This window comes from Rhinolophus sinicus, chromosome X, assembly GCF_036562045.2.
Source record: "Rhinolophus sinicus isolate RSC01 chromosome X, ASM3656204v1, whole genome shotgun sequence".
In the NCBI taxonomy this organism is placed as follows: domain Eukaryota; kingdom Metazoa; phylum Chordata; class Mammalia; order Chiroptera; family Rhinolophidae; genus Rhinolophus; species Rhinolophus sinicus.
The window spans coordinates 6658949-6800117 of record NC_133768.1 but is presented as its reverse complement, the minus strand read 5'-3'; the positions used below and the strand labels follow the sequence as shown (position 1 = coordinate 6800117).

Genomic DNA, 141169 nt, shown 5'->3' with positions numbered 1-141169 from the left:
ACTGGTTTCGTGTCAGGGGATGCAGCGTGTTGGGGCAAGGTCCCTGTGGGTGGCTTTTGGGTTCCCTTGGGGGGAGGGTGTGTGATCGGGTGTCAGCGGTGTAGGTCCCAGCTGGGAGCAGATGCAATGCTGGCTCACAAGTCACTCACCTTTTCCGGTTGACTCCCTTCCCATCAGCATTGAAGAGACTGGGGTAGCCCCTGAGCCCCAAAGCTATGCCCGGGGACCTCTCTCACGTCACAGAGGAGCAGAGACGGACAGCTGTGGCACATACATAACATGCTGTCCCCGTGGCTGGACCCGGTCGGCTCGCTGGACAAATGCGTATCACATGCCTCCAACTTGGAGCCTTTAATTTAAGTCCACAGTGGAGCCACTTGTCACAGAAATGATTGTCACAGAATTGAGGGCGGCCAGTACACACAAACCAACAGGAGAGGACACGTGCTGGCGATGACGTGGCAGCTTGGGGGCTTTGGACACCGTGGAAGGGAATGGGAAACGCTGCAGCCACTGTGGCCCCGAGTACGGCGGTTCATCAAAAAGAAAAAAATCTACAATCGGACGGCGATATGATCCAACCATCCCAATGCCGGGTATCGACCCAAAGGGATGGAAAGCAGGGTCCTGGAAAGATGTTTGCACATCCACGGTTAGTGCAACGTGACACACAACAGCCGAAAGGTGGGAGAAGCCCTCGTGCCCATGAGGGGATGGAGGGAAAAAGAAAACGTGGTCTCTCTATCTATACAGTGGAATATTACGCAGCCACAGCAGGGAATGAAGTGTCGGCACAGGCTGCAACGTGCAAGAAACTCGAGCCCTCGATGTGGAGTGAAATAAGCCAGTCACACAAAGACAAAGCCTGTGTGAGTCCCCGTCTGTACTGCAGGGACCCGAACGTAGCTAAAAGCCCCAGAAACACCAAGTAGAGGGTGGGTCCCAGGGGCCGCGTGCCAGGAAATGGGGACTGAGTGTTGAATGGGGTCAGAGCTCCAGTTTGGGACCAATGACAACCTTCTGGAGGTGGCTGGTGGGGATGGCGGTGCAACACTGGAATAGACGTAACGCCACAGAACCAGACGTTTAAAAGCAAAATGGTGCAGATGGTAAATGTTTTGTTGCAGTTTTGTGTTTTTCCCCACCAGAATTTTTTAAAACTTCACATGTCCAGGGAACGTCAGAGAGGGTGGGGGGATGGTCAGCCTGGCCAGGTCTGGGCAGGGCTGGGACCCGCTCAGGTCGTGACACACTGCCTTATGCGGCGCTCCCCTTTCCGTCCCTTGGGGTCATCTGGAAATGCACGTTTTGCTGTCTGTGAGGAGCTGGGACTGGCTCCTCCCTTGTCTTGGGTGTCCTTTTTCCATAATGCCATCAAACCTTCGGGGACTTTATTCCCCGTGTTTTTTACGAGCGACGTTGGGGTTTTATGAAAGACCCACACCCTTTGAAACACAACGCTCACAGAATGCCTTTCTGTTACAGGAACTTGACGTTGGCTTCAGGGTTTTGGGGTTGTTTTGTTTTTTTTTTTTTAACGTGGTGAATTTACTGTGTTCAAAAGTACACGTCCAAGTCAGGGTTGTTTCCAGTGTCATTTGAATTTCGCCTCAAGGAATCATGGGACACCCAGGGCAGTGTCCCGGGTACTGAGAAGGCACGAAAGCCAGAGCATCACGTGGGTGGCATGGGAAGGGAAGAGAGGTGGTGTCGCTGAGCTTTCCAGATGCATAAACCTGGAAAGAGCTGACGGGTCCCGAGGGGTCTCTCAGTGTCCTCGCAGGAAACCCCTGAGGAAGCATGAAACGTCCCTCTGAGCTGACGAGGGTCTGTACACCTGTATTCTGCTCCAGTGAGAAGGCGCAGCTCTTTGGAGGGACCCATGGGAGCCACCCACTGGGCTGGGACTCACCGTCACAGGCTGGGCTCTGGAGGGCTGAGGTCCTTGGGGCTGGGACCCAGTGACTTGGGACGTATAGGGGTGGGACTCGCAGTGCTGGCATCCACAGGGCTGATGTCCAGAGGGTCCGATACGTACAGCTGGGACCCATGGGGCTGGGATCGTCAGGGTTGCAGCTCATAGCTGAGTCCCATAGGTTGGATCCAAAGGGTTGGGTGACTCGGTCAGTGCTTTCAGAATGGCAGGTTTTCCAAGCTTCCTCCTGAAGAAAATGGTTGACCTGTGTTCTGAGTTCTCCTCGGAGATGTTTCTTCCCCACACAGCGTCCCCACGCAGGACACTCTTTCTCAATCACCCATGATCTCATTGCCATCAAACACCGGTGACCTTTTGCCACCATATTGAAAGGACCACTTACCTTTCTTGGCCGCGCCAGTCACTCTTCCAAGAACGTTTACTGACCAAACGACTGCCTGAGGATCAGGCACCGTCCGAGATACTTGGCTGGACCCATGAGCTCATCCGCAGTCCGTGCTGAGCTGGGTTTACAGACACAAATGGAAGATGGTATGGTACCGATATTTGTGGCTGAGATCTCCCGCTTGGACCCATCGGAGGGTCAGCTCTCCCTCTATCCCTGGGGCCAGGCCACGTCTCCAGGGCCAAGGTGACAGGGCTCCTTTCACAGAGCCAAGTCTCTGTAGGGAGGCACACGCCTGGTGAGCTGTTCACCATGGACCCTCATTTCCGTTTCGCTCTCCCAAGCCCCCAACAAATTTTCGTGGGTGAGTCAGCCTCTGTCTTCTGCAGGTGGAGACGTAAGGAGAAGATACCCATCGCTGGAGCGATAAAGGAAAGGGGGGCCCCCGTGAGGACAGCGGGGAGAGAGCAGCAAGCAGAGACTCCCCTTCTACAATGACGGGGTTGAAAAGAAGGGGACAGAGTCAGGGCCTGGAGACTCAGTCCACCATCCTGATCCCAGGACACTGGACCCCTCAATGGGTGCAGAGACCAAGGGGATTTTTTGAAGAAAGTTGTCGTTTTCCTAGAGACCCTTCTTAGTTCCTACACTTTATGGGGTTGCCGTTTTGTTCTTTGGTTGGTGCGTTTTTGTGGTCTGTCCCCCTGCCCTGATGTGAGCTCCCAAGGGAGTGGGAGCTGGAATCTTATCTCTGTGCCTGGAGTGTGCTTGATACAGAGAAGGTGTCAGGTAAGTGTGTGTTGGAGGATGGATGGATAATGGATGGTTGATGGATGGATGATGGATGGATGATGGATGGATGGTTGACGGGTGGATAGATGAATGATGGATGGATAGATGGATGGAGGATGGATGGATAATGGGTGGGTGGGTGGATGGATGGTTGATGGATGCATGATAGATGGATGGATGGATGGATGGATGGATGGATGGATGGATGGTTGACGGGTGGATGGATGGATGATGGATGGATGGATGATGGATGGATGGATGATGGATGGATGGATGGATGATGGATGGATGGATGGATGGATGGATGGATGGATGGATGGATGGATGATTGCTGGGTACATGAGTATATGAGTGTGTGTGTGTGTGTGTGTGTGTGTGTGTGTGTAGGTAGGTGGCTAAATTTGTAGGCAAATGAATGTGTGTTTTTTACTCCCCCCCAGTAAAACCTGCCCACCTCCCTTGACCTCTGGCCTCTGCCTCCCTTTTCAAAGCCAGCAGCCTAGTGTCTCCTTTCTCCCCTGCACCTCTGTTTCTCCGTCTTTGATTGCAAATGTCCTGCCTCCCTCTTATAAGGTCCTTTGTGACCACCTGAGGTCCACCCAGATGTTCCAAGTTCACCTCAAGATCCTGAAATCAATTGCCTCGGCCATGTCCCTTTTGCCACGTAGGGTGACATAGTCACAGTTTCTGGGGGTTAGGACGGGGGCACATTTGGGGGACTTTTGCCGGCTTTCCACAGTCGAAATTCTTGCCATTCAAGCTTCTCTATACACTGTCCACACGGGAGGGATAACAGAACAGTGGAAAGCGTGTAGCCTTAGGCAGCGGGGTCCCTCTAGGTGTCTCTGTGCAGTCGCCCCCCTCCCAAAATTCACGTGTGGAAGCCCTAATCCCCAATGTGGTCATACTGTGAGGTGGGGCGTTTAGAAGGTAATTCGGGTTAGATGAGGTTACGGGAGGGGGCTTCGTGGTGGGGTCAGTGTCCTTATAAAAACAGGGAGGCCCACCAGAGCTCTCGCGTGTGAGGCGGGTGAGCAGGCCGTCCTCTCCAAGCCAGGAAGAGAAACCACATCACAACCTGACCCTGACTTTGGACGTGCAGCCTCCAGAGCTGTGAGAAATAAATGTCTGCTGTTTAAGTCCCCCGGTCTGGGATGCAAGGGCGGCCCGTGCTGACTAAGACACTCGGTTTGCAGAAGGAAAGTCAGCGGACGCTCTTCTGGGATTCTGGCCACTTCCATTGCAATGCCATCCGCCTTGACCCAGCTCCATGTCTGGGGGCCTGTAGATAAAACGGCATAATTCCTAACAGCGTAGGCAGCTGTTCACGGAGGGGGACCCTCCTTCATTCATTCATTCATTCATTCATTCATTCATTCATTCTCTCACTGGTTCTCTGACGCTCCGTCCTTCACAGATTAAGACAATCCACCAACCTCTGTCCCCAGCAACGCAGACCACGCCAATCATGACAAGCCCCCCCTCACCCTTCCGGATGAACAAACACATTTGTGACATCTCCCGCTTTTCCTGTCGCCGAGCTGCCCCTTCCCTCTGGTTTTCCGTGAAAGCAGAGGGTTTTAACACGGGCAATTACACGGGCCAGCAGGCAATGATGCTGAGGCCGTCCCTGGAGGAGTGTGGGGGGGAGGGGCCCCCCTGCATCTGTCAGGGACTCGATGAAGACAGCGTCCCCCCGCCAGGCTGCGTTAACGAGCCACGAAGCCTCGCCTGACGATGCCGTGCTCCCAGGCAAGAGGCCAGAGATTTCCTGTCTGTGAAAAGTCAAGACAAAATAAATTGACCTCCGCGTTGAAATGTTTCCAGTTGGGGCTCAGCCTGCAATTTTTTTTTTTTTTTTTTTTCCAACCACGAGAATTTCTCTCTCTCTTTTTTTTTTTTTTAAGATGCCCACCCATGGAAGATAAGGGCTCCCATCGCAACCCACACGAACCTGGCTTCTCATTACTGCCATGTCATGTCATTTGCAGAAGATTGAGGGCTCCGCGGACCGGGTCTCGGGCGGGGGGGACACGAGGCCGTCGCCCTGTGGATGCTGGGGCCCTTCCCCCCCGTCGTAAACACGGATGGTGGCTCTGCTGGGGTCCCTCAGAGGTCAAGGTCGTCACCCTGACCCGCACAGAGACATCCAGGGTGTGTGTGTGTGTGTGTGTGTGTGTGTGCGCGCACGGGTCAACTCGGGCGACATCGGGGGCCAGGCGCCCTGAGCTGTGCTCACATCATTTTGTCACCCGCTCGGAGACGCGGGACGCACGTGGCTTTCCTAGGCGCCCGAGCGAGCGATCGTAAATGCCAGCTTGTCAGCCCCATCAGGCGGGAGCAAGTGGAGGAGAAGGCGCTTTTTTGAATGCTACCCCAGAGTCAATTAAAATACAGTAAGGCTGACATCTGCAGAATACCGGATGATCAAAGCGCAAAGTGTCCATACAGCTCCTGACATAAAAACAGTGTGTTTGGCGGCACGCTGACACAGTGTAACAGGTCAGATAATTATGAGGAAATCTATGATACATCTGTTGCAATTGGTTACCTCGTTCCCATTATCACAGCCATCAAACACGGCAGCGCGCTCCCTTCTGCAGGATCCCAGCGAGGCTGACACCCTCCGCGCGCTGATACAGATGGCATGTCCTGAGCGGCTGAATTAATTTGACAGTAAATAGGGGATCGCGGTTACCGCCTTGTTTCAATATATATTTTTTAATTGCAGTGGGACGGGGCGGGCGAGGGGGGGGTGTCACCCTTCTGGGAATAGCGGGGAACGCGTGCGTCCGTCTCGTTAGTGGCGCGTTACAAGGGCACCGCGCGCCGCGTGCACGCGCGCACCCACGTACTTCTGTGCCATGCATAGCAATTGCACACACACACACACACACACACACACACACACACACACACACAAGGGCTGGTGTTTCGTCGTTTGCATGGTAATCACGCTGCACAAACACATTTCCACCCCCCTACCCCCCTCCAACCCCAGCACCCAACTGCCGAACGCACGCATTAACCACGATGATTAGGGAATTCTGCCATCTTCGCCCTGGATGTGTTTATTAAGTTAATGAAGGAAGTGACAGATGAATCCGTGGGCTGAGGGTACGGCCGTCGGTGGGGGCGGGAGCCAGGGCCGTGTTTCAGGGGCGGCGGACGTCCTGCCACGCTCCCCTCGTAATTGGCGCTAATGGGTTCTCCGCTCCGCGCTCCGGTTCCTCTCCCCCCCTTTCTCCAAAGCAAACTAATTACAGCTTTTTACATTAAGTCCTAATAGATTTCAATTTATCTCCTCCAGATTACCGCAATAATTACAGTAATAAATTAGGCGCATCGGTGCCCCGGATCCAAACGCCGTGGGTTTGTCATTGTAGCAGCTCGACGTGACCTGTGCTGACTAAACGCGTGATAATCGCCAGGTGGGTGGGACAGCACCTGAGTGAGAGTGTGTGTGTGTGTGTGTGTGTGTGTGTGTGTGTGTGTCCAAGCAAGCCTGAGATTCATCCTGAAAGCCAGTGAATATTTCCCACCGAATAAGGCTCAAAGCAAAAGAAGAGATATTTAGAAATAATGACTCGGTCCTCTCCCAAGTCTCCAATTTCTTTTCCTTCCTTCCTTGTTCCCCAAGTGCCTTTCTGCTCTCAGAAAACGTCTTGCCCACACAAATAAGCATCACAAATGTCCCCTTTGCTGAGTGAAGGGAGCACCGAGTTCCATTTATACCCTGGCACCTTCTGTTCCATTTTAATGGCCTCCCATTTATTATTCTTGCACAGGACAAGGGAGCTTTCTCCGGCACCTTTAATCAGGCAATCACCCCAACTCTCTCCTTCCCTTGGACCTGCGGGGATCGAGTCCCAGGGACACTTCAGTGTCCAGGACAGGTGTCCTCGCCTTATTTGTCACTCCGTGCCAAAGCAGAATGTCAGGTGTACGCCGCCGATGAATTGCATGGAGCATTCTGATATAACTTGGAACAGGACAGATGGTCCCAGATTTTCAGAGATTTAGACAGCCGCGACCTTTTTCTTTTCTTTTCTTTTTCCCAAGGGAAGGAGACCAAACTTTTAGACTTGCTTTCCGAACTCTGGAGGTGATGGCTCCCAGGTACTCAGAGCAGTTAAAAGCGTATTTGTGCAGAAAAATACCACAAAGGCGGAATGCAACGCCAAGCTCAGTCATTATTTTAATTCGAGTTCTTCCAAGGGGGAGAGTCTCCACCTCCCTCAGCTTGTTAGAATGGCAATCGTTTCTTTTCAGTCATAGTTTTGAATATTTCTTCTTTTATTTGGGGGGCTTAGGAGAATGTCAGAGCAATTACTTTTAGGCAGCTGCACGTGGCTAGGGAGCACGCGCTATTCTCTGCACTTTCTCTGCAAGAAAATTCCCCGGATATGTAAGCAACCTATGACGGCAGTCACAACTTTGGGCAGCGGGGCACACACGTTGTTTGTAACGGCTAAGAGAGTCAGTATTTTCAGGGTCGCTGGGTCACACCGTCTCTGGAACAACTCCAAAAGTCTGCCTCTAGAGCACAAAGCCCACTGCAGACAATGCGTCCACAAATGAACAAGCCTGTGTCCCAATAAAACTTTATTTACAAAAACAAGTCGAGGGCCGCGTGTGGTCCGCAGAACCTGTTTGCTGAGTTCCATGACTCAAGTTGGATGAATCGCAATCATTAATGTTCTTGCATATTTGGGGGGACGTGTAGCTGTTTCCAACGTCATCCCCACTTTATTTTGGGGGCATCCAGTGGAGCTAAAATAGGATGTAGAACTTCCCATGTGCTCAGGCCCTCATTCTCCCATAACGAGTAAGCCCTGCAATGAAGACACAAGTGTGACCTAAACCAGGAATCTGTCATCCGCATCCTTCTCAACACAAGCCGCCAGGAAGGTTTTGTCCATTGATGGGAGTGAAAGGCACGACAAAACGTAGTCACGATTTTTTTTTTTAATTCAATCCACTTTAACAGAAAGCAAAAACAGAGAGAGAAAACTCACCTCTTTGCTGCCTTGACTTGCACTGAACCTTGAGGAGCTCATGCCCAAGTCTTCCAATCGATGCTTTTCTTTCTAAGAGGATATTCTTATGTGAACTATTTGACATGTGACCCCACCACTGGGGTCCACCCAGCAGGCTGGGGAGGTCCCTTTGGCCATCACTATAGATGAGCACAAATCAGTAAATTTACAACAGACACTCGTCCCCCCTGAGTCCTGGAGACCGGGAGTGTGACATCAAGGTGTCCCAGGGCCATGGTCCCTCCTGCCCCTTCCAGCTCCTGGGGGCTCCAGGCGTCCCGGGCTGGTGGCCACCTCCCTCCCATCTCTGTCTCCGTCTCCACGTGGCGTCTCCTCTGTGTCTGTGTCCCTCCTCTTCTGTCTCTGACGAGGACACTGTCATTGGGTTCAGGGGTTCCCTGATCCAGGACGACCTCATCTCAGACCCCTCACTCAGTCCCTTCTGCAGGGACCCCATTTCTAGATAAGGTCCTGTTCCCAGGTTCTGGGACCTGGACGTACTTTGGGGGGAGCCTGCACTGAACCCACTACACTGTGTATGCAGACGGACCCACGATGTCGAAAGAGAAAGCCAGAAGGGAGAGAACCCAAAAAGAACACACAGGAATGTTAAGATGCCTTGTCTCTGATTGGTCAGGACAATGGCTCATTTAATGGCTGTCACCTTAGCTGAATGTTCTCAGTCATCCCCAGAGAGCAAGCAGGGTGACTCCCAAGGGAAGCAAGCACACGTCCCCCTTGTTTTCTGAAGGAACAGAGTGAAAACAAACAGGATCTCGGGAAGGAAATAAAAGGCAACTATGCAAATGAGGTCGCCTTGAGGATTTATCCCAAAGACCCCACAAACGGGGAAACGGATGGACTGGTGTCTCCGTTCGCGCCAAGGTGGTGCCCGTGGTGAAGTCTGGGCTCAGACCTCCTGCAATCAGGGTTTTCCTCCTGCCTGGGCACGACTCGGGCCCTTCCTGGGGTCACCCTTTGTGGGGGGGCCTCAAGCAGCGTTGCAGAGCTGCACTGGGGGGTGAGGGAGACCCCACCACCCATTGCCCACTCACCTCCCGCTCAGTGTGTCCGAGGAGGCCCTTGTCACTTTGGGGTGTGTTGAGTAAGAAAGATCACACAAAGACAGGCCAGGGGTCAGGAGGTGTGACATGCAAGCCCTCCTGCAAACCCACAGAAATGCAAGGGGGGTAAAGTGGAGGCAGAGCAGGGGCCCCTGCAGTGGGGAGCCACCCCAGCAGGCCCCGCAGTCTGCAGGCTCCGCGCCCCACTCCTTCCTCGTCTCCTCAAATTGCAGCTTCTCCTCCGCGGGCAGCGGGTCCGCTCACATTCCGGCCCCCGCCGGCCGCCAAGGGAGCAACCCAACAGCGGCTCGGAGGCCGGGGATGAGCGAGAGCAGACAGTTTGCCCAGAGACTGCTCCGGGATCCGGTGGTCCTGGCCGCGTGGGGAATGAGCCTGTCAGCCCGCGTCTGCAGTAATTGCTTCCCGGGCCGGCCGTTGGGACCCACACACACAGGCCAGGGTTGTGGCCGGCCGGCCTGCGCTCAGCTCAGCTCAGCTCAGACCCTGATGGTGGGGAGGTCAGAGGACATGGCCACTGAGACAGGCAGGCGGTGGGGCAGGCGTGGGAAGGGTGGGGCCTGGCCAGGAGGGGCAGGGTGGGTGGGGAGGGGAGGGGAGGGAGGAGGGGAGGGGAGGGGAGGGGAGGGGAGGGGAGGGAGGGGAGGGGGGGGGAGGTGGGAGGGTGGGGTGGGAGGGGAAAGGGGGAGGGGACGGGAAGGGGGAGGGAGGGGCCAAGAGGGTGTGGGGAGGGGAGGGAGGGGGGACGAGGAGGGAGACACAACTTATATTACGTGTGTGCGTGGAGTGGGAGACAGCGAGGCCTGTGTGTTATCCAGCACACATGTTGTACGTGTGTACAGCGTTTTATGTTGTCTATACATATACAGGTGTGTGTGTGTGTGTCTCCCTGTGTACGTGGGTGTGAGTGTGTTGACGGACAGGGAAAGACAGGCGTGTGTACCAGAATCACAGGGGCATACAGAGGCTGCTCTGTACGGCTCCACATCACATATGTTCACAGAGCACATATATCTCACACATATGTAACTGTGTGTACATAAAGAGGTGTATGTATGTTACACATGTAGCAAACGTGTGTATAAGACTTTTACCTATAGGGTGTGTACACATAGCACACGTGCGTGTCTGTGTCAGGCGATGTTTTTTATGTACCAGGGGGGCCAAGACAATGGGTACACATGACTTGGATTCATCTTTTGTTATCAGTATAGACTGAGTGTTACAATTTTAATACAGTGTTTTCCTTTCTTAAAATGTGTATCCATGTTTTTGGCTCCCTCTGTGTGTGTGTGTGTGTGTGTTGGTACATACAGGAAAATTCACATTACGGACATAAATACATGAATTCACATACCTTACGTATGTAAACATCTATATATAACACACACATTTACATCACACATACGTGTTGGGCACACACACTATATGGGCACATATATAAATGTATGCAGACTTAGATATTTCTAGATGTATACAGCTATGCGTTTGATAATATATACAACTGCTACTAAGTTAATATATATAAGAAATATACTTATTATGTATACATATTACACATACGTAATGTAGGGGGGTTGTGGGGAAGAGACAGAGTTAGAGACAGACAGACAGAAGGGGCAGAGATACAGACAGAGAGACTGGGGTGGGGACAGAGACGGGAGACAGAGATGGGAGGGAAGGGGGACTGTGGGAGTCTTGGTTCTCACTTCTGAGGATTTGTTCTCACGTCCAGGTCCCAGCTCCCGCCCCACACCAGCTCTCCATTTTGCACAAACAACCCTGGGCTCGGGTCGACACTAGGTGGTGTCAGGTCCTCATTGGAGGACAGCGGGGCTCTGTGGCTGAGAGAACAACTGTCCCCTCCCGATGAGCTCCCTGGGGTTCACGGGTGTGGTTTGGGGGTGTGGGCCCCTGGGGCCCTGTGCCTCTGTCCGAGGACTCTGCAGGAAGGAGGGTGCTGCCCCAGGCTGCAGGCTTGGTTCTGGGGCAAGATGCCAGACGAGTCACAGGTGCTGGCAAGTTGGGTCTGGCTCCACAGGGCACAAAACACCCACAACCACTGCTCAGGGCTGTGCTGGCGTCGCCCAGACAATGAACCAGGAGACAGATACTCACCCGCCCTTTGCAACTCAGCGGGCACAGCGAGGGCTCCACGCATGCAGACATTGGGGACCCAGGACGGGCAGCAGAGGCGGTGCCTGTGGTCAGCTGAGTGACCCCAGTGGCTCTGGGCTCCTGGGACCTGGGGTGGCGTGGGACTCACCATGACGGAAGTGAACAAGCTGGGCTGGAAGCCATGGCACCTGGGCACCCATTCGGGTCCCCTACCGAACCCCAACTTTCTTTCCTTCTTGGACACCCTGTTTCCCGTCTCAGAAGAATGTGAGCGTAGGTGTTGGACCCCTTTCTGTTGTCGGCCGAGAACAACGGGAACCCATGGAGGAGTGGACAGGAGGACACCCAGGGCCTGTCCCTGTCGTCACATTGAGTGAATGGGGTCGGGGGGGGCATCGGCATTTGTATCTGAAACAAGAATTCTGAGACCAGGAACATGAACTACGACCCCGGTGCAGAGTGAGCCCCCAACGGCACGGGCCACGCCCCTTTTCTGGGCTTTCGCCGAAATATAACATTGACCCCACATTTATATAACGACATGTCTGATTAAAGAAGTTATTGAACCAATGGCAAGAAACACATCCAAGGGTCCTGAAGCACAGACCAACAAAACCAGCTGTGAGTGAAAGCAAGACGGATCATTTCCTCCGATTCTTATGTGGTCATCTGTGAATTGCAGTAACTGGGCTAACGGGACGTACAGGCCTCTGACCTCTGACCTCTGACCTACAGGCCTCTGACCTGTGGTGCTCGGCTGGGCCAGCTGTCGATGGAGCGGGACCCCTGGTCTAAGCTGCTCACCTGGGCCAGGTGTGGACGCTCACCCGGGCCAGGCTTGCTGCTGCTGCTGTTGGAAGTTTCCCACGGGCAGGTCTGTGTACAGAGCCGGACAGTGTGACGTCCAGACTGACCACCGACCCTCCCTAAAATTAAGTGGATTGTATTCATTATCACCAGTTGTTCCTAAATTACAAGGGCGTAATTGCACCTCAGCTGTAGCACTAACAGAAACTTTCCTCTGTGGTTTAATCGATAACCTGCGGCCGTGCCAGCTCGGCAGGACGGTGGGGGGTGGGGGGTACATGGCCGCTGTCCTCGTGACCCTGGCGAATGCAGAAATCCTGCTCCGCCTGTTTGTTTGTTGGCGACTGAGGGACAGGCAACACCACGGGGCAAAGCCCGTGGGAATCCCACCCGCCAATGCACCTAAAACACCCCGCACGTGCCTACCCGTGGCAACCAGCGCACAGGTCACAATTATGACCTGGCATTGCCGCACTTCACGGGGACACAGCCCATCACTGACCTGGGAACCGTTTCTCCTGCAGGAGCTCGCGTTGCCGGGATTCGTGGGGAAGGCCTCTGCACGGTGACTTGTCTGTATACACAAGCTCGTTCCTGTTTCTCGCTTTCTCGTCCATCCGCCCACCACGTCACGTCTCTGCGACCACTCGTGTCCCGCACGGAAAGTCTGTCACCACTGAACTGGCAGCACTGAACTGCCAGTTGTCTGGGGGGGCAGACAGAGGCATGTATTCACGGCGCGGCTCCGACACGTGGAGATTTAGAGCTGGCACATGGGTCCCCCACACACTGAGATGGGAAAGGGCTCTTGTGGAAGACGCAGCTTCCTCCTTCCGTGCCCAGGCTGTTCCCTTCAACAAGAAGCAGAGGCCGGGGGACACTTTCCCTGCCCACAGGAGACGGATGTGCTCCACGGAGCCGAGAGCCGACCTGAGCGTGACCTGAGACAGGTCGTCCTGGAAGGACCGGAGCAGCTGCCGACGCTCAGCGTGTGGGGACAGCCGTGTGTTTTGTCTCCTTTCCTAGTTTCCCCCACGCTCCCCTCGACTGGGTGCAGCCCAGAGTTTCCCGTCTCTTTTCCTAGGGGATGAATGGAGGGGAGCCAGGCAGAGGCTCGGGAGAGACGACCTGGAGGTCACAGACACGGGTGACGGGCTGGTGCAGGTATAATACAGGTAGGTACACGGATAGATACACACAGGCATGGGCGATGGGTGGGTTTAGGTGCAGCTACAGACGTAGATATGGATACAGTATAGATAAGGGTGTAGCAATAGCTATAGGGGTGATAGATACATAGAGATAGACAGAGACAGAGAGAGAGAGAGAGATGATACAAATAGATATATAGATATATAGGTATAGACAGGACATAAATGACACAGATATAGGAGTGTACAGAGATAGAGACCCATTGGTGATCTATAAATATAAATATCATCTGAATATAGGTCTATAGGTGATGTAGATATAGGTGTGCAATAGACGTAGATAGTCTATACATATGTGGACCTTGATACATGGATGATGGATGTGTAGCTATCGCTGTGCTGCAGACAGAGATAAATAGGTGATAAAGGTGTGTATAGATACGTACATGGGTATAAATATGACGTAGGCGACATAAACACATGAGTGTATACGTGTATATATATAGGTACAGACATAGATATATAATAGATACAGATACACATGTAGACACTATGTGGATACATAGATACAGATACGCAGACATTGTTATCTGGATGATATAACTGTAGTTACAGGTCTGTTATCGCTGTAAAGAGATGCTATAGGTACAGACGTTATATCGCGATGACACAATAAGCATATGCATATACGGCTACGCAGACAACACAGAGACATGCACACGTACACATATACGTGACACAACTAGACACAGACACAGACATGGAAGGTGTTCGCAGCTCACGTGACGAGAACGGCTGGCGTGTCGTCCCAGGAGGGAGTCCTGCAAAACGCTGAGAAGGACGCAGACAGCCCAGCGCGACGTGGACAGAGCACCGAGGGCCGCAGGTGAAAGGAGGCCATCGGAACAGCCGCCAGCGAGCTGCTGAAAGGACACACGGCACCGCCAGCGTGACGGCCAGGGAGCCGAGACCCTGGTGAGAGCCCAGGGCAAGCCGGTCCTCTGGACGCTCCCTGGGACCCGTGCGGCCCTGCCCTCTTTGTGTCACTTGCCATCGACTGCATAGGGGGTCACCAGGCTGGAAGGCGCCGGGCACGCACCAGGAAGCCGCTGAGCGCGAGCCAGGGGCCAGGAGGCAGCCCCACGGCCAGCCAGGGTGTGCGGAGAGGCCCGGGCACCCACCATACCCCCCGTCAGAACGAGCGGGTCACCACCCCTCTCGGCGTGGAGCCTGCACGCTTGCCAGGACAGCGGTAACGAATGAGCACACATGGGCGCTTCACGGTCTGGGCGAGTCAGATCAGCTGTGTGGGGACCTCGCTCCCTCTTCCGGTCGTAGGGGAGGGTCTGGGCCAGGGACTACTTCCCACACCTGACGTTTTCATGTGCGTGTCTGGGTCCAAACGTCCCCCCGTTTCTTTTATAAGGACACCAGTCCTACTGCGTTCGGACCCGCCCATCGTAAGGAATGACGTCTGCGAGGAACCCATCTCCGAATCCAGTCCTGTTCTGAGGTCCCGGGGGTTAGGCCTCCCATGTAAGAATTTGGGGGAGACACAGTCCAGCCGACCTCCTGCTGGGGCCCCACGATGGCTTATAAGTGAGCATGCGGATGACAGGTGAGGCAGGTGGTCTCGGAGCGGGGAGCCTGCCTGTCCCTGCCGTGTCCCCCCAGGGCCCCAGAAGCGGGCCTGCCGTGCTGTGAGCCTGTGAGACGGACGACTCTTTGGTTGGTCTTTGAGAAGCTGTCTCTGCGCTGCTTTTGCTTAGGGCATGTTCTCAGAAAAACGTGACAGGTATCGTTTGCGTGTTAGGGGCCTGGGTAGGAGTGGCCATTAGAAGAACGGGGACCAAGGGGCTCGGTTTTCACTAAGTCCCTCGTGTGACAATATTCAGCATCACCCCTCGCCCATGAAATAAATAAACACGGGGAAACTGGCAGTGGTGCGTCCGCCCAAACGAGGGCACCGGCAACTTTTGCTTATATACGTGGTTTATTTGAAGAAACAGGCTGGGATCTGTTCAGCAAATGAATCCACAGCAGAAGCTTCCCAAACAATGTGTGAAGCCAGCCTGTTGGCCTGGATTTGCATAAGTGGCTAAGCCGGGAAAGACACAGCCAGTGTCTGAGAGCCGCTGGCACCGAGAACTAAACACGAGCAACCTGCCACCCACCTGTTTCCAAACAGTGCCCCCCCCCCCAAGAAGTCTCCAGAAAATGTGTCATTTTATTGAAAGCAGGGAGGTGCCAACCCCCGAGGGGCCCTGGCCTGGCCGGTGCACGCGTCACAGACGGGCGTCCCAAGAAGATTTCGTCTGACGGCAGATTTCGGCCGCCGTGGTCTGCAGTCAGGACGTGACGGAGGACCCTGTCCACGCTAGTGGTTTTGCAGCCCAGACAGGATGTCGCTTGTCCCAAACTTTGAAGTAAAGCTCTTCTGCATCCATGCTCTTCCTTTCCTGTGTGGGGGTGTCCTTGGGCTTTAAAGCTGCTGGTGCAGCACCAGTTGGGCCACCAGGATGCATTGGGAGCTTCCGTGACCCAGCGTAACTTAAGGGAGGGGCGACAGGGCTGATGACACAGTTTCTCTTTGGTTTAGGGTCCCTTTGAGTCATGACCTGCATCCCCCAGGTACTGAGGCCATTGGCTCAGCACCGGCCGTGTGCCCCATGGGTAAGAGGGGCCAAGCGCCCCCGTGTGCCCGGTGGGGTAACAGCGTGGCAAGCATTTCCCCATTTGACCTTCCTTCGGACCCCGCAAGGTAGGTGGTGCCTTTACCCTTTTTACAGGACACCCAGGCCTGGGGGTGTCGGGTTGACACTGCTCCTGCAGCTGGTGGCTGGCAGGCCTGGGGCCAGCTGGCTGTGGCTTATTCCCTGAATCAGGTGTTATCTGAAGGCCTCAGGACGGTGGCCGGGAAGGTCCCCGCACCCAGGCGTCCCGGGAACAGCCCTGACTTTCTGGGTGGTGCACGCAGTGAGGGCACACCAAGGGCCACCCACCCGCCGGGGCCGGGACGCACGCGACACCACCTCGTGGACGTGGACGGAGCCCCCTTTGTCCTTCGCACGGGAGCGTCCCTTCCAAGCAGAGGCACGAGAGTCACGGGCCGCCGGGCCGCCAGCCCGCGTGCCCGACCCTGGAGGTGGTGTGTGCCTTCCGAGTGCTCTGTTAACAAGACAACAATCTCAATTTCCTTTTGTGGGAAAGGCACCCGACGCAAGGTCCACGCGGAGGAAATGCCTCTTTAAACATTTCCGCGGGGCTGTTTTCGCTGGCCTTGGCTGGACGGCTGCCAGCGTCCTAGGAGCAGCAGCGGGCCAGGCGGGGAGGCAGCCCCAAGTGGGGACATCGGGGCGGTGGCCGGTGGGCCTGCCCGTGGAGGGGCACCACTTGGGTGACAGCCACAGAGGACGGCCCTGGGAGCATTGGGACCCGGTGGGCGTCCATGGAAAAAAGAAGCACGGTTGGGTGTGCACGTGAGTGTGTGTTATTTTCTCCTCCATAAAGGAGAGCCGGGGAGAGAGGTTAGATTAGAAAACTTCAATTAAGTCTTTAAAAAGGCCATCTGCCGAACGGTGACTGGGGTTTCGTGTAAACAAAATGCCTGCGCTGGTTACAAACAAATGATCTTATCTATTGTATTGTGTTACAAATTAAAATTAGATCAAGCCACCTACATGATACCTTGGCTGCATTTTCAATTTCTGGGGGGAGGCTCAGCCGTCCGGGGTGCGTCCTCCCCCCGCCGGACGAGCCCTCATTATCTCGGCTGCGGCATGACTTGCTGTGCGTGGCGTAGGGAAAGCCTGCGGGTACGTATTAATTATCCTTTTGAATAGTGATGAAATTTTAAAAAGATCTCCTTTAGGCTCCCATCAGCAGCAGATGAAACAAAGGCACGCACAGCTTGCGAGTGGAGACTCACATGTGTTTCTACATCTGTTCAGGATATTTCAATTTGAAGCTCAACAAGCAGAGGCTGGGATTAAAGAAGAGGATGGGGGGGGAGGGAAGGGGAGAGAGAGAGGGATGGAGAGAGACAGGGAGAAAGAAAGAGGGAGAGAGAGAGAGTAAAGTCCCTCAGTAACAGACCCTTCCTGTGCTCGTGACCAAAACAGCTTCCGTTCTTGGAAAGTGCACAGTTGCTTTCTTACGTCCATGTAATTGTTGCCATTCAAGGCGAGATTCCACGCGTGCACGGCCGGAGCAGTGTCGGCGTGAGGAGCCCACCTGTTACCTGCAGACTCCAGGCTCCCGGCAGACGCCCCCCCCCCGCCCGGCCCCCCACCCCTAGTGCTTTTAGAGGGTCACCACCAGATTTGCACAGCTTGATGCAGGCGGACGTGTGTGGCCGCTGGGTTGAACAGGTCTTTGCTGCTTGCATGTCCGGCTTTGCCTGAATCCTGGGTGCTTACGAATAGCAATTACCTTTTTTTTTTGTTTATAATTGTATTAAATTTATGGGGGTGACCGGTTCACAAGAGTATGTAGGTTTCAGGTGTGCAATTCTATGATATGTCATCCCTACGTGACATGTCTGGTCACCACCCAGAGTCAGTTCTCCCTCCAGCACCCATTGGCTTTTACTTCCTTCTTTCAAGAGGTTGTCCTGACTCGCCCACACCCGAATGTTCCTTCCAATGTTTAAAAAAGGCAAATGGAGCCAAACGCCCTTGGACGCTGCAGCCAGGGCCTAACAGGAAAGGCGTTTGAAAAGCTGCAGAACGCACCCCCCGGGGACCCACAAGCGCCGGGATAACAGCACCCAAAAGAGAGTAAAATTTTAGTGTCCCTCTTTGCAATCTACACGCCTGCTTTGCTGGACAGTTGCAAATGGAAGACCTCCTGAATCGTGAGCTTAACCGTGAGCTCAAATGCAAGAACAGGGTCCAACACCCAACAGGGTGCAAGGAGGTAAGTGGCAATGATGCCATTTAACTGGTGAATGCAAATCCTGTCAACATTGCCAGATAAGCAGCTTCTAGGAGCGGCATCTCCGAGCTCAGAAAGGAGAGACCAGTTCTGCTATGTGGCTCTGTCTCGTGCTGCCTCTCAGGCGGCATTTTCACCCACTTTGGGTAAAACCCAACTGGGATGTCTTATGGGAAGGAATCTTACGGGGTCACGGCCGTATGTCCATTGGTACGTGACAGTGGAGGCAGAGATGGGAGGGAGGCGGCCACCAGCCCGGGGACGCCTGGAGCCCCCAGGAGCTGGAAGGGGCAGGAGGGACCGTCCCCTGGGGCCTCCGGAGGGAGCGTGGCCCTGGGACACCTTGAGGGCAGGGCTGGACTCTCAGCGGTTTAGTCCCTGAAAACTTGCAGCTGGATCTGGTGTGGGCTCCCGCTCCCCGGGGAGGCTTGGGGACAAGCATCTCACCTGACAAATACCCAAGTAAAACAGCAAGGCCGTCTGAAGAACCGAGACGACCCCACGTGACCTGTGGTCCAGCCGTAGTCGGAACAGCAGAGTGAGGTGTGAGCTGGGAAATCCACGGTGCGTGTGCTCAGACCCCCTCTCGGGACGGTGGCTGGAGAAGCGCAGGTCAGAGGACGTGTGCCTTCAAATGTGGGACGTAAGTTTGCTCTGTGTACAGGCTTGCTGGCTCACACCCACCTGTGTCTCTGCCCGTGAGGTGCATAGGAAGAGAGGGCCGTGAGGTTTCCGCCAGCAGGCGTGCATTCAGAAGGAGCCCAGACGTGTTAAAAACACGCCCAAGTTATCAGGCGAACATGCTGAGGCCCATGGGTGCTAAGCAGCTTGCATCCCCCTGCCCGGCCCAGGAGACGGCCCCAAATCCAGAGAATGATGTGACACACACGGGACCTGGCTCTGCTGTTGAAGACAATTGCGTTTATAGTTCTCTCCGGAAGTGCTTCTGGTTCAGTACAGCGGTACCTGTTTTCTAACCTACCCCGTTCCGAAGACCATTCGAGTCCTGAAACATTGGAAAACAACCGACCGCTGGGCCTCAGGATCTTGCCCTCAGCGGAAGCCGTGTGACGTGTTCGACGTCCGAGGGGTGTTCGAACACCGAAGAATTTACTGCCCAGCTTACGGCATTCGTAAACCGAAATGTTCCTCAACAGAGACGTTCGAAAACCGAGGTACTGCTGTATTTCCATTTGCTGGCTCTCGATGCCAATTGATATGGTTCTGTTGTGTGTTTCCAGCATCAGGGCGTACGAGACATTTTCCCTTTTTCCTGCAGACTCTGTCCCAGACTCTGTCCCACTGGCTGACGTGGACACGCCCAAGCACCTTTATTTTTTCCGTCATGATCTCGGCCTTCCCCGTGCAGCTGTAGCGTCCACCGGAGCTGGGCCACGACTGAGTTTGCTTGCAGACGTGTCCTTGCGTGTGGCACTCAGCCGGGGAGGGCACAGGTGCACGCGTCACAGTTTGCATGGTGACTGCAGGCAGAGGGGCACACATCCCACCTCTCCCCGAGCCCCGCTCATCGGAGATGCCCTAAGGTGTGGGAAACGGCTTGCAGAGAAGGACACGTCGGGAGGTGACGGTAGATTTCTCTCCCTTTGGTGCAGAACGGTCCGGTCCTGGGGTAGTTGTGTTAGACGTGGATTGTTCTAGGCTAAAAATGTGAGACAGAGGAGTGTGTCAGTCATGCTGCCCTCCAAGCAGAGAGAGGGTTCACAGTCGACCAGGGTGACCCCACGAATGGCTCCAAGGAACCCACAGACACAACACCCCAGGGTGGGACCAGACCAACTCCGCCAACCGGACTCGGCCTCTCAGGGTGGACCCAGAGCTGACCTGTGGGGACCCAATGGGCCCATCGCAGGTGGCCCCACAGCCGACCCCACTGCTCGCGTGCCGTTCATTGTGACGCTTGCTGGCTAGGAAAGGTCGTGCGTGAAACCCGCTGGGCTTGAAATCTGGACGTGGGTCTTCTAAACCCGTCGTCCCTTGGCTGAGGCAGTCAAGTGGGATGGCCGTGTCACCCGGTGTTTTTACCACGAGGCCAGGACACAGGATTCCAGGCAACCGTGCGCCCGGATGGCCTGCAAAATGGCGGCCCTCGTGGGAAACCGCGTCCATCCCAACGCTGGTCGTCACCTCCCTCCGTTTCAAAAGCCATTGACAGGTCCTCTGATGTGCTCCTGAAATGACCCGACGTGTCTTTGTATACTGCCTTGATTGTTTTTCTTTCCTTTGTATGCTTTTTAATTTCATCGTGGGCTTCCCGGTTGAAATTTTCAGCCTCCAGCGAGTTTGAGCAGCTGAGTGACAGAAGCCCCTAAAAATAGGGCTGTGCAGCCAAAGTGCTGACACCACTTTATCTCCTGCGGGAGTGAAGGTGACACAGCTATAATTAAAAGGACATGGAGTGCTCCGTCTTTGACTAACCTAAATAGCTATCAGGTTAACTTAAAATACAGTCTCTCAGCATTATGGAAAGCTGCAGGACACGGAAAGCTTGTTCTCCGGCAAGAACGGATTAACCAATTCCGACGAGAGGTGAAGAAAACCGAGCTTGTCTATGGCTGTCGAAACGACACCCATAAAACGGGCTTTGAAAATGTGCTGTGAGAGGTCAACAGATGGGGGAACGTGCTCGGCAAAACCCGTGCACAAACGGCTGCCCGAGTGGCTCGGCTCCGTTTCAACACACTTCGGGGTGTAAAGGACATTTCAGCCGTGCCGTGTGCCGGCAACTGTACTTGTTAGTACTCACATTGGACATTAGGTAATAAAAATACACATTTCCCCTCCTCTGTGTCTTTTGTAAGCATCTTGCGTCTCTCTCGCTCTCTCTCTCTCTCTCTCTCTTCTGGATCCGTTTCTTTCTTCAGCTTGTGAGCAGGAGAGCATCTGGTATGATTTTTCATTTTCGTTTTTGCTTAATAACATTTTCTTCTCGGATTTCGTGGGGTGGCTTGATAAAAGCTGTCCTGTTTTATAAGTTAGCTTTTACGACTTCCCTTCCTCATTGTTTCTGCTGGGCTCCAAGTTTTTCTTTTCTTTTCTTTTCTTTTCTTTTCTTTCTTTCTTTCTTTTCGTTCTTTCTTTTCTGCTTTGGTCTGGCTTCTCTCTTCACGCCTGCTTTCTAGCACAGCGTTACAAAAAGAGGGTTTCCTGAGCTGGTAAGATGAGGCACGTCGGGGCTTTTTTCCCTTCGTGCAGCTAAGTTTATAAGTTTATTCACTCTGCAGACGCTTCTTTTCTGAACAGGAAGGTGGGGGAGCCGTAAGGTGGGGTGTGAGAGAAGACGTGACAAGGGCCACACGGCACTTATGTGTTTAGCCCAGTAGAAGTGGAAGATGTGGGACAAACAGTGTAAATCAGCGGACGGCGCTGGGACATACAAAGGTTTCCATCAGCGGCAGCGGCTGCCTTTTAGTTGCAGGATTCAAAGTGGGGCCCCCGAGACGCCTGTCCCAGCAGCCGTGTCCCTGCCCCGGGACCCCACGAGCTCCAAGCCCTCCTCATCCACTTCCCTGCCACTGGTCCCTGTTCAGAAGGCCCCTGGCTGCTGCCACCGGAGCCTGGGGTCCCACCTACATGTCTCGTGTCCACACGACAATGGAAACTGAGTTGTTTCTGGTGGGTTTCGACATCGTACGCTGTTTGCCCGTAGAGCCTCAGGCCGCCGGGCGATGGATGACGAGGCAGGTTTCGAAGCTTGGGGACAGGGGACGGGCCTTCATCCCTTCGGTTTCAGCAGAGACGGAGCCTGAGGCCGCGGCCCTGCCCTGAGCCGGGCTCCCGCGGGATGCGCGTGCCTGCAGTGCCCTCTGCTGGGCGGCCGCGGGGCTGCGCGCTCGGGCTCCATCCTGGGCACCGGCCGCTGGCAAAACATCCAGGCCCATCCCTCAGGGCTGCCTGGAGACCAAACTTCAAACTGAGGACCTGCTAAGGACGCAAAGATAAAGGGGGGCTGAGGGGGGCTGTGCCCTAAAACCAACGGCCGCTGAGTCACCGAGAAGAGAGAGAGGAGGGGTCCATGCAGGGAGCGACGGGGGACCTCAGAGCTAAGTGCCGCGTGCCAGCCAACCCGGCACCTGCCCCGCTGTGCCAGCCCTTGCTAATAAGTGGGGGGGCATCGCATTGGTCCCCTCGTGCGGCTGCGAGAACCGCCACAGACTTACTGGCTTAAACAAGACAAGTGTGTTGTCTCTGCGTGAGGGGCGGGACGTCTCACAGGGCTGGGCAGGGCTGGCTCCTTCTGGGGGCGCAGGAGAATCGTCTCCTTGTCTCGGCAGCTTCTGGAAGCGGCTGAGCTCCTGGGCTCGGGGCTCGTCCCTCCCACGTCAAAGCCCATCACTCTGACCTCTGCTTCCATCGTCACGTCTCTTCCTCTGACTCTGGCCCAAGCCTCCTGCTTACGAGGACCCTGGTGATGACATGGGGCCCACCTGTGTCATCCAGGGTCACCCCCCAGCTCAGAATCCTGCACTTAGTCACGTCTGAGAAGGCCTTTTCGCTGCGGGACGTCACATTCTCACGCGCTAGGAATTAGGACAGGGACGTGTTTAGGGCCATGATTCTGTCTACTACACGGGGATCAGGGCAGTGACCGCTTTGGGGGCCCCCATGCTGTCCACCCCATGCACCTGTGAGCTGAGAGCCGACACCTGCCGTTAACACCAGTCTGGCCCCTTCTGTCAGCCAGGACTTCCCCAGGGGCCTTCGAAACACCAGACAGTCGGCGTACACACACCTGAGAAGGTGCTGAACCAGTGTGGGAAGAGCCCGAGGACAAAGGTGTGTCCGGTTGGACGGAGCTGGCGTGAGACGCCCTGGACACGCGGCTCCCGGCTCCTGCCGCAGCCAGAGTGACTCCCCAGAAGGGTCCGCGCTTTCACTTTCTTCCCCTGGTCTGTTCCCCCACGCCTGTCCCGGTCTCTGAGACCACGCCATCCCCTTCCCAAGAGGCTGAGGGTGGGACACAGGGGTACGTGGGCATCTGGAAGCCAGCGTGCTACGAGCCTTTATGGGGAAAGTTTTGTACCAGGCACAATGGAAGGTGCAAATCCAAGGAGACACGTGGTCTCCCTCACCGCGAAGCCAGCATGATCCTCTCAAGGGACAGACAGGACCCACAAAACACCCCCGGATTTCAAACAGCGCACCAAGCCAGCAAGGAGGGTGCTGGGTCTCCATCACCCAGCAGGTCCCCCCAATTCTGCTGGGACAGAGGGACGGGGTCATGGCAGGAGGTGGCAGCAGGAAGCCAGCCTGAATACACAGCAGACGTAACTCCTCTCTGAGCAGGACAGGCTGCCCTGGGCTTGTGGCGTTCGCTGTAAGGCCAACCCTAACCCTAACCCTAAGCTTGTTGCTAACTTGCATCATTTTTACGAGTTTCAGTGGAGTCCGTGTTCTGGGTTGGGGGCGGGAAGGGACAGCTCATGGTTTAATTTCCTTTTCTTTTGTGCACTTGTAATTAAAACTGCAGTGTCCGCCGAAAGACAAAGGACAGGATGCTTAGCTAACATAGGCACCCCCCCCAAACTTGAAATGACTCCAGAGGAAGGTGTGTGGTTTTTTTTTTTCTCTTCTGCGATGTGTCAGGTTTAAGTGATATCAACATGTAACCGACAGCCCAGGGGACCCCCACCTTCCCTGCAAATGCAGGGGGCCGTCCCATGTCCGACACACATGACCAGCACGCACCAGACAGCCTGCCTTCTGGCGTTTCTTCTGCGGAATCACATCCCTGTGCTGACAGGGTTTGACCACCGGAAAGGAAGAGAGAAACCGCTGTGCCGAGCTCATCTTATACATCACCGGCTGGTCTCCACGTGTCAAAAGGAAATAAAACCATCAGGAACCTCCCGCAGGCCAACTGCTCGTGAGTCCCCGGCCCCTAAGACACGAGGCTGTGAGCTCTTGCCAGGATTGTGCACAGAAAACCACACAAGCAGGGCCCTTCGTGGACGGGGCAACAAAGGGAGGTTGGCGGAGGAGCCTTTTTACAGGTAGACACTCAGGTGGGCACACAGAGGTGGGCACACACCTGACAGTGCCGGGGAGACTCTGTGTGGGGATTGGTTCTGTCGTTTCGGAATCATTTTGGGAAATAAACAGACAGACAGATGATAGATAGATAAATAGATAATAGCTAAGAAGAAAGGAAGGATGGATGTGATTCTGGAGGCTGCAAAGCCCCACACTCGGCTGCCCGAAAGCTGGAGCCCCAAGGCCAGTGGGGTACGTTCCAGTCTGAGTCCAAAGGCTTAAGAACCAGAAGCTGATGATACCACGCCCGGCTGTAGGGCAGACAGAAGCCGAAGGTCCCAGCTCACGCAGTCAGGCAGAGAGATCAAAGTCGCCCCCTTCCCTCCGCCTGTTTGCTGCTATCCAGGCCGTCCCCTGATTAGACGCGGCCCACCCACACTGGGGCGGGCCGTCTGGTGTCCTTAACCCACTGATGTCAACGCCAGTCTCATCCAGAAAGACCCTCTAGAATAGTGCTTACCCAGACATGTGGGCGGCCCGTAGCCAAGTCAAGTTGACGCAGAATTAACCACACACATAGATGCAGTAAACTTGATAGTGTGGGTGTGTATGTGTCTGGATGTAGATCTTGAGTGTTGTACGTCCCTATGTAACGGACACGTGTATTATACGTGTATTGTAGATGACCCACAATGCAGTTCAACTGTGTTCCGCTTTATTTTTTTTTTTTTTAAGGGTTTGTGGTAGGCGTGCCGAAGAGTCACAGAGGGACACTCAGCGTCCCCACGTGCCCACAGCCCGCTTTCCCCGCTGTCGACACCGTGCGTTTGCAGGCTGAGCGTGTTCCCGTCAGGAAGCAACACGGTGCATTGTCACCGGGCCTGCCCCATGCGAGGGGCTCGGATACAGATGCAAATGTAGTTACACATAAGGGTGTAGGTGAGATACAGACACACACATTGATAGTTGCCTCCTGTCGATTATGAGCAATTGGCACACGTGCTCACGGAGGGTGAGGTGTCTGAGACGTGCAGCTGGTGAGCTGAAGACCGAGGACGCCGATGGTGTAAGTTCCATTCCACGGGCAGGAGGACGCCCATGGCACAGCTGGACCATGAGGCAGAGAGAGAGAGAGAAGTCTCCTTTCTTCTGAATTTCGATCTATTCGGGCCTTCAGGTGGTCACATGACCCACATGGGGAGGGCCCCGTGCTTTACTCATTCCCCCGATTCAAATGCTAATCCCTTCCAGAAAGACCCAGAGTAATATCTGAGCAAAGGCCTGGGCCCCCCAGGCCCAGCCACGTTGAGACGTACACCTGCCCCCATCAGTCTCAGGAATTGGCTGCATCAGTGTCGTCCCTGCACAGACGTGGCTTCCCCACAAGGGCTTGTGACAATTCCTTCCTGGAGCTGCGAGCAGAGTGGACACGGCCGTCCCTCCCTCCCAGGGTTCCCCTGCTTTTCGGTTTTCCTCCTATGCAGGAGGCACACGGCTGCTCAGTCTTCTGGGAAATTGCCCCCAGGTACCCAGACACACGCCAACTCGCTCTTTGTCCCCAAGGCCCTTATTTCACAAGCCGACAGGTCACACACCCCCCGCCATGCAGCCCGTGGTGACTTTCCTCATCCCATAGCACCTACTCCCTTTCCCAGCCACCACCTAACATGACAAGGGGTGTTTCTACGTGACAAGGGTTGTTGACCTGCCCTACAGTGATAAACGTGTAAGGAGCACAAACAGCCTTGTTCACGCAAAACTGCCCAACACGTGATGGAGACCCAGCGGCCGAGGGATGCTTTTGATGCTCCTGGGAACCACCTTTGGGGCTCTGGGAAGGTGGGACCCCATCTCTCTTTGGAGGGGTACGTTCCAGCGGCCCGGAGCCTCGTGCAGTAAACACACTTCCCCCGACGGGCTTTGTTGCTGGCGTGGGTGATGTATTAGCCCGTTCTAGTCCTGGCCTCTTTCAACCTATTAAATTGCATTTGTTCGTAATGGGAGACAGAGCTGTCTGTGCACGCAGGGCGGGGACATGTCTGCTTGGGGACCGGGCCCCTGATGAGGTGCTAATAGGTTACAGTAGAGGCAGGAGGAAGGCTGACATGTGTGTGTCACGCTGGCGTCATACACAGGCCTCGTCTGTGGGCTTTCATGAGCAGCTCTGGAGGAACGCTGGCCCCGCGTGTCTGTCGACCCGCTGCCTGGGCTTTGCCCCCACGCTGGGCTGGAGCCTTTGAACGTCTCAGGCTGATTTCCCGGACACTGTGTGTGTATCTGTGCAGCCCCAGCTCCCTGCCGCGCCGAGGACGGCTGCCGGCACATGCGTGTTTGCAGTTTTCCTCTCTCCTGTTCCTGGGTTTTCAGCCCAGGTCTGGTTTGAAAGAGAAGGTGCAGGAGATTTCTGGAGGGCAGGGGTCTCGTTTCCGCATACACACACACCGGCCGGGTCCCCTCACGGGGACAGGACGCTGTGCTGGGCAAGATGCTGGCCCACCTGCTCTGTGCAACTTATCCCAGAGATGGGAACAAACCTGCAGAGTTGTCTGTCAGTCGCTACCAACCGTCTCCAGGACTCTGTCACCAACCCAGGAGTCACTCACTGTCCACTCCTCTCCCACAGCCCCCGGCACCACCTCCGACTTCCTGTCTCTGTGAATTTGGTGGAGGCTTCGGACCTGCAATGAGTGGCCGCACACAGCATCGGTCCTTCTGTGTCTGGCTGATGTCACTCGGCCTCGTGTCCCCAGAGGTCACCTCAAAGGCACGTGACCCACACTAGAGAATGTGTGGGACTCTGTATGAGTTCCCTGGGGCGGCTGTGACAAAGGACCCAACAGTGGGCAGCTTAACACCACAGACACCCATCCTCCCCGAGTCCTGGAGACCAGGAGTGTGACATCAGTGTGTCCCCGGGCCATGCTTTCTCCGGGGGTTTCAGGGGACGGTCCCTCCTGCCCCTTCCAGCTTCTGGGGGCTCCAGGCGCCCCTGGGCTGGTGGCCGCGTCCCTCCCATCTCTGCCTCCGTCTCCACGTGGCGTCTCCTCTGTGTCTGTGTCCCTCCTCTTCTGTCTCTGATGAGGACACTGTCATTGGGTTCAGGGCCCCCCTGATCCAGGACAACCTCATCTTAGACCCCTCACTCAGTCCCATCTGCAGGGACCCTGCAAGGTCCCGTCCCCGGATTCTTGGCAAACACATCTTTTGCAGCCACCGTGTCACCTACAAAAGTGACATTGTTCTCATGCGATGGATGTGGCCCCCACGGGGTCTTTGAAAGACCCCCAGCGTCTGAGGACAGCTGGGAGCCAAAGCTCAGTCCTGGATGGCAGTAAGTGTTTTATGCGACTTCCGCTGAGGACACGTGCCCCCAACCCCCGAGCGACCCCCGCAGACCACCCGGCAGCGCGTGTCTTTGACAACAGAGGAGGACACTGCCCTCCTGGGGGGCGGACGGAGGGACCCATGGTGCCCGGCCCACAGACTTCCTGGAATCCCACAGCCTCCTGACATGTCGGGAGGCAGACACACGATACAGAGGTGAGCAGGGGTGCAGGAGAGTCTTATGAAAACCACAGGAGCGTCCGCAGTGTTTATGTAGCATAAACGTACACAGGACGCAACACCGTAGCCGCTGGAGGCCGTGCAGACCTGCCCGGAGCAGCTCAGGTCATGGAGTCCGGAATCGTGGAAATACAGCCTCACGGCATCGAGCTGCCGTCCTTATTGGAGTGCGTTGTACGTGCCGTTGTCACCATTCACAACGCAGGGCTGGGGTATCATCAAAGATGCAGAGCTGGAAAATGAGGAGAGACGTCCACGCACGACGGGAACCACGCGGCTTTTCCTCAGAGGCTGGCAAGGGAGGCCGCAGCACGACGTTGTTACTGAAATTAATACGGGAAACGGGCGGCCCGTGGTCCTGCCGACAGGTACACGGCCTCAGTTAACAGAGATTCTCAGACAAAATAAGTACCTTCAGACGATCTCAGGGGTCCCCCCGGGGGATCCAGGATCAACCCCCGTTTCAGAATCCTCGGTTTGACTATATCTGCTCAGGACCCTTTGAGACATAAGGTCACATACGTGCAGCTTCTGGGGAGAAGCATGTAGACATTTCGGGGGCCATCCTTCTGCCCACCCCTTGGGGGTGAGGATGGGACGTCTTTGGGGGACACGGTCCCGCCGACCAGTTTGCTTTCTGCACCCCAGGCCCCGCTCGCCCGTCCTGCCCTCTGTGTCTGCTCGGGGTGCAAAGCCTTCTGTCCTCTGATCACCTGCAGCTCCCTTTCAGCGCCCAGTCTGGGCCTCCGGCCTCGCGCACGTGTGCTGAGTGCTTCCAGGGGAGCAGGGCACAGAAGGCTCAGCCCCGAGTGCCGCCATTCGGGGTTCTTCTGGGCGTTGTGAGGCTGCAGCTTCTCCCCAGGCCTTAGGAGGAAATCGGACCCACCGGCTTCCTTCCCCGGGGGCGCTGACCACCCCACCCGCACCCCCCACGCCAGGCTTCCCGGCCTGGGAACGTCCGCGTCCGCCAGGCCGTCCGTTTCGTCAGCCTCACCTCTTTTAGTCCAACCCTGAGAAGTTGCTCGCCACAGACTTTCCTCCCTTAAAAAGCAGGTTTTATGTCTTTCCTGGAACGGTGCAAACGGCAGGCTTCTTTCACATTTCTGGGGGGGGGGGGGGGACGTTTCCTTTCACTTTTAACCTACTCGCAGTTTTCCTTGCTTCCTTCTGCCCCGCCTGCTGGCTGTGGCTGACTTATTTCATGGGGGGCTGGCTGCAAAGGTTGGTGCAGCGTGATAGTTCCCTGGGGTCCACGGAGACAACCGATGCCAGCTGGAATCCATGTTGGTGTGACAACCGAGCAGAGTGAAGCTTGCAGAACTTTGATTCCAATGCTGGTCGTTAGGGTTCTAGTCTAAGCAAAATGGTGTAAGGTCTCAGAGCCACAGCTGTGAGGACGGAGAGAGAAACGCCTCACTCACCCACGACCACTTACCGCTGGGACACACGCAAGTCGGATTAGGTGGGGCCAGCGTGTGTCCCCCTCAGCTCCGCTGCCATTCGGGGCTGAACCACTCTCCCCGGGGCGTCCTGGGCCCTGCGGGACATTGAGCGGTGTCTCTGGTCTCCACCCAGCAGAATCATCCCCAGGGGAGAACCCCTCTCCTGGAGGGTCCTCTGCTGTGGGTGTGAAAGACCAGACTCACGCTGGCGTCACGCTGGCACTGCAGAAATTCGTTACCAGTGGACCCTCCTTTGCAGCCCAGAATATCCTGTCACATTTACAGCCCTGAGACGGGGAAAGAGTCAGCTCTGAGGCCCAAATGAGGACCTTGCAGCAGAAACACAGGACAGAGTGGTTGGCGTCTCGCCCGCACGGAGATTCACTCCATCTCTGCATCTGGGAAATCCTTCTTCTCTCCCCAACACATTCCCTCCGCCCAGGGCACAGTGCCCACTGCAAAGACGGCCCATCCACCAGGATTTGTATAAAAGCACGGTCTGACCAAACCCGGTGAAAGAAAGCTTGTCTTTCACCGATCGTCTCCAACCTTCACTTTTTTTTTTTTTTTTTCAGGGAAACTAAAAAGCTCACGGTAGAATAGTTCCCTTGTGTATGTTCTCCCCCAAACAATAAACGATTTAGCCAGTGTCGTCCTGGCTTCTCACCTCGGTGGTCAAGCCATTAATTATGAAGCCTGGTCAGCTGCTGAAGGCCTGTCCTGGCTGAGGTCGTCCTGCTCAGGGAGCAGAGAGCAGGAACAGCGGGGGGCTTGTCCCGGCAGCAGGGAGGGCGGGGTCCCCCAAAAGGGGCACTGTGGCTGCAGAAGCGGGGGCAGGAGCAGGAGGGAAGACAAGCAGGTCAGCCACTGTGCTTGACGGCCTCCCCTTTTCAGGCCCCGGGAGGAGGGAGCCGATTGGGGCTGGTGGCGAGTGTGGACCTTGTGCAAACTGATGTTGAACTGAGCCAGCACCCCGTGTTAATTTTTTGTGGGTGCAGGGCTTGGAGCTTCCTGAGCTGGGCCTTTTGGGGTGCTCCTTGCCAGCAGACCTTCCCCTCCCAGCTGCCCAATGAATGCACTTCAAAAATCAACTCGTACCCCCACCTCCAGACCCCACCATCAGGTTTCCTACCTGTCCAGGTGAGTGTCTCCCCTGCAGCTTTGATAGCGAACCTCCTGCAGCTCAGCTTTCAAGGCTTCTCTCCTCCAGGCAGCTGCTCAGAGCAGCTACACTGGTTCTGCCCCATCTCCATCCTCTCCCTCCTGCTCCCGTCCCCAGGAATCTTTGTCCTGCAAGACGGTCACTGGAAGACGGCCATAGCTGACACAGCACATGCTTGTGGGGGCTACAGTGCGCACGGGATGCCACAAAGCTTCCAGGAGCAGCTCGGGCGTCCGCACCGCGAAGGGGGTCGGGCCATGCCCAGCTGCACACAGCTGCTTTGGGAGCTGAGCAAGGAGACGCACCAGCTCAAAGAGGCATCACGACCGTCACCACGGAGCTGCTGCAGGCACGGGGGTGCCAGGCTGCTGCCCATTGCAGAGCCAAGACTCAGAGAGCCTGTGGTGGGCCGTTCCGTGGGGTGTGTCCTTCGTTCTGACCTGCCCCTGCCTCCAGGCCTGTGTCCCCCCGACATGTAGACCCCCACAGAGATCCGAGGTACCTGCCACCTTCAGCGGCCCCCATGCCTGCCTGTGCATTTGCTGTTTTCTTCTTGGCGTCACCCATCACTGATGACTGATTTCCTGCCCATGGGAACCCAGATGCCCCTCGAGCTGCTTTAGTGACAGGATATATCATTTCAGAAGGGGCGCAACCGTCACCAGCCTGCCTTGGACCACAGTTAATGCCAATTCCATTGACACAAGCTTATTGTTCATTCAATGGAAACTCGAAGCTCAGCCTGAATGCCTCTCGCTGGTGAAGCTCCATATATATATAAACTTGTTTAATGGGGGCAGAGTCTCCGTTTGGGCAGATGAAAACATTCTGGAAAGGACTGTGGTGATGGTTAGTAGTTACACCGCAACGTGAAGGTACTTAATGCCACAGAGCTGTGCCCTGAAAAGTGATGAAATTAAACTGGTGAATTTTATGCTCTATATATTTTACCACAATAAAAGCACATTACATGCAAAAACCCGTGCGGTTCTTTCGGCCTTCGTGGACTTTTACGGTAATACCGCTCGCTTGTAAAATGAACCACCCCCGAATATGTGTTGCCCTCGGGATGTCATAAAATCGTACTTAAGAATAATATAAACCAGCCTTTTTCCTGTGACAATTTGGCCTCTTGAGAAGTCGAGGACGGAGTCTTTAAGTCAAGCATTGTGTAGATTGAAAATCATTGTTCTGTGGCTACTCTTTAGGCATTTGGCCCTTTCTGCGTGGAGTTTTCTCAAAGCCCTGCTATGTGGACAAAAAGGGCCCCACCTCTGGCGCTGGGATCATTGGGACCCAAGCACCCACCACGGCCTGCGATGGCCCCTCACGTGCTCCCCACGTCGCCTCGGCCTCACCAGGACACGGGGCGCCATTCCTTGCCTCAGATGTTGTTTCCGTGCGTGCTAAGAAAACAGGAAACTTCCAGAAACAAATACGTTGAGCAAGACACGTCAAGATATTAGAAACGCAGACACATCACTTTTACCAAAGCCACTGCTGAGGAAGCTCGACGATACGGGGAGAAAATCTGCACCGTTTTCCCTGGGGAAAGCGTGGGCGCTAAGAAATTACATAACCGTAAATTCCCCCTGTAGGGTTCGACCATTGGTAAGTCTCATCTGTGTTGGGTAAAGTGCAACAAAGCCTAATTTTCAGCACTTGGGCAACGATACGTAAGCCTCACTCTGGACCATTTGGCTCAATAATGGCATTGTTCTCTCTGTTTTCCCAAACAAACAAACAAGGAAGGTTTGAATTACTTAAGCATGCAGAAAAAGTCCAGTTTGATTTTACACGATATTTAATTCTTTTTTATTTTTCAATTACAGTTGACGTTCAATATTCTAGTAGCCTCAGGTGTACAGCACACAGATTGGACCTTTATATAATTTACAGAGTGATTCCCCCCGTAAGTCTAGACCCCACCTGGCACCACACACGGTTGTTACCATGTTATTGACTCTATTCCCTGTGCTGTCCTTTACGTCCCCAGTTACGTTGAAACGGCCCATCTGTACTTCTCAATCCCTTCCCCTTTCTTCCCCGTCTTCCAGTTTCCTCCTGTCTGGGAACAATCGGTTTGTTCGCTGTATCTATGCGTGAACTGCAGCGCTATTTACAGCAGCCAAGCTATGAAAGTAACTACAATGCGATAAGAATCGTCTGTTGATAAAATAGACGATTGCATACAGAAGTGGTACATTTGTACAGTGGAGTATTCTTCAGCCATAAAATGAATGAAATCTTGCCATTTGCAGCCGCATGGGTGGGCCTGGAGGGTATTATGCTGAGGGAGATACGTCAGACAGAGAGAGACAAACACCGTAGCCACGGAGGGGACCCTGCTCCATGCGTCCCCCGTGGGGTCTGGTCACACTTCATTTTTCTAAAATACGCCGGGCAAGCCTGGTTTACCCACCACCTGCAGCAAAGCACTGTGGAGCATTTCCTGGGGGTGAGGGTCACCCCCACACCCCCATCTGTTCTTTTCCTCCCGTGCAGCCCCTCTCTTCCTGCACAGCCCTTTCTGGGCTATTTATTTAGGCAGAAACAGAGGACGGTAATCTGGCTGCAAGCTGAGTTCAGTTTTCAGAAGGATTCCTCCATGTCTCACGGGCGGTGGGACGTCTTTGGGGCGAATTGCCGAGTTCCAACCGCTTAGGGGCCACTGAGAACCCCCGGCGATGACGCTGAGCTGACCGGGGACGCCTGCAGTGCTTGGAGGGCTTTGCTCCTGTCCAGGGTCCCTGCACTGCCAGCTGCGAGAAAAAGTCACCTTGTAACCGGGGAGTGTTCTGCTTTGAGGAAGAAAAGAGATACACGTGAGATGAGTTCATCACCCTGTGGTCCTTCCCCTGTCCTCTGCCCCCTGCCCCGCCGGGATCTGAGGCTCGTGGGGCCGGCTCTGGGCAGCAGTCGCACTTTTCTTCCTCGGTGCCTGGGACGAGGTGATTCTGAGAAGCCGCGGACACGTGCTGCCACCCAGTGGCACACGGAGAGTGGGGCCCGCGTCACCGGTCTGAGAAGAAAGTCCTACCACCTCCATCCATCCGGCCTGTCCAGTGTACAAGTGAAGGCGTTTACGAAGCGTTCCAGATGGGGGTTTCAGACCCACACGCAGACCCTCCTGGGTTCCTCCGTGTCTGCATGTCCCCTCAATGCTGTCACCTCCTGCTGGGAGGCCGGGGGGTGGGGGGGCACGAAGCACATTGTGTGGACCTTTGACTTGGGCGACACAGAGGGAAGGGCTCAGTCCTCTCCCCCCACCAGCTTTGGGGGATGAGGATACTTGGTGACGGAATATTAAATTTCCCTAAGACCACATGTTGGAGGGACCCTCTTGCCTCCAGGGACAAAGCGTGCAGATGGCAGGCAATGTCCCTCTCCTGAAGAAGGGTGTCTGGATTTTCCAGGCCATCGCTGGGTGCTTAGGCATATGGGTCTCCATCCCGTGAGGGGACATTACTGTCCTCCCAGAGCCGGCCACCTCTGCCCTCACCCTGAATACCCAGCCGGCCGCACGGACCTTAGCCTGCTAAGTCACGGACCCGGGTGCCCCTGCTTCAGTGGCACCTGAGGGCTGATGTCACTGTGTCACCTGGGAAAAAGGGAGGCCCCCTGCTGCAGAAACCAAAGGCTCTCTTAGCTCACCCTCCACTTTGCAGAAAGGAGGTGAGAACAGGAGTCTCCCTGCAGAGGTAGGCCAGCTCCTGGCTCTGTGCCCACGGCAAACAGCTGCTCCGACCATGTTCTGTCAATGCAGGGGAGAGGGGGGTGGGGGAGGACGAACAGGGGGAAGGGGGCCAAGTGCAGGGTGACAGAAAGTGACGAGACTTCTCCTTCAAGGGCAGGGAGCACACACTGCATATCCAGATGTCCTCTGGTGACATCCTGCACCGGACACTTATATAATGTTAGTAGCCAATGTCACCCCAATACCTGGAATTAAATTTTAAAAAAACAAACAAACAGATTTCAGGTCAAAGTTAAAAATAGTGGGGTGTGGCATACATCTGGAAGCAAGCGCTCAACCCACGGGGAGAAATGCTGCCCAGAAATGACAGTTTGCAGCTTCTTTTATGCATTTGCAGCTGTGTGGCTGTCCCCTGCCCTCCCCAGCATGCACTCAGGAAAAGGTCCCTGGGCGGCTGCCGGTGGGTCACAAGGGCAGGCGGGGTCCCTGAAGTGACAAACTAGCTGCCGTGACAGGTAAATCGGGAAGGCAGGTCCAGCTCCTTGATGAAGGACCCCACCCACCCCCATCCTCCATCTCGACACCAAGCTTGTCAGATGATGCCAGTGGTGGCTTGGGGTCCTCTGTCGTCCGGCGTCTGGACAAAGAAATCTCATCTGTGGCAGGACGCGCTGTCTGTCCCCGGGAAACGCTGGGTTACCATGAGGGTGTGTGCTTCAGGTTTGTGGGAGTTTTCCTACTGTGCATTGGGCCTTAAGGGACAGTTCGGCTTTGGGAATCCCGGTGAAATCGACTTCTGAGGGTATCAGGTTTGTGGGGGCAGCTTTACTCCTGCTGTGAGTCTAGCTAAGGAAACGCACTCTTGAGGCCCCCGACGGCCATGCCCAGATGGAGAGAAGGGCTGGCGACCCGTGGACAGCTGGGCAACCCCACGTGGAAGCAAGTGAACCAGGGGAGCAGGGCACAGTTTGGTGACGGGCGAGGAAGGGACGTTTGACGTGCTTTGTGGTCTCCGGCGGTGTAAGCGAATCAAGAATTGCACGTCAGGCAAAGCTGTTGATGAAGAGGGTGATTGTAAACACAGCCTGTGCCAGGTGTGAGAAGGCAACCCTCTGACCTGAGGCCTCCGTCGGTATCTCTGACTTCTCTGTGGGATGGAACGTTCTGGACCCATTGGGTCATCACACCGACACTTAAAGACCTAAAAACTTTAAGCCAATAGGTCCACATGCATCTGTGTGTGTGTGTGTGTGTGTGTGTGTTTAGGGGATTGTCAGAAATAAGCGTGACTTGTTTCCTCTGCCATTTTCTCTGCTTCTCCCTCTTCCTAACACATGTTAAATGTTAGCCTTTGTGCTGGTGAGAAGGGAGTTACCCAATGATAAGAAATACGTGGGTTTCGCTTCCATTGCAGGAAAAAAACAAAAAATCATTGCTTTCGTGCTCAGTAAGCATGGCTTGGTTTGAAATGGGAAGAGCAGGGTTAAAACCGTCAAGACAATGAAAATTGAGGTATAACGTGCAAAAGTGACTGCCCCGTTCCATAGACAAGCTTTTCTTTATTATTGTCACTCTCCAGGAGGCTGTTTTGACATTTTTTTTTAACTGCCCCCACCATGTGTGTATGTAATGTGTGTAGCATGTACCTTATACGTAAAAAGGGTGAAAATTTTTCACTCCCCAATCATTAATTTCCCCTCTAGAAACTATGTCACCCTCGTGAAATGCATGGCATATATGTGCATACATACATACACGCCAGATGTACAGGTGCTTACACACTCGTGTCATGGATGCATATTTGTATATATATTTACATAATGTTTGCATATTTGTATATATACTTACATAATGTATGCATGTTTGTTTACACTTATGTCATGTACGCATATTTGTATATATACTTATATAATGTATACATATTTGTACATATACTTATATAATATATGCATATTTGTATATACACTTATATAATGTATGCATATTCGTACATATATTTACATAATGTATGCATATTTGTGTATATATACTTACATAATATATGCATATTTGTTTATACTTATATCATGTATGCATGTTTGTGTATATACTTATATAATGTATGCATATTTGTATCTATACTTATGTAATGTATGCATATTTGTATCTATACTTATATAATGTATGCATATTTGTGTGTATATTTACATAATGTATGCATATTTGCATATATAGTCACATAATGTATGCATATTTGTTTACACTTATGCCATGTACGCATATTTGTGTATATACTTATATAATGTATGCATATTTGTACATATATTTACATAATGTATGCGTATTTGTATATATACTTCATAATATATGCATATTTGTTTATGCTTATATCATGTACAGATATTTGTACATATACTTATATAATATATGCATATTTGTACATATACTTATATAATATATGCATATTTGTATCTATACTTATGTAATGTATGCATGTTTGTATATATTTACATAATGTATGCATATTTGTATATATACTTATATAATGTATGCATGTTTTCATATACTTCTATAATATATGCATATTTGTATATATGTACGTGTGTGTATATATATGTAGGAGAAGAAAACCATTTAGGGTCCCTGGCTGGGTCTGAATATTAAAGTGACAAAGAGAGATGACCAGAAGGAAAGCACACACGTTGATTTACTGTAAGTTTCACGTGGCAGAGGAGCCTTTGTACAAATAGGTAGACGTGAGTGTTTTATGCCGGGTTTGATGCAGAGTGGACTGTTGTGAAGAAATATGGTTTCCTCTGTCTGTGTTATCTGTCTGTCTACCAGCCATCTGTCCATCACATCTATCACCTATCAATCTATCTATCTATCTATCTATCTATCTATCTATCAATCATCTATCTATCAATCTATCTATTAATCAATCAAGAGAGGGAGACACCCCACAAATCAGACAACAGGCAAACCAACTGGTAAACCTGAGTGACTAATGTGTGAGAGCCTTTGCACTATTCTTGCAACTTGTCTGAACGTTAGACATTATTTCTAACGAAAGAGTGTTTTCAGCACCCCACCTGCTCTCTCTTGCAGACCTTCTCTAAGTGTCTGTGAATTTGGCTTCCCCCAAACTGCTTTTCCCTCATCTCAGATCATGTCCAGTGATGCCAAGAGGAAGGGCTGTTACACTGTGACGTGTGAAGCACCCAGGTTCCAGCCGGGAAGAGTACCCTGGACCTGCGAGAGTCCCTGGGGCAGAAGCCTGCACCCTGCTGGCCTGCTGGGCAGCCCCGGCCAGTGGTCCTGGAGCCTGGGACCACGTGGAAACACTGCTGTCCGGTCCTAACTGTCTGTAAACTGAATCTTCTCAGGCCTGAGGTTGGGCAATTGACTTTCAGACCTGGCGACAACCTTGCATTTCTCCCCATTAACTTCTCTCTGTTCTCAGCCACGGCTCCAGCCGTGGGACACTGTCCGTGCAGCTGGTAGCGGACGCTCCCAGCTCCTGACCACCCACACCTGTGGCCTCCCGCTCCGTCCAGGCCACCACTCCCACGGCTAAACACAGGGGTCTTTTGTCTTGGCGGCTGTCTCAGGGGCTCCCAGTGCTTTTGGGATGCACATGGTCTCCCAGGACACATAACACTTTACAGCGATGGACCGTGAGAGAGTTCGGGACACGAGAGCCCCCTCCCCCACCCCAAAATGGGCGTCTTTGGCCTGTTGATTGTTTTCAGCTGAAGGCACTGGAAACCAGAAGATGCCAGGAGAGAGGGAGGTTTGGTGAGAACGTGCCTGCAAATGAAACTCACTTGTCATCGACCCGGGAGTGTCCTCCACCAGGGAGATGGACTCTTGTCACAGGACGGGAGACTAGATGTGAAGCCCACACCCAAACTTTGTCTCAAACTGTCTCACCTGCCATTTGGTTTTCTAAAACTCACTTACTGACCCCTCCCCGTCCTAAGACCACATGTGAGCTCTCAATCCAGCCCTTGGGGGGGGGGGGGTATTCTTTTTTTCCTGTGATGTCATCTGCATTACACTAAATGAGTAATCATAAATGTGTACACCTGTGAACCTTCCCGCCGTCGCTTTATTTCACAGACCCTGCTGTGGAACCAAGGAGAACAGACGGCAGTTTTTTTGCCTCCCCCACAACCATAGAGCCAATCTCAAGAAACCTAAAGAAACTCACGTCCGACGAAGCATGGGCCCTGAAAACCATCCTGGGAACCAGTGACGGGAAGGGGGCTGGAAACCCCATCACATTGGGACATGTAAAAATAGACATCTCAGTGGCTACGATACGGAAGAAATCTCAATGGAAAAGTCATTCAAAAAAAAAAGTGTTTTTAAATTCAGTGACAAGTGAATTGAAAATGATTCATTGAAAAGTTAATTGCCATGTGATGGAAAATTATCCAGCAAATACGAAATATTATGGAATGTCAACTGTCACAGAAATAAATAAATAATTTTCAGGGGGAAAAAATAATCTGAGCATTGTGTTTGAGAAGCTGTGGGCAACAGCCCAAAAGCCCAGATTAGAAAAGCAAGAAGACAGAGAAACCCACAGACTAAACAGTTACCCCAAAAAGTTAGGGGTGGGGGTTGGGGGGAGGGAAGCAGTGAAATAAATTCAGAGAGAGCATTGGAGACGAAGTAATTAAAATAAATGGAAGAAGAGACAGAACCAAAACTAAAATTTGATTCTTCTAGAAAACGGACACAATTGATACACACCGGCTGAGACGGATAGAGAGAAAGTGGGAACGCATTGCCCAAACCCAAAACCGGAACCATAGGTAGGAAGAGAGATGGAAATAATAGTGCAAGTTCCAGAGCGGAAGAAACAAAACCACAATGACGAACAGACCCATAATTATGGATCTAGAAAATCGCCCCCACCCCACGAAAAAAAAAATCTAGCGGTAAATCAACAACCAAGAGAGTGGACTTGGCAAGAGCCCAACACAAAATCAAGATACAAAAATCCCTTGTTGCGACCCAGTCACAACAACAACAGCAAAAAGATTTACAACATTCAAGGAAAGACACTCTTGGTGGCAGCACTGATATCAAAGGCCTACGAAAAACATTCCAACCGAAGACGTGAAAGACGTCTGATGGGGACAGTTTACAAAACCACATAAATGAAGGGATGGCCAGCCAGCCCGGAGAATCCCATCTAGGTCCAATCCGAATACCAACGCTTCTTTCTTTGTTTGTTTCTGTTGTGTTTCACAAGCGCTTTTCAAAATGTACATTGAAATGGCCAACGGCTAAGAATAGCCAAAAAAGGAGGAAGTGGATGGAGAGGGGCGGGTGGGGAGGGAAAGAAAAACAACAAATAGAGCTTATGGGCAGGTCACAGGCCAGCTGTCTGCAAAGCTGGCTCCTAGGGGAACACGCAGCTTTGGTGAGGGTCTGCAAGGACAGCAGCAGAAGCAGGAGTCAGGCACAGATGGCTGCAGGGAGGATGTCCCAGGACAGACAGGGCCGCTGGTGCCACGTGGGGACGCTCAGCCGTGGAAGAAATGAATTGCTTCTGGACCGACCCCCTGATCTCTGTCCGGGTGGGTACAAATTCTCCGTCTGGATGTTAAAGCATCGAGTTTTCAGAAACACAGACGGCAGGCTGTACGTGGCCTCCAACTCGGGGAAGGGAGATTTTTTTTTTTTAACACGAGAATGTGAAAACTACTAAATAGCAGACAGTCTGATCAGTGGAGAGCCCCAGACACCTGAGTGAAAACTCTGCTCCTTTCCTAGTGTCCCCCGAGACCACCCCCGTGGTTCCCGCTGTCTTCCAAATGCATTTCCTGCTTGCAAGGTGAACAGGCAGCCTCTGAATTCTGTGTTTATGTGGGTGTGTGTGTGGGGGGGGAGTGTGTGGGGGGGTGGCCTCGTTTTATGGTTAATGTATTTTTTATGTTATCCAGTTCTTTTCTTATCAGCAGGACTGTCTCACTGTATTTGGGGATGATCTGGCATCATTTTACTTTTCCTGTCCTAGGAGCCTTTCGCACAAATGTGCTTATTTACAGTGTGACCCCTGGCCCCCAGATGTCACCTCCGGGCTTCACGCTGCCTTCGCCTAAGATGCAGGAAGCCGCCCACCCCTTGTCCCCTCCTGTGGCACCTGTGGTCCACCCAGCAGTTCCCACAGAGGAGAAACAGGGGTGTGCTGAAAGGTTTTAAACAAAAAACCCAGATACATTGGGCCAGGCCCATTCAGAATAAAGAGACTTAAAAACACATTTTGCCAAACGGCGGGCTTGTCTGTGTGTTTGTGCTTTGGGGAGGACCCACCCCACAGCACAGACTCCTGTGAAGATTGCGTCAGGCTGAACACATCTGAGATTCAACAGATGCCCTGGGGTGGGGGGTGGGGGGAGAGGCTCCAGGAGTTTCCCTTGTGGGACCCAAAGCAACAGCTCCTGGGAAATGAGGCCCCGTAAATTCCTGGTCAGGGCAGAGCTCCCAGAACTGAGAAGGCAGTAAGACTCACCCCACATTCCTTGTTCGGGGTGGAGATGTCTCCACGGAGATGGAGACGCTTCTCGTTTGTGGGTAGACAAACATCGTCGCAGACTTTCTTATCTCCTGCTCGTTCTCAGAAAACCCTCTTCATCTTTCCAAAAAATCATCTCTCTTCCTGTCAGTGACCTGCACCTGTTAGTGCGGGTAGAACCCTCATCCTACTCACCCCCCACCAGTGACTCACCACAGGACCAGGACACACAGTCCCCGAATGTACCTTTTAGGGCCTGTCATGGCTTCCAGGCCACAGGGAACCAGCACAGGTGGTATGAGCTCTCAGCATCGCTCACGCTTTCCTCTGCCAAGGAAATTCCCATGTCTCTGGGGAAGGCCCATGGGGAGAGCGGGTTCCGTAGGACTCCTGTCAGTGGAGGAGGCCCCGGCTGGAGTCTGCCTGACAAACCCCACTAAACAAACACTCTTGCTCACCAGATAGCACTGCCCTCGCCCGTTCAGAGACCCCAATCCCTTTCCCTTTGTTGAGCTTAACGTGGACTGTAAGGCAGTTCTAACCATCCTTTGGAGTCACTCTCTCCGGGGACTGTTATGTATAAGCGTGATACCATGCTAAGAAACGTCTGAGTTTTCCTCCTGTTCATCTATCGTGGGTCAATCTGAGTTACAGCCCCTGCCCCCGCCCCCAGAGAACCTACAAGAGGTCCAGGAATTTTTTTTTCCCTCTGTGAGCATGTCACTGAATTTTGTATGCATGCACAATGCACGCAAACCAACTCTTGGTTTTTTCCCTTATGTTCATCTGTCTTTCGTCTGTTGAATTCACAGGCCTCGGGTACAGAACCTAAAAGGTTGGAGGACAGCTTTTCCCTCCAGTACAGTTCAAACCTTCCCAGAGAACAATGATGACATAAAGATTTGTCTAGAAACCCCTTGGAAGCAGACCATGCTACAGCCATCCGGATCTCCCTGAGACTACATTCTGGGCCAGCATCCCAGACCCTTCATCAGTACCAGAGGAGCAACCGGCTTGGGGTGTGATGGACATTCTAACAGTGACCCTGACGAGCCGAGGCCCATTGTGGGGACGTTACTGGACGCTGAGCAGCTCATAGACCTATACACACTGGAAGCGAGAAGCCTGGACCTTGGGGGGTCCATTCCAGGGCCACGCTCTGTCATTTCATCTCTCACTGGGTACCAGTGGCTGCCACGCCTGGGGATTCCCTTGGTGTCCTCAGGGGTGAGGTATTACAGTGACCTGGGGACATCATTGCCATGTAAGAGCACCCTAGGAGTTTTAGCAGCACAGCCACAAATAAGAGACAGAAAGGAGCTGCTCCTAGTCTGCAAAGCTCAGCGTTGTAAACGTCTATGTGCCAACCCATTATCAAAGGAAACGGTTATGAACAGCGAATAAGTATTTGAAAAATAAATCTGAGCCGCCTGGCTAAAGAAATAAAAACTAAAACAGAGACGCTGTTTTCTAACTTTCTGGTCATTTTTTGCTAACACACAGCGTGGGTCCAAGGACAGCTGTCCACGCAGAAGTGGCGTTAAAGAAGCTCAATCAGACCTGAATTTGGGGAAGAAATGTGGGAATACATTGGCGAGAGTGTGAAATAAAGACAATAATTATTCGACAAACGTGTGCATTAAGGCAACAGTTGACAGCAGACCCAGTGGAGACCATGTAATTAATGTCCAACTATTGGGGCTTGGAGAACTAAGAGCTCCCGAGCTATGTCCCGGGGAATGGGCTTCCAACACATGCTAATAAATGTCACACAACACGGCGTCTCCTGGGTGACATGAAGCGGAACTAGTTCTGGATTGCAGGACTTCTCAGAGCCTTTGGCTCTTCAGAACATGATCCAAGTATGTGATGTCTACACACTTGTTCCATCGGGCTGCCTCACCCCGTTATCTGGAACTTTCCTCTGGACCCTTGGGAAAGGAAAGTCTGAGCTTACTCAATAAAGACAGTCAAAGGGGACATTGGGAACGGTGTCATTTTCCCCTCACCCATCAGAGTGAATATCCATCAGACTCCAGCAGCCTTTGGGGTGTAGGGCTGGCCATGGACCCCTGCCGGCCAGCCACAGCCCCCTCAGTCTCTGCCTCACAGCTCGCTGCCCGCTCCCCTTTCCTGCTTTTCACCAGCGAACTTGAACTCAAGGGCATCTAAAGGCACGACTGAGTGTCGTCCACACGCCCGTGAGGGTGACAGAACACCCTCTGTCCACGGGAGAAGCACAGCCGGCTTCCAAAATTGGACGTGGGCTGGGGGGTTGTATGGGAAAGCTGAGCAGGAGGGCCCCCGTACCCCACTGTCCAACGGCCCTGTAGGGAGTAAAATGAAACCCCCCAAGGTAAAGATGAGGTTGATGCGTTTTCCACACGGAGACGTGCAGACGTTCTTCGTGTCTAATTAGTGTGTCCCCCTATAACTCTTGGGGTATTTGCCGCGTGGATCAGTGCCCTGTTCCTGGGGGGCGAGGTGGGGGCAGGGGTGAGCGAAGGCACGAATTTACAGACCAAGGTGGTGTGGCTGACGGTGCTGGGGGAATGCAAAGTTTTCTGCTGGTTCTTTAGAGCAGGGAGTCGGGGCTGCTCCCGTGGCCATTTTCATTGTCTTCCATCCCAATAGACGGCCACACGACGACGTCAGGAATGGATGCACGGGGGGTGGGGGGTGGTCATAAGACAAGTTTGTCCCCTCCCTGCCTGAGGACATAGCAGAGTTCTGGACACAGCACCATCACAACTGGGCTTTGCTTCAGGAAAGACAAAAGGAAATGATGTCAGTGTCTTCTCTGAAGACCAGGAGGGAGCGTGCGCCAAGCTGGAGGCCTGGAGGCTGGGTGTCTGTATCCCCCACGGCCTGCGAGACGGGAAGGCTGCCCGGGACTTCGGGGACAGAGGCTAAGGGGGTGTTTGACCCGTGTAACCACCGTCTTCTTGCTAATCCCCCTTAAACTCAGAAGCAAAGCCCCTTCTCCTTGTTATGTTTCACTAAGGAATCTGAGACGTGCTACATTTATTGAATTTGTTCATAATGAATTAGTGGGAAGTGACACATTCAGTCATGCATAAAATGACATTTTGTAAACGCCTGGTGTTGTCACCCACGGAAGAAAATACAACGGGGATGCCCAGATTGGAACAAACCGAAAGGGTCGTTATTTTTAAATAATGCAGTTGTCTACATAGAAAATACACACGTCAGCCGTCTAAGGGTCAGTAAGTTTGCTATAGAAAATCAAAGAGGAATGAGACCCTGTAAGGGTGAAAAAAGATCCATTTTTGAAGGTACACGCACACACACACAAAGCAAGGTGTCTGGAAAGAAGTTCAACCAAACCCACATCGGTGTGTTTTTTTTTATTGAGAAAGTTCTGTTTTTACAGGAGGGCAGGAGAGAATATCTACAGAAATGTAAAGACATAAGATACCTACAGAAGGCAGGCTTTTAGAGTCACTTTCCTGTGACATCTATAGGGAATTTCTCAGGGACGTGAAACAATGACCCTGATCTTCATAAAAGAAAAAAGGACCAAGACATTTTTTAAGAAAACAAAAGAAAGAAAGAAAGAAAGAGGGGGCGCTAGAGACTTCCCCTATCAAATATCAACATGTAAAGTGATTTTTCAGCCTGAAGGGTTGGGGCAAGAGTTGGAAAAGGTGACAACCAAGCAGAAGCGTGTCCCCATGTAAATGGAAAGTCTGGGCGTGGCAGAGATGGCAGTGCCGTGAACAGTGGGGGAAAGATGGATACTTCAGTACATGGCGGTGAGTAACTGGCGACCCAGAAAGAAAACAGGAAAATTAAACTAAATCTCTGTGACGGGCGTGAATTTGGTCCCTGGGACCTTCTGTCCCTGGGGCCACTGCCATGGACATGTCACACTGCGTGGCAAAAGGAGACTTTGCAGGTGGAGTTACAGGTTCCCACTGAATTGCATTGAAGGTAAGGAGATTATTCTCTGTCAGATGAGCTGCCAGAGGCAAAAGAGGAAGTCAAACCCTGCGAAAGTTACATTGTATCTGTGCAGGCCCAGATACCTAAGATGCAAAATGTATGTAGTTGGTGCCTCCACATTTGTGATGATTTGGTAACAATTTGCTAACAAACAATGCCTAGGTCACAGTTTAGGTACAACAATATCTAGACAGAATAAATACCTACTTGTAAATAGAAAATCATTGTAACTTCTTGGGGGGTGGGGAGACAGGAAACTATTCATGGCGTGGGTCTAGGAAAAGGTCGCTTCAGCAAGAGAGCTGGAGATCACCCTGTAAAGCAAACGGCATAAAAACCCCAGGTAGTCACTGTCTGCCCAGGTTTGGGGAATTGGAGAAGGTGGGTGAGTTTGCAGAAAAATGTTCTATGCCACGTGAGCAGGCAGAGGGTCATCGATGGAAGGGACCAGCCAACACCGGTCAGCTTTTATGTTTGCAGGACCCCAGAAAGTCTGGGGTCGCCCAGATATTTAAGCCGTGGGTGAGCCCAACGCAGCTGATGGCCTCTGCTGTATGAAAAACACCCTCTACCCAGGAGACATTTACAACCCGTGTCCTTCAAGGGGTTTCAGACGCAAACGCATGCACGCAAACGAGGCAGAAATGAAAACGTCCTTACCTTCCGCTGAAATCCCATATTTCCAGCGTGAGAAGTGGAGACCACCCAGTTGTGAAATCTGGGCGGTTTGCCCAGGAACACAGAAAATTCCCTCTTTACAGGGTTTTTTTTTTTTTATCTCACCAACTGCGGTCAGTTAGGCAAACAGGACGGAAAAACCGGGCTGGGTAAATAATGCAATGGGAAATCGTGTGCTCGCTGGTTATAAAATGTAATTGTTTGGGAGAGCGTGTACACAACCTGGGGCTTTTAAAATGCAATAGGCGAGTACGCACGTGTTTAACTGGCGTTTGCATCTCAGCACTGTGCAAAAAGCGATTTTGACTTCAGACTGGTTGCCTCTCAGCCCTTGGAAACTCAGCACCTCTTAAATCATGTGGGTTTTTTTTCCGTTTTTGTTGTTGTTGTTGTTGTTGTTGTTCTTGTTTTTATTTTATTTTTTTTATTTTATTTTTTTTTTTTTTTGTATTTTTGCTTTCTTTTTTTGGCAGGCATGCAGAGGCACCATGTGTAGACTTAAGGGATTTTTTTTTTTTTTAATTGAAGAAAATGTGAAAATGTGGTAAGCAGTGATGCTAACCAAACATAGACATTTTTACAACGTATTTTTCCAAAATAACCAGAGGCACCTCACGAGGCCTGGAAAATGTCTGAGGGGAAAAAAAAACATTTTTTTTTTCTGTTAAAAACATAATTGATTCTCCTGCGTAATTTAAGCAGCCACAGAAAGCATCTGTCACCCCTTGTCTCATGGGTGATAGGACGCGATGATTTGTGCTCCCAAAGGATGATGGAACTTTTCGTTAAAATGAGAACTGATTTATGTTGAGGGGTTTTCTGAGCATGTGTTTTTATGGCTACATTCTGGACACACACGGAAAGGCTGGATGACTATAACTCAAGCCTCCTGAAAGGCTTTCTGTGGGTTCTGGGCTTAAGCTAATGTGCTTACGCATTTAATGAGGATGAAGAGGTCATTCTCCTTGTTGGAGAAAGGATCCCACGCAGGAAAGAGGGAGCTGTGGAGGGGATGTGGGCGTGTCACACGGGACGGGGTGTGACCGTGTGAAGTGTCCTGGGGCGGCTGTGAAAAGTGACACCCAACTGGGCAGCATAAAAGAACAAGTCACCATCCCCAGTCCTGGAGACCAGGAGTCTGCCCTCAAGGTGTCCCAGGGCCACGCTCCCTCCGAGGGCCCCAGGGGACGGTCCCTCCTGCCCCTTCCAGCTCCTGGGGGCTCCAGGCGTCCCTGGGCTGGTGGCCGCCTCCCTCCCATCTCTGCCTCCGTCTCCACGTGGCGTCTCCTCTGTGTCTGTGTCCCTCCTCTTCTGTCTCTGACGAGGACACTGTCATTGGTTCAGGGCCCCCTGACCCAGGACGACCTTGTCTCCGATTCTTCATTTTAACCCCCTTTGCTCTGTAAGGTAACTCACTCACAGGTTCTGGGGATTAGGCTGAGGACGTGTTGGGGCTGGTTCCTGAGCTGACCACCGCTCTCCCAGGGCCTTGGCCAGTGGGGTGGGTGGGGGCAGCGGGGGGACAGGGCAACTCTGCATGTGTCCCAGGCTTCCTGAAGCAACACACGTTAGTCATGGAGCTGCCTCCTGCCTCTTACAGCTGAGCTGTGTCCCCCAAACCCATGTGATGAAGCCCTGACCCCCAGGACCTCAGGATGGGGCTGTGTTAGGAGATGGGTCTTCAAGAGGGGACTAAGGTGACATGAGGTCACTAGGGTGGGCCCTGCTCCAACAGGACTGCGTCCTTATAAGAAGAGGAGATGAGGACACAGACACACACAGAGGGACGACCATGTGAGGACACGGGGAGCAGACGGCCGTCCACATGCCCAGGGAGAGGCCTCAGGGGGGACCAGCCCTGGGACACCTGGACCTCAGGCTCCAGCGTCCAGGACCGGGTGAGAGAAACATGTGTCGTACAAGCCGCCCAGGCTGGGGTCCTTTGTTGTGGCCCCCCCAGCTGACTTATACAGCAGCTAATTACAGAGAGAGAGAGAGAGAGAGAGAGAGAGAGAGAGAGAGAGAGAGAGAGAGAGACCAGTAGGCGGTGAAGACATAGACTCAAGAAGTCAGTCACTGAACAGACAACCACACTGACATATCTGAGCCAAGCTTCCAGGGCAGAGTGAGGGGTGCGTGGCTGAGAGGTGCCCCAGGAGAGGCCCGTGACTTCTGGGGTTATAGCTTCATCCTGAGCTGAGCCAGGCTTCACCTCACGCCTTAATTAATAAGCCTCTTAGCAAAGCAGACTCACACGTGTGCGTAAGTCAGGTGTGGACAGGGCGGGGTCGTACGTCCACGCCCGTCCTGGGATGGGCTCAGGATTGTGACAGACCAGGCAGTGGGACCATCGTGGACATTTAACCATGTGTGACAACAGGCATGGACCTGGAGGGCATTATGCTGAGTGAGAGAAGTCGGACAGAGAGAAACACATACCATATGATCTCACTTATATGAGGAATCTCAAGAACAGGATAAGCAAACAACAGAAACAGACTCATAGATACAGAGAACAAACGGATGGTTGCCACACGGGACAGGTGTTGGGGCCTGGGTGAGAAAAGCGAAGGGATTAAGAAGTACAGATTGGCGGTTACATAATAGTCACGGGGACGTAAAGGACAGCACAGGGAATAGAGTCAATAATATGGTGATAACTGTGTACGGTGCCAGGTGGGGACGAGACTAGTCAGAGGGACCACTTTGTGAGGTATGTAAATGTCTAATCATTATCTTGGTTTGTACATCTGAAAGTAATAAATAAAAAGATACACATTTAAAACATTTTGTTACATTGCATTTCCCCAACACACACACAGACACACACACCGTCCAACCATCTGACGCCGCTTATTAACGGCCCCCTGCGGAGACACAGGAGGTGGCTTCGTGCCAGCTCCCTTACCCCACACCTCCGTCATCTGGAAACATCCTCTACACAAAACACAAGGAGATAAAACAGCTCATGCTCGCCACCGTCTACAGAAAGTTCATCGCCTACCGCACTCTCAGTGCACATCTTGTGCTAACGCTTTCTCTTTATTTCAATGAAAAAGACGAGAACAGAACGTACACTCCGTGGGGGTGTGGGGGGTGCTTCATGTGGCCGTGTACAGAGCACGGCCTGAAACGCTACCCGTCTCTGAGTCGCAGACCCAGGTGGTGGGTGTGGACTCGGGAAGAAGAACGGAGTCTCGGGAAGAAAACACCCCAAGTGCTGCCAAGTGGGTCTGTCTCCATTTAGATCCAGAGCTGAGTGGCTGGTTGGCATTTGTAAAGCAGGATGCCTTTTGCTTGCTGGATGCACGTAACAAAAGATCTGAGAAAGTGCTGACAAGTGCAAATGGAGAAAGAACAAGATGGGGCGGGTGTGGGGGGCACGCAGGAAGGAAGGTGGTTGCAGGGAGCCCAGGCCACGCTTCTTTGCCAGTTCTGTGCCCACATCACGCATGAAGAGACGCAAGCTGAGAGCAAAACACCGTTCCCACCAGGTGTCTCCCACCTACACTGAATCCTTCTTCAAGCCCTTGAATAGTGACAAACATGGGATGAGAGTTACGTGCATGGGTTGGGTGGTTGGGGTCTTCAGTGTCCCCAGATGTTGGCATTATTCGTCCGGGGTGTTCTCTTCATGGTGGTGGGTCTTGAGTCTCCAAGAAGTTCCCCCCTCGGTCTTTAAATGTCAACACAGACCCGAGATCGGCTTTGAATTTGCAGCCCCTCATAACGTCACGTATGAGTTGTCACTGATTACAAATGTAAAGCTTCCGAGAGACAGCACCTCTTCGCCTTGGGGACGCTGGCAAGGGGGTTGTCCGGGGTCTCCAGCGGCTTCTTTGTCCCCCGTCTGCAGGCACAGGGGGCCAGTCATTGTTTCCATGGGTGTCTCCGTCTCAGCCTTGGAGTGCTGGACCATTGGGGCCTCTTCCAGAACACACTCCTGCTCCCTCTCTTCTACTTTATCCAACTGGGTCACGTTCTGGGTGTCCTTAATCCACTCCTGCAAGCGTGACACATGGTGACTCACTCACGAGGAAACCCAGCACAGCAGGCTCCCTGGCCCAGCATCCCCACAGACTCTCCCGGCACCTGGGGCAGACCTGGTCCTGGGACCAAACAACCTCCCTCTGGCGGGAACACCCCTCCCTGTGGTGCCAAAAAGCCCTCACATTCGGCTTCTTCACAAGCCAGGCTGGGGGCTGGGGACAAAGGCGGGTCTGAAACAAGGGCGGCCTTACGAAAACGCTAACATGAGGGCTTTCCTGTTCACTCTTAAGTCCTGTGTCGGTGAAGAGGGTCAGGACACGGCAACCCCAAACAGGCCACTTTGGCACGACCACTGTTTTCAGCTGAATGCAGTTTAAAAAAGAACCAGCTGAGAAGGACCTCTCTGCCCTCCTCCTCGCTGTTTAAAAGCATTTCATGCCATTTCCCTATGATAAAGAAAATGCCCATTTGTAAAGGTGGCCTCCTCCCCTTTCCAGTCCAGAGGCAAGCCAGAAAGGACTCGTTCTGTATCAAACTTTACTAAACAGCCCGTACTTATGCATTTCCTAGTCACCTCCCCACATCTCACCTGCCTCTCACAAGCCCAAATGCCCTTCCTCTCTGTCTCATCTCTTGTTCCCACTCTATCACCCTTCATTAAAATGGCATGTTGCTCCCCCAGGTCTAAACACCTCTTGGGGGTTTTCTTCCTTCCTTCCTTCTTTTCTTTCTTTCTTTCTTTCTGTCTTTTTTTCTTTCTTTCTCTCTTTCATGAACACTCCCACCATATGCATATGAAATAAACCTTTTACCTGCTAATCTGTCTTTTTTTCCCATTTAATTTACAGTCCTCAGACACAGAACCTAAGAGGGTAGAGGAAAGTTTTTTTCCTTTGTTTTTTTCTTCCGTTACCTAAATAATTTTGAAATTTACCTTGTTCCTGTAGTAAGTTGAATGGTGCAAACCCTTCCCCAAAATAAATATATCCCCAAGTCCTAACACCCAGAACCTGTGAATGTGATTTTATTTGGAAATAGGGTTTTTGCAGATGCAAAGAAATTAAGATGAGGTCGTCCTGGATCAGGGGGTCCCTGAACCCAATGACAGTGTCCTCATCAGAGACAGAAGAGGAGGGACACAGACACAGAGGAGACACCACGTGGAGACGGAGGCAGAGATGGGAGGGAGGCGGCCACCAGCCCAGAGACGCCTGGAAAGCCCAGGAGCTGGAAGGGGCAGGAGGGACCGTCCCCTGGGGCCTCCGGAGGGAGCGTGGCCCTGGGACACACTGATGACAGACTCCTGGTCTCCAGGACTGGGGGAGCATATATTTGTGATGTTTTGAGCCCCCTCCCCAGTTTGTCACAGTCCCCGAAAACTCACAAAACGCTGGTAACATTGTCCTATAAAATCCATGCCTGACTCTCCAGCGTCTGGTGAGCTCCTGGGGGCGGGGGCTGGTCCCCTGTCCCTCATTCCCCCGCAGCTGGCACTCAGCCCTCCTAAGCACTTACCCCATGAATGAAATAATGAGTATAAACGTTGGAAAGCGGAAGCTCAGGCTTGTGTTCAGCCCCACAGAGGGAGCACGCAGAGAGCAAGACTTCCTGCTGAGATCAGAAGGAGATTAGGCCGAAAAAACCGGTGGGGGCGCTGATCTCTGGGGCTGAAAAAAACCCCACAGGGGCTCTGATCTCTGGGGCTGATTTAAGGAGAAGCTGCTTTCTGAGACCCTTGCAGCTTCTCTCTCTGACCGAAAGAGAAAAGTGTGTTTCTGCTGTGTTCAGACCAGAAAGGGCCTGTGGGAACGCAGAGAGAGAGACAGCTGGAAGAAACGTTGCTGTTGAAAAGAGTGCGTTCGGGAACTATCAGAGCGTGACAAAGCAGAGCCGTGGGCATGTGCCCAGAAACATGACCGTTACCTGGAAGTTGCCCCGGTGTGCCTCAAACAGCCCAGGGAAGGTGAATTTGGGATCAGGCACGCTGGGCATGAGGAGCTTCTTAACTCTGAAACGCACACGGAGAGTCTGGTCAGATGGGGAGTGGACGTCTCAGGGACGCAGAACCCGATGAGGGATTGAGGGTCGCTGAAGAGTTTGGCCCCAGAGACTCAGTGCCCAAGACGGAGCTGTGCCCTCCATTTCAAGGCACGCACCCCCCTCCGTTCCCCTGGCACCCTACTCCCAGCACCCGCCCATCCCAGCACCACCAGGAATATGATGTGAGGGGCACAGACCACATTCCTGTAAGTAATGATTCCTATGACACAGAAAGCCTAGCTCCATGTCATTGGTGTTTGGAAGGAACTTGTGTCCCCTTTCAACAATCACAGGTCGAAGCCTTAACCCTCCCAACATGACTGTATTTGGATGTGGGGCCTTTAAGAGGTAACCAAAAGTAAAGGAGGTCATAAAGAGGCAGCCTGGAGGCGATCAGGACATATTACCCCCAAAACATGCCCCTTGGAAATATTGATGATTTTGAGCGGAAGGCCCTTGAGAAACAGCAGATGTGGAGAGGGCTCTCTGCCTTCCCCCATGGGCCTAGGAGCAGGGCATCAATTTCTCATTGTGCAAAGTAAGTTTCCGTTTGTGAACATGCTCTCCCTCCCCACCCCCACCCCCCACCCCGCTCCTTTACCAGGAAATGGAGCATGAGCCTTATCACCAGAGATGGCACCGAGATAATTCCATGCAGACAATTTTTATCTACCATTAGTTTCCTTCACACGTTTCCTAGTCTCCTTCCCTCAATTTACCACTTACCCAGAGCTCCAAAATCTCTGTCTAGTCACGTGTGCACAATTTATCAATCACCTTTTATTGAAATGGTATATAACCCATCCCTAGACTAATTACTTTTTTTTGGGGGGGTTACTTATTTTCTTTGAAGCCCCCATACATGTAAAAAAATATTACATCAATAAAGAAACATATGCCTTTTCTCCTATAATATGTCCTTGGTCAGTTTAATTCACAGGACTCCAGATACAGCACCTAAGAGGTTGTCATGTGATATGTTCCTAATCTAATACAAGTGGTGTCTTTGTGAGAAGGGAGAGGGACGCCAGGGCTGTGCCTGCACATGGAGGGAAGACCACGTGAAGACGTGGAGAGAAGACGGCTGTCTATAAGCTAAGGAGACAGGACTCGGGAGAAACCCTGTGTCTCGGACTCCCAGCCTCCAGGACGAGGAGAGAATACATTGTTGTTGTTTGCGCCCCAAGTATAGTCGTTTGGTACAGCAGCCCTACACAGGCTTCCCTTGAAGACAAGGCAAGCGGTAGCTTATCCCAAGAAGGATATCTGTCTGTTTCCCTCGGGGGTGGGGCGGGGGGGTTGTTTCAATTCTGTATTAAAAACACCAGACATGTCACCAGTCAACTGCCTTGTGTGATGGCATTGCCTCCTCCTTGGCGTATGGGTGGTGTCTGTTCAAGCTGGTCAAAGAGGTGAGATAACGGATGATTTATAAGAATTAAATGAGGCATCTCCATGCTGCACGGAGCTGGAAGGGCACAGCTTCCGAGTCGTCTAACTCAGCCTGGCTCAGACGTAGCACCAGGGCTCCCAAAGGGAGGTCCCGCGCGTCACTCCTGCCGTTACTGTGGAAACCTCGTCCTAACAAACAAACGTGGCACCCAGAGCCTTCAAATGTCACTCACAGCTGAACGCCCGGGCACAGGTACGTTTGACTCAAGATGGAAATAGCTGTGGTTCTATTGTTGTACAGAAGGTGAATGAAGAACACGATTTGACGTGTTATTTCCGAGAAGCCGTCCATGGCCTCGAAGAATATTTTTTGCTATGGCTAGAACTGCCGTGACAAAGTGGACAAGTTTTGCTTGTGCAGTTCTCCTCACATACTCACCAAGTGGTCTAGATAAATACGTTCCGAGGAAAAATAAAAATTCAAAGGTGATTTAAGCATCTGTCACCCTGGGCTCAGAGGACGCAGCTCAGGGGTCTGTGTATGAAGGGAGGTAACATTCCAGCAGCTCGACTGTTTGCAGGAGAAAATTTTTCCAGGAATAGACATATGTTTCTGCACGGTTGGCGTGGTTTCCCTACTGTCTTTCTTGTAAGGTACGTCTGGGCAAGCGTGCGTGGTAGGGGACGTGAGGCACAGCTAAATAACCATATCAGAGGACGGAGTCTCCTTTCTCTGCACTTCCTAGACGTGCACGAACCAAGGCCCTGTGCCCACGTGTGTGATGAAGCCCACGGAAGCAGTCCTTACCTCCGCAGTTTCCATATCAACAGAAAGACGAGGAACATTATCAGGAAGACGACCGAGCCAGAAATTAGAACAAACTTTGGGAAGAGCGTTTTCTCTGGGCACGAATCTAAAGCAAAACACAATGGTCCTGTGAGCTTTCAACACGATCCCACGTGGGGCTCCACGCATCTGCCCCCACCATGGTGTTTCCTTTATGCATGTCAGTTGTCTGTCTATCTATCGATCTTTCTACACACCTATATCAATATAACAACATTCATAAACAGTCCTTGGTATTGCTGCTGAGTTAATAGAAAAAAACAAAACCCACAACAATTAGCCCCGTGAGGAAAGCTGCCTGGAGAAAGAAACACGCAGAGGAATGGCTGCCTGGAGCAGAGTTGAGGCCAGGTGTGTTTGCAGAGACTCCCTCTGCCTCCCCCGGAGCTGGGGTGCAGGCCCCCGACCGCTGTGTGCCAAGCGTTACCTCGCAGCTCAGCCCTCTGCAGGTATGCCACCTCTGACCATTCGCTGGGGTACGTGTCAGGGCCGTAGCCGGACTCCGTGGCTTTCACTCTGGCCCGGACGAAATAACATTTATCGATATCCAGACCCTCTATCGTCACATTGCACGTCCCTTCCTCCTTGGCCTGGGGAAGGAAAACAAACGCGGGGGTCAGTGACGGCCCCTGGACCCGTGGTTCTCGTGCCAGGACGTCACACGAGGTCCCTGCTTTCAGACATGGGCACTTGTGTGTCACGTCCTCTCTCGACGCTCGGGACAGCGCCAACCAGAAACAGAAAGGGAGGAAAAGAAACGCTTTGTCACCAAGAACATACAGATGCTTTTGGAGGATTCCTTCGTGCTGACAAGTCCCTCCTTTCAACAAAAGTGTTGATTCTTTTAATGAGTGAAGGGTAACACACGCTTGCTTTGGAGACTCCAGTGGTCATAGGAGGGCCATGCGCAGGTGCGTACAGCTCTCCGTGCAAACTCCTGAGTCCCTGTGGGTCCCATTTGCATTTCTTTGGTGATTCCCTCCGCCAGATGTCCGTTCTCCCTTATCTGATAGGTCCCCCTCGGCTTCTATGACAGGCAACTCCCTTTTCGTGGTACCTCTTCCAGTCCTTTTCACCCCATCAGACACCTGTCCTGCCCACCCCTCTCTGCACTGGACCTCTGGTCTCACCCAGTGGATACGGTGTTTCCCCCCAAGTGACAAAACCATTGCCCCGTGGAGCTGGGAGAGAGCTCCGAGCTGAGGCAGCGAAACACTCTTGCAGAGCCAGACCCTAAGCTCTCAGAGGGCGCCCGCAGGCAATGTCGGGCTTCCCTCGGGCCCCAGCGGGCACGGTCCCCTCACGATGCCGCCTGCTCCCTATCTGTTTTCTCCCCAGTTCTGCTGCTGCGACGCCCTCAGTTTCTGTTTTACCTGGTGGTCCTTTAATTATTGGAACAGCACCGGGAGCCCCGGGAGGTGGAGAGGCACGTGTTTTTAATGTATTCCATAGACTGTGCCCACCTGCTCAGGACGAGAGCACGTCCCCAGGGGTTTAAAAGGCAGACGAAGAGCCGTGGAAGGTACCAGGTGCCATGGCCCAATGAGAGGGTGTGAGGATGCTGGATTGTACGTGGCAGCGTGGCCAGGCCCGGTGTCCAGGGCTTTGGTCAAAGATCAGTGTGGCTGTCACTGGGAAGGTATTTGCACACGTGATTAAAGGCTGGAATCGGCTCACTTGGAGTCAGTCGATAACATGGGTGGGCCTCGCCTAATCAGTGGAAGGGTTCCAAGGACCGATGGCATCGCCGCAGACGGAAGGGACTTGGATCTCCCCACTGTCCCACGGAACCGTGCCCACTTGCTCGCCACTGGCCTGACGCTCACCAGCCCCTATGGTCACATGAGCAATTCCTTCACCTACATCTGGACGACGTCACGGCCACCCGGGGCCTGACAAGACGCCACCCCACTCACCTGCCACTCGTTGTCATAGAGGCTTCTGTGCTGCACTTCGTACAGCAGCTCGCTGTAGGGCAGCTCGGGACACGTCACCGTGAGGGCCTCCTGCCGCCACTGGAACTGCAGGTCTTTCGGGACGCTGGGCTTCACTGAGAACGAGAGACAAGAGGACGGTGACCCCTCTGCGGAGACAAACACGCCACACGTCTGGGGTTAGAATACCTGCTGGGATGCGGGGTTCCTGTGTCCTTATGTCAGGGAAGCCGCGCCCCGGAACTACGTGGGGAACTCTTGGGTTTCTACCACGGGGTGACCTGTGTCCCCCACCCCCCAAAAAAGATACGCTGATGCTTTGCCTCCTAGTACGTCACAGTGTGATGACATTTGGAAACAAGATCAAGACAGAGGTGATCATTTAAGACAAGAGGAGATTCTCATGCCGAAGGAAGCCCTGATCCACTGTGACAGGCGTGCTTAGAAGGAGAGACGCAGAGACACATAGAGGGGAACGTCACGTGACAATGCAGGCAGAGAGGGGCTGACACAGCTACAAGCCAAGGGACGCCCAGCGTTTCCGGAAGCCTCCGGACGGGCCTGGAACACACATTCCCACAGAGTCTCTTGAAAGAACCAACACAGGTGACCCGTGACATCTCAGGCGTCTGGCAGTTGTAACTGAGGGACAATCATTTGTGCTGCTTTCAGGCCCCCACGGGGGGCACTTTGCTAAGGCAGCCTCAGCAAAATAAAAGGTCTGTGCAGAGGGGACTGAGTGAGGGGTCTGAGATGAGGTCGTCCTGGATCAGGGGGCCCTGAACCCAATGACAGTGTCCTCGTCAGAGACAGAAGAGGAGGGACACAGACACAGAGGAGACGCCACATGGAGACGGAGGCAGAGATGGGAGGGAGGCGGCCACCAGCCCAGGGACGCCTGGAGCCCCCAGGAGCTGGAAGGGGCAGGAGGGACCGTCCCCTGGGGCCCCCAGAGGGAGCGTGGCCCTGGGACACCTTGATGGCAGACTCCTGGTGTCCAGGACTATGAGACAATACATTTTAGTTTAAGCCGCCCAGTTCCTGAAAGTCAGTCACGGCAGCGCTCAGACGCTCACAGACGGTCCGTGAGGGATTTTGTGAGTCGGGGTCCCTAGAGCTCAGATTCTAAGACAAGCCTGTGACACCCAATCCTGAAAACCAAACCAAACCTGTTTTAAGAAACCTAAAATAAAGACTATTTGGGATGGCAGGTTCCTTTGCACAATGTTTCCTCATCCGAGACAGGCAGCCGACCCTCGAGACACCTCGGGAAAAGCAACCGGGGGGGGAGGGGGGGAGGCAGCGGGATTGCTCTGTCCCCACATGGGAGGGCTGTGCAGAGAGCGGCACCTTTGGCACAGTCTCTGAAATCACAGCCTCCATGGGGTCATGTGGTCGCCCCTTTCGAGGGCTCCATCTCTGTCCCTTGCATGCGTGTTGACATGGAACGTTCCGGAAGGCGGGTGTCTTCCGGGTAGCGGGTAGGAAAGCGGGTTCTGTTACAGAGGCGGGTGGGCTGCGAGCTCTCGGCACTTACAGAAATTGCTGATCCATAGATTGTTGTTGAGAAGAGGGTACGTTCCGTTCCAGATGGTAAAAGACAGGATTTCGTCCCCTGGGGCGTCCAGGAGGCACCCAGCCGTGCGGCCCTCCCGGAGAATATACCTGGAGCAGTGTTTCTCCGTCTTCATGCTCGTGAAACTGCGGTTAAACAGTAAAAAACACAGACCCGTTTAGCCAGAGGGCGTCCTTCACAATCACCTGTGAGCACATCTGTGGCCAGCGTTTGTCTCCATGACTCTGTCACAGACGCAGGTTGGGTTCGCTCGCTTCTCCCTGACGTCGAGAGCAAGACCTGTCCAGACAGACAAGCGTCCCCTCTCTCAAGGGTTCAAACCCCTTGGAGGGCTCCTGCCGTGCGTGTATCACATCCTGCAAAGTCGTGTCACTGTACTAACCCCTGGAATCTGGGAACGAGACCCTATGTGGAAACGGGGTCCCTGCAGACAGGACTGAGTGAGGGGTCTGAGGTGAGGTCGCCCTGGGTCAGGGGTCCCTGAACCCAATGACAGTGTCCTCGTCAGAGACAGAAGAGGAGGGACACAGACACAGAGGAGACGCCACGTGGAGACGGAGGCAGAGATGGGAGGGAGGCGGCCACCAGCCCAGGGACGCCTGGAGCCCCCAGGAGCTGGAAGGGGCAGGAGGGACCGTCCCCTGGGGCCTCCGGAGGGAGCGTGGCCCTGGGACACACTGATGGGAGACTCCCGGTCTCCAGGACTTGGGGAGGATGGGTGTCTGTGGTTCTGAGATGCCTGGTTTGCGGTAGTTTGTTACGGCCGCCCCAGGAATTAATACAGGTTCACTTGGACCTGTGCAGTAACCAAGCCTCTGATTTGAAAGACAATTGAAAAAGAATGTACCAGCATGAGGGGGGGTCTCTGTGTGGCTTTCCTGCCATGCAAAGGAGCCTGAGACCAGCCCACGCTCTGTCCTTAAACCTCAAACGCAAGCACGGCCTCGATCAAAAATGCCCCCCTTTGTCAATGAAGAACCCGACGGTCAGAAAACAGAAGTGACTTATCCGTGTGACCACCTGGGAAATCCAGCGCTCTGTTCCTTCTGGGAGTCTTATGTCCCAAATCAATTCATCGGAGAGGTTCCCTGTTTGGTACGTTTTCACATGAATCTCGTGGGCTATCTCACTGCACAGAGCCAACCACACATCGCACATCTGCTGTTCGCAGAACTGAGACTGAATTGATTGGAAAAACCCTCCCTCCCACGTTTCTACTGGCGTCTTTGAGGCGTAGGAAAGCCAGGCAAACAAACCCACAATAAGGAGACGTGTTTTTGGGAACTGGCCCCTGGGTGAAAAGTTTGGGGATGGTAACCGTTGGCATCGCTGCGGAGCAGAGACTATTTCAAGGCAAGGCAAGTGCTGTCACACACAGCCGCTGAGGCGCGGCGGTGGCCCTGGGTGAATAAGCCACGTCGCGAATGTCCTGCAGAGAATCCAGGTAGTTTCGTGCGTGACTCCGTCATCACCGCGTGCGAAGGTTTGGGCGACTGCGGTTGTGATTGCGGTGAGAACCGAGGGCCCGACAGCGCACACACAGTCCCACTTTGCATATTCTGATTGTTCACACCTCTACTTCCTGGCCCTCCCAGCTGCCAGCGTCTCAGAAGAAGAGGTGTTTTGGCCCAGGACAGGGCTCGCCCCTTCCCGAGGGCACTTACCTGTAGACGAAAGTCAGATTGGTCCCCCAGCGTTCACTCGTGTTCCAGGTCACCTGCACGGTCTCGAAATTAAAATTGATGATATCCACTTGCAATGCTTCCTCTGCATAAAAAGAGACACAGAGACGCAAAGCTGAAAGGAGGCTGGGGTTTGTCACGGGACGTCACGTGGTACCCGAAAGGGACAGACACAAGCAACATGCCAGACAACAGTCAGAAGCAACGTCACAGCTGCCTTTCTTCTCGTGTTTGCAAGAGGTAATGAGGGTCGTTTGCAGCAGACGGGCTGTGCGTCCAATGACACCATTGTTTGTGGGCACCCAGAGAGGCGTTCACCCTGCCCCCTGGCCGCCCAACGTGGCCTTACCCAGAACTGCACACACGACACCTTGAGGAGAAGTTCAAAGACAAGTGACGTGACTAAGGATGGTCTGTAAACGCCCCTTAGGGGTTAGTAGGCTGCTCTTTTGCAAAGGTCGGAGTTAGTCCCTCTGAAAGGACGTGACAGGTGCGTTTTAGGGTGGAGCACATGTGCGGGGCTGTTGTGGGTTTCCACCTGTCGGAGAAGGGAGTGTGGGTGCGCAGGTATGGAAGGCTCGCTGCACCCCAGGGCGCTGGGTTACAAGTGGGAGCAAAAGGACAGATGAGAGTTAGGTGCCAGATGGATGGATGGATGGATGATAGATAGAGATAGATAGATGATAGATGGATGGATGATGGATGGATGGATGGATGGATGGATGGATGGATGGATGGATGGATGATGGATGGATGATGGATGGATGGATGATGGATGGATGGATGGATGGATGGATGGATGGATGGATGGATGATGGATGGATGGATGGATGGATGGATGGATGGATGGATGGATGATGGATGGATGATGGATGGATGGATGATGGATGGATGATGGATGATGGATGGATGGATGGATGGATGGATGGATGGATGGATGATGGATGATGGATGGATGGATGGATGGATGGATGGATGGATGGATGGATGATGGATGGATGATGGATGGATGGATGGTGGATGGAATGATAAATGGATGGATGGATGGATGATACATAGAGATAGATGATAAATGGATGGATGGACAGATAGATGATTGACAGATAGACAGATAGATGTAGAAACATGGAGATGGGTGGAGGGCTGGGTGGATGAAGGGACACGTTTCCAGCACCCAGCAGGACGAGGCGGGTGAGCAGACACATGTCCACAAGCTGAGGCAGAGGGGCTGGTGGTCCCTGCGTCAGGGACACACACTCCACCTCGGTGCTGGGTGCAGCCCTGACCCCCGGGGTGAGAGGCGGATACACGTCTGTCCCCAGCTATGTCCGGTCAGACCCTCTGCAAGGTCTGTGCTTTGCCCAGTGAGTATTCACGGGGCCGCCCCTGATATTGTGGCCCAGACTCAACCATCACGGCTCCTTTGTCATCCAAATTCAGCCCAGTCTCCAAAGCCCCTCTTGCCGTTTCTTAGTGCTTCTCTCGAGATCACCAACCAATATTCACGTTCTGTTTTCTGGTGACAATGATCAACGAGTACACGGTGGAAAGAAGGGCCGACTGCCTCTCAACTCCCTGCATCTTGGCAACCAGACTGCAATTCCCTGGGACCCCAACAGGGACGAGAGACGTCCAGGTGTCTGGTATCTGCAGGGAGCCCTTCCCCGTGGCCAGCGAGTACAGAACGGTCTTTCCTGGCAACCGTGTCTGACCACAGAGGGCCCGCTCTGAACTTGACCCATTGCTTCCTGAAACGGGGAGCAGGCATATCGGGGAGGGGGGCATCCCGGCAGCGGGGAACCCCGGACCTCCCGAAGAGGAACCGCACCCCTGCCTCATAGGGACCACCTTCCAGAAGTCTCCGTCCACTGGGGGAGGTTGACAGCTCCCTGCTCAGCACATGTGACCTCAGACATGTGGGACCCCGCTCCAGGAAAACATGTGTCATCGATGAAGCCACACGCCCCAGGTTTCCAGAGGGACGGTCATGTGCTCCCACACAATGAGTCAGCGCAGGGACAAAGGGCAACTGCCTGAGCCGTGACACGGGGAAAGGTCGCAGATGTCACCGTGCCCCTGTTGCTTCTGTGCTAAGTGCTCCTTAGGTGGCTTTGGCCTTCCCTGCAGAGTCCAGGGCACGGAGAGTTTAGGGTCCTGCCTGCTGGGCTGTGTCCGCACATTCTCGGTCGTACAAGCACGGAAAGGGGGGCTGGGGGCCCTCCAGCCGTCCTGTAAAACACGGCACAGGCCGCTCCTGTGTTGTCCTCACAATTGCACGTGAAAGCCGGTTCAAGACGGGTGCCCTGCGGGTGAGGGAGCAGGTGCCTTTCGGAGAAACGGAAAGGAAACGTCCACTGGCCCAGTGCGGTTCTCGCCGCTGCCCCCTGCCTTGTGAGGGCAAATCGAGCTTTCAAAGCAGAGGCTTCGTGCTCTCTGCTGGAAACAAGGGACGAGGCCCTCCCGTTTCTGGGGGCACTGACTCTGGGAAACCATTCTCTCCGCGATGTATGTGGACCCTTCTAAAAGGGACCAAGCCGCCTGCCCGAGGTAGGTCCCAGGAATGTCTCTCAAGGACCCGGGATTAAGTCTTTGAAATGCCAATATTAAGGGACACGCTGCCCCATCTCCCACAGCTCGATGAGAAGGGAACAATTATAGAAAGAAAAGCAACTTAAAAGATGAATCCTGATAAACTGATAGGAGGTCCCCAGAGTCACCCGTTGACAGAGGCAGGAAGTGGGTGGAGGTGCCAGGAGCTGGGGCTGCCAGGGAGATGGGGGGGCTGTTTTCTGGGGACCGAGTCTCAGTTTGGGAGGATGGGAACCTTTGGGGATGGACGACGGGGACGGTTACACGACGGAGTGAATGTGCTCAATCCTCTGAGCTCTGCCCTTCGAACCGGTTAAGACGGTAAACGGTACGTGATGTGTCTTTTCCCGTCACCTGTTTAGAAAGATGAGCCACCAAATGTGGCTGTTTCAAAAATGTTTATGGAAGAAGAAGGAAGGAAGGAATTGTTCGCGCTCCGGGCGCGGGGACATCTGTCGGAAGGAATGTCCCTGCCTTGTCGTCCGGACCAGTGGGTTGACCAGTGGGTTGACCAGTGGGCTGACCAGTGTCAGGACGTCTGGGCTGAAATTGGAGTCTTCTCTTTGGATAAACCAAGGGGGTCCGTCCACAACACGGACTGTCACTTGGCCCTGGAAAGGAGGGAGGCGCTGACACTCGCCACCACGTGGAGGGTCCCTGAGTGACAGACGCCAGACACACAAGGCCACCCAACGTGTGACTCCATTTACGTGAAATGTCCAGAACAGGCTCCTCCACGGACAGGAAGTGGGTGCGTGTCGTCAGGGGCTGGGGGACGGAGGGGGAGTGACAGCTCATGGGGACGGGTCTCCTCGGGGGTCATGGAACATTCTGGAATTAGACGGTGGTGATTGCACAGCTCTGAACACACTAGAAAACTCCAAATGGCACGCTTTCCATGGATGAATGGCATGATACATGAATTACATCTCCATGGTGCTGTTTCCCAAAAAAGGCATCTCCTGGCCCACCTCTCTCGCTGCCTGCGTTTCCGCTGGCTTCTCCTCACTTCCCATGGACACTTTTTCCTCTAACATGGATGAGCGGGGACCCCACGGGCGCGTCACCTTAGAAAGGGCGGCTGCTGTCACCGGCACCTCCCCATGTCCCGGGTCCAGGCCCAGGTCAAACCCCTGGGGCTTTTGAAAAGCTGCCCTTGAACTGTAAGGCTCCTTCCCCGCCCCCACACCCCCCAGAAACACACGTAGGCTGCAGGAAACGTGGAGATGAACAGATTTGCCAACTGTGGGGCGTCCTTTGAATACCAAGAATTTCCTTGCAAATTTAGCAATTGCCTCTCAGTCAAAAAAAAAAATATAGAGACAGAGAAAAGGTGATTGATGCGTCATAAAACAAATTTAAAAAATTTTTGCTTTAATGAGCTTGGGTACAGCAAGGGACTTGGCAGCCAAATACTGTTGGGTATTTTGGGGGTGGGGGCTGGGTAAGGTCAGGTCAAAGCAGGGGGTCTTCCCCCCTCCTTCCTTCCTCGCTTTCCTGCTTGCTTGCTTTTTTCTTTTTCTCTCTTTCTTTCTTTTTTCTTGTTTTCCTTAGTTTATCATGCTGCTGAAATGCTAAGACCAGCATCATCAAATCAACCAATCACACGTCAGTGCCAGCCACACGCAGTGCCGCCCTCCTGACCCGTGCCCGGCTGGACCCCCGTCACTTAAGCTGAACTCGTGCCCCCGAGTCACGTCCTCCCATCCACCCGGCCCCACCTAGGGTCACCCCAACGCTCTCCTGGTCCAGGCCGGGCTCCCACTGTCTCCGTGCCCTCGGTTCTGGCTCCTGCCTCCCTGTCACAGAGGCTGGGGACACCGCTCAGAGCTGGCTGTCCATCCCGATAGCACAGTGTTGCTTCCTGAGCAATTGCTGGACACTCGTGGAAAAACGTCATCAGAGCTCGGTGGCTGAATGGCACCCGATGTGATACCTAGGGTCCCTCTTCCCACCTCCTAGAATCCCACCGTCTTTGAAGCACTTGATTTGGTCTAATTGGCAGCCACCAAACCCTCCCTGAAAACTCTGATGTGCCCTGTGGGGCTGCGCATAGATGGCTGTACCCGCCGTGGCCTTGAGTCCTGGTGTCTGAAACAATAGGCTACACAGCCATCGTCCTCTGCAGTGACGGCCTGGGAGGGGGGTCCCTGAGCACGTATGGGACCCCAGCTCCCGCCGGCTATGGGTCTACGGCAGCTGAGGCCCCTGGATTAATGACAGACGTGCCCCAGGGCAGGAGACGGGATCCTTTCCTAAGACTGTGGTCTCCCCACCCCACCCCCCAGGTCTCACTTGAGTTCACAAGCGTTTTCACACCTCTAATGAACTCGGGTAAAAAGCAGCTCTGTTGAAAGAAGAAAAGCGAGTAAACCACAAAAGCCTTTCACCAAGAAAGCGAGCTTCTCGTTTTCTAAGAAGTTACTAGAAAGGCTCCGAGTGGGCTCCCCTCGGCCGCCCAAATCCCGGCTTGGGAACCTCCACCGTCGCCGGTCCTGGCAGCCGCTTCTGGGCTCCCAGGGGGTCAGGAGCCAGAACTGGTCGAATCTGTGCATTTTTCCATCAAGCGGCACGTCAGGGGGGTGTCAGGGAGAAGAGCGGGTCTCAAGGAAACGCTTGGTACAGCGGGAGCGCCAATGACCATGAATTCTTCGTCCCTCTGCCTCCTGCCGCGGGCAGAGAGAGGGCCTGATTCGAGCTTCCGAAAGCAGCGGGATGGGCCACGCGCAGAGTTTGCAGCCCGGCGGACACCACATCCAGGCTCCCCGGCTCTGTCAGCTGCAAATCCACCGGGCCGCCTCCCAGACTGCAGCGAACGGGGATGGTGGGGACCCCGCCAAAGCAGGCAGACGAGATGGATAAAACAGCACTGGCCACGAGAGGTCAAGCGCGGTGTGTCCGTGTGTGTGTGTGTGTGTGTGTGTGTGTGTGACCCCGAGCTGGAGGGTCCAGCGCGAGCTTGTCTGGTGCAAGGGCGGCCTCCCAGCCGCCTTCTCCTGGTGGCACCTTTTATCAAAGCTTATAAGGTCAGCGTGGCATCAGCTTTCTGGAAAACCCCCAGGAACCAGGCCCGGAGGGCAAGCGGAGCCTTTGGGGCGACCCCAAAGGCTGACGGACAGAGGGATGGGTCCAACACCCACTGACGGGAAACCCCAGTTTTCTCGGAGGCCCCCGATGACACGATGTCACCACAGGCAGGTAAATAGTGACTGACACAGAAGCCTCGCCCTTTGTGACGGCAGGAAGAGCACCGAGGCCGCCCAGAGGCTCCGCTCAGCACACACACGCCCCTGTCATTCATTGCTTTGCTCCATTCAAACCCAATCTTGAGCTCAGTCACGTACGGGCCCTTTGCAAGGAGCCCACTGTGGTCTGTAGATTCTCAGAAACCTGGGCGGGCTCGTGGGAACTTTGATGCAGAAAACAGCCAAAGAGACCAAAAGAAAAAAAAAGAAAGAAAAGAAAAGAAAGAAGGAAAGAAAACAGAAAGGAAGGGAGGGAGGTTAAAGCAAAGGACACATTACCACACACATGGCGTATCGGAAAAACCCTTACCAGCTCCCGTTTTGCCCGAAGCTGTCAAATGTCCCACAAGCAGCATCGCGGCCGCTGCCCAGGGCGGAAAGGCCGGCCTCATGCTGGCAGGGGACGCAGAGAAGCAGGACGGTGCGATTTCAGCTCATGACTAATGAGCAGAGATCACTCCGTTTTTAAAAAGCAGAAAGAAATAAGGGAAGTGACTACAGGAAACTGAGTCATGCTTTATTTAAAAGAGATGAGTCTTGGCCAAAAAAAGAAAGGAGAATCCTCTTTGCACACACATGTTCACGGGCTTTGCTCGCAAGCGTGGCACACGCTCACCTTGTCCGTTCAGGACTCTTGGGATCGCGTGGCTCGTGACGGTCACGTGTGCTTGTGACCCTGGGGTCCCAGCGGGCTCCCGCAGGCAGTATGTCCCTGAGGTCTCCTGGACAGCGCAGGTCACCCAGGGGCAGACATGTGACGCCATCTGACTCAAGCCAAGTGGCAGTGAGCTCGGTGTCCAGGAGGGAGGCAGTGCGGGGACATCCAGAGTGCAAAGCAAGAATCACTCTCCAGAGAGTCACCAAGGAAATGCGTGGGTGTGATACACTCAGGGCACAAGCCCGGGTAACTGTGGGTCAGCGGCCAGCTCATATGCAGCCTTGCGGCTTCCGGAAGCTGGCAGGTCCTTCTAAATAAGGACCCTCACGCCCACCTGGGTAACCCGGGGTGATTGCCCGGCTCGAGGTTCTTCATCACACGGCAGAAAGCTGCTTCGTCTGTCAGAGAGAATTTCTCGTGCTCAGGCAGGTTTCTTAACCTGGAAACGATGGACATTTGCGTCTGGCTGGCTCTCTGACATGGGGCGTCCCGGGCCCTGTGGGGCTGAGCACCCCCCCCACACAGACTAAGTCATGACAACAAAAACTGTCTCCAGACTTGTGCAAACGTCCCCTTGCAGAGGGGGCGAGTCGTCCCTTTTTCTTCCCACCGGCCCTCCATCCTTCCCGCTCTCCTCGCAAGCGGGAACCTTATCCCGAGGGGACCTCGCCCTGTACGGCCATTTGAGGCTGTTTATACACAAACGGGAGCCGTGCTGTGGGTACCACAGAGCGACACGGCCAGACCGGCTAAGCCGAGGTCTGCGACAATAACTAAGGCTCCTGTGGCCGCTTCTGTGACGTATGGAAGGTAACTTGGTGAGACTAGTATTTCCTGGGCACAGAAACGTGTGTGGTTCCCGAAAATGGGTTGTCCCAGCTCCTCGCGTCAATGAAATGAAAAAGAGCAGCTGTGGGAGGAAGCACACGGAGAGGTGGGGAACACACAGCGTTCTCGACACGCAGGTCCTCGTAAACTATCGGGGAGCCCCCCCAACTTGTCATTGGTCCTCACCCTGAAATGCAGAGTGGAAGTCGCAGCTCTGAGAAGGGTGACAGGGCACAGAGGCCACGATGGCTGGATGCAGTGACCAGATGAACGGCCAAAGGTGCTGTCACACTGCGTGCCCTCCCCTGTACGTGGCAGCAACCTGGGGGGCTCGGGCAGGCAGGCGTTCCCTCCCCTCTGGGCTCCACAATGAACACAGAGTCCCCGTGAACGGAGAAGGCTATTGTCATCTCTCACAGGCATGACACATAACCATCCGTTTTACCTCTTCGTCTTGCTCATCTCCACTCAAAACCACAAATTAGTGGGGCTGTTTACATTTCACAATCCCAGGCATGTGCAATGAGTCAGCAAGAAGAAAAGAAAAAAGAAAAGAAAAAAGAAAAAAGACGGAATTTGTAACGTAGGGGCCCGAACCTCGCTAAAAATGTCACGGCTTCTCGTACGTGCTCCGCGTCTCAGTTTTTACTAATCCTGAATGTCAGTTGGGTTCTCTGTTGACGGGTAACAAATCGCCCTAAACCTTCGGGGCATAAAATGAACAGCAGCCTTTTGTTATCTTGTTTGTGGAATTCACTTGCTCCACTGGGTATCAGGTGGGGCTGATGGCAACTGGAGGCTTGATTGAGGCAGAAGGTTCTAGATGGCCTGTTCACATACTGTCACTTCCACCACCTTTCACTGACCAAAGCCCAGACTCAAGAGGAGAGAAACTGGACCTCACTTCTCCTTGGGAGTTGCTGTCCAGAATCCACACCCGTATTGATTTCTCCGCAAGAGCAATCTCCTTTGAATGGCGTTCAGTGTTATTTCCGAAAGAGAGCAATGCTCGTGGTTCCTGGAGAGGAGATGCTTTCGTCGCCATGACAATACCTCTAGAGAGTCGCCAGCGTTGAGCCGCTTTAAATGTCAAGCTCCGTCTGTGTTGAACTGTGTCAGAGACAACGCTGTCAAGTGATTGCTTATCTTGAGTCTGGAAGGTTCCGTTTCTCAATCTGCTCGAGGAGCTGGGTGTCATCGTGAAGAGGCAGCTGGGGGGCAGCTGAGTGTCGTGAGCAGTGTGGTTGGTTATCAGACCCATCTCTGAGCAAAAGCCCGTCCTTGGGAGCCATTACATAACAGAAGGATTTCCCCGCCCAGCAGAGCGGAAAGCCCTTGAAGGTACAAATACAGTCCGGCAGCATTTTCACAGCCGGGGACACTGGGTGAGACCCTTTGCTATTCCACCTATTTGGGTGGAGATTTGAAGGTGGGCCAGGGTGCAGGCTGTGATCTGGAACCTTTTGGTTGCAGGAGAATTTGGCTCAGAGGGTGAATGAGGGGACACAGGGGTCGTACGTGTCATGAGCCAGCAGAAGGGAGGTTTGTCCAATGTGCTCACGTAAGAGCTATGCCTGCTGCCTCTCTCTCTGGGGACCCACCAGGACAGACCCTGGCGTGGGGCACAGACATGGTTACAATGCCGGCATCACAGAGCAAAGGAAATGGATGGATGGATGGATTCTAAATAGGTGGATGGTTGAATGGATGATGGATGGTTGGATAGGTGGGTGCAATCATGGAAGAATAATTTATTCTTGGTTTTGGAAGATCCCTGACAGGCATTTTGTGCTGAATTTCCCCCCTAAAGTAAGACGCTGAAGTCCTCACCCCAAGTCCTCTGACCGTGACCTTATTTGGTTAGTGTCTTTGCGGATGACCCTACAAAAATCAAGTCCTTTGAGTGGGCCCTGATGTAATGTGACTGAGTCATCACAAAAAGGGGAACTGGGGCACTCCAACACTCCAGCTGGTGGAAGGTCACGTGAAGACACACAGAGAGGGTGGCCATCGACACGCAAAGAGACAACTGAGGGTCCCAGGGCTAGGAGAGAGGGCACGGACGACATTCACCCTCTCAGCCCTCAAAAGGAACCAGCCCAGCCAACACTTTGACTGGGGACTTCTGGCCTCCAGAACCGAGAGACAAAAAAATTCTATTTTTTAAGCCACCCAGTCTGTAGTGCGTTCTTATGGCCACCCCGGGAGACTCATGCAGGGGTCATCCTAAATCTTCCACAGGGCAACAAGCTTGTTGTGGACAGAACAGCCCATCTCATTTCCAAATGGCTGCCATGGACAGAAAAGCCCAGCCTGTCCTCTGTCTTCTTATGACCCTTTTTCAGATAACTGAGGATGGCAAACACAGCCCTGTTTTCCAAGTTATTCGCATGTCATTCTTTCATGAGCTCCAGACCCTTCAGCAGCCTGATCACTCTCTTGGCAATATGCCCTCAGATTCAAGGTGGCAGGCCACCCTCCATAGACTTCATTCACAAGGAGAACAGAAATACAAGAAAGGGAGCACAGGCTTCTACAGATTTCCGGACTAAAGAAGAGCATTGATGCTTACAGGCATGAACAGCTCCAAGTGGAGGAAGATGAAACTGTAGGAGAACAAGGAAACAAAAACACGAAAACAAAAAAAAAACCTTCTTTCTCTATCCTCTTAGGTTCTGTGCCTGGGGCCTGTAAATTAAATTGACAGCTCAATAGTAAGGGGAAAGCAGAGTTTACATGTGCAGCACACAGACACACTGAGGAAACTCAAGGCCATGATTAGAATGTGAGGTTTATGTACTTAATTGGAGGTGAGGACAGGACACTCAGGGGAAAACAAAGGACTTTTTGGAAAGAGAAGTGGATTTTCTGAGAACAAGCAGGAGATAAGAAAGTCTGTGGTGATGTTTGTCTACACAGAAATGAGGGGTCTTTCCATCGGCATCAGGGCCATAAACACCCCTAGACAAAGAATTTGGGGAGGGTCTTACTGTCTTCCAAATTCTGGGAGCACATCGCCCTGAAGAGGAATTTATGGGGCCTTGTTTCCCAGAAGTCGCTACTTTTGGTCAGAGAAGGGAAGCTCCCAGAAGCCTTTTGTTCTGCATTTGTTGAGGCCCAAATGTCCTCAGCTTAAAATAATTTTGATACCAAAGTGCCATATTTTGGCGAGGCATATGTTGGTCCCTGACCCAGCTCTAAGCCTGAAGGGTGAAATATTCGTATCTGAGGAGGAGTTCTGGGCATGGAAGGGTGACCAGGGAGGTGCAGGATCTTTTCTCTGGGATTCTGTGTCGATTTGGGATTCTGAGCCTTGTGTAGGATGATGGGCGACCGTCTCAGTTTACGTGGGTCGCACGGTTTTCCTGGCATCTCCCAGCCCTGACCTCGGGGGTCTTTGAGGGCACCCGTGGCCGGCGAGTTTCCGCCGCACCAAGTGCCGTCTGCGGAGCTGTGGAACAGAAGGGGAGACCAGCTCGTTCGCGTGCAGGCGTTGTCCAGACAGTGCTCTGTCTCTGTGGGGCCTTTTCTCTGCTTCCCAAAGGAATGGATGGTTTCCGGGGGGATAGAGGATGAACCAGACAGTCTGAGAGGACCTGGACCCCTGTGCTTTCTTGGCAAGGACCCCTCCCTTCTCAGGCACGGAGACCGCCAAAAAAGGTAAGTTTGTCCATAAAACAGAGGGAGGGGCTGACCCTTGCGACAGCGTGGACGAACCTTGAGGACATAACGCTCGGGGAGAGACGTCGGACGCCAAAGAACACATATGGCAGAATCTCACTTACATGAAATGTCCAGAATACGCACAATCCGTAGAGACGGAAAGCACACTCGTGGTTGCCAGGGGCTGGGGGCGGGGGCACCGGGGTGACTATTAATGGGGACGGGGTTTCCCTGGGGGGGGATGAGACAGTTTGGGGCGCATTGCGAAGGCACGAGATGACATTGCATTGTACACTTTGAAATGGTGAACTTCTCGTCATGAGAATTTCACTTTAATTTTCTTTTTTTTAATGTTTCAGTTACAGTTGACCTTCAATACAGAATGTTATGACGAGCACAGTGGTTAGACATTTACGTAACTTACAAAGTGATTCCCCGGAAAGTCGAGTGCCCACCGGGCAGCATACAGCGTTCAGAGAATATCAGTAACTCTACCCAGGTCACGACCAGCAATACCGCCCCCCAGACCTCACCCCACCACCGGTGGCGGGTGCTCTCCTTGGGGGAGGGGAGCATCTTTGAAATTCATGGCTTTTGTCCAAAGCTGCCCACCAGCTGTGAAACTCCAGCAAACGTCACCGCACAGCATAGGGATTCCTGGGTAAGCGTTGTCCCTTCTCTCCCCGTCACATGGTCACATTCTCAGTGGCATTCTGCGCCCGTTGCTATGACCCGAGGAGGAACTGTGATGGATCCTGTGGAGACATTGTAGCCACAGCTCCGTGAGGTTCCTGCAGATAAGGAAGGGGGGTACAAACAATCTGCAGACGTGGCTTTAATAAAAATAAAAAATAAAAATAAAAAAAATAAAAAAAAAAAGGAAAGAAAGAAATAAAAGAAAAAGTGTAGACTTTATTTTTACAGCAGATTTAGGTTTGAAGCCCAGGGACTTCCTATTGGGGGCCCCCCTCCCTCCCCGCAGGGTTTTCCCTAGTTTGAACATCTGGCTTCCGTGTGCTACACTTGTTGCGAGAGCTGAACCCCTAGTGATACATTGTTAATACATTGGTTACTATCCGTGTACTATTAACGTCACGTTGTTAATACAGCGATACATGCTTATTAAGTGTTTAATAATAGTTAACGGGAGAACTCAACCTGGGGTTGTACGTTCTATGGCTTTTGGACCCGTGTACGATCACATGTGTCCGCCATGACAGGGTCAAACAGTGGTTTCATTGCCCTAAACGTCCTCTGTGCCCCCCTGTTCATCTCTCCTCCCCCTCCCCCAAACCCTGGCGACCAGAGATCTTTCACTGTCTCCCTGGTTTTGTTTCACAGAGTGTCCTAGAGTTGGACTCAGTGTGTGTGCTTCTCAGACTGGCTCCTTTCACTGAGTCACACGCATTTCAGGGCCTGCTGCATTTTCCATGGCTTGTAAGTAGTTTTCCTTGAGCGTGACAATGTGGCTGGAGGTACAGAAGTGGCCGTTTGGTAAGTCAGCTCCCATTGACTCATCCTCGGGGCGTCCGATGCCTCAGGGACATATCCGAGCTGCTGTCATGTCCCCAGGCAGTAGGACATCGGGTCCTCAGCACAAAGGCACAAGGAGGGTGGCTGCACCCTGCACCAGCCACGCAGCCAGTGTCTGTGTCCCTCCTCTCCTGTCTCTGACGAGGACACTGTCATTGGGTTCAGGACCCCCATGATCCAGGACAATGTCACCTCAGATCCCTCACTCAGTCCCATCTGCACAGACCCCGTTTCCAGGCAAGGTCCCATCCTGATTTTCTGGGTGGACCCGGCGTTAGCAGGACACTGTTACACCCCGTAAAGCCACAGCGAGGAAATGCTGAAGCAGCCAGAGCCAATGAGCCAGAGGCAAAGAGAGAGCGATTGTAGGACTGGGCCCCAAAGGTGCCTGGGGAACAGACGTGACGGATGGGGAGAGCCACCTGAGTGACCCTCCAAGCACACAGGTGACCTGTCCTGTGGTGGGAGGGCATCAGGACAGAGACGCTTCAGAAGCTCGGCAAGGGGACGGACTCAGGAGATGAGAAGGGACCCCAGAGGCGGGAAGGGGCCATGTGATTAAGGGGGCAGATTTTCCATTGTACGGGATGAAGAGGGTTCTGGAGATGATGGTGGTGATCATTAGACCACAACGTGTGTTTGCTGAAGGCCACTGAACGGAGCCCCTTCCGATGAAGACGGACCCTGTATGTGCTACGCTTTGTCACCATTAAAAGGCACTAAAACCTCTCATGTGTGTTTTCTCCCCCTGCCATAGGGACAGGCTTTGCTTCCAGGCGGAAGACTGAACCTTGCAAGGAAGACTGTCCGCCATGGGAAAACCCTTTACATTCTCAAAAATCACTGAAATCACGTAGAGGTGACCTTCCCAGGATGCAAAGGAGTCCTGCTTTGTGGGGAGGAGGGTCCTGCCTGGCAGGGGCTTCCCACCAAGGTGGAGAAAAGAAAATACGGCTTAGCCACATTCAGCCACAGCTTCTTTCCATGCCCACGTGTCCTCTGTCCTACTTCCCTTTCTGCCGTCGGAGTGGCCAGGGGCCCTCTGGGATCTGCTGTGAGAGAGCCGGGCTGGGGGGGTGTGGGGTGGGGTGTTTGTGGGGGTGTCACGTTGTCTTGTGATGACTGCCACCCAGGCTTGGCGGTTGCTGGCCTTCTAGGAACATTCCCACATCCATGGCCTGAGTCACTGGCATGGGACATGAAAGCCAGGGGCCAGTGGGGACATCTTGACATAAACCTGTCTGTGGGCACAAACTGTGTAGCCAAGAAAGATGCAGCCAGAAGCTGGTCTGTGGCCCAAGGGGTCCATGGCCGGGAACCCGTCCATCACGGTTCTGGACCTTCCCTGGCCACTGGCACTGTTGTGACATCTGTCTGCTTTTCAAAACGGGCCACACACATGGGCTTTCTTTTCCCCAGTTCCCAGTAAATATGTGCTTCCGTAGTGAATCTGAGCAGTTGCCTGCCATAAAGGTGCCTGTCGTGCAGGGCGGCCTGTGGGGTCTCTGGTCCCGCTCCCCACATAAGAACGCAGGACATGGTGAGGCCAAAAAGGAACACCCACGGAGCTATAGGTAGGGGAGTCATATCACTATATTCTCGCTGGTGGCTGGGGTTGGAGACACAGGAAGCAGGAGCCACACTGTCCGCAACCCGCCGTCCGCTTCTCTGCCAACCAACTCCACTTGCTACCTGCAATCCACCGTCCTAACTGCAATCCACGCTTGCAGGCTCAGCCATCATCTTCTTGCTAGCCCCCATTTTCTGCTAGCACAGCCACGGCAGTTATATTAGTGGCCAATGGCTCACTGGTTACAGCTGACGGCCAACTAGCCACAGTTGATGGCCATTTACTACCTGAGCCAGCATCTTTCCACGTGAGGCCGAGAGCCTGGAAACTGCACTCCTGGCTCTGTCCCCAGTGCCCCTCACTGCAGACACATCAGGCCCTTCCAAATGTGGGTGTGCCCCCTGCACCCAACGGTTTTCTGCTTGAAAATGGGTGGAAAACCACATTTTGTCCTTTCCTATTGCTTTCATCGTCATGGGCTTCCCTCAGCCTCAGACGCCAACCTGCCAACGACCGACCGTGGCTTTTCTGTCAAGTTCCCGGCAGCTGTGGAGACTTGTTCTCCGCCTGGGTTCATGCCCATTGTATTCGCAGGACAAATAGGGAGGGAAAAGAGGTGATAAGCTCCCGTGGTCTCTCTTCCCAACAGATCAAGGGACAGACTTGGAAATACATTTTCATGTTAATGTCTGTAAGGGATAGAAATGACAGCCCAAAATGCAGGACCAGTGCATGGGGGTCTGTCTCTTGACACTGAAATGCTTTACCTTGAAAACGGATATTTTGCCCAAGAAATGGCCCTCCGGGGAACGCCCACCACCTCCCTAACCCCAGGCTAACTTATTGAGCCTGGCTTCGTAACCTTGGAAACCACACCGTGAGCTTCACCTCCCGGGTGGGGGAGGTGGCGGGCTTTCTGAAATCCAGCTGCCGTCCTGTGAACTGTTGCCGTGCTGTTTCGGAAACCTGGGCGGCTGCGTCCCCCACCCACACCCCAGACACACACAGCCATGTCACCATGGTCTGGGCCCTGCCTGGCTGCCAGCCTCTGTCCTGCCGCTCCAGCCTCCTGGGCATGGAAGCAGCAGAACAGTGAGTCACTGAACGTCCTTTTAAAACAAACAAACAAACAAACAAACAAACACCCCGCCTATTTCTAACCAAGCTGAAGCACCTGGGAAGGTTGCAAACATTACCTGAGGGTAAAGTGATTCCGAGCCTTTAGCTCGGACACCTGTGGAGTTTCCGTAACTCTGAAGGGCTGTGCAATGATACCCCAAGACTGGGAACTAAACGGCTGAGTGAAAACTTGACCTACGCCTTTGAGGATCGGGCCTGCACATAATGTAACAAGGCCTTGAGGTTAATCGTAAAATTCATTTTGGCCTGACAAACGGAGCAGATCTGATAGACAAGGGTGGGTTACTTTGCTAATTCCTTTAGGATGGGCAAGCACAGCAAACCTGGGAGACGAATTTCTTTAGAAGGCGCCAGTTCCCTTCCTCAAACAGCAACCCTTCCCCAAACAGGCAAAGGAAGGTATAAAAGTAAGAGCTTTTGCCTCAGTCACGGGGCACCCCCCCCATTCGAGGACCCCCTCCTGCTCGGGAGCTGCAACCTCTTCTCCCGCCTCTAATAAACTATCCTCTTTTTTTGAAAAAAGAAAAAGAAAAAAAGATTGGGCCTGCAGTTAGAAAGAGAAGTGTAAAATTCAGGCAATTATTTGGATCATTCCTGCTTACGTAGTTTACCCCCCCAGCCGCCCAAAATGCCCGGAACCCAGAGAGAAATATTGACAGTTCACTGGGCTACCGCTCACTTCCCCATTTCATTAAAATCCAACAACTCCGATTGGAAAATGAAATTCAGTTTTTGGGTGTTGCTGAGCTGTGTTCACCTGTGTCTGGCCGAGGGACACACACGTTTGCCGGTTCTGCCTGCCCTTAGTATTGTTTTGCTGTTGTTTTTTAATGTGCAAACAAAGCAGTTTTTGACATTCTCCACCGGTGTTTTGTCCCGAAACTCAGTGGAATTTCACAGACCTCAAAATCCTGCAGATTTGAAACAATCGCAGACAAAGATCTCGAAACAACCGCATACCTAAACCCTAATTTGCACCCCCTCCTACGGCCCAGAAACCTAATCTGCGAGTTGGTGTCAAAGAAACAAACACTAAACGGTACTTTAACAAGAAGATGGGGCAGGAAATGGAAGAAAGAAGGGTCAGGAGGTGGGGGACGCATGTGGGAAAATGTTGCTTCCAAGCAGAGCCACCCTCCCTCCGCCCGCCCTGCGTGGGAACCACAGGGTGAGACAGGGACGCCTGTTACAATGCAGGTTCCCTGTCCTGTGGGGCCTGCATTTCTAACCCGCCCCCAGGTAATGAAATGCTGAGCCAGGACCCCCGCAGAACATAAACTGTTCCTGAGATGGAGGGAAACGCGCTGAGGACAGAGGCCGTCTTCCAGGATATCCGTTCTCCGGGTTGGTGGTCACTCAATTCACAGCAGCATTTCATGGGAAACACAGCATGATTTTCCCACCCAGAGGGGCCATCAGCAGCTGTCTTTATCCCAGCGCCCGTGGGTGTGGGGGAGCCTTGGAGTACACCCTGCGACCGGGAGACGCCTGTCAAGCAGAGACCCCTGGGTCTGAGATGGACAGGGCATCTGAAGGACACTGTGACCAGCACTGAGTTGACTGATGCCACCACACAGCTTCACCGCCGCCGGCCCCTCCCCCACCAAGAGTTCCATCCTTCCCAGCCAGAAGTGGGCAGGGACTGTGGACCAGTGATGGAAGTTTGGGGTGATTCAGGGGTCAGTGGAGTGAGTGATGGAATTTTGGGGTGAGTGACAGTCCCAAGGATGACTGATAAAAATTTGGGGTGAATACGGGGGTTCCGGGGGTCACATTTTGGGTGAGTATGGGGGTTCCCTGGGATGAGTGATGGAAATTAGGGGTGAGTGGAGGTCTCTGAGGTGAGGGATGGAGATGTGGGGTGATTCTGGGCATCACCAGAAATCCAGTAACTCAGGAGCAGCCCGTGAGTCGAACGCAGTGGGGCGCTTGGATCAACATTTTCTCTCCATAACATTGTAACTCTGCTTCTCCTGGGACAGCATTCAAGAGCAGCCAAAAGGGGGAAAGACAACAACCCTACATCAAAGCTGAGCGATCAGACATGGGCTGGGTACCCAGCCCTTCCTGGGCGTGGGAATGTGGCCGGGGGCCCAGTGACATCCTCGCTATGACACACAAGGTTGCCTGAGCAGTGTGACACCAAGGCACCCCCAAACACGCCCAGGGTCTCTCAGATCCCCAGCCACGGGGGTCTTGCCGCCCATCTCTATGCATCTCAGAGCCGGGGGTGCTTTCTCCAAAGCGAGAAGAGCCCTGGGCACCTTCTGTACCCCTGACTTGTCTCTACGTGGTGAGATTTTTCTAGGAGCAAACGCAGCAAGGCCAGCTGGGGCTGGAAGGGACTTTCCACAGCTGTAGCAACATGGAGATAGCCCAGGAGATAAGGATACTGATCTCTGGTTTGAAAAAAACAAAAAAAGGTCACTGAGCAGGTTCTGGAGCCACCAGAAAAAAAAGGCTTACTTGTGTCTCTGCAGCTGGCTGACACGCCCTCCCGCTCCAGCAGTTTGCGGTTTCTAGGAAAAGCACGTTTGCCCTGCAATGCCTTCCTGGTCCAGCCTGACAGCTGGGACCTCACTGCAGCTCCCGCACAGAGAGAGAGACTCTCTGGGATCTCCATTCCCAAACTGCCTGGACCGCTCATTGCATCCGTGATGAGGAGGTGGGTCAGCTTGGTGGCAAGAAATGCGGGTTTGGAGGACAGGCTGGCACAGCCCTTGCTTGCCAAGGATGGGTTCCAGAGTTCCCCGACGTTGCACGCTTAGAAGGCAGGGTGTGCAGGCCCAGCGGCTCTTCAGAGCCTGGCAGCCCTGCAAGAGATTTTCAGAGGCAGCTAGTGACCCCTAGTGACCAAAACTTCTATTCTAGGCGAGAGAGGAAGTAGCTGCTCTCTGCATGGACGGACAGACCCTCCTAAGTCCCGCCCAGCAGGACCTGGGGGCGGGGCCCTCCTGTCACTCAAAACACTGTCTCTGAAGGTGTAAGGAGCACCGGGACGCTTCCGTGGCGGGGCAGTGTCCTAGCTGCTCAGGCCGAGGTCCCCGTGTGGGGTGAATTGTGTCACCCCCCACTCACCCCCCAAAAAATCTTAAAATTTGAACCCCTAGTACGGTGAACAGGACCTTATCTGGAAACAGGGTCTGTGCAGACGGGACTGAGTGAGGCATCTGAGGTGAGGTCGTCCTGGATCAGGGGGCCCTGAACCCAATGACAGTGTCCTCATCAGAGACAGAAGAGGAGGGACACAGACACAGAGGAGACGCCACGTGGAGACGGAGGCAGAGATGGGAGGGAGGCGGCCACCAGCCCAGGGACGCCTGGAGCCCCCAGGAGCTGGAAGGGGCAGGAGGGACCGTCCCCTGGGGCCCCCAGACTCCTGGTCTCCAGGGCGGGGGAGGTTGGATTCCTGTGGTTTTAAGCCCCTGGTCAGTGGTCATTTCTTCTGGCCGCCCCAGGACATTCACATATTACGCCACTATGACCATATTTAGAAGGCGGCAGAAAAAAACCCAAAGGAATATGAAAGCCCCGGGAAACTGGTAAAATCCCTAGACCGAGAAATCGACTGGACGTCCGCCAACGCCCCTTGCCTGCGAACACACGGTCTGGCCAGCAGGTGGCAGTCGAGTCCCTAGGACGAAATCGTCTGATCTGGTTGGAAATTTGGCGCAAGATGCAACTATTAGGTAAATAAGAAAACGGGCAAAGACCTCCCGTTTTGGAAGATGGCGAAGAGAACGTCGAAGGGATCAGGGAGGTTCCCTGGGGTCAGAGCTGTCCACCCTCCGACTGAGGGGCAACCCCGATGTCCTTGTGGGTTAAGGGAACCCACCAGCCTGGCGCGCACGTCCGAGCCTGGATTTCTAGCTTCGTAAAAGGACACAGGTGAACTGCGTGAAGGGCGTCCCCTCGTGCCGTCCTGGTGACTTATCACATCTGCACGGACCCTATTTCCAGACAAGGTCCCATTCACAGTACTAGGGGTCCAAATTTCAACTTTTGTGTGTGTGTGTGTGGGGGTGGACACAGCTCAGCCCACACGGGGACCTCGGCCTGAGCAGCTAGGACACTGCCCGACCACGAAAGCGTCCCGGGGCTCTTCACCTTCAGAGACAGTGTTTTGAGTGACAGGAGGGCCCCGCCCCCAGGTCCTGCTGGGCGGGGCTTTGAACAGAGCAACTACTTCCTCTCTCGCCTAGAATAGAAGTTTTGGTCACTAGGGGTCAGTAGCTGCCTCTGAAAACCCTGTGCGGGGCTCTCCGCCCAGAAGAGACACTGAAAGCGTGAGTTGGGCAGAATGGGGGGGAGGGGCAGGAAAGTGGGACCTGTCAGTCTTCAGAAGCAGGCAGAGGTCCACTGGGGGAGGCGACCAGATGCAGAAGTCCTTGGCATGGTGACACCTCAGAGCTGCATGCAGGCCAGCTGGTCGTCTTCTCAGCCCCAGGAGTGTTCCCTGCAGGTCTGGGGAACAGGAGGTCAGAGAGAACCCCGAGATGGGTTCAGGTCTCACCGGTCAGGATTTTCACCTCCAGCTGCAGGTAATGACATTACCTTTTCCGTGGGGTATTGTGGACAGTGAGCTGTAGAATTTGGTTTTGTTTCCTGATGTCCGACAGGGGGGCTCGTGGGGGCCCCTGCCTGGGTCGGGGACCTTATCCCACGTGATTCGAACGCGGCCTTCCCTGGAAAGTCTCTTTCTTTGCTTGTTCGTTTGACTTTTGCTAGGACTTTTTGGTTCTTTCTCTACAGTGGGGTGGAAGGTGAGAAACAAGCATCTTGCCTTTTTTCAGACCAGATCTTATGTCCGCTGACTTGATACTTTCTGTCATTGTTTTTCACCATCAAAGGACAATCATGAAATACACGAGGGAGTCCCCAGGACAAAGAGAAGGGACAATATGCCACCGATAGCCGTGCTACCTGCTCATTCGTGACCTGGCTTGACAATCATGCGGGAAACCTCTCCCTCTCTCCCTGTGGAGCAAGAAGCCTCCCCAGAAAGTGAGACTTCACAGGAGAAGACGTAACGCCTTGCCACGTCCTCTCGCTGGAGAAACCAGCAGATGTCTTTCATCTACTTGACCCTGTAGATGATACATACAGAGGTGACGATGATTATACTGTTCCAGGCACTTTCATCCCAAGTGGACCACGAAGGACAGAGAAGATTCTGCCATCGGCCACTGCTCTGCAGGGAGCCAGGGCGTTTCACACCAGGGGGACGTACCCTGCGTCCCCCACACCTGTTCGTGTCTCACCCAGGATTATACTCCGTTGCCCCACCTGTGCGTCGGGCAGCCAGGTAGTTTGGTACTGAAGATTCACTGAGCCTGGAAGTGGAGGCCAAGGGCCCACCCTGCCCCCCTGTTGGTTTCAGTCTGTCCCCCTCCCCCCTTTCTAGAAGCACGGGACATCACCTTGAGCCATCTGCTGGGCTCCGTAGACATAAAGGCAGTTAAGAACCAGGAGCCCACAGGCTAGTTGGAAAAGCAATGGCGAGAGAAGAAATGGGGTATCTGTGTGATAAAGTGCACAAGTGGATAGCTGTCCCTGGGGCTCCTAAAACCCTTTCTGTCCCTCCCCGTTCAGCAAAGAGCTTCTGAGGAGGAAAGAAGTTGCCCGGGCAGAGAGGTTCTAAAGAGCAGAGTCAGGTGAGACCCATCAGTGGAAGCATTTAAGCAGGTGTGGGAGCTAAGGGGGCAGGACTTACGCCTGCCAGGGGCAGGTGGAGGGAAAGTCCAGGTATTTAGCACAGCCTGAGAGCGTGGGGTCCCCAGGGAGGAAGAGGAATGTCTCACAGATGCCCCATGGTGCTTCAGGGCTGGCCTGCAGGAAACCACAGGAGTGAGGCCTCCAAATGGTGCCCAACAGCCCCGGGACCCTTCGGACAAGACCTTCAGACCAGACTCTCTGACAAGACTTCACGTGAGTCATTCTGGTATGGCCACCCGACGAGACCTTCCGACCAGACTTTCTGAGCAGACTTTCCGTGGGGACAGAGTCCCAGAGAGCAGTTTCCAGGCTCTCGGGCTCACCTGGAAAGGTGCTGGCTCGGGTAGTAGATGGTCATCAGGTGTAATCAGATAGCCATCCACTGTTACCAGTGAGCCATTAGCCACTGATACAACTGCCGTGGCTGCGCTAGGGGCTTGGTGGTTGGTTGGCAGAGAAGCAGACGGCGGATTGTGGGACAGCGGATTGCCGCTAGTGTGGTTAGCAAGTGGATTGTGGATTGCGAATCCTGTGAGTCCTACTTCCTGTGTCTCACCCGGCCAGCAGCGAGACTGGGGTGCAGGAAGACCCCCTGTTGGGGTACTGGCGGATGTTTGCTCCCTGTGCCTCCAACCCAGCTGCCAGTGAGACTATAGTGGTGTGACTCCCCTACCTATGGCTCCGTGGGTGTTCCTTTTTGGCCTCACCTTGTCCTGCATTCTTATGTGGGGACCAGAGACCCTGCATGACACTTTCCAACAAATCCTGCCTGGAAGATCTTCCAATAAGACCTTTTAACAAATCCTTCCAAACAAGACCTTCCAACCAGACTTTCTGAGCAGACTTTCCAACAAGGCCCCACCCTCATGACCTCATCTCACCCCAACCCCCTCCCAAAGGCCCCACCCTAGAGGATCAGGGCTTCTACACATGAATATTTATTGGGGGTGGGGAGGGAGGGGCAGAACCATTCAGTGTCTCACACTAATTCTCCACGTTGGAAGTCATGACCCAAAGTGGGGCAACTTCTTCTGTAGGAAACGGGCCAATTCAGCATCATTCTTTCCTACTTTATACCTTTCTGGAGACCAACAGGCTGTGTGTCCCTCCAGCTGCCCCAGACGGCACCCACGGGGACACAACATGGATCCATCAGGCACGTGAGTTATCACAAGTCCAGCCCGGCCTTGTCCCCACAAACGTGCCCCTTAACCTGGTCCCTCTTGGCACTGAGGGGATGGGGTGGCCACACCCCAGGAAGTGCCAGCCAGACTCGCGGGCAGGAAGTTGAGAAATGCTGCCCACACACATGCTTTGGAAATGCTGTCTCTTGACAGCTCCTAATTCTGGGAAAAGGGATGGCCCAGTCGCCAGGGCTGCAGTCTCCCCCCGAAAGCTGGCTGACGTCCTGCTTCTGCTCGGCCGCCGCCCTCCACCTCCACCTTCAGGGGAAGAGTAACAAGCATGTCTCTCATTTCTCCTGCTGAGGAGACTCCGGGGAGGGAGAAAGGGTGTGACGTCGGGGCACTGAGTGGCCATTGGCACAAAGGGCAAACACGTATCGTCACCAGGCACCCAGGGCAAGGGCTTCTCCTTAGAACCACAGACGTCTGGGGCGGGCCATTCTCAGCAGGGGCGTCCTGGGCCCTGCAGGACACTGAGCTGTGTCCCTGGTCTCCACCCAGCAGATGCCAGGAGCACCCCCTCCCCAGTGTGACAACCAGAGATGTCCCCCTGGGGGCAGGACCTCCCCAGCTGAGATCCTCTGGCCCGGGGAGCACAGGGTGGGGGCCAAAAGGGCTCCTGTGTGAAGGTTTCCCATTGAAGCACAGGAAGCAGATTTTCATCCTGCAGGGAGGTGAGCTGAAAGTGGGAAAGGAGACAACATGCCTCCTCACGGGCGCTGTGCTCATGGCCTCATGTGCGGCTCCGTGTGTAACTGAGGGGCATTGCACACTTGCAGACAAGGAGGCCACTTAGAACTCTGCCCCCGAGAGGCTGCCCGCCGTGCACACACTCGGGAGCAGCTCCCGGTGCTGTCCTGGGGGACGTGGCCTTGGGGTGGAGCTGGCTGCCGGCCCAGGCATGGCCCCCATGTCCCTATGGAGCCATCCGTGTCAGGGGACCTGCTGCAGCGAGGACAGGCCAGGGCAACATGGACACAGCACAGACGCCGAGCTCCTCAATCTTTCTGTGAATGGAATTGCTTTCCAGTTTGCTGCTCCCAACTCGCACAGGAATAGCCAGCTTTGGAAAAGATTTCTAGCCTCAGGGTGCGTGACATTCCATAAATGTCCTGCCGACTTTTCTCTATGTTGGTGATGAATGGACACCCGTCCCCTCACTCAGGACGTCCTGGAAAAAAAAAGAAAAAAGAAACAAAATGAAATGTTCATCCTGTTTTTCCTCCGAATCTGACACACATAGAAAGACATAAATATTTTCTCATCAGGAAAAAAAAAAAAAAAAGACGATGATGTTTCATTTTTTCAAATTGACGTTTAAAATATTTTTGAAATCAAAATGATATGGAGTAACGTGTGCTTGGATTTCACACAGGTTAATCAGATGCCCTTTGCCGTCCATCCATCCATTAATCAATCCATTATCCATTATCACCATCCCTTCGTCACCATGGGTGCATTTTTTTTTAATCTGCTTTATAGATTTTTTTTTAAATCTGATTTTTTTTTTTAAGTCTGCTTTGGAGACTGTCTTTATGTTTCTTCTCAAAGGAAGGAGATCATTTAGGAGGTCTGGATCTTTCTCCTAAGCATTTTCCTCACGCACTTTATCCCACAGATGGAAGGGGAGACCAGTCAGTGGAGTTGACAGTCTGGAAACGAGGCACAGCCTAACGGGGACGCAAATCGTCTCCAGATCCCTGCTTGCACTTCCAGGCACTAACGAGTGACAAATGGGCACTGGCTTCCCTGTCATCCAGCGGTTCCAGCCATGGTGACGTGCCAGCAGGCCCTGGGGGACCTCCAACCTGTGACAGCCACCTAGCTGGGGTGACAGAGGCGGGCAGGGCCAGAGCTGTAGGGAACGGTTTCACTTTGCCTTCATCGTGAGTTCTTGGAACACTGGGGTGTATTGTGGGACACTTTCACATTTTATCAGAAAGTACAACAAAGGTTAAGGCTTGTCACGTCAGTAAAAATTCCAACTTCTAGAAAGAGAAAGCAGAAACGTGACGGCGTCGTGCATGTCGGCAAAGTTCCAGAGTGGTATTGTGTGTGTTTGTGTCTCTGTGGATGACCTGGGCTCCCATTTCTCCTGCTCCTTCCTCCCTGCTCCCCCCAAGGCAGGGCCCCCAGGAACCGAGCAACCTTGATGACCACTCTCTGTTTTAATGCCTCAGTAGAAGGACTGTCAGGACTCCAAAAAGCTATCAGACCGTCGGTTCTGGTTTAGTACAGTGAACGCATACAGATAAGAATGAGCAACGGCAGACGTGCAGGGGACAGGGTCCAGGAGAGACGGGGCGTGAGTGGGGTTGTAGGTGTCCTGTCCCCATGGACTTGCATGGACTTACGTCCCCAGCAGTGGTGTGTGACCACATGCGTGGAGGTTTGCTGCCCAGGAAAGTTACCCAAGCCTTGGCACCCAGGCTTTGTATTGGGGCCATTCGCACAGCATGGCGTGCCCGCCTGGCTCACCTGAGTTTGTCGTCAAAAGCCCCTCCAGAGGTCTAGATATGGGACGACCCAAGGTCCCACCGCCCATCACATCGTGGCACAACCCAAAGTCCCAGGAGAACAAAGACATTCTTAGAAGGCAGGACGTCCAAGGGCTCAGAGGCGGCCTCCCAGGAGCTGGCCAAAGCCCACACCTGTCTTGGAACCGGCAGAGTGTGGACAATCCAGGCTCATGGACTTAACTCTTTAGCACACAGGTGTGTTGTGGGATTTTCCATCCTGCAGAGGCCCATGCAGTGTCAGAATTGGGAATATCTCTCCCGCCAGGAAACAAACACCGTGGGACACCCACTGCTGCAGTTCAAATGTCTTCCTGGATTTCGTGATGCTTCCTGGTCCCTCCAGGAAGCCGCTTCAAGGGGGCCGACGGCAGACACATCTCCCGTCACCCCACCCCTCTTTTGCTCCCGCTGTGATAAGGCACCGACATTCCCGAATTTTCTCAGCCCTGAAGCTCTCATGTGTGGACCCTCCAGCTGCAGTTGTGTCCCGGCCATTCGCCCCCGTCTCGCTGCTCACAGCTGTTTCCCGCTGCCTGGCTGTTCTGCCCCCCAGCTGCCCGAGCCTGCTGGTCAGGGAGCGGCCTCCAGCAGCCCCTGTCGCTGGGGGTGACGGTTCAGGAGAGGGCCCATCTCAGCCCACGGGCACTGTCAGTCAGGCTGGCCTGTGAGCCCCCCCTGGCCTTTGTCACTCCGTGTGACACGCGGTGGCCGGTGAGCTGCAGGCCCCTCCCTCAATCCCCCAGGACTGAGTACAACGTCCGGGGTCCACAGGAAACACTGCCCCTTCCCTGACCTAGACTTGCCCACCTCCTCCTGTGACGGTTTTTCTCTGGGGACATCCCGTGTTGCACTTATGTCCCCAGCCCCTGGGAACCTTGCACTCAGCTTTGTCCTACTGTGAGCTGCAAACCAGGGTTTTCTTCCCTGGGGTGCTCTGTAAAGGCCTGACAAATTGAACAGCACCAGCCCGATGTCAAAAGTCACCCAGGAGACATGCACCCATGAAGCCACAAAGACCCACGTCGGTCCCCAGCGTGGGCACCCTCTCCCAACCCTGGGGTCTTTGCCTGTCTGGCTGCAGACAGGAGGCGGCTCCCTCCCTCGGGAACTGGGCGTCCTGGAGGCACAAAGCTGCCCGGCGGCCCTTCCCATTTGCTGCCATCACGGTCCCCACGTCTGCTTCTGCTTCAAAGGCTCTTGCTCTGTGCTTTGCCCAGACACCCACGGCTTGTGTGTCGACGCACGTCCTCTGTGCTTGCTTTTCTCGGCGCTTTGCAGAGGGCACGCGGGGGTGTGTGTGCCAGGGGAGAGGTGACCCCAGAAACGGCTCTTGGCAGCTGGTGCTTGAAGAAGTTACCTAAAGAGAAGTAGCTTATAAGGAGGAAATTAGGCAGGAAGGGACGGAAGTTGTGTGGAAATAGGAAGGTCTTGCAATCAGGGTATTCTTAGTTGGTCAGGGGAACCGCTAGATGTCCGGGCGCCAGGAAGCCGCTGAAGAGAACTGAAGCCGAGCCTGGTGAGGAGCGGTAAGCCTGTCCCTTTACTCTGTGCTCCTTGAAATGGGTTGTCCCTGCGGTGAAATGTCCTGCTTGTGGGGCTGTGGCTGGTGGCTCCGGCTCCAGGTCAGTGACACGTCACGTGGGACATGGGGACCGCTGGATGAGGGGCGCCCATCCGACCGGGGTCACCGCAAAGGGATCTGAGGGCCACGGGCGGTGCGTTGTCACGCCGCTGCCCCAGCACCCAGCCGGCTTGCGCTGGGAGCTCGCTGACTTTCCCAGGACAACCGGGCTGAGTCCAAAAGTGTGGAAACACGTGGCAGCAGTGTGTGCGTGCGATGGTCCACGGGGGGACGCTGGTCCCCACCACGTCCCAGGTCCAGCCGCCGTGTCTGACAGACCCTGGCAACCAAGGGCGGAGCCGGTGGCCAGGTGGGGTTAAGGCTGTCACTGGGGAACTGGCCGTTTTATTCTGCGTTGTCTGAGTGCAGCGATTGAGGGTACCCCACCCCCCGGGACCTCAGGGAGCTGGAAACCCAAGCTGCCCCAAGGGGTGTCCACGGACCGTGGCACCAACCCGCCGAGTCCGGCTCTGCACCGCTGGCCGCCTGCCCCCCAGGTGATTCTTGTGTGCGCAGTGGATTTGGGAAACACTAATCTGATAGATGGAGGGTATAGGCGATTGTTTCTGGCCCAGTGTCTGTATAAAGCTGAACTCTAACAAGGTGAAAACACAAGGAAGAGATAGTCGGGGGCCAGCGAGTGCCCGAGGCGCAAATGTGGTACGAGCGAGGTTGCATGTCCCTGCAACACGCGGCAGAACGGGACCATCCACCACACACAAGACACCCTGGGGGCCGCCAGGGGCTGGGGGGGGGGGACATGGACGTGAGTCTCCTTCTGGGGGACGAAACCGGTGTGGAATCCAATCGAGGCGATGGGGGCAGCTTGGGCTGCTTTCCAAAGGTGTGTTTTATGCCACGGGAATTTGCCCTCAATTGCAAAAAACAGAACAAAAGACAAATGGAGGCAAGAAGCGGAAAGCAAGGAGGTGTCCGTGGGCTTCAGCTCCCGGCCTCTTCTGTGAAGACGCCTCGTAAATGACGGTCGTAGGGATACACAGGGGTCGCCGGGACAGGCGTGCACCTGGGCACTGGGTGGGCGAATCGCAGGCCTGGCTGTTTCCTGCTCTGCCTGAGTGGACGTGGGGGGTGGGGGGCGCGCGTGTGTGTCATAATGCTCGGCCCAGGGCCTTAGGACAGTGCCAGGCGTCGACCTAAAAGGGCGGCCCTTGAGCAGATGGGTGGTTGCTGGGTTGTTTTTAAGCCCAATGTATAGACACTCGTGGTTTTGCTGCATCACCATGAGTGTGAAGAAACAAGACGGAGTTCATTGCAGAGCAAGGCGAGTGGGCAGCTGCCACGCAAAACTTTCCGTGCAGTCACTCAGGGTGTCCCGTGCCTCGGAGGGGGGCGTGCGCCCACGGGCCCCTGCGGCTCAGCCGGCCCGGACGCAGGCGTGACGGGAGGCACCAAGAAGCGGCAGAAACGTGGATCCAAGAAGCGTATGGGAGGGTGGGGAGAGAGGGAGGCAGGTGTACAACCACAGAAGCCTGAAGAAGTCGGTCCCTCCTTCGCCCGCCCCCCACTCAGGCAGCTCCCCTCAAAGCTCCACACGGGAGTTTCGATAAATTGAAATTGCAGATGTGAAAATCAGGGAGGGGAAGTTTGATCGTGGAGGCTGAGGGAGGAACCGGTCCCGTTGCTTCTGGGGCACAGCAAGGAAATCCCCCCATTTTAGAGAACCGTGCGGAGCCCTGCAGGAGGCCTGGGGGAGGCAGGGCCCAGCCCGCAGGTGGAGGAAGCAGGTGCCTCCCTGTCACGCAGGGTACAAGACACTCGGGAGGTGGAGACGTTAGAGCCTGCGGTTGGTGGCTTTTATTTCCCCTTTGGTAGAAAGTGAGGGGCGAGGGGGCTCTGGGAGGTTGGGAGGCAGAGATTGGAGGCTGGGGGGGGGGGGCAGGTGCAAGCTGGCCCAGGCACGCACACCTGACGGGAGGAGGTGGGATGGTGCACTGTGGGCTGCAGCCGGGAGAAAGGGCCAGGGGCCAAGGACTTTGGAATCCAGAGGAGCCCGTGGACCCTTCGCTACACAGAGAAGATGGGAAGGGGACAGACCGGTGAGGAAACAGTGCACATTTGAACAGGAGACATGCAGGGGACGTCTGAGAAGAGAGGGTTCGGGGTGCGAGGTGGGGGGTGGCCTGCGGGGGGGCTGGTGGACGGCCGGCAGGATGGGACACGGGTGGGACCAACACGAACAGTTGTGTGACATGGGCCAGGGCCTGGGTTGTACAGGGACGTGGGGTCAAAGGCAGGGTCTTCCCCTGGAGATGGGTCATGGGAGTTGGGAAGTCCCATGTGCACACGGATGTCATCCCAGGTGGCACAGGCAAAGGGCTTTCAGCCAGCAGTGCAATTCCACACAGGACGGGGGCCGTGTAGGCGGACAGGGGCTTTGAGAGACGGCGGAGGGGCCCCCCGGTGGGGCTCAGCAGCAAAGGGAACTGGGCCCCAAACACGCTGGCCTGAAAGGGAGACACTGTCCTCCGGCGGGAGCCGAGCTCTAGCTGAGTCCGGAGGTCAGTGCAGGGAGACAGAGAGGCCGTGGAGACAGGTCAGAATTCTGGTGACGCGGACGTGGAGGTCCCAGGGGCAGGCGTGGTGGCTGTGGTGGCCGGGACCCCCGAAAGGCAGGCAGCGGACAGGGCTGAATAGGAAAAGCATTGATTAGGGAAATGCCTGGGAAGGAAGGAAGGAAGGAAGGAAGGAAGGAAGGAAGGAAGGAAGGAAGGAAGGGAGGAAATCTGTGGTCATTTGTCACACAGCCCCCAGGAAACTAACACACCAAGTAAACAGAGGCAGCACTTACTCCATCAGACCCTGTAAAGCCAAAGAAATTACAGAGAACGTGATCAGGGAGAGGAGCCTCAAGGGAAAGAGGCGTCACTAACAGGATGACATTATTAGGGACACAGACAGACAAGGAGCGAGGGGACAGGCTCTCAATGGAAGGTAAGGATGGGAGCACAGACACATGAGACCATACGTGCCAAGAACAGTAACGAAAGAAGCAGCCCAACCACCAGCGCCATCAGGGAAATAAAGGGGGGCCAGACCCCAGCACGTCACCCCCAAATCGAGTCTGAGGAGGGGGTCTGGGTCTAAATAGAGCATTTTGCTTTGGAATTTACACTTTTTATAGCCTCTTTCCTAGACTTTACTTGTTCGAGTTGTTTTATTCATTGATGGCTCAGTGACAGTTGACATTCAATGTTATTTTATATTAGTTTCAGGTGGACAGCATCGTGGTCAGACATGTATGTAACTTACAAAGCAATTCCCCCGATGAGTCTAGTCCCCACCTGGCGCCATCCATCGTCGTCACCGTATTATTGATTGTATTCCCTAGGCTGTGCTTTACGTCCCGTGACTATTCTGAAACTACCAGTTTGAACGTCTCAATCCCCTCCCTTTTTTGCACCCCGCCCCCCACCCCCTCCCATCTGCCCACCATGACTTTGTTCTCTATGAGGGAGCATTTCCTCAATGTGTTTCTGTCTCTCTGCAGCACCTCCCATCCTGTGGGAGCCCCATGGATTTCCTGGTGAAGGCCGTCCTGCTCTGGGTGCTGCTAGACCCGGCGTTTCTCCTGACCCAGCAGGACGAGGGTAAGTGTGTGCGGCGCTTGGCTTTTTCCCGCCACTCCCCTTGGATGGCCTGGTGTCTGCGGGCGTGTCCTGAAATGTGAGTCCCGTTTCCTTTGGCCTCGAACGTGCATTAGGGACGTGGGACCTCGCTGCCCGCTGGCTGGCCGCGTGCCACGTTGCGGGGCACTGCAGGCAGGGAAAGCGAGGCAGACGGACCTGCACCGTCTAACCTAGCAGCCTTCAGGGGTGGGAAGCAGCATCACTGCGTGGGCATATCAGTTACGGATATTGACGTTGATTCTCAGCCCCTCGCCCTTTTAGGGAGGATGGTGGTGAAACACACACACGTAGGTCCGCAGTGCGTGTGGTGGGGGAGCCGGGCGGTGGGGTGTTCTGCTTCCTGGGCCGTCAGCGCTGTACGATGGACTGCAGGTTAGGGGTCGTGGGGGAAAGCCTTGGTCCTCCAGGTCCAACTCACGTGGTACCAAGACACCCAGGTAAACGAACCTCACCGGGCAGGACAGGGACCCCCCTGAACCCCAACCGCCCCGTAAGACCATTGTCAGGAATCACTGCTCAGGCCTGGGGGGTCCCGAAATGACCAGGGAGAACTGCCGAACGACAGTTAGCTTTTGTGACTTTTAACTGACCTTTTGAGGGCAGACACGTGATTGCTTTATGCAGCCACGATGGAGACCAGGGAACAGAGAGGGTAAGCAGTCTGTGGAAAGTCACACAGCCAAGGACTGACAGAGCTGGGACCCAAACAAAGGCACAGGCATCTTTGTGAAAGTCGGTGTGACTGGGGAATGTGGACGGAGCGGACACCGCTCCTCACCTCTGAGAGACCAGACAGGCGCCCAGAGGCCTGAACACAGATGGCCCCTGGGATGGGACGGGGAGAATGCGGGTGTGAGGCACCGAGCCCAGAGATTGTGGGCTCACACATTCCAGATGCACATGGAAATCACCCGCCCCCCCCCCATAAAAATAAAAGTCTCACTCAGACACGCAGGAAGCCCGATTGGCCTGTCTCCACCAATCTGAGAAGCTAAATGCCAGCTTCTGTAGCTATTGGCCCCCCAATGGCCAGGACTGGATCAGAAACGGACAAGTCCCCTCACCTCTGCCCCCACTTCCACCTGAAGACCAAGCAGAGAAAGCCCAGGGAGCTGCCCCAGGCAGTCACACGATTGTCTGGCTTCTCGCCAGCCACCTACACCGTCCCCAGACCGGCCGCCTCCGGCTGGGACACAACCACTTCCTTCTCGTCCACAGTGAAACCTCCCACCCATCTGCCCACTCCTGAGTCTGTCATACAAATGACAATGGTTGACTTCCTCCTATGGGGACAGCTAGAGCCTGTCTTGTTCCCTCCTGGTTGGTCATCATTTATCTCCTCGTGGAGCAAAGGCAAGGAGGTCCAGGCAGGAAGGAGAGATGGGGAAGGGAGGCGTTTCTGAGGACGTGACAAGGTCCTGGGGCCGCCTTGGTGACAGAGGAAAGGGGACAGCTAGTCCCAGCGCTGAGCTTAGCGTATACGCCCTGGGATAGGTAGGTGAGGGGGAATAGAGACAAGAGAAGAGTGATTTCTGAATCTGGTGGCTACATCTTTCAGCTTCTCACAGCACGGACCCCATCCCCAGTCTACACGTGAGGTTCGACCGAAGCACCATGAGCTTAACTTGGGACTGCCAAGAAAACACCACTTCCATCCAATGTGAGATGATTCGGAAGGATAACGCATCAGTCAAAATGAAAGTAGGATGGGTTTGCTACGCCCCATTGATACCCCTGACATAGCTGTCACCGAGTTAGAAACAAGACGACAGCCAGTACAAATGACACACACACACACATGACACGAGGACACGCAGAGGAGCCAGGGTTCTAGCCGTGCCAGGGAAATGGAGGTGTATGTCCAGTGCCCTGCTTCCCGGGTGACCGAGGGGCTCCCCGGAAAACGTCTTATCCTAAAAGGAAGGGTTTACAGCCCACACACCCACAGGGGAGGAACCCCAGCTCAGAGCCTCCATGATGTCAGAACCCGCAGAGGGTGCAGGGAGCTGAGAGGCGGTGGGACTCTCGGGACAGTCAGCCACCCGGGGAAGGGAAAAGGGGGCTGACTGGCAGGATGGGGGGCCCAGCGCATCAGGCTTAGATCCCAAGAGAGCATTCAAAGGCTCCCAGAATTTCCAGAGCTGTCTTTCAGGGGGACGACACGTCCATCAACAGTGATGGGGGAAGACAAATGGTTTCTCATGTGACTCGCATACGTCCGTACCCCGTTAGTTGCTTAGGGAAGCTGGCAGCCTGCCCGCATGGAACAGCAGCAGCCTTTGCCTGCGTGGGTCCATCAGAGGTTATATTGTAGCCTTAGCCCCGAGCAGGAGCAGACAGACTTGGATACAATGTAACCGTGAGGCTTGTGAGAGGCTGTGGAGCATGAAATAGGACAAGAAAACGCAATAACATAAGAGAGGGTGCCTTGAACTCCCTGACATTCAAGTTGCCGTGGGCTCTCGCTGCTCCAAGTGGGTTCCATCAGCATCGCTGGGGAGCTTGTTAGAAACGCAGACTCTCAGGCCTCGCCTGGGACTTGGTGGAGTAGAACCTGCCTTGTGACAAGGTCCCCAGTAACCGAGAGCACAGTGACATGTGAGTTCTTTTGTGCACCTCTAAACGCTGCTGTAGGTTATCGAGTTAAGGCCCCACCAGCAAGTTGGCACATGGCCACCCCCCAAAGGAGGTACATGGGGGACATTTCACGCAGGGATGGGGCGGGCGGACAGTGTCCCGGCGTCAGTGTAAGAGCAAGCGACAGTCAACAGGGGAGGAGAGAAACCGGCTGCCTCATCCACTGGCTGGTTTCATCTCTTTAGCTCAAGGGGAAAGACTGTCACTGCACCTTTCAGAACTCTTGTCTCCACGAGGGACTCACGTTCATAATTAGAGTAAATATGAGCCAAGGACAGATTACGGAAAAGGTGTTCTTCACAAACCCAGGTAGGGAAACCGTCACCGTGACCCTTCTGCACCCCACTCGCACCAAAACCGAGACCCCTTTTTCCAGCTTTATTGAGGTGTAATTGAAACACAGGAATTGTGTGCTTTGATGATGTACAACTTGATGTTTTGATATGTGGATGTATTGTAAAGTGATTAGCACAGACGTCCGTCATCTCCCACAGTCACCGTTTTCTTTCTTTGATTGTTTTCTGGGGAGAACCCTTGAGACCCACTCTCTCAGCGTACGTCAAGTGAACAATACAGTAATATTAACTGCTGTCACCATGCTGGGCAGGTGGTCCCCAGGACGTATTCCCCTTGCAAAAGTGAACCTTTGTCCCTTTTGACCAACATCTCCTGCTTTCTCCCTCCTTCCCAGCCCAGCCAATGGCCAATCACCGTTCTATTCTCTCATTCCGTCCGCTTGACCATTTCACATTCCACATATAAGAGAGATTGTACAATATTTGTCTCTGTGTGTGTGTGTGACTTATTTCACTGAGCACAATGCCCTCTAGGTCCATCCATGTTGTTGCAAATGGTAGGATGTCCTTTTTATGGCCGAGTAATATGCCATTGTATATAGGGACCCCATTTTCTTTATCCATTTATTTATCAGTGGACACTGAGGTTGTTTGCGTTTCTTAGCTGCTGCAAATCATGCTGCAATGAACATGGCGGTTGCAACTATCTCTCCAAGATAAAGATTTCATGACCTTTGAATGTAGATCCAAAAGTAGAATTGCTGGCTGATAAGGTCGTTCTATTTTGAATATTTTGAGGAACCTGCATATGTTTTCCATAGTGGCTACACCAACGTGCAATCCCACCCACAGTGCACGAGGGTTCTCTGTTCTCCACACTTGCTTTGCCAACACTTGCTATCTCGTGTCTTGTTGATGGTGGCCATTCTAACACAGGTGTGAGGTGACATCGTATTTGTGCTTTCGATTTGTATTTCTCCGATGATTAGTGATGTTGAGCATTTATTTTTTCATGCCCCTATTGGACAGCTCTATGTCTTCTTTGGGAAAATGTCTCTTCAGGTCCGTTGTCCACTTTGTAACCAGATTATTTGGGATTTTCACTGTTTCTGTGTTTTCTGCGGTGGAGCTGTTTACATTCCTTCCACATTTTGGATCGTAACCCCTTTATCAGATATTTATGGTGTGCAAATATTTTCTCCCATTCTGTAGATTTGCCTGTCACTCTGCTGATGGTTTCGTCTGCTGTGCAAAAGCCTTACACTTGGATGCAATCCCAGTTGGCTGTTTTTCTTGCCTGTGTTTTGGCGTCATAGCCAAAAAAATAATTGTCAATGTCAATGTGAAGATCCATTTCCCCCATGTTTTCTTCTAGTGGTTTTATAGTTTTGGGTCCTATGTGTGAGTCTTTAACCCGTTTTGACTTAATTTCTTTAGTAAAGACATAATCCTTTCCTCATTGTGTGTTCTTGGCAGGTAGTTCTTTTCACGTGCTGTTGGACTTGGTTTGCTAGTATTTTGTTAATGATCTTTCCATCCACGTGTATTAGCTCTATCGGCCTGTAATTTTCTTTCCTCGCGTCGCGAGTAGGGAGATGCTGTTCTCGTAAAATGAGTTTGGACGTGCTCCCTCCTCTATTTTGGGGGAAGAGCTTAAGAAGGATTCGTGTTATGGCTTCTTTGGTGGTTTGGTGGACGTGGAAACCACAAAGCCATCTGCTCTCCCCACTTTGAACCTTCCATTGCAAATTATTTTGTTTCTGTCTCTCCCCCAGGTGGAGCGGGCACAGCTGCCCAAAACTTCTCCTGTCTCATCTACGAGGCCGATTTCATGAACTGCACTTGGGCAAAGGGCCGATCAGCCCCCGATGACGTCCAGTATTTCTTGTACCTGAAAGAATCAAAGTAAGTGTTGATCTCATGGGGAGAACCATGAGAAATACAGTGAAAAAAGAAAGAAATGTCTTGATTGTTGCCGGGACCCTTTGGAATCTTACAGGAAGAACCCGAACGAAAGAGAATGTCCTCGTTACACAGAAGATGCCGGAACCCACGTGGGATGTCACTTCCAAAACCTCTCAGAATTAGCGTTCAACACTTACTTCCTGGTTAACGGTACCAGCCAACAGACAGCAATCCAGTTCTTTGATACTACTTTGTCGATTCATAAAATAGGTGAGAACAAGAGCAAGATGTCACCACTGCTTCGCATGGTCAAACCATTTGCATTGAAACCTGCATACGTTTCCTAGGGATGTTGGAACAAATGGCCCCAGACTGGAGGCTTAAAAAGATGAGACTTTATCGTCCCCCGTCCTGGAGACCAGGAGTGTGACATCAAGGTGTCCCAGGGCCACGCTCCCTCCGGAGGCCCCAGGGGACGGTCCCTCCTGCCCCTTCCAGCTCCTGGGGGCTCCAGGCGTCCCCGGGCTGGTGGCCGCCTCCCTCCCATCTCTGCCTCCGTCTCCACGTGGCGTCTCCTCTGTGTCTGTGTCCCTCCTCTTCTGTCTCTGACGAGGACACTGTCATTGGGTTCAGGGCCCCCCGATCCAGGACGACCTCACCTCAGATCCTTCACTCTGTCCCATCTGCACAGACTCTCTTCCCAAACAAGGTCCTGCTTATTTTAGGGCTTGCCAAGACTGGGGGTGCTCCCTTTTTGTTTGTTTCTTTCGATCAGATATAAGAATATGGCCACACAGGGAAGACAGAGGCCGAGTAAAGGGTGTCACCTCTCCTTTTACCTGGCATGGGGCACAGTGACATACGATGACGCTGGTGCCCCCGCCCCAGGAAGCCTAGTCTCTTCCAATAGTCCTACAGCCCCAGTGCCCGGTGCTGGCACAGCCTGCAGCTGACAGCAAAGCCCTGCCCTCCCAGGACAAAAGCGTGGACAGTCAGACCCGCAGGTGGGGGGTACTGGCCCTTTCGTGGGCATCCCCACGTGGCTGCAGGCACAGCTTTCTTTTGCCTGATCGGGGGCGGTGCAGTGAAACAGCTCCCCAAATTAGAGAGACAGCCACCCCAGAAAAGCAGGCAAGCAGATTCTACATCAGGTCCTGCAAGTAGGATGCAGGGGTTCCCGGCCTTCCTCCCTGTTTAGGGGTCAACTTCCATCTCTGAATGTGACCTTATCATGTGTCCCTGGAGGATTCTCAAGTGACCTGGTTGTTGTCATTCTATCCAGAGCGCTGGACTGTGTGCTTGGGGTGCTGGCTATTCATCGGGAAGACGGGGGGCGGGGGGAGGTTTCCTAGGAAAATTCAGAAAACGCCCATTTGCAGTTAACACCCTGGGGTTGGCCACTTCCAGGCTCACCTGTTGGGGAAGCTCCTGCTGTATGCACCTGGCCAGGTGGCAGGTGTCCTGGGTCCTGAGAGCACTGCTCCATACGGTGTGGAAATCGGGTGCAGCCCTATTTAAGCCAAGACATCCAAAGACTGTTTCCAAATGCAATCTGGCGATACTGCGATCTCGACTAAGAAAAGTATGTGTGGTCTGAGTCCTGGCACGGAGGTCCTAACGCTTTGGGAATTTCCTGTGAGGAGAATGATACCGGTGACTTTTGTTACGTTGATAAGGTGACTTTTGGAAGGACCCCGGGCTGGTTGCCAGGGGACCCAGCCAGCAATTAGCAGCTGGAACTTTCACCTGAACTTGGGGGGAGAGGAAACGAGCTGGAGATTGGGTTCAGTCCCTCTAGGGATAGTGATTTAATCAGCTCTGCCTACGTAAGAAAACCTTCACAAAACCCAAAAGGGTGGGGTTCCTGGCGCTTCCGGGTTGGTGAACCCATGGAGATTTGGGGACGGTGGTGTTTTCTCTGTGCTGAACTTGGAAATCCACGGTGTGATTTGCAGTGGTGGTGTATGTAGGTCCACGGAAACGTGGCCCAATAGACCCAATCGAGATGTAAATTCCAGGAGGTTTACAGTCCCAAGAGAAGAAGTGTCACTCGGCCAGGTGGCCCAAACGTACCCTCTGAGGGTCCCATGGTGGAACCGAGTCGTCTCAGTGTCCACAAGTGAAGGGGCTGCAGGGAGAGTGGGTTCACTTGCAGGGCTCCCGTCCTGTTTACTGCTGGAGCCACTGTAGGCGTCATCACTGAATATCCATGTCTCGTTGGAGGATGCTGGGGTCCCCCCTTCCTTTCAGATAAGCATCAACGCCCCCAGTCAGAAGCCATGCCTTTGCTGGTGCCATGGGGACCCTATTCTCCCAACGCCCCTTAACTTTGGGTAACCCCACAGCCTGCCTGCCAGACGGCCGTGTGTCCCCATGTCTGAACCTTCACTGCGGCCGCCTCCCTCTCTGTAGAAGCCACAAACCCCAGCCCATCCACCCACCCTGGGCGACTGGCGTGTCCGCTTTGCTTTGGGTTTGGGTTATTTTGCCAGCTCTTTCTCTTCTTTCCAGCCCCCGGCCCCAGGCTGGTCTCTCGAGGACAAGCCCATAGCCTGACACTGTCTTTTCTTGCCAAGTCAGCCCCCCTCTCCCTACCTGCAGGCTCAGGGGTCCCATCGGTGGCTCCAGGCCCCTGTGATGACACACATTTCAACGGAGCCTGTCTCTGGCCTCCAAACCCACCGCTGCCTCCCTCCGCGGGGAGCTGCTCCTCCGAGCCAGGCGGAATGAAGCGGGCCTCCCCTCTGCGGCCCAGAGGCAGCCCTGGGGTTCAGGGGTGTGTCCTGGGTTCTCGTTACAGAAAGATACAGCCCACCCCATAACATCACCGTGCATTGCAACAAGTCCCGCTGCCTCATCCAGTGGGAAAAGCCCCGGACCCGACGACGAACGTCCGCCTTGGATTTCCAGTTCCAGCTGGACATCCGGACCCAGGTGAGGGGACGCTGCTTCCTGCAGGGCCCTTGGCCTATGGAGCCTGGTGACGGGGACCCGGGCACAGGAGGAGGGTGAGTGACACACTGGCACCAGTGCAGGGTGGACTTGGTCCAACGGCAGCTCCCAATGGATGGTCACAGACCCAGGGGGACTCATATGGCTTCAAGGTGGTGTGGACATACAGAGGCTGGTGCAGAAACAGGAGGACCCATGAGTAGGTGGCCACCTGGGCCCCGTGTCGATGGATGAAACCTCTGCTCCATGTCCCCTAGGTTTTAACGAGGACGTGTCACCTGCTCAGGTCTAGGAGGAGCCGTGATCAGGGGACGTCCTCCCGTCTCTCAGCCACTTCTGTCTCCCCTCCCCCCCCTGCGTGGTCCACTCCAGGGTTGTCATGAGCTGACACAGGTCAGCCCTCCGTTCGTCCCTGCCTCTGTTGGTTCCTCTGACTGCTTTTCCAGGGGACAATAGATAAAAACGCGAAGAACCTTCCCACTGAAACCTTTTCTGACTTGGGCTCTGTTTGGTTTTTCTAGGACAACATGCAACCCGGTGGCAATCAACAGGTGAGTTACAGCTGTCACTCAAACCATCACTGCTTGTCCGTGAGCCAGACCGTGGGGATGAAAGGGACAGTAGGAAAGGCCACCAGGGGAGAGTGGCTCCTGGGGCCACCCACTCGGGGACGCAGGGACACAGGGCCTCCCGGTAGCCTCCACGGGCAGGGTTGCCCCTCGGCTCACGTGTCACGGCCCGGTGCTGAAATTCGTGACGTTTATTATATCCCGCCCTATTCGTCCTCCATCCTTGTCACTCAAGGACACGTTCCTTTGTGTGTTGAGATGATTTCTTCCTACAAAACCCCCACTAGAGTTGCGTTCTCCAGTGTCCCTCACGGGGTTTGTCACGCGGGCCGTGACGGCTGAACCGTTTCTGCGTCTCTGTGCACGACCGCAGCAGCTCACTGCCGTCACTCGCACCATCGTCATCGTTCCTGCAACAGTGTCCGTCCCGAAAGACGCACGTTAATTTTGTAAGGCCCGTCCCTGTCTCCAGGCAGCACAGACAGTCCGGCCTGTGACGACGTGGCTTTGCTCTCGTGGCCGAATCCCCATTTTCGTTCCACAGCTTTCGTGCTCGGATCGGGCGAGCGTGCCTCGGAGTCTCGCGTCCTTGTCAGTTGTGCAAATGAAAAGGCAACACCCCCCCCCCCCCGAACACACCCTTCTTCTGTTTCAACACAGGTGACGTGTCTCTCTCACTCTCTGTCTTTTCCAAAGGTGGAGGTGTCTGGTGCTGTGGAAAATAAATACAGCTTTCTGAACCCTCAGCCCAAAGCCAGACATACTGTGAGAATAAGAGCCGCAGACGCCAGGCTCCCGCAGTGGAGTGAATGGAGCCAGCCGGTTGCATTCGGTACGTGTGTGTCCCAAAAGCATGGCTGGACGTGTCCCACCCCCTGCATTGATCCCTGGGCCATTCTGAGGGGCTTGGGGGCCTGAGGAGTGACTGGACACAGGCCCCTGCTTCTTTCTTTCCCTGACGCATGCTGAAGGCTAACGAGCTAGACCCCTGTGGTCACCAAAGGAAGGGACACAGGAAAGTCCCCTCCCCACCAGGAAAGGGCCATGTCAGACACTCCCTAGTCTTGGCCCCTGGTGAGGGTAAAGTTCCCATCAGAATCGGGGCTGTTTCCTGCTAATCAGGAGAGAGCTGTTTCAGGAACTAAATTCACAAGAGATCCAACTGGTTTCCTGCCTCCGACTTTTACGAGTTGGTAAGAAGGGAGTGGTGTGGACCTACAGCCAGTCTGGTGCTTACAACGTTTCCGCTCCCCCATGCCCTGAACACTTGCCAACATTGCCAGCGGTCCGCAAGCGTTGTTCTGCATACAGCTCCTTCCCATCCCAGACACAGGAGTTTCACGTCACGGCCAGGGTAGAATTTGTACGAAACACGCGCGCACACACACACACACACACACACACACACACACGGTCGGCACGATGTCATAGTCTGGAATTACCAATAGGTAACCGTGACCTTAGGTAACCGTGACCTTATGAAAAATCACATACTTTGGTGCATTCGGTGGTACCCTCAAGGCAGTGAAAAGGGAGAAACTATTTGCAAGTCATATATCAGATGAGAGTCACGTATCCAAAACAAAGAAAGGACTCTGAGAAGTCAGCAACAAACACGTCAACAAACCGATTTTAATAGGGATTAGAAAAATGGGCAAAAAAAAAAAAAGGATCAACGTTTCCAGGCTCCCAGTTCTGGAGAACGTTGCCTCGCATCTTTTTGGCTTGTCAGGTGGAGTCAGCACTTTGTACAGTTACTGTGTAGTTACCGGGAACTGTCACAGCGCACATTGTATCTCTTCAGATTGAAGCATCTCGACACGGCACCAAAGTCCATTGGGTGACGACGGTGGTCAGACACCCGGGGTTTTCCATTGCATTTTTAAATAGGGACAGACGGAATGTGCTGTGTTGTAAAAAGAGTGCATTCATTGTTAAAAAAAAAAAAAAAAAAGTGCTGATTTCACATGATATGCAAAACCCAAAGCCTCAAACTGTGTCGAAAGGGTCTGCCTGGAACTGAGCTTTCCTTTTCGCGTGGCCATGTTTGAGTCGGGGTGCTTGGCATTGGCTTGCGGCCTTCTCGGGGCACTTTCTATGTTTGGGGTACTCACGGTCGCAGGGTCATTTTGTTCCCAGGTTTTGGGGACTGGGAACTTTTTCTGCAGATTTCCCTGCAGCGCTGGGTGCTTTTCCTCAGCTGGGAAGTGTGTGGGAACCAGGTGGCCAGGCTCCAGCTTTGACACGTCGCCCCAGGGGGTAACCTGGTGTGTCACCATCTCTCTCCCCCAGGCTCTGAAGAACGGGAACCCAGCCCAATTCCTGTCTACACGCTGGTGGTCGTAGGGACCCTCATCGGCTCCCTGATTCTCGGCTTCGTTTTAAAAAGGTAGGATAGTACGCACTGCAGCTCCCGGGTCGGCATTGCCCCTGCAAGACGGAGCGGCGCGTTGCAAAGTCAGCCCATTTCTCTCGCCCAGAGGAGCTGCTGGCGGGTCAGCGTGGGGTCTTCCAGCAGAAACCGCATGTGGGAGAGGGAAGGTTGGAGGAGAGACTGAAAAACACAGTGACAGGAAGAGCAGGCAGGGGGCCCGGGCTTCCACGGGGGTACCAGTGGTTCATGGCGGGCAACGTGGCCACACAACCAAAGGGGGTCTTCTCCTGGGGGTCCCAGTGGGCACCCAGCCCCGGACGCAGGGTCTGAGATGCCACCCGTCGTCCTGGCCGTGCCATCCACACCTGGCTGGGCCCCTCACTTCTGCCCGACACTGGACCCCTCAGAGCTCAGTCAGCTTCACCTTGTACCTCAGAGCCTGGGGTGAGCCCCATCTGCCTTCATCTCTCCCCATAAGACTCACAGAGCCCTCGGGGTCCCCCCAAGCCCACCCCCTTCCCAGGAGTTGTCCTGGAACCCCAGCCTCTGGCTGAGTGTCCGTCCTCAGCCCCCAGCACCCCCCACACATAATGAGCATCTTACAAGCACCTCTGTAGCCGTCCTTACAGCGTCTCAGCCGTGTGTCCTCGGCAGCAAGCGCGGGCTCCGGCCACCTCACTAGTGCGTTGGAATGAAGCGTATACAGGAGAAATGAGAGTGTCAGCTGCACGACTCTCCTGCAGGAAGTAAGGATGCCGCGGGCATCCACCTGAGGTCCCTGCGCCCAGAGCTCCCGTCCTGCTGGCGCGTCCTGTGGTCACTTCCTCCAGGAGTGACACGGGTGACAACGGCATAGGAATATGGCATCGGGACCAGGAGAGAACGCCGTCCTGTATGCTGGGTGTGCCAGCAAGGCACCCCTGTCCCCGGGCTCAGCCCTGCCACCAGTCACGGGGATGGGCACACGCTGCGTGCCTTTGAGAGTTATCTAAAGAAAAGCTACGTGAGTTTCCTGTGGCCACCAGAAAAACAAGTGACCACAAACCAGATGGCTTAAAACCACAGACACCCATCCTCCCCCAGCCTGGAGACCAGGAGTGTGACATCAAGGTGTCCCAGGGCCACGCTCCCTCCACAGGCCCCAGGGGACGGTCCCTCCTGCCCCTTCCAGCTCCTGGGGGCTCCAGGCGTCCCTGGGCTGGTGGCCGCCTCCCTCCCATCTCTGCCTCCGTCTCCACGTGGCATCTCCTCTGTGTCTGTGTCCCTCCTCTCCTGTCTCTGATGAGGACACTGTCATTGGTTCAGGCCCCTCTGATCCAGGACGACCTCATCTCAGACCCCTCACTCCGTCCCATCTGCAAAGACCCTGTTTCCACAGAAGGTCCTGTCCCCAGGTTCTGGGGGTCGGAACCTGAATATAATGCCCTTGGGGCCACCGTTCAGCTAAGCAAACACCAGATGACGCCTTACAAGTGGAGGTTCCCTCGATGCCGTGAAAAGGAAATAAACGCCCCTCAGAAAACGCAGCAATACCCCAATGCTTCGCCAAGAGGAAATGCTCTGGTTCCGTGACAACACTGAAAACAAGTGACAGAACGTGAACCCGGCACATGGACGGAAAGCTGACCAGTCAGAAGCCACGGGCTTCAAGTTTGGGTGGAGGGACACGTGCCCTCCCAGGACCCCGGCCTTTTAATGCCTGAGACCCTGGACGCCCTCTGGCTTCCTGGAGTGGTCACGGCCCCCCACTCCTGCCCGTGGGTCCAAGGGACAGAGTGAAGGTTCTAGAAAGACCCTGGTGGCCATCACTCCGTCTTAGAGTGCTTGCTGCTGTTTCACTTCTCTGAGATTTGAGTCAGTCCCTCTCTGATCCTTACATGAAATTGCTGTGAAGACATGAGCCCAGATGCATGTCACAGGCACGACAGAGTGTCACGTTTTGGTGCAAGGATGAAATGGGACATCGAGGTCCTTTCTTCACACTTTTCTTGTCTTACCAGGATTCTCCAGAGGTACTGTGTTTGCACGCCAATTCCGGGGATCAAAGATACATTGAACGAAAACCATCAAACCAACAACCAGGTACGTGTGGGGGTGCAGAGGACGGAGCCAGGATGCAGAGGGGCGCAGCGACCCTGGGAGGGGCCGTCATCGCCCCCGTGTCCAACGGAGCAGGAACAGCATATGTGGCTGGAACCCTGTGACCCGCTCGCTGGCCGCCTCCTGGGGTCAGAGGTTACGTCTCTGTGAGCGGCGTCTGGGGGAATTAGGGAGTGGGCGGGAAGAAAAAGGAGGCGGAGGGGAAAGATGGGGAGAGTCTGGGGGAAGAGAGACAGAGAATAGGTGGTTGGTAGGTAGATAGATAGATAGATAGATAGATAGATAGATAGATAGATAGATACATAGATACATAGATACATAGATACATAGATAGATACATAGATACATAGATACATAGATACATAGATACATAGATACATAGATAGGTGATGGATGGATACATAGTTACATAGATACATACATAGATAGATACAGAGATAGATAGAAGAGACAGAGGGGACAAAGGCAGAAAGGAGTCTGACCTGACCTCTTGGAGGAAGGGCCCAGAGAGGGTGAAGAAGCACAAGGACAGCGTGACCTCTGCTCCCGAGACACCCCTGGGGGCTCCCGTCACGTCCCGCTCTCCCTGGTGGCTTCTGCTAGCGGCTCTGGCTCTGTCCCCGGGGCCACCTGCAGGGGGCTGTGCCCTGTCCTGCATCACATCCAGCCGCTCACATCTCGCTCAGCACGTCCTTCACATCTGTCCGTTGTCATCAGCCCACATCCCGGCCCCTCCTGGGGACCTCTGAGGCCTTGCCGAACTTATTGGGCCAGGACGAGCCCCTGGCCCTCCCTTTTCCTTGGAGCTCCGTCCTGCCCCAGGCCCTTTGCATGTGCCGTACCCTCCACCGGGATGTCCCTTTCCCAAGCCCTCGGCTGGGCCGTGCTGTTCATCCGCCAGCTACCTGGTCGGCCCGGCAGACGGTCTCTGGCTTCTGCCACCCGGACGGCCGGAAGCCTGACAGCGTCTCCTTCTGTTCTCCCCAGATCGTCTGGGAGGCAATGGCACTTGATGCAGGAAAAAGTAATGATGAAGAAATATTGACGGTGCAAGAGGTCACAGCACCCACAGCCACCCCATGAATGTCACAGTTGTCCCCCCTGCCCCCCCGGTCGTGCTGAAACTTGTGTGTGTGTGTGTGTGTGTGTGTGTGTGTGTGTGTGATTGTTTCCAGCATTTGTAGAGCTTTCTATTTTTTTAGTTTTTTTTTTTTTACTCTAAAAAAAATGTGATTTATTTTTCCCAATGATACTTATAGTTGTAGGGAGTGTGTGATGCCCTTCGAACGTCCTCCACAAACAACTCCACATTCCAGTACGTCAGGTGTCCTCCCAGCCTGCAGACAGCGGGGACGTGGGTCCCTGTGGCCTCAGCTTGTCCTGTCACGTGTCTGTCCTCCTGCCTGTCTACCGGCCCTCGCTTAGGAAGGTGTGAGTTTCCACAGGCTGCTGCACAAGTGACGACTCCGTAATGTAACAGAGCACAGACCTGTCACCTTAGAGCCAATGGGCCGTCCTGCCTCCTTCCCAGAAGGATGCCTGTGATGACATTGGACATCATCTCCCAGCTCAAGGTCCCTAATGTAATCGTATAAGCAAAGTGTAAGGTCACAGTGTCACAAGCGTCAGGAATTAGGACGGGGACATGTCTGGGGACCTTATTCTGTCCACGACACCGGGATAGGATGGGGACAGCTTTGGGGGCCACGATTCCATCGGCCACAAGTGGTAACAGACAGCACCATGACAGAGGCTGAAACATCACATACGGTGAAGTCCAACAGTGTGTGACACGTCCCTGGGGACCTCAGGGGAAGGAAAGAGCATGAGGGGACAGTATTTGGGGTGAATCTGACCTTGGGATCCGAATTTAGAGGTTACCTTTGGTCTCCCATACGTGTCCCCCATCTTCCTCCTACAGACGCTAGCCAGCCCCTCTCTACCAGCCTGGGGGAGGTTGGGGGCTGGGCAGAGAGCACAAGCAGCCTTCTGGAACTTTCTCCAGTGCATTTCCATGTGCAGATGACCCTGGGGGACCCTGTGCACTTTGTGGGCTTGCCCTGTGACAGTCCCTATTGTGTTTGTGCCTTGGAGGGGCTCCAGCACTCCCTCTGGTTCTCTCCAGCAGAAACGCCCCTGGGGACCCCACTGTGTGTGACCTGCCAGCTGCTCAGTCCACTCAGGCCTCTGGCCTTCCTGGCATGAGCAACAGCTTGCACCGTGGTGCCCTGCAGTCACATGGGGACAGAGGCGCAGTTTAGGGAACTTGCTGGCCACAGCCTTGCTCAACAGGAAGAGAGTGGGCCAGTGGGGGGGTCTTGCGGTTGGTGTCCTCGAGGGGCAAGCAGCACAGCACCAATTTATGCACTGGTTGAGTTCTAGGTCCTCAGGGCACCCCAGGGAGGTGGTGGGGGGTCACAGAGAAAACTTCATGGTCCGACAGAGCCCTGAGTGTGAGATCCTCGCTGACCCCTTGAACCCGGGAGCAGCGTTTTCCCACAGTAAGCCCAGGCGAGAGGGACTGCTCCACACACACCCCCGTGCAAATCTGAGGTGGGCCTGTCACCGCTGTGTGGCCTTGGGCCACTGGCTGGCCCCCTTTGTGCCTCCGTCTCTTGCCTCTATGAGGTGGGTTTTAGAACAGTGTCACTCTGGTAGATGTGGGGGGTCGGGCTGGGAGCCCACAAAATCCTCAAAGCGAGTAGGCTTGGGTGTGCAGAAGAGGGAGCAGAGGGGCTTGTGCAGGCCACCGAGGAATTCCTGCCACTTTCCTGTGATTCTGTGTCTCCACTGGGACCGGACGGGCCAGGCTAGGGAGAGAAGGGAGGCGCTTTGCATAAGCCTCGATTTTCTTTGAGACCCGAGGACGCAGTTTTCCACTCACCTCAACACCCCCTTTGATTCTTGCTCTGGGATGGATGGGTGCCCTGTGCTCCGGGGGCCGATGCCTGGGGTGGAGGGGGGGTGGAGCAGCTGTGGTGCGGGAGGAGACCAGTCACTGCTGGGGACGGTCCCAGGATGTCCAGGCGTCAGAGCGAGGCCAGTCACCCATGTGTATAAGGCTGAAGTCAGCACGGGGACTTGGGGTCCACCCCTGAGAGAGGTGACCTGCTGGGGCGTCTCCTGTGGGGGCAACAGGACCAGGGGAGAAAGTCCAGCACCAGGGACGTGTGACCACCCGCAAGGGCTCAGGGCAGGCGTCCCGATGTCCCCGCCCCTTCAAGCGCCGATTCTGAAGTCCGGGCCCCCCCACTCACCGCCCCCCAGTCATAAAACACCACGTGGTAAACCCCGGAAAGGACGAGCACAGCCACCCTTGTGATGAAGGTCCTCACTTTTTGCTGCAGTGGCCTTTTCCTTCAGTTTTCATAGATGACAGGGGAACGCTGGGGGACAGCAAAGCGCGGGGTGGGGACCAGTTGGGCGCCCTCCGCTCTCCCTGTAGCAGCTGCAGTTTTTTTATGCTGAAGGCTCCAGAAAAATCAGCGAGACACCCAGGGTTCTGCTGCGTTAGTAGCCTCGGGGGAGGAGGATGGGCCGAGGATTCTGTGTGACGTCACAGCGGACGTGTGACGTCACAGCGGGCGTGTGACGTCACAGCGGGCTGTGACGTCACGCGCTTTCTCAGAATGCACCGCGCCAGGCGGAAACTGTGGACTTTAGTTAGTAACAGTGTATCAGTGGGCTCCTCGGTCTGGGTGGTAACAAATGCACCACCCACACCAGTGCCTGCAGCCAATAGGAGGGGCAGCGGGGCGGGTGACAGGGTCCCTGGGAAACCCCGTGTTTTCTGCAAACCTGGAGCTGCTGGGGAAAAAGACATTAAGTCTGTTAATAATAATATTACAGTCCCGGAACAGAGAGTCTAGGTGACAGACAGCAAATAAAGGAGATCCACTGATTGTATCAGGGTCTTTTGCAGAAAAACCCGGCCTCAGCCGACCCTCTCTTCTAGAAAACAGACAAGTAAAACAGACAAGTGACAGTTCAGGAAATGTCATCTGTGGATGGACCTCAGGACACACTTGCATTTGACATTTTGGGCTCTCTCCTGTCTCTCTCCATATTATAATATTTACCCATCTATCCACCGTTTGTCATCTATCCATCAATCTGTCATCTATGTGTCCGTCATCCATCATATCTATCAATCTATTATATTACCTATCATCTATTTATGTAACTATATATCTACCATGTATCAATCATCTATTAATCTATCCACCATCTATCAATCTATAAATTATCTACCTATTTATCTCTCCATCATCTATCTATGTATATGTATCTATCTACCTATTTATGTATCTCCCATCCATTCCTCATGTATCATGCATCTCTCTCCCCCCCACCCCCCAGCAGGTACTGTCACCAAAGCCCCCCCATGGTGCGAGCACAGTGGGCAGACCTGCTGGACCTGAGGGTCTCCAGGTCCCCCTGCCTCCCATTGAGCCTCCTGACCCAGGGAGAGGCCCCCCCCAGTCAGTGGCACCTGCTGCCCTCAGGGCCCACACTCGGTGGCTGGGCAGGTTCAGAGAGTGAAACAGGATGTGGAGGGTGAGTCACCAACCCCATGGCGGAGCCGCCCTCTCTTCTTCCTCTGATGTGTCCCCCGCCACCCGAGTCGGGACGGCGGTCCTGCAGGGGCAGGATTCGGGGAGTGTCCCTCCAGAACCCTTGCAACATGCACCAGAGGGAGAAATGACTGGCACACAGTGAAATGCTCCCGTTCTGAGAGCACAGCCCCGTGAGCTTCAGCCGATGGATGAACCTGTGGAAACACCGTCACTTTGGTCACAGAGGGCCCCTCTCTGTGCGTCCGCACCCCTCTCTCGCCAGCTGACGGCCGAGGGCTGGCTGTCCTTGCAGAGTGGATGCTGGACGTCCAGGGTTTCTCCGAGATGCATCCCCAGGGTCTGGCCCTTGGAGCTCAACGTGTCTCTGAGATTCGGGCACAGCCTGTGGATGAGCCACAGTCTGCTTTTTACAGACGTGTAGGGAGTGAGGCGGTGTCACCAAGTCTCCGTCCGTTGAGGGGAATGTCAGTCATTTCCACTCTCTTGCACAAATGCCTAAGAGTGAAACTCCTGGGCCCGGCAGGAAATGTATGTCTGATGTCGTAAGATGTGGGAACCGCCTGTTTGCTGTGTCCTGCCCCAAATTCACAGGCTGAACCCCCAACCCCAGTGGGGTGCGGTGAGGAGGTGGGGGCTGTGGGAGGGGATTAGGGGGAGATGAGGTCATGAGGGTAGGGCCCCCAGGATGGGACCAGTGTCCTTACAAGAGGAGGATGACACCAGAGCCGTCTCTGCTCCGAGTGGGGACACAGAGAGAAGGTGGCCCTCTGCAAGGCAGGATGGGTTGTCACCTGAAAACTGCCCTGCCCACACCTTGATCTCCGACAACGAGCCTCCAGAACCGTGAGAAATAAACGCGGTTTAAGCTCCCAGTATGTTTGCCTATAGTGACCTGAGCAGATTAAGACACTGCCAGACCATTTTCCCGCCCCCACGCCCTGTCTGTTCTATCTGTAACCCCCACAAAGAGGATCTGAGAGTACAGGTCCCTCCCCACCCTGGCCAACAGCTCTCCTTGCCTTTTTCATCGCCTCCCACCGCTTGTCTCAATGCATCTGTGAGACTGGGTGGACTTCAAAACGTGTAGAAAACAGGGATCCTGAAGAGCCCTGTTACCAGTAACATTCAACTTAAAACAGTGATTGGCTACGGTCTCATTTGCTGTTCCTTTCCTCGCTGCGAACTCTGCTTCAACTGTGGGTGTTTAACTGGTAACAGTAACCTTTTTGAATTCCGTAACACAGCCACGTGGGAAGTTAAATGTTCATAACACCCTAACTCTCCCCAAATCATCTGGCCACCGATTCCGTGTGTTTGTGCTGCAACTAAAACTTAACACACATTGCACCCATGTAACGAAACTTGTTTCTAGGTGTCCCGTGAATCTGCCTGTTGGACAAGCTCTCTCGTGATTGCCAAGAGGTATAAGGTTTTATCCTGTTACTGAGGATTAAGAGACACACGAGGTCAGACAATTACGTTCGCGAACTCATCCTAGAAAAAGTGCTACACACCTCATTGCTGAATATCACTGTGGTCACCTTCGAAGGACTCCCCTTGGGAAGCTGTGCACCGACACCAGTGCCTAGTCCACCCTTCAAAGCAATGTTGGAACTCTTTTTCTGGAATGGCCATCAGAGCTGTCGTCATATTACCCTTGATGTCCTGAATGTCATCAAATGTCTTCCTTTCCATATTTCCTTTATCTTTGGGTAAAGAAAGAAGTCACTGGGGGCCAGATCAGGTGAGTAGGGAGGGTGTTCCAATACAGTTATTTGTTTACTGGCTAAAAACTCCCTCACAGACAGTGCCCTGTGAGCTGGTGCATTGTCGTGATGCAAGAGCCATGAATTGTTGGTGAAAAGTTCAGGTCGTCTCACTTTTTCATGCAGCCTTTTCAGCATTTCCACATAGTAAACGTGGTTACCTGTTTGTCCAGTTGGTACAAATTCATCATGAATAATCCCTCTGATAGCAAAAAAGGTGAGCAACATTGTTGCAACAAGTTCGCAAACTTAATTGTCAGACCTCGTACAATGAGCGACATGATTAAAATGTAGAAATGGATACCTTTTAACTCATACAGACACCTGTGAAACTATCACCACCATCCAGATGGTGAAACTCCAATCACCCCATCGATTTCTGGGTGCCTGTGTAGCCCCCACACACTTCCTTACCAGCCCCCATAAGGCAACCTTATGATTTTCAAACGAGGGTCGTGCCCCCTTCTCTGCAGGGGACACGTGCCAACATGCCCAGGGGGTGCCTGAGATTGTGCACATGTTACTATGTTTCCTATCCATACACACCTATGATAGAGTTTAATTTATAATTAGGCACCGTAAGAGATTAATAATAAAACTAATAAAATAGAACAATTATAATAATATACTGTAATAAAATCGTGGGCCTGGGGTCACTCACGCTGTTTCTCTGACAAAGGAATGATTCATGTCCTGGGTGGGACGGCGTGCGATTTTATCACGACACTCAGAACAGTGCGCAATTTAAAACTGGAGAATTGTTTATTTCTGGAATTCCCCATTTAGTACCTTCCAGGCGGGAGCGGACAGCAGGGAAGTGAAAGCGCGGAACGCAAAGCAAAGCCACAGACGTGGGGGGACGTCTGTGTCAGCTGACTCATCGAACATCACGTCTCCTGCCTCTGTACTCGCCAAAGACACAACTTCTAGTTTTTGCAATTATCTGAGTTATTTTCTCTTTTGCCACATGAAGTGTAAGTAATCACAACAATCAGGAGGGTTTCTCTCCGTTGAATGACTAGAAAATCTGATCACACTGCAAGCTTTCACCCTCCTTTAGTCATTATTTTGTGTTTTTTGGAGACACATCACGCGGCATTGGCAGGTGTCTTTTTAAATTTCGAAGGCACCCGTACACATATATAATGACACGTTTATAATTCGATGTCTGTATATACGACAGAGTGTCCAGCCCCAAAAGAGCAGGTTCCATCTGTCACCAGCCGAGCAACGGAATGTTACTCGGCTGTAAAAAAAAAAGGTGAAATATTGTCATTTGCAACGACAGGGATGGACCTCGAGGGTGTTACACTGAGTGCGATAAGCCAGATGGAAAAAGACAAAAACCGTACGATTCCCATTGCTTGTGGAAAGCAGAGGAAAACAGAGTTAACCTGGATGATGAACAGTGGTTTTTCTCATGCTGTCCCTCTGGCACGTCCTAACCCAGCAGCTGAACGGGAGACACCCCGGTATCATTTTTTCTAAGAAGGTCACAGCTGCCATGAACCCCAAAATGCCTCCGTTCACGAGTGCCCTTTAAAAAAACAACAAAACGCTAAAAATGACTAACCCCCGACCCCAAAGCCTGCACCCTTCACTGTGGTCTGGGCTTCTGTTGTCAACCTCATGTGTACCGCTGTGTTCTAGAACATTCTAGACCCCCCAACACCTTGAGACCATTTCTGCTAGGCCCCCTAGCCCTCTTGGTCTCCTCGAAGCCTCCCGCTTACTTCTGGGTCCAGGAGTGAAGGAATCGTTCACCCTTAAAATAAACAGCACGATGCTAACGGCTGCAAAGTGACTGGGGACGAAAGACTGTGTCCCCTGTCAGGTACAGCCACCTGCAACGCCCCTCGCCGACACCACGTCATAACGGGGCTTGACCGGAGCAAAGGAGGGGCTGAGCATGTCTCCTGAGGACATGTGCAAACGATGGCACTCGTGTGGGAGGGCACGCCAGCGAACGGGCGTCCCCGTTATGCAGACGCTTGGGGACAGAAATCACAGGAGTGTCTCGGTGTTCCAACATCTCCGTTGACGAACATTTCGGTTCACAAACGCCGAAAACCCAGAAGTAAATGCTTCCATGTTCGAACACGCCTCGCACATCGAACGTGTCACGTGGCTTCTGCTGAGGGCAAGATCCTGAGGCCCAGCTGTCGACTGTTTTCCAACATTTCAGAACGCGAATGGTCTTCCAGAAGGGGTTACATTCGGAAACTGAGGTAACACGGCACCTACTTACAACGCGGTACCCTCGTAGGGTCCAGGGTTTCCTGCTGCGTCCTGCCCTCCTGCCCCAGGGAGCGGGGTTCTCACAGAAGAAGGAAGGCACGTGCTCGCAGGCCGAGAAGGATGCTTTACCAGGAAAGGGGAGCTTTGTCGGCCGGTCAGTAGGACTGCACGCCCTGGGGTCCGTCCGCCCAGCTCAGGGGACCAGGACGAGAAGGACACACACACACCACCTACGAGACCCTGACACTGAAGAAAACTCAGCTCCCCCTGAGTGGACAGAGCACGAGCCGGTGCTCAGATGGAGGCAGGAACCCAGACCCTGGTTTCCGGGACCACCCCATGGTGAGCAGGTGGACACGTGGCCAGACAGACCCGTGCTGCCAACAGGGGGAACTCGGGATGTGCGTGAAACGGGGCTTGAGACAGACCGCTGGCTGGGCTAAAACACTTCCTGTCCACCAAGATAACACTGGGCTGCTCACGCACCCAAAATACTCAGTTGATGGAAGATTACGTGTTTCTCAAAAGGCTGACCTAGGAAAGAATTCTTTGCAAACAAAAGAGAGAGAGAGAGACAGAGAGGAGAGGAGAGCGTGGGTCCAGACGGCCGGGCCTTCTCAGTCTCTTTTCCCTTCTCGCTGGGGAAACACTGCTGGCTGCCTCCAGGACGGCTGCCGGGGGCCCCTGGGGGAGCTGGATTCCTGCAGAGCTGTCAGCACCCTGTGCCCGCCACCCCGTGTACCAGGCAGGGAAGACAGCACCTTCAAAAAGCACCCAAAACGGCCGCGAGGGGTCCACAAGGTTGACCCACCCGTAAGTCGATTTCCCCCATCTTTACGGCACTGGTGGGGGGGTGGGTTTGATAAGAAGGGAAAAGCTGTACCAGCTCATGGTTCACCCACGGGAAGGCGGGAGGGGAAAACGGTGGGACTGTGACCAACAGGGCTTTGGGGACAGGCGAGAAATGGGTGGGGTGGACGCGTGGCATGTGTGTTGCTGATAAAATGCTCAGCGTTTTACGTGGCACGTCGTAAGCGGTCGGGTATGTGGCAGACGGTACGCGGCGTGTGTGGACCCTTATGTATCCGTGAAACATTTCCTTCTGGGATTGCGTAAGCGTGATTGTCCTCAAGGGTTGCTCTTGGACGCCGATGGGTAGAGGACCCGATGACCCGGGAACAGGTGGAGGGGACTCAGACTCCATTAGGCAGGTCTTTGTGGGCTGCACAAGCTGCCCTGTCCCCCAGCTCCCGGCGAGGTCCCAGAAACTGTGTGGGGTGTCACTGGGAAGGAGAGAAGCGATGTCACCCATCCTCCATCGTGACCAAGACGAGGAGGGCCCGCCCACGCCCAGCACCTGCTCACGCCCTCTGCCCCCTCAGCCAGTGGTTCCTCCAGGGGCCACACAGAAGACCAACCTTGGTCCCGGACACAGAGAGAGCTCCATCTATGAGTGGCCGCCAGGACTAATAATGAGGGTGCAAGTATCACGCAGCATCACCCTCACAGCATCTGCATTGACTTGCTTGGGCAGCCATGGCAAAGGACCCCAGCCTGAGTGGCTTGCACAACAGACATGTATCTCTCCCCGTCCTGGAGGCTGGAGTCTGAGGTCCAGGTGTCCAGGGCGGGTCCCCCCTGAGGCCTCTCTCCTGGGCGTGTGGACGGACGTCTGCTCCCCGTGTCCTCACGTGGTCGTCCCTCTGTGTGTCTGTGTCCTCATCTCCTCTTCTTATAAGGACACAGTCCTATTGGATCAGGGCCCACCCTAGTGACCTCATGTCACCTTAGTCCCCTCTTTACAGACCCGTCTCCTAATACAGCCTCATTCTGAGGTCCTGGGTGTTAGGGCTCCAACATATGAATTTTGGGGAGGGGGGTACAATTCAGCCCATAACAACAGGTGCCCTGGACTGGAGCATTAAAACCAGATCTTGGGGTGCCCCTGTACCCCCATATGTTATTGCCTCCCCTTGTTGGGAAAAATTTCAGCAACTACCATTTTTCTCTGGGGGTGCAGACCTGCAAGGATTCCAAGATAATTTCCTGCGGTCGAGTTCTGCTTCCCATAGAAGGATGAGCTGGGAGGAGTGTGTGTGGCCACACAGAGAAGGAAATCTGCTTGGAGGAGGAAGAGTGTGACAGCCAAGCTGCCCAGCTTGCAGAGTGGGGCTGCAGGAGGGTGGTCCCCCACACATAAAAGTAGGAAGCTGTGAGCCAGGAGGCAGGTGACGTGCCATCCCACAATGTGCCTTATTTTGAGCTAAAGGCCACCAAGAACCAGCTGAGGCAGGGAAAGCTCTTTACCCCTCCATGGCTGCCTAAAAGTGGAGTATATGGGCTCCCCCTTCTGCAAAGGAAATTTACAGTAATAAAGGACATTTCTGTTTGTAAAGATGTCTCTCTACCAAGAAGATAAGAGCTGCTCTCAGAGACAGCGCTTATCACCCCAGAGACTCTTATCTGTATAACCAGACAACTCCTGTCACCCATGCATTTCCTCCCCTCCCGACCCCTTCCCATAACAGGCCTCCCCCACCCAGAAACCCAAAATCCTTTGTTGAGACTAAGATGGTGCATAAGACTCCATCATCTGGTCGCCTCCTTGAGCCATATTATTTTGTGGGTATGTATGTAATTAAAGCTAGTTTTTCTGTTAACCTGTCTTTTACCAGTTTAATTTGCAGGTACCAGGCACAGAATCTAAGAGGGTAGAGGGAAAAGGTTTTTTCCTCCCAAATTTCTACACTCCCTCTGTCTCTCCCTTTCCTCAGCCTCTTCCCTCAGTCTGTCTTATCTAGGAAGACTTCTCACTAGCTAATGAGACGCAGAACACAAAGGAGCTTACCTGTTCCCAGGTATGGAGCTACATTGGTCTCTCACTGCCTGAGGTTGGCAACTGTCTCCTGAAAGCAGAACAAACACAATACCCTGAGGGTCACCAGTGGCCTCCGGCTGGTGCTGACTCTTCAGCCACGGTGTCTGATTCTCGGCCAGTTCATCTGCAGCCTCACTCTTGATGACCTCTGTTCAGCCAGCAAGGTCATTCCATCTCTTTGTGTTCGGCCCTTGCTAGTCTGTAGGGTTGTGAAGCTATGAGGGGGGAAGATCCGTTCAAATGAACAAAATCCTGGCCTTTTACTCACCAAAATCCTCCCTCGGCAGCGCTTGGTGTTGGAATTCGAAGGTCTTCCAGGACCTCTCACCCCTTCCACTCCCCAAACACTGCAGGCTGGGCTCTGCCACTGCCTCCACCAAAACTTTGGGCACCGAGGGCACGGGTGGCCTCCCTCCAGGTGAGTCCCTTTCCGTTTCTACCTCACCTGGCCTTTCAGCAGTTTCATCCAGGTGGTGACCCTCCCCACCCCACCCCAAGGCTCCCTTCCCCTCGGCTTCTGCAACAGCTTCCTGGTCCCTCTTGGTCACCCCCAGATGGCTTCCAGGGCACACTTCTCACCATGTGGACACAGAGGCAGGTGATATCCCTAAGCCATGGTTCTTCTCCTGCTGTGATGCTGGAAATGTCCCTACCTGTTGGGATGTTTGGGAGTACAGGAAAATGGGCACGAGGGGCTTCATGCACAAAGTGGCTGCTGTGGACCAGCAACCTCATCATACATCCCTTCTTTCACTGTGGGGGGGCCTCGCCTCTCCTGCCCCTCAGCCAGCACTTACAGACGATCACCTTAAAATCACCTTGATACCCACTCTGGGTCCCCACATACACATCTCAGAAGCAGGAATGTGGGCCAGTGATGACCAACGCCAGTGGGCTGGGAACACACACAAAGGGCAGGACCCCAACAAATCTCGATCCCAGTTTGTTGAATGCTGTCACCACAGGTGTAGATTCATTGCTGCTCTGGAGGGGGTTTCAAGCAGAGTTTAAAAAGGTGGCCTCCTTTTGCCAGAGGACAGTTCCCAGGAGAAGACAATTGTAACGGCAGTCCCCCCCCCCCCCCCGCCCCGCAAGCTGACAACTGGAAAAATATAAAACCCCAGCACTCTTTCTCGTTGGCACTGCTGTCCCTATCGGGCTCTGTCCTGGCAAAACTTCCCTCTGCCAGAACTGTCTCTCTCTCTCTCTTCCTGACTCAATAAATCTCATCTTACTCTTGCAGAGTCTCGTAAATCCTTTCACGGTCTGCAAACGACCAGGGGTTAATTACACGCCAAGACAGTAACAGCTAGGCACTGATGGGACGTTGTAAACAGTGGGGTCTCGAAAGGGCCCTTTAATTATGGAGCAGAGCGGAGGGGACGTGCTGAGAAGGGCGGGCTCCTGCTGGGCTTGGAATCTGACGTCTGAGCAGGTGTCTTCTCTTTGGATGCTTAGGTGCAGCTGTGGGGCTCGGCATGGCGTCCTTGTTGGATTTTGTAAGTCTCCTCGTGCTCCTGAGCTCAGCGTGCGGTGAAGCCCCTGGTAAGTGCAGGCGAGTCCTCTGGGGTTTTGTGGAACAGCCACACCCCTACCACTTGAAGGGGACCAAGGTCCCCTGACCTGGAGCCCCTCCCCCCTGGTAGGGAAAGGGGTCTCCTTGCAAGTCAGACTCAGACGGATTCGTTTATCCTCCTGCAGAATCAAAGGGGAGGAGACGTCGCCTGACTCCAGCCCCAAACCCCAGACCTCAACCCCAGTGGGTGTGTCAGACCTTCTGCCCGTAGTGGGGAAAGTCCTTACACACAAAATCTCCTGCCCACCCAGAAAACCTCCCCAAGTAGGTGGAAGAGAAAGAAAGCCGTCTCATTATTGACGGAGCACAAAACCAGAGCTGGCCCCGGCAGAAAGAGTCCAGCTGGTTATGGAGCTAAGCGGGCACTGCCCATTCCCTCCGGTGGGTTTGCATTGGAGCCAGGTGCCTGCTGAAGGTGGACGTCTGTCCTCCCCAGACATGGGCACAGGCGTTCACATCTCCGAGGAGCCCATTTCCGAAGTGCTGCTTGTCTTGCAGGAAACATTTTGCACTGAGAGCCTGTCCACAGGTCTGTTTAGCCAATTGAAGGATGTCTGTCCATTTGTAAAAGGACAGAGAGAGAAACTCAGAAAGGAAAGGAGATTCGGGTGAAAGACTCTCTCCTCGTATTTTTAACGGGGAGAATTAAACCTCTACGTACTGTTTGCCTCCCCTATGGCCTGTCACGGCCTACACTCTCCACTCCGGATGGGCCCCCCCCCCAGCTCAAAGGGGTTCCCCTGTCCCCTCCCCCATCCTGAATGCCTGGGAGGGAAGCCGCCCAATTAAATCAGAGCATGGCGGTGGGGGGCACGGGTGTAGGGGGTCAAAAGGAACAAACTTCTAGTTCTAAGGTGAGTCCTGGAGATACAGCGTACGGCCTGGCGAGTCTAGTTACACTGTGTGACACTGTATACTTATAGTGCTGAACTGCACATTTGAAAGTTGCCAAGACAGTGGATCTTAAAAGTTCTCATCACAGCAGAAAGATAGTGTGGGGACAGCGTCCCAGAGGGCAGTTTCCAGGCTCTCGGCCTCCCGTGGAAAGGTGCTGGCTCGGGTAGTAGCTGGTCATCAGCTGTGATTGGATGGCCATCGGCTGTGGCTAGTTGGCCGTCAGTTGTAACCAGTGAGCCACTGGCCACTAATATAGCTGCCGTGGCTACGCTGGTTAGTTGGTTGGCAGAGAAGCGGACAGCGGATTGCAGATGGTGTGGCTTCTGCTTCCTGTGTGTCCAACCCAGGCACCAGCGAGAATACAGTGGTGTGACTCTCCTATCTATGGCTCCGTGGGTGTTCCTTTTTGGCCTCACCATGTCCTGCGTTCTTGTGTGGGGAGCGGGAGCTGCGAGCCTGCGTTACAGATACTTTGTAACCCTCTGTGGTGGTGGAGCTGATCTACACTTGCCCTGGGATCGTTTCACAACATATACAACGTAGCATCATGTTGTAAACCCGGAACTAATAGGAAGTTATATGTTCATGATGTCTCAATTGAAAAACATTTAAAAAGAAGTCTAGATGTGGATGAATCTATGCATCATAATTTATGGGCTGAATAGAAATAATTGACGCCCACCAGAAACACATAGAAACACATAATGGCCTGCTTTGCACCCCCACCATCAATGTACAGAGGATCCCCATTTCTCCATATTCGCTAGAACAATTATTTTCTTTTTAAAAAGATGATTATTCTAGCTAACCTTATGGGGATGAATGGGCACCTCTTCGTGGTTTTGATTTGCATTTTCCTGATCACGAGTGAGTCTGAGAAACTTTTCAGGTGCTTATAAATTTCAACAAATTGCTCCCTTCAAAATGGTTAATTTTATCTTGTGTGAATTTGGCCTCAATCAAGAAAAAACAAAAGCATTTGATCCATTCTTGATGCTTCCAAAATGCCCCCCCACACACACACACTGTAATTATCAGTGTCACCTAGGGGGAGGGAGGGGTCTTGATGCTCGCTGAGTGTTCTTTCTTTTAATGACAGCACGGGAGAATGTATCTCCCGTTATAAACATGAAGCTAGATCCAAGGAAAAAGATGTTAATCTGGAATAACAGGAGAAATGTGACGTGGCAAGAATGCAAAATAGACACGCGCCCCAGCTGTCCCACAAGTCCGATCCCACAGGTGAGTGCTCAAGGCTCATGCCTTATGGCTCTTGTCAATCTTTAGTTGCCCTGTAAATTGCCTTTTGAGTCCCCTCCTTGCTGCAGATTCCCACTCCCATTGCTCTTGTTGGAGAGGAAGGAAACATTTCCTCTATCCTCTTAGGTTCAGTGACAGAGGCGTGCAAATTAAACTGACAAAAGACAGAGGAACAGGAGAAAAGGCATACAGATTTGTTCTTATATTTCATTTTTACATACATGAAGCATCACAGAAGAGAACTGAACATGCAAAGAAGTGGTTAGACTAGGGAGCTTCTACAACTGGCATTTTAACAAAGGGCAGTGGATTGTGGAAAAGTGAGTAGACAAAGGAAAGGGGGGAAGGTTGGGCTTCTGGGGCTGATAAATTGCATGGATGTAATGTGGGAAGTGGTGGTGCCCTGGATGGGCAACAGGATGGCACAGAAGGGACTCCCTCCCATCCATGGTCGGCTGTGAGTGGACAAATGAAGCAGGTCCAATATGGAACTAGGACTGGTTCTACAGGATAAAAATTGGCCAAACAAGCTTTTGTTTGTTTGTTTGTTTCAGTTTCCTCTTTGTTCACATTGGTGTAGAAAAGCTATTTATTTTATGAACCCAGGGGGTGTCCGCATCTCATTAATATTATGTGTTTGGGGGGGAGCGTTTGCCTTTCTGAATTGTATCGCATAATTTATAAATAATGGTACTGTGTCTCTCTTCTTGACTTTCACTTTTCATTGTGAATTTGAGACGGCTTTGAGAGTAACTAGCCTGGCATGGTCACCCATGCATTCTTGCTTTGTTCCTGGATTTCAAAAATCGAGTGTTGCAATACGAATTACGATACTGCCCGCTGAGGCAGAGACCTTCTTTGTCACTAAAAGAGGTTCATTTACGTTCCCGAGCTTCTAGCGCTGCTTCCCCTTCTCTTGCACGGAACTTGTATATTCTTGAAAATGTTTCTGACATTTTCCTACAGCGTTCTTGTCTTACAGAAACAAACTCTGGACGATCTTAATGGATTTTAAAAGGAAAACAACCTTGAATTCAGGTTGTGGATATGAGTTTAGGTCTTACTCTATTTTATTATTATTTTTTTTTGGTCTTACTCTTTTTTTTTTTTTTTTTTGGGTCTTACTCTATTTTTTTTTTTTTTTTTTGGTCTTACTCTATTTTTTTTTGGTCTTACTCTATTTTTTTTGGTCTTACTCTATTTTTAAGGGAACATGTTCATTTATTGTTTGTGTCATCTCAGTGGTCTTCGATCAGAGTTTGACTAGCTCCATGAAATCGAGTGTATTTGTGCTTTTCTTTACATGTGTCAGCAGTAGACCAAAGACCCTCACCTGTGAGTTTTCAGTTTTAATAATCTCTGGTTCATTTCCTTCCTCCTGCTGTCCACAGATTTGTGTGGAAGATTTTCTCCTGGTTGGAAAAGAAAAAAAAAAGCCAGTTTTTGGAGCGGCGGGGAGGTCATAATTTTTAAAAATTAAATGAGTGGCTGAGTACGCCTTCCTTTTTAGTTAGAAGTGTTGGGCTGACACTGGTTAGTAACATTATCCACATTTCAGGAGTGCAACTTTGTAACACGCCATCCGCGGATTGTATTGAAGGCCACCTAACTTCTCCTAGGAGTTACTTAGGGGAAGGCTAATTATTGTTTTTAAATTGTTGGACCTTTTTTTTTTTTTAACTGAGTGTTTTGTTGTAGACTCAGGAAATGGTGCTGTGCAATTTTGGGTCATGGGTTTGGGTTTCTATGATAGTTAATTTGAGGGGATTATTTGCCAAGGCAGAAAGTCCCCAGCTTCTGCTTCCAGAAAGAGGGGAATGCACCTGGCCCAGGTCCCTTCACTGGATCCTTCCAGCCTGTTACTTCTTCCCCTCCTGGGGACCTGGCCTGCCTCTTGCTGCTGGGGTGTCCCTAGCCTCCCCTAAGCCAGACCTGATTGTCATCTTTAATGCCTTCTGGGGTGTCTTTTTACTCAGAGACCAATTGGATCCACTTAGGTGATTGGCGATGTGGCCTGTTTCATCCGTCTTCTAGGCCCTCATCTGCCATTGTCTCTTGTCACTGATTAAGGAACTCTGTCCCTGAGCAAGTTTCCTCTCTGCCTCCTGCTACGGTATCCAGTCGCCCTCTGTATCCGTGGGTCCAACCAAGCCAGGATGGAAAATATTTGAAAAAGAAATGTTACACTGTTGCTCTGTCGTTCGCAAATGTTACATTGTTACTGTGTAGTTAGGCTCTGGTGGCGCCTCTGTACTGAACAGATGCAGACTTTTTCTCTTGTCATTGTTCCTGAGATGATACAGTGTAACCACTTTACGCAGCAGTTACATTGTATCCGGTGTTATAAGTAACCTAGGGACGATTTTAGGTCTACAGGAGGCTGTGTGGAGGGTCCATACAAATACTGTGTCATTTTCCATAAGGGACGTGAGCACATGTGGACTTTGGTGTCTGAGGGGGGACCTGGAACCACGGCCTCTCCGATGGAGGCGGAGAAGGGGTGGTGTGGGGGAACAGTAAGTAGGCCTGCCTTTGCTTGTGAGTTTTTCCCATCAGTTTGGTACATAGACACCATATGTTAACGCTACTCAGATTTCCCCTAGTTTTGAAGAAATCCCCATGTGCCTACTTCCTCAGCAGACTCGTGTCTGACCTGCCATGTGAGGGAGTGGAGGCCACGTTTATTCCCCGTCCACTCGGCCACACTTTGCCCCAGTAATCGGGGATTTCAGCCGCAGGATATGGGCATGCTGATTTGTTTTTTTTAGATACCATACTTTTTCCTTTCACGTCATTTTTCAACTTTTATCGTCAGTTGTGTTACCAGGTTTATGATGGGCATTTAATGTGTAACATTGTATTTGGTGGGTTGCCGTCAACGCTTGTGAGAGCCCTGCCATGTGTCCCCCCTCCTGCCATGAGTCCCCCCACCCTCCTGCCATGTGTCACCCCACCCTTCCTGCCATGTCCCCCCCTCCATCTTCTAGTTCCTCATTTGGTCCCACTCCAAGTAGAAAATTGGGGGAAAGACACTATTAGGGAAGTATAATTAAAAATAAAATCTCTTACTCAGCCATAAAAAGGCGGGAGGCGCTGACACTCGCTACATCGTGCATGGACCTTGAAAACATGCCTCTCAGTGACAGAAGCCAGACACACAAGGCCACCATGTGTGGCTCCCTTTACGGGAACCGTCCAGAACAGGCTCCCCCACAGACAGGAAGTGGGTGAGGGGCTGGGGAGCAGGCTGGGCAGGGATTGCTCTTGGGAACGGGGTGTCTTTTTGGGGTAGTAAGAATGTTCTGGAAGTAGAGGTAAGGGTTACACAGCATCAAATGTGCTCAGAGCCACTGACTTGTACACTTGCAAAGGTTAAAATGGTCCATTTGATGTCACGTATATTTGACCACAATAAAAAAGTAATAATTTTTTTTAGAAAACAGCTAAAGCACAGAACACAATACAAATGCATCTATAAATCAATACATAAATGAGACCTCCTGCCAGCCGAGAAAGCAGGGCTGTCACAGAAGGAAGCAATGAAAAGGTCACGGCCATGACAGGCCACCTGCTCACGAGACCACAAGGCACAGGCCATTTCACCTGTTACATGGCTGGGAGCATACAACCCAGTACACACACATTAATGGTCTTCATCCAAAGAAAAACAACACTGGCCCCTTTCCTTCCACAAGTGGAAAATTATGTCTTAGAGCAAAACCTTCACAGAGTCTGTGAGGCAGGACCCAGCTTGTGGCTCCCTCTGCAAAGGGGGTTGTGGGCCCCAGGACGCGTGCCTGGGATGCAAAAGGGCCCGCAGGTCCATCCACTTTTAAGGAGATTGACAGGCTTCTCAGGGCTAAGAGACAGCCAGGCTGCCTCACAAGTTTTCCAAAGGAAATGCTGATGAGAAAGGGAGGGCATTTCCTTTCCCTTTTGGAAGGGCGAGTTTTCATTCGTGTGTGTGTGTGTGTGTGTGTGTGTGTGTGTGTGTGTGTGTGTGTATTCACCCTGGCAATCCACAGTTGAGATGTTTTGGGGAGTCTTTTCTTAGCTAAGAAGGTCTTTTTTCCCTTCAGTTTGGCCACGAGCACCCCCAGCCACGTTAAAACTTCTTTTGAACCCTTTTCCCCCCTAAAAAGTCTGCACGGGTTGCTCCACAGCTGGCTCCTGTTTGGCAGCTCAAAGCCATGAATTGGCCGGATTTTTATGTCAATTGCACGTTTTCCAGCCTGGCTGTTCTAAGGAATTCTTTGTTATCTGGGTGGCTCAAAAGTTTTCCTCTTGCAGGGAGCTGCCTTCCAGCCAAACCCCTTTGCTTCTTCTAATATCGTGCCCTCCTTTTTTCAAAACTTACTTTTTCATTCTATTTTACGATTTCCAAGCAGCTGGGTTTTTGTTTGCTTTTTGTTTTTGGATCAAATGCTTTTCATAAGAATGGGTTTCTCTAGAAATGCAACTAGAATGTGTTCTATTTCTATTTCCGTGTTCCCATGGCACAATCGTTTCCTGGACAGTCTGTTTGTAGCCTATTACTCATCTATGAATGAGGGGGGGACAACCCAGGCCTGGCATGTACCAGGGAGGGAGTGTGTGAATCTGTGACTGACCTGTTGTCACCTAAGTGTTCCCAGAACTCCCTTCCAAAAAGTGAGCTGGAGCCCAGACTCCTGAGTGCAGGCCTGGCAGGATCTCAACTGCCCCACAGCCAATTCCCTTCCATCCCTGGACACTTGTGGGGAAATACAATTAAAAACAAAATCCCCTCCCAACCCAGAAAACCCCTCCACAAAGGTTCAACAGAAAGAAAACCATTTTGCTTCTAAATGAGCATTAAACCTGTGGAAATAAACACAGACCCCACCCCCCCACCCCCAAGGAGAACAAGCAGAGGCTGTTTACTCAAAGCTGGCTCTGGAGAGAGGGGGTCAGCCATCATCACTCACATTTGGCAGAACCTCAAAGTCAGGTAGACGACTTCCTAGTGGTGTAGGCGTGGAAAAACACGTTTATCCACACTCTTAGGTTCTGTGAATGGGGTGTGCAAATTAGACTGACAAAAGATAGATTAATTGGAGAAAAAGCATACAAATTTTATTTGGTGTTAAAATTTGTACATGGCATGGTGGGGGAAGTGTTCATAGAAAGAAAAAAAGCACCCCCCCAAAGAAGCAGTTAGGCTGAGAGTCTATTTTTAACAAAGCACGATCAATTGTGGTGACGTGACAAGACCCAGGAAAGGGGTTTTCGGTTTCCAAGGGCAGCATATGTGGGAGGGTAAATATGTGAGGAAAATTATTGGAAGACAAGGGTTATTTTAATTAGTGTGTAGGTCCATCCCGATGCTTCAGTCAGATGAGGGACCTTCCGGAAAAGCATCTTTCTGCAGCTGTTGCTTCTCCATTGCCTCCAGCTCAAAATCATCTTTCTGCAGCGTGACATGTTTTGCGGTGGCATGCTGTGCCCCCTCCAGTGGGAGAAAGGAAGGCTCGGCTGTGTCCTGGTGGGAGCTGTGGTGCTGGAGGAGACAGAGGCAGCTGACTCAAAGGGTGCATATTGGTTTTCCTTCGTTTGCTGCTAAGTTGGAAGTGGGAGCAACATAAGAGAATTTTTCAGTCGGTATTCAAGATATGCCCTCTATGGACCAATGGGACATCACGTTGATCTTCCTGTTTTCACCAGCGGCAGCAGTCGGCTTCCTGCAAATCCGACTGATATGGCAGGCTGGCTTCCTGGGCTGGTCCCTGCTGGTTGTGGGTCAGGGTTTTCTCATCGTAGATGACACAGCCATCGCCCGTTTGTCTAGTTGAGCTCTCACACCAACACGTGACGTACATCCCAGGCCTTGGGCTGAGAGATTGCAAAGATGGAAGGAGAGTTCCCCCTTATGTAGGCAAGTGGAGACACCCCGTTGCATTTGTGTCCTTGAGATGACATTGCTAACTTGCATCTATCTTCACGACTGAAGGTGGATTTTGCAATTAGGAGTCAGGTGACAGCTGAAGTCAGGTCCACTTGCTCCTGGGACATCCTGTGGGAGATGGGACATGATCTTCCTTCATGACCACTGTTCAAAGAGATGCTCCCAGGTCCTTGGGGAAACACAGCTGAGTTGTGGGACTGGATGGAAGCTTGTTGAGCATTTGGCTTCACACACTGGGTACAACTGTCAACCCAGGCTGCCCAGGTATGAGAGGTCAAGGGTGAGCTCTAGGGCACCCAGTGCAAAGCCCTGAGTCTGGCTTCAGTGTGGGGTTTTTCGGGGGGGGGGAGACTAAAGATACTCAGTTTGGCTCTGCCCCCATCGTGTACATGGGAGCTTCTGTAGCCTGAATGTGTATATCCCCACAAAATTCATATTTTGCTGCCATAACCCCAAACATGCTGGTGTTAGGAGCTGGAGCCTTTGGGAGGTTATTAGGTCATGGGGGCAGTCATAAATCCTCTTAGGTTCAGTGCTGGAGGCCTGCAAATTAAACTGACAAAAGACAGATGAATAGGATTAGTGCCTTATAAAAGAGACCTCCCAGAGTTCCATTACCCCTTCCTCCACGTGAGGACACAGTGAGAAAATGCCATCTGTGACCCAGAAGGAGGGTTCTCACTATACACTGAATCAGCTGGTGTTTTCATCTGGGACTTGCAGCCTCCAGAACGGTGAGAGATGCATGTCTGTTGTTGCCGCTGCCCAGTCTGAGGTATTCAGTGATGGCAACCCGAATGGACTAAGAGAGAAGTGTTCTCTCCTTGTGTCAAATCTCTGACATAGGCTTCCTGCTCTTCAGGGCCTGGGCCTTCCTCCTTTAGGTACTTTCACGGATACTTCAGTGTGGTCAGCGGAAGAGGCAGAATTAGGCCCAGTTATGCAGCTCAACACTGATGTACAAATGCGTCCTCTGCAGATGTCATCAAAGCAGGGGCTAGCTCAGTGGGCCTGGAGGTGTCACACACACACACACACACACACACACACACACACACACACACGACAACCAATGCACCAGACAAATTAAACAGGCAAGAAGGACTTTATTTAAGACTAGGTATTATAACAGGGGAGTGATTGAATTCAAGTGTGAACTCACCAGGGGCTGGGGATTTATAGCCATTTGATAGGATGAAGGAGTTAGAAGATACAAAATTACTGAGAGGAACTTGGTTAGGTATTGAAAGGGTGGAAAAATAAAAAGTTTTCCTTCTACTCTCCTAGGTCCGGTGCCAGGGTCCTGCAAATTAAACTAACAAAAGAGATATTAACAAGGGGGGGAAGCACATAATTTTCATTTGATGTTAAATTGTACATGTATACAGAGGCCTTTCTGGAAAAATAGTTTAGACCCAAAGAAGTCGCTCGATCTACCGTTGTTAACAAACTACAATAAATTTGTATAGAAGTGAGAAGAAACAGGGAAGGAGGTTTTGGCATTTAGGGACTGCAAACTGTGGGAAGGTGAACATTTGGGGAAACTAATGGAAGGTAAGAGTTATTTGAGAGAAATTTGTTATACATATTTCCTCTTGGTGCCATCTCTGGGCTGGTAAGTGTCTAGAATTTTCTTCGGTGGTAAGATTGATTCTGCCTTTCCTGGTACAAAAGAGAGAGGGCCCCTTCACAAAGGGAAATGTATGCTCCGTTTTTTGGCAGATAGGGGAAAAGCAGAGGGCCTTCGTATGCGTGTGTGTGCTGTTTGTCAGTTGCCTTCAGCTCAAAATAATCTTTATGCCAAAGTAGCGTCTTTGGGGTGACATTGTCTGAGCAGCTATAGAATCAAAGGTGGGGGGATTTTCAATAATCTGATGTAGTAGGATTCTTTGCCAGAACGGGGCTTGGCAGGCCAAGGCAGGACCTGGCTGGGAAGGGGACTCAGACGAGTCTGAGTACAGTTTGTCCAAGGAGCTGGGGGAGGGCGTCCCTCATGGAACTGTCACGAGATCGAACAGCTCCAAGGGAGCTGGACACACAGGTTATATAGTTATGATTGTGTCTCTTCCAGGTCAAAGGCAACAACACCTACTTCTGCATCTTTCCCAACTGTGTGCTGCATAGCGGTGCCCTCCTGACCATCAATGTCACTGCGGATGGGGACGTGTTTCAGCACAAGCTGGCCTTTCATAACTCAGGTGACGTCACCTTCGCGGGAGTCTCAGCTTTCCTACAGTGACGAGCCTCGACTCCACCGTGCAGGTGCTGGCACTGGTGGTGCCCGTGGTGCAGCCGGTGACATGTGCTTGCCTTTCCAGGCAAGGAAGGTTCCAGAGCAGTCAACTTCTCCTGCCTCATTTACAATATCCGGTTCATGAACTGCACCTGGATGCCGGGCCCAGCCGCCCCCGCCGATGTCCAGTACCACCTATATGCCTGGACCTCCACGTAAGCCAGGCGCCTGCGGGACATATGTGTGGGGACCCTAAAGTTCAATGCTAAAGAAGGCACAGGCCGGTTCCACACATGAGGGATGTTTCCTCCAGGGCCTGGGTGCATCTCTCTGAAATGTAAAAAAACACACACACACACAAAAAAAAAACCTAGAAAGGAAATGAAAGGAAAAGCGTTTCACTTCAGCTGTCTCCTGGCTCCAAATGAAAACCCTTCTCTGGTCCTAAAGGGATGAAGAAATTAGCAACTTTATCCTGAGGACATAAAGGGAAAGGAATGTCTCTGCTCAGATCAGGAAAAGGGCCAGATTTCAACCCGGCTGCAACCTCTTGGCGACCGCCTGGGAAACACATCTAATTCTGTTTTCATGCTTATTCAGGGATAAAATTGTCTCTCTTCTGGCTTTTCCTTGGTTTCTGGGTTGTGAGGAAGAGCTTTTGTTGTAGATGATATGTCCCCAACACGAACGCCCTCCACCTCTTTCCTTTCTTTGTACAACAAAGTGTAACCACAATTATAAAAACGTGACATTGGGTTTGTGCGATGACCGTATGTAACCCTGCCTTTTTCTTGACCCCTTTGGAACTTGCAGCTACGAGGACGACGAGGTGGAATGCCCCCACTACCTCGTTGGCTCGACGGGGACACACGTGGGCTGCCACTTTGATCAACTTGCCGAACCCAAGTCGACAGATAATTACTTCTTCTTGGTGAACGGAACCAGCCAAGAGACGGCAATCCAGTTTTTGGACTTTACTCCATTTAAAGCCACTGAAATGGGTAAGAATTTCTCACCTTGCTTCCCACTCCTTCCCCCACCCCACATACCCATGTGAGCCATCTGCTTTCACTGCGTTTTGGTTTGTACCAGGACTGCATGGGACGATGGGCTGGGTCCCAGAACAGCCCGAGCAAGATCTAGGATCTAGATTTGGGGTCTGGAGCCACGCAGAGAGGGGGGGTCAGGTGGGGGGGCATGATTCTGCCTTCGAATGGGATTCAGGAGAGACGTATACTGGTGTCACGCATGAAAGATGTCACATACAGCAGATTCTCATTATTTGTGGCAGTGATATTCTTGAAATTTCCTAAAACACTGAAGTAACAATCATCACTGTTAGGGAAAAATACAGATGTCTCTGGTCACATTTTCATCAGCTGGTCAGCATATACTGTAGTACTTCCGTTTTCGAACATAATCCATTCCGGAAGACCATTTCAGTTCTGAAACATTTGAAAACCGAGGCACGGTTTCCCTATAGAAAGTAATGCAAAATGATTTAATCCATTCCAGACCTTTAAAATCAATGCCTAAAACTGCAAATTTAGCATGAATGTTACTACCTAATGATACCATAGATCCATAAAACTTACGGCGTTTGTAAACCGAAATGTTTGTCAATGGAGACTTTTGAAAACTGAGGTACCACTGTCACCTTGTTTGACATGTGTTTCTGTTTAAAGACACCTTATTGGATATACATTGTTGGTGTGTTATCTAACACATGAAAACTATCAAACACATGTATTTTCTCTGTAAGGCACCTCACAGCCTTCTTGTGTTTAGGAGTGCAAGGAAAGAAGAAAATCTTTTCCTCTACCCTGTTAGGTTCTGTGTCTGAGGAGTGCGAATTAAATTCACAAATGGTAGCTTAATAGGAGAAAAGCATATAAATTTCATTTTTATTTTTAATTCTTACATGCCCAGGATGGGGTTGGGGCTCCACAGAAAAGAAATCACACTCCTCCCCCCAAAAAAGTTTAGATTTAGGGACTCATATGACATTTTAACAAAGAGCAATGAATTGTGGTGTAGATAAAGGAAAGAGGGTCTGAGCTCCCAGAGGAAATTAATGGAAGGTAAGGGTGACCTTAGTAAGGTTTCTCTGAGCAGGCCCATCTCGGTGCTGACTTTCCACCCTCTTTTGTCCATAAAACTTGCACAGAGAGAATTCATGGCTGTCCTCACTTCTCAGATAAGGGAAGTTCCGGGCAGGCATTTTTCTACATCTGTAGATTCTGAATTGCCTTGAACTCAAAATCACCCATACACCAAAGGGTCATATTTTGAGGTGACGTGTTGCGATCTCGTACAGAAACACTAGACGGCCTAGGGGGCCATGTTCAACAGAGAAATCACCAAAGAAAAGCACAAAACTGCACTCACACACACACAACCACAAGCACCCCTTGTTGGCAACCTGAGAGCTGAAATGAGAAAGCAGAGTGTTGCCCTGGTTGATCTCAGCTGGGATGAGGCATGTCAGGTGACACATTTTCTGCCAGTCTGCAAATGTCTGCAAATAGTTGTGAAAGCCCCACAAGTACTGGCTTGGGGCTTACAAGTAAGAGAATTTGCTGATAAGGAATCTGTGAGTAAACAAGAGTGAGTGGATATCCTAAGAGTAAAGTCAGCTTGTCCCAACCGTGCCCAGGCACGAGGTAGGGAAGGTCCTGATGCCCAGGAAATGCTTTTCTTCCTGGTATGACCCGGGCTTTTTGAGAGCAGAGCAAGGTAGCAGGTCACACAGCCCCCTTGGATCTCTGGGGACCCTCTAACCCTGAGTGTAGGCGATAGTGTGTCAGAATTTCGTTGGCATTCCTCGTTCCAATAAAGGCGTGTTTTTGGAAGCCGTGCTTCTGGCAGACACTGCGTCCTCGTAGCATCTGGTTCCAGACTAACCGGCTGGTGGATTGGGTGGTGTCCTTTTTTTTTTTTAACTTAGCTGAGCTCGGGGGTGACTGCAGGGTGACAGGAAGTGAGCCCGTTTTGGTTGGCTCCGTGTAGATAGTGGTTGACTTAAGCCCTCGGAGTTGTAGGGTGTCCCAGAGGAAATGAGGGTGGAAAAGGAGGACATTCCCGTCTTCTGGCATTTCTGCGTGGGGTTCCAGAAATTCAACAACATGGAGGCAGAGGGTGGGTACCTGGGGTTTCACGTAGCACGGAGGGGCCATCCTGAGATGCACGCTCAGCTGACCCAAGGAGGTCTTGCTTCCTAGGCCAGTGGTGTTTTGCTTTCATCCAGGAGAAACAAAATGGGACAAGTTACTAGTAAGCTACATTCTGCTAGGACTCTACTTGATTCCACTGCATTGTGGATTTATAACTTGGCATTTTCTTATTTCTTTTTCTTTTTTTTCCCTTTAGAAAAATACAACCCACCAGCAAACCTCACGATTAGCTATAATGGATCCCATCACATCGTCCAGTGGGACAACCCTGAGATACGATTTGACATTTCAAGTTACATCTTGTGTTATGAACTGGACTTTCAAATAAAGGTAGGGACCCCAAACCGCTGCGAAGGGCCACAGATTGATTGTGTCCAATGCTTTCTCCCATTTGCAGTCGAATTCTCGCTAAGGGACTGCATGCTGCTCCAGAAAGTTCTCCCACGTTGGTCCTTCACCCTCTCTTTGCCATGGAAGTGCCATCTGTTCTTTTTTGATGAAATCCAAGGACTGGTTTTTCTTTGGTCCCTTATGCTATGGTGTCACACCCAGCGCATGAGTTTGCTTAGCCCAAGTCATCGCAATGACAACAATGTTTGAGTCTCAGAGTTGCACAGTTGGAGCTCGTACGCTTAGGTCTTTCATCTACCTCGGGATCATTTTTCTATTTGGTGTGAAGTAGGGGGTCCCACTGCATTCTCTTGCATGCGGATATCTGGTTTTCCCAGCAACGTTTGTTGAAAGGGCCGTCTTTTCCCCGTGGAGTGGTCTTGGTGCCCGTCTCAAAAATCATTTGACCATAAACAAAGGGTTTATTTCTGGGCTCTCTGTTCTCGTCTGTGGGTCTGTAGGTCTGTCTTTGTGCTAGGACCACACCGTTTTGGTGACTGTAAATTTGTAGTGTGTTTTGCAACCAGGACATGAGGTGTCTCCAGGTTCGAGGCTCTTTTTCAAGATCGTTTTGGCTTCTCGGGGGCCTTGGCAATTCAATGTGGGTTTTACGATCAGCTTGTGTAATTCAGAAAAAGAAAATGTTGGTATTTTGATAGAGATTATACTGAATCTATAGATCAAGTTTTGGGGTGTTGTTATCTTCACAAGATGAAGTGTTCTGGGGCATCTTTCCATTTATTTCAGTTTCCTTTCATTTATTTCCATAACGTTACATAGTTTTCAGAATACCAGGCTTGCTCGTCTTCTGTTAAAGGGACTCCTGAGTATTTTATTCGTTTGGATGCTCTTGTCATTGGAATTGTGTTATTTTCAGACTGTTCATTGCTTGCCCCTTTTATTAACCTTTTTTCCTTTTAAATACACTGTATTTTTCAGAAGAGTTTTAGGTTCGCAGCAAAATTGAGGGCAGAGATTTCCCATGTACCCTCTGTCCACACCCACACACATCCTCCCCCACGGTCCGCCTCCCCCCACTGGATGAGACATTTGTCACAGTGGATGAACTCACACGGACACGTCCTCATCACCCAAAGTCCACAGTGGACACGAGGGTCACTCTCAGTGGATCTTTTCACTGTCTCCACACTTCTGCGTTTTGCCAGAATGTCCTAGAGTTGGAATCATTCAGCCTGTATCCACTTTCATTATGTTTTCAAACAAAATCTGAAAGTGGGCTGGGAACAGTGACTCGTGGGGAATCCACTCCTCACTTTCAAGCTGTCCACTTCCTCCCCCCGTGTCTGCGCCCCATCCCTCCCCCTCCAGGTTAAATGAGATTTGGGAACCTGAGCTCTGGACTTGTCCCTGACTCTTGGAGCTGAGGACTTCTCACCAGTCACACATGTCTTGATTTCCCCATGGCCCCAGGCCTCACGCCTGCGTCCCTGTCCTGGCGGTCGCCCTCTGATTCCCACAGGGCCCCCCACAAGCCCCGGGACCTGCTGTCCTACCTGCCTCTCCACGTGGTCCACTCCTTGGCCCCTCCCCCCACGTCTCATGCCCGGGCCTCATCAGCCCCTCTCTGCACGGCCCACATCCCTTTTCATCGCTCGGTGGGGCATTCTCGAACGCTCTGCTGGTGACCACAACGTCCAGTCCAGGTGTCAAGCGCTCATCGCCAGGAGCTTGGAAAACACAAGTTGGGTTGTGTCTCTCCTGAGTGAACACCCTTCCCAGAGGTTGGGTTTGGGTCTTGCAGGAAAGTCAGGGCGCTGGATGTGACCACCACGAAGCTGCAAGGTCTGCTCCTGCCTGTGGGCAGGCACCTCGCCAGTGTGCACGTACATGACCTCAGACAGGTGACCTCACCTGTGACTTCACTCAGGTGACCTTACTCAGGTAACCTCACTCAGGTGACCTTACTCAGGTGACCTCACTCAGGTGACCTCACTAAGGTGACCGCACTCAGGTGACCTCACCTGTGACCTCACACAGGTGACCTCACCTGTGACCTCACTCAGGTGATCTCACTCAGGTGACCTCACTCAGGTGACCTCACCTGTGACCTCACTCAGGTGACCTCACCTGTGACCTCACTCAGGTGACCTCACCTGTGACCTCACTCGTGACCTCACTCAAGTGACCTCACCTGTGACCTTGGTTCCTCAGGTGATCCCACACTGGTTCCTTACAGGTGACATAAAACAGGTGATTTCAGACAAGTTACCTCACACAGGTGACCTCACACAGGTGACCTCACACAGGGGACCTCACCTGTGACCTTACATGGGTGATCGCACACTGGTTTCTCACAGGTGACTTCAAACAGCTGACCTCACACAGGTGACCTCAGCAGATAACCTCTCAGATGACCTCACACAGGTGATGTCACACAGGTGACCAAAGACAGGTCTCTCACGTGAGGGAGCTCACACAAGTGACATCAGTAGATGACCTGACACAGGTGACCTCACACCAGTAATTGCACACAGGTGACCTCTAGCAGGTGACAACACGGATGACTTTAGGCAGATGACCTCAGGTAGATGACATCACACAGGCGAGCCACCTGTATTCTCTCTGTTGTCACACCCCCATTCCCGGATTCCTGTCCCATCTGCCCCATCTCTGTGAAGACTCACAGTTTAGGGGAGCCTCTAGCATGGGCACCATTTCCTCTGACGCCAGGGCTCCACCCACAGAGGATGACTGAATTGCCAACCTTCATGCCCAGCAGGTGTATAGCCCTGAGTGTCCTCTGCCCATCAAACCTCAGGCACCAGGAGTGCCACAAGCAGCTCACCTTTGGTAGTAAGCTCCCATCCAGGTTCCCACATGGCACCTCATGTACACATTCAGTAAATACCCCTGACAGGATGACTGAGGGTCTACTCGTTCCTAGACGTTGGCAAGTTCACTGACGCAGAACAAAATGCTATTGTGGGCTCTCCATTCTCCTTCACTCATAATATCCCCAGAGCAGAGTTACCAGCCAGACGTAAATTCACAGGCAGTGTATTTGGTGTTGAGGAAGAAAAATGTTTCCTCAACCCTCTTAGGTTCTGCATCTGGGGCATGCAAATTAAATCAACAAAAGGTAGCGTAAGAGGAGGGGGCAAAAAGCAAAGTTTTATTCACATGCATAGGGCAGCTCACAAAAGAAGTGACTCCTTAAATAGTTGAAGTTAGGTACTTATCTACCTAACTTAATAGGGGAAAAGGAGGGAAGGCTTTTTTGGCAAGAGAAAATGGGTTTCTTTAGGAAAGACAGAGGGGTTTCGTAGGAGAACAAACTGGAAATAAAGTGTGATAAGGTCAGTTTATGCAGTCACGAGTGATCTTTTCAATCTTCTTTGTGGCCATAAAACTCCCCAGGAGACAGAACTTATGATAATTTCACTCAGCTTCCTTCCCCGGGAGGGAGGTGGCCCCAAAGAGGGAATTTTCGGCATTCCTCATTCCCAGAAGTTTTCTGCTTTGGGTCAGAAAAGGGAAGCTCCTGGAAGGCATTTTTTTGGCATCTGTTGAACCTCAAATATCTTCAACCTCAAAGAACCTTCACACCAACTCTGGGGTTCCCAGTGGTTCCCCACATTTGCGTACAAGGCTGAAAACACAGCCACTTATTTATGCTTTCTGCTCTTTTTACAGGGCAGCTCCTCCAAGAGAGATCCCGTAAGTATGGTTTTTTTTTCTCTATGACATGCCTTTCTTGGGCTCTAGACAAGTTCAGCCCTCACTGTGACCACTGCACAGCTCAGCTGTGGGCCACCCCCAAGCCCCTTAGCAGTCGCCAGGCTTTGGCCTTGGCTGGCGAAGCTGTTTTCTTGATGCCTGAGCTCGCGTAGCTGGTCATCTTCCACCCGTGGACAGAGAGACATCCCTCTTTGAAATGCAGCCCCCTGAACCTTTTCAGCTCAGACTGTAGTGAGAGGAACAGTGTCCCCCCAAATTCATGTCCACCTGGAACCTCAGGATGGGACCGTATCTGGAAACAGGGTCTGTGCAGATGGGACTGAGTGAGTGAGCTAAGGTGACATCATCCTGAATCAGGGGGCCCTGAACCCAATGACAGTGTCCTCATCAGAGACAGAAGAGGAGGGACACAGACACAGAGGAGACGCCACGTGGAGACAGAGGCAGAGGTGGGAGGGAGGCGGCCACCAGCCCGGGGACGCCTGGAGCCCCCAGGAGCTGGAAGGGGCAGGAGGGACCGTCCCCTGGGGCCTCCAGAGGGAGCACGGCTACCTGCCAGGTGCTCCATCACTTGGGGTCCTGTGGTCTCACCTGGCCCACGGACCACACTGGGAGTGGCCTGGAAAGTGGAAGGAAGGTTAGCAGCTGCGTGAGGCGCCCATGGGGCCACATCCATATCCTCTCAGCCTCACGCCCTGCTCAGATCATGTCTGAGGTCCAGCACAGCTGGTGTTGTACAACCAGCACGCGTGCCTTCCCGCTGCCCGGGGACCCTCCTTGGTGGCCGGGCCGCCTCTCAGTCCGTCTTCGTTGGCTGCCCCAGCAGCTCTCCAGATGCATGTCTGCCCCTTGGGTCGCTGCCCCAGGGCCATTGTGGCTGCGACCGAAGACAGCAAGCGACCCACTGGGTCTAAGGGGAGAAGCCCAGCTGATGAAACGCACAGGTTTTGGCCGCATATGTGCGAGGGCGAGAGAAACAAGCTTGGGTCCTTCAGCCGAGAGGAACAGCCAAGAGCGTGTCCAGGGTGCTTCAGGGTCGTGCAAACGGCCGTGACTATCCACCTTCAGACATTGCCTTGGAGGAAAGGTCATGGCCTCCAGAATGCAAAGGACGGCAGAACTGCGTCTGCCCCGCTCTGTCGCCTCTGTGACAGGAATGAGACTGGCGTTTGCACAGGAGGGACATGCCGTGACATTCTCAGGAAACAGCCCTCATCCTTGCATGCGTCCCCCCAGGACCTTCCCCAGAAGGACCCCCCGGATATTTCTGCTTTTCCTATCGACCACCAGTCCCCGGCATCCCATCCGTCTCTCTCTCTCTCTCCGACCTCTGCACACTCACAAACCCTAGTGCCCTGGTGTGGATGGTGGGGCCTTCATCCAGGAGGACACCTCAGTCTGTGCAGGAACCCACTTAGTTGTCACCCAGAGCAGGAGCTGCAGTCGCCCTCCAGGGCCAACCGGTGGCGAGGGGGGGTTCTGATTCAGAGTCCACCTGTGCCGCCAGAATCTGTGTCTGGCGGGGTTCCCTCCCCACCTTGCCGTGTGTAGAGTCAGAGCAACTGCAACCCTAGCTCCCAAGGGCGTGAGGGAGTCAGCCCCAGATGCAGACGCTGCACAGACAGCTGTGAGTTCCAGGTGGGGAGAGGGGCCCCCCCGAACATCCCTCCCCATTGGGCATCGAGATGGGGCAAAGGAGGCAGGACCTCTGCTGCGGCCAGGTGCTCAGGTGTCTTTCTTGCCAGGACGTCCTCAGACATGATGTGACTGCCATGTCTCATGCATTCTGCTATTTCAGGGTTTGTCACCAACGCAGGTCACAAACGACCCTCTTTTCTTTGAAAGGTTTTCCAAAGAGGAAGTGATAAAAACGTGTACCTGATTCCCAGTTCTGCTGCGAGAGCCGAGAATACCTTTCGAGTGAGAGTGAAGTACGCGTACAAAGACCTTTGGAGTGACTGGAGTGTCACACTGCACTTCGGTGGGTGCCTGTCCCTGGGCTGGTGGCCGCCTCCCTCCCATCTCTGCCTCCGTCTCCACATGCCGTCTCCTCTGGTCTGTCCCTCCTCTTCTGTCTCTGACGAGGACACTGTCATTGCTTCAGGGCCCCCTGATCCAGGACGACCTCATCTCAGACCCCTCACTCAGTCCCATCTGCAGGGACCCCATTTCCAGGCCCCATTCCCAGGTTTCAGGGTTTAGGACGTGGACGTGTCTTTCATTTTCAGCGTCCCTGGGGCCCACCGCGGTGCCCCTGCCAGCAGAGGGGACCAGGCTGCTCCTGCCTGCTCTCTGCCTGAACACACCATCTGCAGTGCTTCCTGGTCCCCCGCACCCCCACACATGTTTCTGGGGTCACCCTATAGGATGCCCCCCCAGCCCCAGGATGTCACCCCAGGGATAAGCCACGTGCTCCCACTTCCCGGGCCGACAGGGCACGAGCTTTAAGCATGCAGCTGCTGGATGCCTAAAAGCCATACAGGCGGGTCACCCCGCAACCACCAGCACCGCCTGAGAGGAGCTACGGAAGGCACACTGAGCCTCCCAGCTGTAGGAGTGTCCAGGGCGCACACACCCATCCGTCCTTGGCATGTCACAATCATGCATTCATTCCCTTGTGTGTTCAGTGCAACCTTGCAAGTCAATACCCGCTGAGAAGGAAGGCATTGTGCCCTCACGGGGGGGACGGATTTGGTGGGTTCTGTCTTGCGAGCAGGGCGTGGAGAGGGCGAGGACAGCACCCGAGGAAGGAGAAACTCTTCCCTGCCTGTGTTCCCAGATCCCTCTGATCCCTATTTCTTGAAGTGCGCTCTGCCTCCGCTCCAGCCCTGCTTCCTCGCCCCCGGCTTCACCCCCACACCCAGAGTCTGAAAGTGAGGTGGGTGGGGCTCGTGTATGAACCCGAGGGCCGGCTCAGTCCTGACCCGCTGCTCCTCTCCCTCCCCCGCACCCCGCAGGCCTCCCAGAGCCGGACTTCCGGGGCCCCCCTGTAGCCCTGGTGGGGCTGGTGGTGGGGGCAGCGGCTCTGCTCATCACCGTCCTCATGTTCCTGTGTACGAGGTAAGCCCCACCTCCGCCAAACAACTCCGCACATGTGCGCAGGGAAGGAGGCTTCGCGGGGCGGACCCACTTATACGGACCGGCCACAAGGGCGCGTCCACTGAAGGATGCAGGTCTCAGACCCGCTAGGGCTGGGGAGGCAGGGCGGAGGGAGCGCTACCTGCTACGCGGTTGCCTGCGGCGTCAGCCGCCACGCGTGGCCACACATCCACAGGGGTTCTCTCCAGAGGGGAGGGCTGAGGAGTTTCACTCTGCTGCGGGCTGCGCTTGTAAGTAATGATGCATGGAGCCCGTTTGACACGGAGCTGAGCTGCCCTCCCAGAGGTCCGGCCTGGCGCGTCTGACGCCTCAAACCTGTGCAGGTGAAAACAGGGCAAAGTCACCTCAGGACGGGGCCTTAGCAGCCTGGTGTCCCAAACAGCTGTTTGCAAAGACAACAAGAAAGCAGGTGTCGTGACTCCAGGACGGATGCCTCTGGGCTGAAACTTATAAACACTGTTTAGCATCAGCGTCCCTGTGTCACGTTATCTGCACCAATAGCAACGCCTTCCTTCTGTGATGTCACTGTCCCCTTCCTTTGTCATAAACACCCTGGCCTTTGTGTCCCCATCGGAACACTGCCTGGGCTTCTGCCTGAATCAGTGCTTCCCGAGTAGCTATTCTCATGGATCTCAGATAAACGCTGGTCGCCTCTCCCTTTGAAAGCCCCTTCACGGTTAGGTGACCACATTCATTATTTCGGGCCTGGGAAGATGCCTGCACAGTCAGTAATAGAAGGATTCCAAGTGAGACACAGAGCCAGCCGTCCCTGGGAGAGTCCACTCGTGTCCCCAGCTGGCGCGGAGGTCCCAGCACGCACAGAAATAACGAGCTCAGCACAGAGAGAGAAGGGACCCCCTGTGCGCCTCGCTGACCTCCAGGTGCAAGGGGCAGCGAGAAGCGTTGCTGTGCTCAGGACGGCCACGTGGGGGCAGCACCGAGGCCCATGCCTCCGTTTGGAGGTACAGGGCGTCGCGGTGCAAGGGGCGGGTCCGGGTCGGGCCATCAATCCCACAGTCAGGCTCAGGGCTCCGCCCTCTTCCTGGGCCGCCTCCTCACACACGTGCCCAGTCGGGGTGACGTCCGATGAACGCCCGCCCACCCCCTGGGAGTGTCTGAAGACCCTGGCTGCAGCTGTGGATGGGGTGGGGGCCTCCCCTCTCCCCCAGGGTCCCCCGGACCATCCGAAAGGAAGGACTGAAATGACCCTGCTGGAGAGTCCTGGGCAGGGGTTTGGCAGACTCTGGGATTTTGGAGGATGTACTGAGCTAAAAAAAAGCCGTGGGTGACACTTGGAAGGACTTGGGGTCCCTTGTCAGTGCTTGGGAAGTCCTGGGGTGTCTGACATGAGAACTGTGGGCACTCGGAGGGTTGGGGTGTCTGGAGGGTGCAGCCCCCCCACCCCACGCCGCACTTGGGCAGACAGGCGGAGGCCTCAGGGCAGGTCTCGGGGTGACCGGACGGGGCCAGTGGTGGCCGGCTGTTCTCAGCTCCCCTGTGCACCATCTGCTGCAGGAGGGGTGCAGCCGGGTGAGGGCGGGCAGGGCTCCGTGCTGGGGGCAGGCGCTCCCTCCCGCGTCAGCGGCGCCCCTGCGAGCCAGGCTGCTGGCCGGCCCAGCAGACAGGTGCACACTGGTCAGTGCACCCGCTCCATCAGGCTGCGTCCACGCTTCGGGGCTTCTCCGTGATGGTGGCCGGGTGCATGCAAACCGGGCCAGGCCATGGACACGTGCCCTGGGTTTGTCTAGGAAGGGACAGCGCCCCCCTCAGGGCTCAGGCTGCCAGCGTGCAAACCCCGTCATTGTTTCTCTTTCAGGTTCTCGCTGAGACAGAAGCTATTCCCCCCAATTCCCCAGGTGAAAAGGGAGGTGACTGGCACGTTTGTGTTCTTGCCTGAGGTGAGTGTCTCTGCGCCTTCTGGCCATGGTGTCTTTGGGGTACAGTGCCCCGTGGGCAGGGGTCCCCTCTGCTCCCCAGGCCTGAGGGCTAGGTCCGCCCCTGCAGCTGAGGGGTGAAGGCAGGGGGCAGAGGGCAGGGGATGGGACCTCAGCCATCCACCTGCTGTCTCTGCAAATGCCCATCCACCAGGGCCCTGGTGGCAAAAGTCGAAATACGTCACATAGGAAAGAAACAGGTCTCAGAGCGAAGGACTGTTTCCTTGCTGGGAATTTCTGGCTGACCCTTGGTCTCTCTCTCTCTCTCTCTCTCTCTCTCTCTCTCTCTCTCTCTCTCTCGTTCTGGGATCACCGTGGAGACCTGTATCACCGTGTCTCCAGAGCCTTCACTAGTCACCTCTGCAAAAACCGTATTTCTAAATAAGGTCCATTCACAGGTTCCACAAGGATGTGATCTTTTTGAGGGGGACCCACGGTTCAACCCACGATATCCGGTTATCTGCCCTGGGGACAACCAGACCCACCCCTGCTCCTTGGAGGTTGAGGGACCCTCTGGGGGGCATTCGTACTTGTCCCGTGTGATATATGGGCTCCCCTGTGACAAAGCTGAGACACCCCAAAGTTCAGGCCTGAAGCCATTTCCTTGGGAAGCCCTCCCCAACCCCTGGGAGCTCCCCTGGGGTGCCAGGAAGCCTGTCTCCCCTCACAGCAGAGTGTAAGGGTCCTGGATAAAATTGGGGTGCAGCTATGGTTTTCTGGGGCTGCTTAGTATATCTCAGTGATCGACCCAGCAAGCTTTATTGAGTAGAAGAAATGAAGGCGCAGACCAGCCGCCTACCCAGGGTCCCTCTGGGCTGCACTGGCTGCCCCCCAAACCTGTCTAGGTCCCTCTTTCTCAAGTGTGGGATCCAGGAAACGCCCCTTCTGTAAGAGCCAAGAGTGGCCGGTGGGTGGATATCAGGGTCTTTCTTTCACAGTGGGCATTTGATACGTGAACGTACTGCCCTAGGCTAGCTGACGCCACCCCCTCTTAAATTTAAGGTGACCTCTTCAAGGAAAGCAGCACCCACCTGGTTCCCCGTGGCCACCGGCATGTAGGGTGGAGGAAGCCACTGCTGTCCTCAAAGGGAATTTCTCTGACCCTTGTGTCCTGGGGGCTGGGAAGCCCACGTGGGCCTTGGAGGTGGTGGCCCGGGGGCGCTGGACGAGCTGGGTGCTGGACGCTGGACCCTGGGCCAGGGGAGGGGCAGGCAGGGTGTACAGCAGGAATCATGAGCGTGAGGGTGGGACCGACTGTCCCCAGTCAGGGCTATGTGTCTGTCCCCAGAGGAAGGTGACTACCCAGCTCTCCGTGTCATTTCCAGCGGCTCAGGGACGAATTCACAATGTAAAGGGCACAAAACTCAGGGCCATTTAGTGCATTCACAGTGTCGTGCAACCGCCATTTGTAAATGGTTCCAGCACATTCCACCCCCCAAAAGGAGGCCCGTCCCCATTAGCCGTCACCCCACGTCTCCCTCCCCCAGCCCCTGACGACACGCACCCACTTCCTGTCTGTGGATGAGTCTGTTCTGGACATTTCACGTAAATGGAGGCACACAGTGAGTGACATTTGTGACTCGTGGCCTAAGGACATTCCCCTGTGTGGATGGACCACATTTACCGTGTTTCCCTGAAAATTAGCCCCAGTTAAGTCGTCAGCCAGACGGAGGCACCTGGTACGTTATGACGATGCTCCAGAAGAAGATGACATGACTGTATTGGAATAAATGTAGACTGTTGTACATGAAAAAATAAGACGTCCCCTGAAAATACGCTCTAATGCATCTTTTGGAGCAAAAATATAAGACCCGGTCTTATTTTTGGGGAAATACGGTATAAGACCAGGTCTTATTTTGGGGGAAGCATGGTGTTTGTCCGTTCTCCCACTGGTGGGCATCTGGGCTGCGTCCATCTCCTGGCGACGGTGCACGGTGCAGCTCTTACTGCGGTGTGCTCGGTGGCCCAGCCAGGGACCCGAGTGGGTGGCCTCACCGGTGCTCTGCATTTTCTCTCTCTCAGGTTTCCTGGGATAACTATCAGCCACCTCTGGGCTCACAGGAACCCGAGGACATTCTCACGGTGGAGGAAACGCGGTCCTCTGCGAGTGGGCACGCAGAAACTGGGTCGGCCCCCCACGGCTCCGAAAACGTCCCTCCCGAGGGGCGTGCACTGGCTGTGTGAAAGGTTTCTGACGTGACTCCCCACACACCGTCCCCTCGCAGCCCCGCGGCCCTTCCGCCTGCTTGCTTCCGAGTCCGCTGACAGCGGGCGGCCACCTGGCCAACGGCTCTGAGGGCCATGGCGGATGGGAGTGATGCCAGCTCAGATTTGGAACCACCTGTCCCACTAAGCAGCTAGCGAATGTCCAGGTGATAAGACAGGGAGACGATTGATGGGCTTCTAGAAAGTTCCAGAGTGGGTCCCCTTTGGTGAGTGGGTATGCGTTGGAAACCCTTGCAGGTGGTCACCAGGCTGTGCACAGTACAATGGCGGTGACAGGGTGACAGGGTGACAGGGACGAAGGACACAGACTCCTGGTGGAGACGCCTCTGCATTCCGTCACTGGTGTCAGTGTGGGCTCCTGGGTTCCTTTTGTAAGCGATGTGGGGGTGGGAGGTACACTGCCCGACACCCCTTTATCTCAATGGCCACATGCTGGACCGTCCACGAGGGATATGACATAGGAGAAGCTGCAAAGGAGGAGGCAGGATGAAACGGCCAGACGTGACGTATCTCCGCGGCCTCCCAGGCTTGGGACGGTCCCACCGGCTGTGGACAAGGCCCTTGCTTCTGAGTTCACCATCTAAGAGGATGCAACACGCAGGAAAGGTACAGAGATGCCTGCGCTGGTGCAGGACGGTCCATAATATTCAAAGACAGCACCAGAATGTCAGGGGTGGTTTTCTTCAAACTTCAGGGAATTTGTTTGCATTTTTGACTCCAGAAGAAAAAAAAAAATCCATTTTTATAGAGAACATAGGCTAGTGCCTTGGGGAAGAAATCGCGAGTGAGAAGCAAGTTTTGACATAGGAAGGCGCAAATGACCGAATGTTAAGTGGAGACAAGCAAAGACAGTGCTGCACACACACACACACACACACACGCACACACACACACACACGTACGTGCCTGTGGCTGCTGTGTCGGCATTCTCGGGTGTTCCCTGCCTTTGTGGGATTGTCCCAATTGCTTGGAATGCACATGCGTTCTTTCCGTGGTGGCCGGTGTGGGGGTGACTCCTGTTGCTATGAAATAAACTCTCCTCACAAGCGCCTTTCTCCTGGAAGAAGACATTCTGCACCACCTACTGCCCACCCTGGGGAAGTCACAGCGAGGGCAACGGGAGTCATTCCTAGTAGCAGGAAAGCAAGTGCAGAAGTGGGCACCCCGAGACCAGGAAGACGCCCGCCCAGCGGGGTTCAGCGAGTGGAGGGGCCTCTGGGGCTTTGTGCCCAGTGTCCCCACGTCCCGACTTGGTAGCTGGGCACCAGGGTCTCAGGATCGGAGGGGAAACCTGTCCCCAGAGAAGGAGGCGTGTCCGTCCCCATGTCAGAGGTGGAAGCCGCCCCGTCAGCCATAGCAAGTATTTAGTCCACATTCTCTCACCTGGCAAGTGGTGGGGGCGGGAAGGAGGTCACCTGTGTGGACAGTTTTCTACTCATGTCTGTTAGGATTCGGGAACAGGTGTCGTCTACATGTCATCTGTGTAAGTCATCTCTCAATCACCTGTCATCGCTCATCTATCGATGAATCTATGCATTTATGTATCATCTGTGTATCTGCCTTTTGATCTATTGATCTCTTTATCTGCCTTCCTCTCTGTCGCCGTCCCTCCCTCTGTCTCTCTCTCACCGAGGCACAGGGTTTCCAACAGCCGCCTGAAATAGCGGACATCGCACCCCCAGGCCTCTAGATGAGGGGCGAAGACGCCCAGCCTCCTTGCACATTTTGAGCCACCGGCACGAGGGCGAGGGACACAGGGACAGAGGATGAGGGCGACCCATGCAGACCACAGGACACTGCTCTTTATGGCCACTCGCTGCAGCTACGTGCTGACCCTC

At 53.3% G+C, this 141169-nt stretch overlaps 3 protein-coding genes and 1 long non-coding RNA gene across 14 annotated transcripts; 3 read left to right on the top strand and 1 right to left on the bottom strand.

Annotated features, from left to right (window-relative positions):
* Positions 1-48267: 48267 nt before the first annotated feature.
* CRLF2 (cytokine receptor like factor 2) lies at positions 48268-65006 on the bottom strand. 2 transcript variants are annotated; one of them, XM_019718734.2, is made up of 8 exons: positions 64862-65006; positions 58700-58802; positions 56997-57160; positions 55442-55575; positions 53953-54115; positions 53487-53592; positions 51170-51254; positions 48268-49259 (listed from the first exon to the last, which is right to left on the bottom strand). In XM_019718734.2, the coding sequence occupies exons 1-8, from the start codon at positions 64941-64943 to the stop codon at positions 48981-48983; spliced, it is 1116 nt and encodes a 371-aa protein (XP_019574293.2). In that variant the 5' UTR covers positions 64944-65006; the 3' UTR covers positions 48268-48980. The 2 variants fall into 2 exon arrangements, with proteins under 2 accessions (XP_019574293.2, XP_074179965.1); XM_074323864.1 differs by lacking the exon at positions 48268-49259 and adding an exon at positions 50614-50854 and having other exon boundaries at positions 64862-64996.
* Positions 65007-78009: 13003 nt separating this feature from the next.
* Positions 78010-80483, top strand: LOC141569667 (uncharacterized). The gene is made up of 3 exons (XR_012493403.1): positions 78010-78484; positions 78794-79248; positions 79766-80483. It is a non-coding gene; the product is annotated as an uncharacterized LOC141569667 (long non-coding RNA).
* A 4164-nt stretch (positions 80484-84647) lies between these two features.
* Positions 84648-103068, top strand: LOC109439151 (granulocyte-macrophage colony-stimulating factor receptor subunit alpha). 10 transcript variants are annotated; one of them, XM_074323625.1, is made up of 12 exons: positions 84648-84877; positions 88491-88590; positions 90188-90330; positions 91452-91575; positions 93338-93467; positions 93562-93737; positions 96268-96401; positions 96941-96970; positions 97685-97820; positions 99281-99377; positions 101363-101444; positions 102450-103068. In XM_074323625.1, exons 2-12 carry the CDS (start codon positions 88515-88517, stop codon positions 102543-102545), a joined length of 1224 nt encoding a protein of 407 aa, XP_074179726.1. In that variant the 5' UTR covers positions 84648-84877; positions 88491-88514; the 3' UTR covers positions 102546-103068. The 10 variants fall into 10 exon arrangements, with proteins under 10 accessions (XP_074179726.1, XP_074179724.1, XP_074179731.1 ...); XM_074323623.1 differs by having other exon boundaries at positions 84650-84887; XM_074323622.1 differs by having other exon boundaries at positions 84876-84983.
* A 13430-nt stretch (positions 103069-116498) lies between these two features.
* LOC109439145 (granulocyte-macrophage colony-stimulating factor receptor subunit alpha) lies at positions 116499-140382 on the top strand. The gene is made up of 10 exons (XM_074323788.1): positions 116499-116636; positions 124649-124775; positions 124896-125025; positions 125624-125811; positions 128180-128313; positions 132028-132051; positions 133918-134053; positions 135030-135132; positions 136988-137069; positions 139128-140382. The coding sequence occupies exons 1-10, from the start codon at positions 116523-116525 to the stop codon at positions 139287-139289; spliced, it is 1200 nt and encodes a 399-aa protein (XP_074179889.1). The 5' UTR covers positions 116499-116522; the 3' UTR covers positions 139290-140382.
* Positions 140383-141169: the final 787 nt, after the last annotated feature.

Bases quoted from the DNA above. Each gene is read 5' to 3' on its own strand.
- LOC109439145 (XM_074323788.1), top strand. From the start codon at position 116,523: ATGAAGCTAGATCCAAGGAAAAAGATGTTAATCTGGAATAACAGGAGA. The intron at 125,026-125,623 runs GTAAGCCAGGCG...TGGAACTTGCAG, and splicing joins CTATATGCCTGGACCTCCAC to CTACGAGGACGACGAGGTGG. The intron at 125,812-128,179 runs GTAAGAATTTCT...TTTTCCCTTTAG, and splicing joins ATTTAAAGCCACTGAAATGG to AAAAATACAACCCACCAGCA.
- LOC109439151 (XM_074323622.1), top strand. From the start codon at position 84,921: ATGGGTTGTCCCTGCGGTGAAATGTCCTGCTTGTGGGGCTGTGGCTGG. The intron at 90,331-91,451 runs GTAGGATGGGTT...TCATCTCTTTAG, and splicing joins ACGCATCAGTCAAAATGAAA to CTCAAGGGGAAAGACTGTCA. The intron at 101,445-102,449 runs GTACGTGTGGGG...TGTTCTCCCCAG, and splicing joins ACCATCAAACCAACAACCAG to ATCGTCTGGGAGGCAATGGC.
- CRLF2 (XM_019718734.2), bottom strand. From the start codon at position 64,943: ATGAGGCCGGCCTTTCCGCCCTGGGCAGCGGCCGCGATGCTGCTTGTG. The intron at 54,116-55,441 runs GTGAGTGGGGTG...TTCCTTCCCCAG, and splicing joins TCTATGACAACGAGTGGCAG to GCCAAGGAGGAAGGGACGTG. The intron at 51,255-53,486 runs GTAAGGACTGCT...TGTGCGTTTCAG, and splicing joins TTGATATGGAAACTGCGGAG to AGTTAAGAAGCTCCTCATGC.